This window comes from Physella acuta, unplaced genomic scaffold (genome assembly GCF_028476545.2).
Source record: "Physella acuta isolate Inbredline_101_S28 unplaced genomic scaffold, ASM2847654v3 ptg000876l, whole genome shotgun sequence".
In the NCBI taxonomy this organism is placed as follows: domain Eukaryota; kingdom Metazoa; phylum Mollusca; class Gastropoda; family Physidae; genus Physella; species Physella acuta.
In genome coordinates, this window is record NW_026732393.1 from 100,416 (window position 1) to 244,594 (window position 144,179).

Consider the following 144,179-nt stretch of genomic DNA (forward strand, 5'->3'; position numbering starts at 1 on the left):
GGTTAGATCATAGCCACCAATTGTATCTTTACTGGGGAGGTTAGATCATAGCCACCAATAGCATCTTTACTGGGGAGATATGTTAGATCATAGCCACCAATAGCATCTTTACTGGGGAGGTTAGATCATAGCCACCAATAGTATCTTTACTGGGGAGATATGTGAGATCATAGCCACCAATAGCATCTTTATAGAGGAGGTTAGATCATAGCCACCAATAGTATCTTTACTGGGGAGATATGTGAGATCTTAGCCACCAATAGCATCTTTACTGGGGAGATATGTTAGATCATAGCCACCAATAGCATCTTTACTGGGGAGATATGTTAGATCATAGCCACCAATAGCATCTTTACTGGGGAGGTTAGATCATAGCCACCAATAGCATCTTTACTGGGGAGGTTAGATCATAGCCACCAATAGCATCTTTACTGGGGAGATATGTTAGATCATAGCCACACCAATAGCATCTTTACTGGGGAGATATGTTAGATCATAGCCACCAATAGCATCTTTACTGGGGAGGTTAGATCATAGCCACCAATTGTATCTTTACTGGGGAGGTTAGATCATAGCCACCAATAGCATCTTTACTGGGGAGATATGTTAGATCATAGCCACCAATAGCATCTTTACTGGGGAGATATGTTAGATCATAGCCACCAATACATTCTTTACTGGGGAGATATGTTAGATCATAGCCACCAATAGCATCTTTATAGAGGATGTTAGATTATAGCCACCAATAGTATCTTTACTGGGGAGATATGTGAGATCATAGCCACCAATAGCATCTTTACTGGGGAGATATGTTAGATCATAGCCACCAATGGCATCTTTACTGGGGAGGTTAGATCATAGCCACGAATAGCATCTTTACTGGGTACATATGATAGATCATAGCCACCAATAGCATCTTTACTGGGGAGATATGTTAGATCATAGCCACCAATAGCATCTTTACTGGGGAGATATGTTAGATCATAGCCTCCAATAGCATCTTTACTGGGGAGATATGTTAGATCATAGCCTCCAATAGCATCTTTACTGAGGAGATATGTTAGATCATAGCCGCCAATAGCATCTTTACTGTGGAGATATGTTAGTTCATAGCCACACCAATAGCATCTTTACTGGGGAGATATGTTAGATCATAGCCACCAATAGTATCTTTACTGGGGAGATATTTCAGATCATAGCCTCCAATAGCATCTTTACTGGGGAGATATGTTAGATCATAGCCACCAATAGCATCTTTACTGGGGAGATATGTTAGATCATAGCCTCCAATAGCATCTTTACTGGGGAGATATGTTAGATCATAGCCACCAATAGCATCTTTACTGGGGAGATATGTTAGATCATAGCCGCCAATAGCATCTTTACTAGGGAGATATGTTAGATCATAGCCTCCAATAGCATCTTTACTGGGGAGGTTAGATCATATCCACCAATAGCATCTTTACTGGGGAGATATGTTAGATCATAGCCTCCAATAGCATCTTTACTGGGGAGATATGTTAGATCATAGCCACCAATTGTATCTTTACTGTGGAGATATGTTAGATCATAGCCACCAATAGCATCTTTACTGGGGAGGTTAGATCATAGCCTCCAACACAATAGTTACTAGGAAAATGTTAGATCATAGCCACCAATTGTATCTTTACTGGGGAGGTTAGATCATAGCCACCAATAGCATCTTTACTGGGGAGATATGTTAGATCATAGCCACCAATAGCATCTTTACTGGGGAGGTTAGATCATAGCCACCAATAGTATCTTTACTGGGGAGATATGTGAGATCATAGCCACCAATAGCATCTTTATAGAGGAGGTTAGATCATAGCCACCAATAGTATCTTTACTGGGGAGATATGTGAGATCTTAGCCACCAATAGCATCTTTACTGGGGAGATATGTTAGATCATAGCCACCAATAGCATCTTTACTGGGGAGATATGTTAGATCATAGCCACCAATAGCATCTTTACTGGGGAGGTTAGATCATAGCCACCAATAGCATCTTTACTGGGGAGGTTAGATCATAGCCACCAATAGCATCTTTACTGGGGAGATATGTTAGATCATAGCCACACCAATAGCATCTTTACTGGGGAGATATGTTAGATCATAGCCACCAATAGCATCTTTACTGGGGAGGTTAGATCATAGCCACCAATTGTATCTTTACTGGGGAGGTTAGATCATAGCCACCAATAGCATCTTTACTGGGGAGATATGTTAGATCATAGCCACCAATAGCATCTTTACTGGGGAGATATGTTAGATCATAGCCACCAATACATTCTTTACTGGGGAGATATGTTAGATCATAGCCACCAATAGCATCTTTATAGAGGATGTTAGATTATAGCCACCAATAGTATCTTTACTGGGGAGATATGTGAGATCATAGCCACCAATAGCATCTTTACTGGGGAGATATGTTAGATCATAGCCACCAATGGCATCTTTACTGGGGAGGTTAGATCATAGCCACGAATAGCATCTTTACTGGGTAGATATGATAGATCATAGCCACCAATAGCATCTTTACTGGGGAGATATGTTAGATCATAGCCACCAATAGCATCTTTACTGGGGAGATATGTTAGATCATAGCCTCCAATAGCATCTTTACTGGGGAGATATGTTAGATCATAGCCTCCAATAGCATCTTTACTGAGGAGATATGTTAGATCATAGCCGCCAATAGCATCTTTACTGTGGAGATATGTTAGTTCATAGCCACACCAATAGCATCTTTACTGGGGAGATATGTTAGATCATAGCCACCAATAGTATCTTTACTGGGGAGATATGTCAGATCATAGCCTCCAATAGCATCTTTACTGGGGAGATATGTTAGATCATAGCCACCAATAGCATCTTTACTGGGGAGATATGTTAGATCATAGCCTCCAATAGCATCTTTACTGGGGAGATATGTTAGATCATAGCCACCAATAGCATCTTTACTGGGGAGATATGTTAGATCATAGCCGCCAATATCATCTTTACTAGGGAGATATGTTAGATCATAGCCTCCAATAGCATCTTTACTGGGGAGGTTAGATCATATCCACCAATAGCATCTTTACTGGGGAGATATGTTAGATCATAGCCTCCAATAGCATCTTTACTGGGGAGATATGTTAGATCATAGCCACCAATTGTATCTTTACTGTGGAGATATGTTAGATCATAGCCACCAATAGCATCTTTACAGGGGAGGTTAGATCATAGCCTCCAACACAATAGTTACTAGGAAAATGTTAGATCATAGCCACCAATTGTATCTTTACTGGGGAGAAATGTTAGATCATAGCCACCAATAGCATCTTTACTGGGGAGATATGTTAGATCATAGCCACCAATTGTATCTTTACTGGGAAGATATGTTAGATCATAGCCACCAATTGTATCTTTACTGGGAAGATATGTTAGATCATAGCCACCAATAGCATCTTTACTGGGGAGATATGTTAGATCATAGCCTCCAACACAATAGTTACTAGGGAAATGTTAGATCATAGCCTCCAATAGCATCTTTACTGGGGAGGTTAGATCATAGCCACCAATAGCATCTTTACTGGGGAGATATGTTAGATCATAGCCACCAATAGTATCTTTACTGGGGAGATATGTTAGATCATAGCCTCCAATTGTATCTTTACTGGGGAGATATGTTAGATCATAGCCACCAATAGTATCTTTACTGGGGAGATATGTGAGATCATAGCCACCAATAGCATCTTTACTGGGGAGATATGTTAGATCATAGCCTCCAATAGCATCTTTAATGGGGAGGTTAGATCATAGCCACCAATAGTATCTTTACTGGGGAGATATGTTAGATCATAGCCTCCAACAGAATAGCTACTGGGGCAATGTTATAGCCTCTATCAGAATAGTTATTGGGGTGGAGGGGGGGAAGAGGAGAAGTAGTATCATTGCCTCTAACAGAATAGTTATTGGGCAGCAATGTTAGATGATGATTGTTTGTGTGGTTTCTGGGTGTGTCATGAATTGGTTTAACTAGTTTATGTGGGTTTTTTTTTTACAATCTCCCTAATTTCCAATGTCAAAGGCCTGCCGTTGTCAATAACTTTGTATTTTAGAAGTATAATCCGGGGGTATTTTTTTAATACAATTTAGTCTTTGACCATTATCTTCATTTTGAGAAACGACATTTTGGTAACCGGGTTCTCAAATTCAACCTTCTGGTAATCGAATACTGACCTTCAGCATCTTCGAAATTGGTGTGATTGAGTTCGAGTGTATGGAGCTGTCGCTGGTTCTCTAACAAGCTAACTAGAAGACGGATACTGTTACAGCCGCGGCTTATACACATTATAGTGTTTGTCAATCGAAGGGAGAGCAGTTGATTGCTGCCAGAGTTGATGAGATGTGCTAAGAACTCATACAACGCCTCTTTTGCCATCCTATAATCCTGTGCGCTCTTTCCTGCAACTATTGATGGAAGTCATATTAAATATACTAAAGAAGTGGGATTTATCATGGGCATATTCTATTTAGAGAAGAAAGTGGGCTTTATCCTGGGCATGTTCTATTTAGAGAAGAAAGTGGGCTTTATCCTGGGCATGTTCTATTTAGAGAAGAAAGTGGGTTTTATCCTGGGCATGTTCTATTTAGAGAATAAAGTGGGCTTTATCCTGTGCATTATCTATTTAAATAATACAGAGAACCCTATCATGGGGGTGTTCTATTTAGAGAATAAAGTGGGCTTTATCCTGTGCATTATCTATTTAAATAATACAGAGAACCCTATCCTGGGGGTGTCCTATTTGGAGAATAAAGTGGGCTTTATCCTGTGCATTGGCATTATCTATTTAAAGAATACAGAGAGCCTTATCATGGGCATGTTCTATTTGGAGAATAAAGTGGGCTTTACATAATCCTAATAATAGATACCAGAACAATCGAGAGTCACGTGACGTAACGTTTTGCCAGTGAGTCTGACAAATCTGAATGCTCGCTCTATACTCCTGGCGTTGTAGAACCGGAAGTGTCCAGTCCGCCATATTGATGGAGCTGAGAGTGGGCGGAGCCAGGACTTGCAGGTTAGGGCGGCGTGGTACTTGTCGCTGTTGTCGTCCAGGTAGTGGAAGACTTGCAGCAGGATCTCGTACGGCAGCTGGTTCCATTCGGCGTCTGGGGACTGAGTGGTGGGGGGGGGGGGTCAGTGGTCAGTTGACGTCTGGGGACTGAGTGGTGGGGGGGGGGGGGTCAGTGGTCAGTTGATGTCTGGGGACTGAGTGGTGGGGGTGGGGGGGGTCAGTGGTCAGTTGACGTCTGGGGACTAAATGGTGGGGGGGGGGGGTCAGTGGCCAGTTGACCTCAGGGGACTAAATGGTGGGGGGGGGGTCAGTGGCCAGTTGACGTCTGGGGACTAAATGGTGGGGGGTCAGTGGCCAGTCGGCGTCTGGGGACTGAGTGGTGGGGGGGGGGGGGTCAGTGGCCAGTTGACGTCTGGGGACTAAATGGTGGGGGGTCAGTGGCCAGTTGACGTCTGGGGACTAAATGGTGGGGGGTCAGTGGCCAGTTGACGTCTGGGGACTAAATGGGGGGGAGGGGTCAGTGGCCAGTTGACCTTTGGGGACTGAGTGGTGGGGTGGGGTGGGGGGGTCAGCGGCCAGTCGGCGTCTGGGGACTAAGTGGTGGAGGGGGGGTCAGCAGCCTAAGCAAACTTTTGGGTTGAGGATATTTGTCCAACGTAAACCCACGGGACTAGCGGCGGGTATAACGGGTAGGAACTTGGTACGCCTAGCATGAATATATAGGAGAAAGGGAGAGAGAGAGGGGGGAGAAAGGGAGAGAGGGGGCAGAAAGGGAGAGAGAAAGAGAGGAGAGGGAGAAAAAGAGAGAGAGAGAGAGAGAGAGAGAGAGAGAGAGAGACTACCATAAACGAGGTGGCTATACACAAATGTAATCAGTTCAATATGTGGAACTGTGTTTGTTGACCTACCAGAGGCTGGTCTCCAGATTTTTTAGCAGATTTTCCCAGTGTTAGAGCATCGTCAACTGGTTCGCCCTTCAGACGCTTGCTTGTTCTTGTCTTAGAGGCCATTCATAAAACATGGGATGATAAATATTTTTATTTAAAAAATGTCTCTAAAAGTTCTTCAGAAAAACAGAAGTCAACAAATCCGGGAAAATGGATTGATTAAACTATCAATTTCCGGAACGCTATGAGCTTAAACTTATGGAATGCTCAATTATTGATGACGTTATCTATATACTACTAAAACTCAAGTTTGTTTACATGTTTGAATATTTATTTGTTTGTTTGTCCGATCGAAAATTGTGATATGTTCGACTCTATCTGGAAAGCTGTAAAATAGTATGCAGGTAGAGAATAATTTTTTAATGCAGACAGACTGTTGATCACAAATTTATTTAAAGACGTTAATTAATTAATTGATTTATTCATATGCAGAGTAACCCATTTTTTTTTAAAATGTTAAAACTTTGCCTAAACTTTGTGGGAATAGTGACGTCACAGGTTTTTGTTTACTCTTTAGTACAATAAAATGGCGGCGTCTATCGAAGAAAATTGTGTTCCCATTCCAAAGTTTAACGCGTTCTAAATCTAATTTTCTGTCGGTCATAACTTTAACAATACGTCCGTTTGCTGTATTTATTACGTTCCAACACTTATATCAATTTTAAACTGTCTTTTTTCATTTAGTTTTACAATAAATTTCTCTAGATCTAAAGTTATGAATCTAGCTAGAATCTAGCCTAGGGCCTAGATTCAAGAATCTAGATCTAGATATCTAGGTCACTAGACTCAATGTAAATTCTAGATCTAGACTTAATGTAAATTCTACATCTAGAATCTATTTCGGGCCTAATTATTTTATATAAATCTTTGTTTAGCTTCAATGATCATCTAATTCGAGAATACATGGGATTTTTTTGTTATCTAGGTTCTATATCTAGATATAGTAGGATTACTCACTAACTTGGAGGCGTGGTCGGCTGCTAACAACAATATGGCGTACGGACCGGACGCAAGACTTCCGACCATTTTTAGGCCATGTTTACCACGAGCAAAATGGCGGGTGTTCACATTATTTAAACATGGTATAGGTGGCCAGGGCTAGATATGCCAGAAAAGCATTTTAAAATTTGCTTTGGAGAATGAAGGCTAAATTTGAAAGTCAGTGTCATAAACATTAATAGAACTTTTTTTTTTTTTTACGTTTTCAATTATTTTTTCTTAAGCCCTATATGTGAATGATAAGGTTGACTATCAGGACCTCGCGGGGCACAGGGCAGGTGAAGTAGGGTTCATCTGTTTCTTTGTCCTAAGCAAATGAAGGGATAGTGTGGTCAGAGACATGCTCGGCTGGAATCGTTTTTGTTGTCTGAGACTTGGCGGGACACTGGGCAGGTGAAGTAGAGTTGAGTAGGTCACCTGTGACGTCAGTATATGAAGGGATAGTCCGAAATCGTTGTTTTCGGTGTTTTTAAAAGATAAAAAACATATTTTTGAATGTGGGGTCTGTTTTTTGTGACGATAAGTGACACTGCAGTAGCGAGGAGGGGGGGGGGAAGGGGAGGCGGGGGGAGGTGGAGGGGGGGGGGCGGGGGGGACATATGTTGGGGCGCCAAAATGGTTTGGAAAAATAAATTGAAAGGTTGAGGGGGGTTCAAATGGAAAGTTTGAGTGGGGGGGGGGGGGGTTGCACATCAAAAGTTTGAGGGGGGGGGGTTGAAAATCGAAATCTTGGGGGGGGGGTTCAAATCGAAAAGTTGTTCCCCGGGCGCCGGGAAGGGTCGCTATGCCTCTGAGTGACAGACGTGATGTTTTTTGATGGATGACCCCCGAAACCCACAGTTATCCAACGGATGACGGGTATTCTAGTTATAATTATCTTCTCGAAAAGAAATGTTGTATAGTTTGATTTCACTATCTTGTGAGTCACATGGTAGTATATGTGCGATTAACTGTGATATAGTGATATATATGAGTCACATTGGGGAATATACGCTTCTGTTTGTGATATACGAGTCACATGAAGGAATATACGCTTCTGTTTGTGATATATATATAGGCCTATATATATATATATATATATATATACATATATATATATATATATATATATATATATATATATATATATATATATTCATATATATATATTTATATATATATATATTCATATATATATATATATATATATATATATATATATATATATATATATATATATATATATATATATGGCAGTAGATACCACCCTCCCCCCCCCCCCCCGCCGCCCAGTTAATTTATAGCTATGGGTTAGTATCGTGTGCGAAATAAGGGGAGGTGTTCTAGCTTTAAGTCATACTGCATATGTCATACTGCATATGTCATACTGCATATGATAGATGTCACTGCAGACATATGTCGTGAGAAGAGTACTAAGTTAAGATATACTGGTTCCATGATAAATGATCTGAGGACAAATGATCTCAGGACAAATGATCTCAGGACAAATGATCTGAGGACGAATGATCTCAGGACAAATGATCTCAGGACAAATGATCTCAGGACAAATGATCTCAGGACAAATGATCTCAGGACAAATGATCTCAGGACAAATGATCTCAGGACAAATGATCTCAGGACAAATGATCTCAGGACAAAATATATCAGGACAAATGATCTCAGGAAAAATGATCTCAGGACAAATGATCTCAGGACAAAATATATCAGGACAAATGATCTCAGGAAAAATGATCTCAGGACAAATGATCTCAGGACAAAATATATCAGGACAAATGATCTCAGGACAAATGATCTCAGGACAAATGATCTCAGGACAAATGATCTCAGGACAAATGATCTCACGGACAAAATACATCATGACAAACGATCTCAGGAAAAATTATCTCACAGACAAAGATCTTAGACAAAATAGATCAGGACAAATTATTTATAGTATTTAGGATAAATTAATTAGACTTAAAAAGGAATTGCAAAATTTAATGAACTAAATTTAAAAGAAGCATCTCATTTGAAAACATGAACATTAAAAGAAAATTATTCATTTTACCAGAAATGTATAAGACATAAAAATGTATGATACAAAGAAAATGCAGAAGTTATACCACATTAATGTTCAAAACACGTGAAATTTTTTTTGAATAGCTGATTGGGTCTTCAAGATCGTAACGCTCAACACGGCAATGTAACTGGGTAATCACCACTAATACTGTTTTGTTTGAATGCACGCTACGGTTTCATTTTCTCTGTCGTTTAAATAAGCATGTGTCACCTGATCACTAAGGTGTGACCGAAATATAACCAGTGACTTTAGATTATAGTTGAACTAAGGCGGCAGTGAATAGTCTCGAAATTCTGTATAGAATATTTTAAAAATCTGATGCAGTGTTATTAAAAAAATTCATAAAAAAACGTTTTAATAACAAGCTTTTATGTTAAAAATCACTAAAAAGTAGAAAATAAATTATAGACTACTATTTAAATAACTATAAAGAAAACGTTTTGAATACAAATTACTATGGGCTTTTTATGAAGTGGGGTTTCAGAATATAGATCCCAGAGTTACTGTCAGAGTTTCTTCCAGGCATCTCCTCGGGGGGGCTTCGCCCCCCCCCCCCCCCCGAAATTTTTTTACCGCCCCCCGAACGAAATGAAATTTATATAATTTATATAGAAAATATATACTTTTAACAGTGTCCGCCCCCCCCCCCCCGAAGAAAGTTTACCGCCCCCCGGAAGATTTCAAGTGCCCCCCCCCCGGAGAAAAAAGTCTGGAAGAAACACTGGTTACTGTACAGTCAATCAATGTTTGTCTAATGTAAGTGAAGCTTCAAGTTATGACTTATGCTTGATGAAGATAAATAGAAATATAGCCTTAAACTTAAAAAGTATTTTTTCAAGTTCTCTGGATTTGCAACTTTTATAAAGTTGATTCAAAAAAAAATTAAATTTCTAAATTATTTTCAGTCTGAAACTTTTTTTTTGCTTTTTTATGAATGTGTATACTAGCAACCAAGAATATAAGTTGCACCTCATCCCATCCTTTCCGTTTCAACGGGGCATTCATTTTATCGATATAACATATGTATTGCATGAAACATTTTTGTCAACTGCTGGTTATAAAAACATTAAAATAACATTGTTGATGAATAAGTAATGACAAACACTTTTTTATAATTTTAGTTTAATTGCTAGCTAAAAAAAATCGATTGAACAACTTCATATCCTCCACTTGTACAGTTACTGACCAGGCCGCCTAAATGTCCTGACCGTTAAATTGAACAGAACACGACATTGGACTTCTAGCTAGAGCCGCCCTGATAGATCGCTTGTACATCTCTTCGTCCGTTCTCCTGTTGCAAACTAAACTTAAGGTCAAAGTCTCCAGCTGTTTACACTGGTGTAAGCTGTGGGAAAATATCGCATACATTATGTCCATCTAGACCCCATCACAAACGTCCATCTAGACTTATCACAAACGTCCATCTAGACTTTTCACAGACGTCCATCTAGACTTATCACAAACGTCCATCTAGACTTATCACAAACGTCCATCTAGACTTATCACAAACGTCCATCTAGACTTATCACAAACGTCCATCTAGACTTTTCACAGACGTCCATCTAGACTTATCACAAACGTCCATCTAGACTTATCACAAACGTCCATCTAGACTTATCACAAACGTCCATCTAGACTTATCACAAACGTCCATCTAGACTTATCACAAACGTCCATCTAGACTTATCACAAACGTCCATCTAGACCTATCACAAACGTCCATCTAGACTTATCACAAACGTCCATCTAGACTTATCACAAACGTCCATCTAGACTTATCACAAACGTCCATCTAGACTTATCACAAACGTCCATCTAGACTTATCACAAACGTCCATCTAGACTTATCACAAACGTCCATCTAGACTTATCACAAACGTCCATCTAGACTTATCACAAACGTCCATCTAGACTTATCACAAACGTCCATCTAGACTTATCACAAACGTCCATCTAGACTAATCACAAACGTCCATCTAGACTTATCACAAACGTCCCTCTTGACTTATCACAAACGTCCATCTAGACTAATCACAAACGTCCATCTAGACTTATCACAAACGTCCATCTAGACTTATCACAAACGTCCATCTAGACTAATCACAAACGTCCATCTAGACTAATCACAAACGTCCATCTAGACTAATCACAAACGTCCATCTAGACTTATCACAAACGTCCATCTAGACTAATCACAAACGTCCATCTAGACTTATCACAAACGTCCATCTAGACTAATCATAAACGTCCATCTAGACTAATCACAAACGTCCATCTAGACTTATCACAAACGTTCCTCTAGACTTCATCACAAACGTCCATCTAGACTAATCACAAACGTCCATCTAGACTAATCACAAACGTCCATCTAGACTTATCACAAACGTCCCTCTAGACTTCATCACAAACGTCCATCTAGACTTATCACAAACGTCCATCTAGACTTATCACAAACGTACAGAACTGACTGTTTACATCCTATGTATGACATGAGAGCTACTCGGCGCGAGCTGAGCTAAGACGACACTGGGACCACTAAAGCTGGAACCAACACCACAATAGGAAATGTACGAACACGTAGACCAGCTTTGTCTTGTGAGTTTAAAACTCACGGCAGGTGCATACATCTTTAAATCATTATCCCATGGTGACAGTATCAGAGGCAGGGGAGATAAGTGATTACTAGGGGAGATGAATTATTACTAGGGGGGTAACTTATTATTAGCAGAGAGGTTATTACTAGGGGAGATATGTTACTACGAGGAAGATAATTATTACTCATATTCTAAGGTTTGTTTATCGCAAAGATTTACCGCACGCACGTGAAGCCACCCTGATGACCCAACTAGGGTGACACGTGATATGTTAGACCACGTCTGGAAGCGTGTCTTCACCTATAACACCTCTTCAAGCCAGGTGATTAAATGATCACGTTGGTTTTACCTCATACACAAGTAGCTATAAATCTGACCTTACAAGCAAGTAGCTATAAATATGACCTTACACGCAAGTAGCTATAAATATGACCTTACACGCAAGTAGCTATAAATATGACCTTACACGCAAGTAGCTATAAATATGACCTTAAACGCAAGTAGCTATAAATATGACCTTACACGCAAGTAGCTATAAATATGACCTTACACGCAAGTAGCTATAAATATGACCTTACACGCAAGTAGCTATAAATATGACCTTAAACGCAAGAAGCTATAAATATGACCTTACACGCAAGTGACAATATAAATATGACCTTAAACGCAAGTAGCTATAAATATGACCTTACACGCAAGTAGCTATAAATATGACCTTACACGCAAGTAGCTATAAATATGACCTTACACGCAAGTAGCTATAAATATGACCTTAAACGCAAGTAGCTATAAATATGACCTTACACGCAAGTAGCTATAAATATGACCTTACACGCAAGTAGCTATAAATATGACCTTATACGCAAGAAGCTATAAATATGACCTTACACGCAAGTAGCTATAAATATGACCTTACACGCAAGTAGCTATAAATATGACCTTACACGCAAGTAGCTATAAATATGACCTTACACGCAAGTAGCTATAAATATGACCTTAAACGCAAGTAGCTATAAATATGACCTTACACGCAAGTAGCTATAAATATGACCTTAAACGCAAGTAGCTATAAATATGACCTTACACGCAAGTAGCTATAAATATGACCTTACACGCAAGTGACAATATAAATATGACCTTACACGCAAGTAGCTATAAATATGACCTTACACGCAAGTGACAATATAAATATGACCTTACACGCAAACAGCTAGAAATATGACCTTACACGCAAACAGCTATAAATATGACCTTACACGCAAGTGACAATATAAATATGACCTCACAAATAAACTCTACTAAACAAATGATCTCCGACACACAGACACAAGAGGATATGTTTACAAATTAGTTCCTAATTATGGGACAAATTGCAACAATAGTTTAAGTTTAGTGGGGCAACTAGCAACAATAGTTCAAGTTTAGTGGGAGAACTAACAACAATAGTTCAAGTTTAGTGGGCAACTAGCAACACTAGTTTAAGTTTAGTGGGACAACTACAACACTAGTTTAAGTTTAGTGGGACAACTAACAACACTAGTTTGTTTAGTGGGACAACTAGCAACACTAGTTTAAGTTTAGTGGGACAACTAACAACACTAGTTTGTTTAGTGGGACAACTAACAACACTAGTTTGTTTAGTGGGACAAATTGCAACAATAGTTCAAATTTAGTGGGACAACTAACAACAATATTTTAAATTTAGTGGGACAACTAACAACAATATTTTAAATTTAGCGGGACAACTAGCAACACTAGTTCAAGTTTAGTAGGACAACTCGCAACACTAGTTCAAGTTTAGTGGGACAACTAGCAACAATAGTTCAAGTTTAGTGGGACATCTAGCAACAATAGTTAAAGTTTAGGTGGACAACTAGCAACAAAAGTTCAAGTGGGACAGCTATCACCCAGACAAACCACATGACCAGGACTACTGACTCACCTTTCAAACATCTCCATCGTGCTGTCATCGTCTATGCGAACACCAGACTCAATCTTCAGATAGTGTAGGCTGTTCTATGATAACAAACACCAAATGAGATGATTTTAGAAATTTTAGAACATGTAGCCTATATGTCCTTACCTGGCACAAGTCTGTGTTAAAATCTTAGATAGATTTCTGGGGTGCCGATAATTTAAGTCAAGTGAACTGACTGCCTAAACTTAGTACTCATTTTTCCCCTTAGTTCTATTTACAATAAAGTACAGCATAGATTTTAATATAGATTTTAATATAGATGCAATTTCCCAAAAAAAGCCGTCGGAAATCGACCTTAAGGGCACTTCTCTTATATATGATTCATGAAAATCTCTACCGTGATTAACGTGTACACCATGAAACATGTGTAGGTTGAAGTTGTACAAGAAATGAAAAACTTACATTTGTAAAGCGTTAAACATCAAAGAAAAGCTGTATACAGCACAGTGTTAGGTCAACGCCTTAACGTGTGTGGTGATGTGTGTGGTGGTGTGTGTGGTGATGTGCTAGATCAACTCACCTGAAAGTGTGTGGTGATGTGTGTGGTGGTGTGATAGATCAACTCACCTGAAAGTGTGTTGTGATGTGCTAGATCAACTCACCTGAAAGTGTGTGGTGATGTGTGTGGTTATGTACTAGATCAACTGACCTGAAAGTGTGTGTTGTTGTGGTAGATCTACTCACATGAAAGTGTGTGGTGATGTGGTAGATCAACGCACCTGAAAGTGTGTGGTGATGTGCTAGATCAACTCACCTGAAAGTGTGAGGTGATTTGTGTGGTGATGTGCTATATCAACTCACCTGAAAGTGTGTTGTGATGTGTATGGTGATGTGCTAGATCATCTAACCTGAAAGTGTGTTGTGATGTGCTAGATCAACTCACCTGAAAGTGTGTGGTGATGTGCTAGATCAACTCACCTGAAAGTGTGTGGTGATGTGCTAGATCAACTCGCCTGAAAGTGTGTGGTGATGTGTGTGGTGATGTGTGTGGTGATGGTCTAGATCAACTCACCTGAAAGTGTGTTGTGATGTGCTAGATCAACTCACCTGAAAGTGTGTGGTGATGTGCTAGATCACCTCACCTAAAAGTGTGTGGTGATGTGTGTGGTTATGTACTAGATCAACTGACCTGAAAGTGTGTGTTGTTGTGGTAGATCTACTCACATGAAAGTGTGTGGTGATGTGGTAGATCAACGCACCTGAAAGTGTGTGGTGATGTGCTAGATCAACTCACCTGAAAGTGTGTGGTGATGTGCTAGATCAACTCACCTGAAAGTGTGTGGCGACATGGTTCAAGCCTAGTTTGATATTTGCTATAGCGATAGCGGGCCCCGTGTTCCAGTGAAGAGCATACAGTGGCATCGATTGCGTTAGAATAAACAGCAACGAGCGGTCGAAATAGGATCCCTGAAAGATTTGAAATCGCTATGTATGTGTGTCTGTGTATACCATTCATCTGAATTAAGGGCAGTTAACTGGCAGTCCGCTGTGTATTTTAAGAAATGCATGTTTTAATATTCATGTGATTCAAGCCTGCTCACCATTTTGGATTGGATGACCACTTTCACTTTGAGATCTGGACAAGCAGACCCGAGGCTCTGCCAGGCTTCCGGTGTGGTTTGTCTTTCCTGCTCCACGTCATCGTCAGCGCAAACCGTCATCAGCTGCAGATTAGTGTTGGCTGACTGGGCCAGACCAAGCAGGACATCATCAACTAGGTAGCTGTAGCTGACTTCCAGTTCTAGATGACATAAGACGGAATGTTAGGGTACTCGCGGTAACAAACAACATGTAGCTGTTTCATTTGATGAAGTGTGGGGAAAAATTACAAATCTGAATAAACCTTTAGAGCAGCTATAAAGAAAACCAGGTTTGACTTTTCTATACGCTAAGGTATATGTCAGGTGCCAGTCGTTAAAGCTAGGTGAACAAGCTAGATGACTTATGACAGGTGTGCATCAAACGGGGCATGAAGGAGGGACACAATGTCGGTCCAACCCTAGTCCAGCAGTCAGCCCAATCCTAGTGCAGCAGTCAGCCCAACCCTAATCAAGCAGTCAGCCCAACCCTAGTGCAGCAGTCAGCCCAACCCTAGTGCAGCAGTCGACCCAACCCTAGTGCAGCAGTTAGTCCAACCCTAGTCCAGCAATCAACCCAACCCTAGTCAGAACGTCAACCCAACCATAGTCCAGCAGTCAGGCCAACCCTAGTCCAGCAGTTAGTCCAACCCTAGTCCAGCAGTTAGCCCAACCCTAGTGCAGCAATCAGCCCAACCCTAGTGCAGCAGTCAGCCCAACCCTAATCAAGCAGTCAGTCCAACCCTAGTCCAGCAGTCAGCCCAACCCTAGTGCAGCAGTCAGCCCAACCCTAATCAAGCAGTCAGCCCAACCCTAGTCCAGCAGTCAGCCCAACCCTAGTGCAGCAGTCAGCCCAACCCTAGTGCAGCAGTCGACCCAACCCTAGTGCAGCAGTTAGTCCAACCCTAGTCCAGCAGTCAACCCAACCCTAGTCCGAACGTCAACCCAACCATAGTCCACCAGTTAGCCCAACCCTAGTGCAGCAATCAGCCCAACCCTAGTGCAGCAGTCAGTCCAACCCTAGTGCAGCAGTCAGAACCAACCCTAGTGCAGCAGTCAGAACCAACCCTAGTGCAGTAGTCAGAACCAACCCTAGTCCAGCAGTCAGCCCAACCCTAGTGCAGCAATCAGCCCAACCCTAGTGCAGCAATCAGCCCAACCCTAGTGCAGCAGTCAGTCCAACCCTAGTGCAGCAGTCAGAACCAACCCTAGTGCAGTAGTCAGAACCAACCCTAGTCCAGCAGTCAGCCCAACCCTAGTGCAGTAGTCAGAACCAACCCTAATCAAGCAGTCAGTCCAACCCTAGTCCAGCAGTCAGCCCAACCCTAGTGCAGCAGTCAGCCCAACCCTAATCAAGCAGTCAGCCCAACCCTAGTCCAGCAGTCAGCCCAACCCTAGTGCAGCAGTCAGCCCAACCCTAGTGCAGCAGTCGACCCAACCCTAGTGCAGCAGTTAGTCCAACCCTAGTCCAGCAGTCAACCCAACCCTAGTCCGAACGTCAACCCAACCATAGTCCACCAGTTAGCCCAACCCTAGTGCAGCAATCAGCCCAACCCTAGTGCAGCAGTCAGTCCAACCCTAGTGCAGCAGTCAGAACCAACCCTAGTGCAGCAGTCAGAACCAACCCTAGTGCAGTAGTCAGAACCAACCCTAGTCCAGCAGTCAGCCCAACCCTAGTGCAGCAATCAGCCCAACCCTAGTGCAGCAATCAGCCCAACCCTAGTGCAGCAGTCAGTCCAACCCTAGTGCAGCAGTCAGAACCAACCCTAGTGCAGTAGTCAGAACCAACCCTAGTCCAGCAGTCAGCCCAACCCTAGTGCAGTAGTCAGAACCAACCCTAGTCCAGCAGTCAGCCCAACCCTAGTGCAGCAATCAGCCCAACCCTAGTGCAGCAATCAGCCCAACCCTAGTGCAGCAGTCAGTCCAACCCTAGTGCAGCAGTCAGTACCAACCCTAGTGCAGTAGTCAGAACCAACCCTAGTCCAGCAGTCAGCCCAACCCTAGTCCAGCAGTCAGCCCAACCCTAGTGCAGCAGTCAGCCCAACCCTAGTGCAGCAGTCAGCCCAACCCTAGTCCAGCAGTCAGCCCAACCCTGGTCCAGCAGTCAGCCCAACCCTAGTGCAGCAATCAGCCCAACCCTGGTCCAGCAGTCAGCCCAACCCTAGTGCAGCAGTCAGCCCAACCCTAGTCCAGCAGTCAGCCCAACTCTAGTCCAGCAGTTAGCCCAAACCTAGTGCAGCAGTCAGCCCAACCCTAGTCCAGCAGTCAGCCCAACCCTAGTGCAACAGTCAGCCCAACCCTGGTCCAGCAGTCAGCCCAACCCTAGTGCAGCAGTCAGCCCTACCCTAGTGCAGCAATCAGCCGAACCCTAGTCCAGCAGTCAACCCAACCCTAGTGCAGCAATCCGCCCAACTCTAGTCCAGCAGTTAGCCCAACCCTAGTGCAGCAGTCAGCCCAACCCTAGTGCAGCAGTCAGCCCAACCCTTGTCCAGCAGTCAGCCCAACCCTAGTCCATTAGTCAGTCCAACCCTAGTGCAGCAGTCAGCCCAATCCTAGTCCAGCAGTCAGCCCAACCCTAGTGCAGCAGTCAGAACCAACCCTAGTCAGAAACACAATTTGACCACACCTGATAATTGACGAAAGCCACACAGGATGGCGATGCTGTTTGCTAAATATGTACTTGCATTCAGGATGAACGAGGGTGAAACAAATTCATCTACTGCCAGAGTCTGGAGGGTGTTGCACGAGCTTTGGCTTGCTGCGGACAGCAACTCTTGACCTGTGGATGGTTCAAACGTTAAGATGGTTTGTTGACTGGATGATTGGGACAACAAGCATTAGTTGACCTGTGGATGGTTCAAATGTTAAGATGGGTTGTTGACTAGCTTAAAACAAGCATTAGTTGACCTGTGGATGTTTCAAACGTTAAGATGGTTTGTTGACTAGCTTAAAACAAGCATTAGTTGACCTGTGGATGGTGCAAATGTTAAGATGGTTTGTTGACTGGATGAGTGGGACAACAAGCATTAAATGACCTGTGGATGGTGCAAATGTTAAGATGGTTTGTTGACTAGATAAAACTTTTTCAAAAGCTATAACTTGAGTATTATTTCGAATAGATCAACGAAATTTCAAATATAAGTAAAAGATCTAATACTCTGCCTTCTGTCAAATTTTAAGTAATTTCCGTTGACCGGGAGTATTAATTTACGCTATTTTTGATTTCTCAAAAAACGCTTATGAATTTATAAAGTAGTAATAATATTTCGCACTATTATACACAGATAGTTTGCGCAATTCTTTTTTCTACGAGATTCTATTATAGTTTAAAAAGTTTAAGTAATTAAAAATAGATTAAAAATCATGTCTATATCCCGAGTTGCCATCCCCCGTAGTGTAATGTAAGAATATTCGAGAAAGTTTAGGGGAGATCACTCCCGGTTTGATGCTCGGACCTTTGACCACAGGTGCTTTGACCATAGTGGGTTTGACCATAGGTGGTTTGACCACAGAGGGGCTTTGACCTTAGGGGTTTGACCATAGGGGGTTTGACCACAGGTGTTTTTTCAGCAGAGGGTTTTTGATCACAGGTGGTTTATCAACGGGTGTTTGATCACAAGCGCAGTGTGCGGCTTTGATCACAGGTGTGTTATCCATATAAGGTCTTTGATCACAGATGGTTTGTCCAAAGCTGGCGTTTGATAACAAGCGCTTTGTCCATTTTATGAATTTTTGGTAAGGATTAATTTTAAAAGTTGTGTAATTATATTTTAAATTGCAGCAGGATGTAATAGTATGTTAATTCATCTGTCATTTAGTTAACCATACAAGTATTACCTCTTTGACTATACTGTTGGCATGTTTTTATCCTTTATATATGCTATGTATTTTCAAGTACATCTGCATTATTTTTTGTGAAACTTGTTGTATGTCGCATTTTGTGTGTTCCATTTGTATTTTTAAAAAATCTATGTGGCCTAGAAACAGCTTTTATGTGGAGACTAAAATATTGTTTTTGACTTTTTTAGTACATGTTAATTTCTATTAATGGACTTTCAGAAAACATGTATAAAATGGTATTGTGTCAAAAATTTAAATTAAAATAGCAGTTTATAATTTCAAAAGCCCCGTTGTAGTCAAAGCCCCGTTGTAGTCAAAGCCCCCTATGGTCAAACCCCCTATGATCAAACCACCTATGGTCAAACCCCCTATGGTCAAAGCACCTGTGGTCAAAGCACCTAGAACCCCCGGTTTATTTTTTTACAAGATTCTATTATATTTTAAAAAGTTTAAGTAATTAAAAATTGATTAAAAATCATGTCTATATCCAGAGTTGTCATCCTCCGCAGTATTGTATAAGAATATTCGAGAAAGCTTAGGGGAGATCACTCCGGTTTATTATTGAAGATTATTTGGATAAACCACTGACCTCGTTCAATTTGAGACAAGCGATAGATACCTTGGGCTAACGTTAAGAGGGCGTTGCTAAGGTGAAGCGATCGTAACTGTTGCTGTTGTTGTAGAAGCAGAGCAAGAAGTTTGACCACGTCAGACATCTGGTGGACGGGAGACGCCTTCAACCGGCTGATGTTGGTCAGTCTGAGGGTGAGCAGCTGCTTGTTGCCGGCGTTGAGGAGGTGGGCCAGGAACAGGTAAAGCTCGTGTGTGCTGGAACTGAGGACGCTGTCTTTGCTCTCTGGAATACACACATACAACACATCAGGAGGGTCGTTTATACTGAAGGCTGAGACATAAACAAAAGCGATGTGTTCAGACCAAGCAATGTCGTTTTACTTTGGTGAATGAACCAGACGTACCTGGACAGTCAGCTCTTATGTGACGTAACGTTTTTCCCGTGTTCATGACAAATTCGAGGGCTTTACGTACACTCGTCAAGGTGAACCGAAAGTCTCCAGTCCGCCATATTGACGGAGCTGAGAGTGGGCGGAGCCAGGACTTGCAGGTGAGGGCGGCGTGGTACTTGTCGCTGTTGTCGTCCAGGTAGTGGAAGACTTGCAGAAGGATCTCGTAGGGCAGCTGGTTCCATTCGGCGTCTGGGGACTGAGTGGTGGGGGGGGGGGGGTCAGTGGTCAGTTGACGTCTGGGGACTGAGTGGTGGGGGGGGTCAGTGGTCAGTTGACGTCTGGGGACTGAATGGTTGGGGGGGGGGGGGTGAGTGGCCAGTTGACGTCTGGGGACTGAGTGGGGGGGGGGGGTCAGTGGCCAGTTGATGTCTGGGGACTGAATGGGGGGGGGGGGGTCAGTGGCCAGTTGACGTCTGGGGACTGAGTGGGGGGGGGGGGGTCAGTGGCCAGTTGACCTTTGGGGACTGAGTGGTGGGGGGGGGGGGGGTCAGTGGCCAGTTGACGTCTGGGGACTGAATGGTGGTGGGGGGGGGGGTCAGTGGTCAGTTGACGTCTGGGGACTGAATGGTGGGGGGGGGTCAGTGGCCAGTTGACGTCTGGGGACTGAGTGGTGGGGGGGGGTCAGTGGCCAGTTGACGTTTGGGGACTGAGTAGTGGGGGTGGTCAGTGGACTAGCAAACATACGTGGGGTCGGAATATTGGTCTATTATAGGTCGTAACATGAGTCAAACATAGGTCATAAGATAGGTATTTACATGGTTCGTAACATCGGTCGTAACATAGGTCGTAATATGGGTCGTATTAACTTTGTTTTAGGCTGCCTGGCTAGCAGAAATAGCTTTAGCCTGTAATTAGGATATTGGAGAGAAAGAGTTTATGTGTGTGAGAGAGAACGAGAGAGAGAGAGAGAGAGAGACCACCATAAACTAGGCGGTTATACACAAATATAATCAGTTCAATGTGTGAAGCTGTGTTTGTTGACCTACCAGAGGCTGGTCTCCAGATTTTTGAGCAGATTCTCTCAGTTTTAGAGCTTCGTCAACTGGCTCGCCCTTGAGACGCTTACTTCTTTTTGTTAAAGTAGCCATTTATAAACAATGGGTACTAGATCTAGAGTCAAATATGTTATTTAAAAAAATATTTTCATATATAAACAAGCAGAAGTCAACAAATCCTAGAAAAATGTGTTGATTAAACTATCAACTTCCGTCTCGCTGGGAAACTAACGAGATTCAATGCTCAATTATTGATGACGTTCTTCAACACAAAGTTTTTTGTAGTTGGGTATTTGTTTCGTGATGAGATTTCTGACTCAGTCGGACTCATTTTTTGATAAATGAGTATCATGGAGGTTTATGCGATTCTATTTGTGATACATGAGTCTGTTCGTCTTATGTATAAGTCTAATATAGGTATATGTACATCTGTTTGTCAATTATATATATTAAATGTATATGTCATTCGGATATATATAAATAAATACATAAATAAATAAATAAATAAATAAATATATATATATATATATATATATATATATATATATATATATATATATATATATATATATATATATATCTTCTATCTATATATATATATAAAACTGCAATGTATGTTTGTGTGTGTGTGTGTGTGCGTGTGCGTGTGTGTGTGTCGGTCTTTTATGCATTACTACACCTCTCATCACATCGCCGTTGGGAAGTTGTTGTGAATATTTTTTCTCAATATACGATATATAAAAGTAATAAAAGTGAATTTCGGTGACACCGTTCATACGATCGCCATGAAAATTTGGGATGATGTTGAGAATATTCCTGGGGAAGTTTCTGCGCTAAAAACAATTTCAAATTCGCAGGGGTGGCGCCCTGGCAGGGCGCGATTTTTTTCTCTCTATATACGGTATATAAAAATAAAAGTCGATTGCGGTCTCACAACGTTCATCCGATAGCCATCAAACTTCAGGGACTTGATTAGAAAACTCCATGGAAGGGTTCTGTAAAAATCATTTTTAATTTTACAAGGGCGGCGACACAGGAAGGTGCGATTTTATCTATATACACTATATAAAAATAAACGTCGATTGCGGTTTCACGGCGTTCATCCGATCGCCATCAAACTTTGGGGAGTTGATAAGAACACTTCATGGAAGGTTTCTGTAAAAAAAAAATTATTGTTAATTTCGCAAGGGCGGCGCCACGGAATGATGGGATTTTTTGCAATATAGGGTATATAAAAATAAAAGTCGATTTTGGTTTGACACCATTTATCTAATCGCCATCAAACTTTGGGGAGTTGAATAGAAAAATTCAGGGAAGGGTTCTGTAAGAAAAATCCTTTTTTAATTTCGCAAGAGCGGCGCCACGGGAGGGTGCGATTTTTCTCTATATACAGTTTATAAAAATAAAAGTCTATTTCGGTTTCACACCGTTCACCCGTGTACCATGAAACTTTAGGGAGATGATTAGATTACTCAATGGTAGGGTTCTGCAAAAAAAAAATATGTTTTTTAATATTGCAAGGGCGGCGCCCCCGGGGTGAGCTATTTTTTTTTCTCTATACACGGTATATATAAAAAAAAACAACTCGTATGCGGTTCATCCGAGTGTCATGAAACTTTAGGGAGTAGATGAGAATACTCCCGAGAATATTTCTGCGAAAAAGAAAACTAAAGTTTCTTATTGGCGGCGCCATGTTAGGTACAATTTTAGTCAATACACGGTTTGGGGTCCAGAGTTTTAGAGCGACTATGTTTGGAACTTGGCATCCGTTAATCGAGCGTCCTGCATAGCGATTACGGGGTACTACTATATTCAGCGGTAAAACTACAACAGGCTTCTAAAAATAACTTTGTAACGCGAGGAAATCCTTCTGTACAGTTTCGTCACCTTGCGAAAGAAGAAAAAATAACTTTTTGAATATGAGGAGCCTACTGTAGAGTTTCGTCACTTTGCGAATGATGCAATAAGCATCTATTATTAGACGATCCAGTCAGAAATTGAGATCGAGCATCTATTAATAGACCACTAGTAACGCTAGCATATTGCATCAGTCACACTGATGTTTAAAACACGTCAAATAATTTAATTTACGAGTTAAAGAAAAAATCCTGTTCATTTGTGTCACTTTAGCGAATGACGAAATATGCATCATTGTTAACAGGATGCTATTTGGCACTCTGGGTTATCCTATGAGCACGATGGCGCCTGTTAATTTTAAGGAGCCAGGGGCCGTACGCTGCGCTTATGCGGTAGTGTAATCGGGGGGAAGGGGGCTCCTGAGAGCGCCCCTCTACGTCCCTGATACATGGGTGGCCACCGAAGTGTGTTCTACCTCATTATTTCGGTGAGTGATTAATGTACACTCAAGGTTTTCATGCGGTAGTGTAGGGAAACCCGTGTCCCGATATTTATGATCCAAGCTCAGGCATTGTTTACATTGAAATAACTGACTTTTAGAAAATAAGGTCACGAGTCTAAGAATATAGGATTGGTATCGCATGGTTGAAACTCTTCTTATATATTTCGTCAGGCTTTCAAAGCGCGGGGACGGGTACGCTAGTATATATATATATATATATATATATATATATATATATATATATATATATATATATATATATATATATATATATATATATATATATATATATATAAATGTGTGTGTGTGTATGGTGGAATGATCTACTGTGATATTCCTCCAGACTTAAGGCTTCTTTCATCTTGTAATACAAGTTGTATTCCCCATTTCTTGTTTAAACATTGAATAAAGTCAGCCACTTTTCGCTGTCACCTCGTCCCCACACAAAACAATGTCTGTAGCCATATACCACACACACACCTCTCACATTTATAGCTGTGGGTGTTATGTGAAATATGACTGTAGCTATATACCACGCACACCTCACACATTTATAGCTGTGGTTGTTCTGTGAAATATGACTGTAGCCATATACCACACACACCTCTCACTTTTTTTGGCTGTGGGTGTTCTGTGAAATATGACTGTAGCCATATACCACACACACACCTCTCACATTTATAGCTGTGGGTGTTATGTGAAATATGACTGTAGCCATATACCACGCACACCTCTCACATTTATAGCTGTGGCTGTTATGTGAAATATGACTGTAGCCTTATACCACGCACACCTCTCACATTTATAGCTGTGGCTGTTATGTGAAATATGACTGTAGCCATATACCACACACACCTCTCACATTTATAGCTGTGGCTGTTATGTGAAATATGATTGTAGCCATATACCAAGCACACCTCTCACATTATAGTTGTGGCTGGTATGTGAAATATGAGGTATTCTCCGTACAGATGTCATACGGTAGGCGTATTAAGTACAGGTTTCTCCGTACAGATGTCATACTGTAGGCATATGTAAGTACAGGTTTTCATGGTAAAGATTTCATATATAAGGGGAGTTGTTTTTTTTATTAAAATGCTATACAGTAGATAATTTGTCAAGATGGCCGCTGTTGTCATATTTACCAAGATTCCTCCACCAACGTGTTTGATGGAAACACGACTTATGCTGATGTCAATTAAGAAAATTGTAGAGAAACAATTGTCTCCTGTCAGGTAGGAAATATTGAAATATTTTCCTTCAGAGTCTACCCCTTTCAGATTTCATACTTTAAGGTAAAATGGCATGTTGTTCGCAAAGGTTTCAGCTAGAATTGACCTCATGGTGCACTTGCTACTGAATAAAAATAACTTACACATTAATTTTCAGACAAAAATTTTAATAGTTAATCAGGCACATTTGTTAACTTTGGTTTACTCATAGTGAATCAGGCACATTTTTTTAACATTGGTTTACTCATAGTGAATCAGGCACATTTGTTAACATTGGTTTACTCATACATTTAATTCATGTTAAACAAAAAAGAAAAAAACAACATGAAATGCTCATACAGGTTCCGTTGTACAAAGATTCATCATGTGACTTAAGCTCCACCAACCATCCACCACGTTTACATTGATGGACAAAATGGTGAGCTCCGGTGGGAATGGATGGGCCAGTTGTCCTAACTCTTCATGGTCTGACCGTTAAATGTAACAGCACATGTCATACGGTGCACATCAACAGCATCTTGGATGGCAGTCTTGTAGAACTTGTCATCACCGCTCAGATCACATTTTAAACTGATAGACAGAGTCTTTAAATATCTGCACGTGTGTATACTGTGGGAAAATATAGGAGACATTAATTCCTACAGCCATACCCCACATAAAATATACTAAATGCGACATCGACACCGTACACTGAAGACACTAAATGCGACACCGTACACTGAAGACACTAAATGCTACATCTACACCGTACACTGAAGACACTAAATGCGACATCGACACCGTACACTGAAGACACTAAATGCGACAAAGTACACTGAAGACACTAAATGCTACATCTACACCGTACACTGAAGACACTAAATGCGACATCGACACCGTACACTGAAGACACTAAATGCGACACCGTACACTGAAGACACTAAATGCGACACCGTACACTGAAGACACTAAATGCTACATCTACACCGTACACTGAAGACACTAAATGCGACATCGACACCGTACACTGAAGACACTAAATGCGACAAAGTACACTGAAGACACTAAATGCGACATCGACACCGTACATTGGAGACACTAAATGCGACATCGACACCGTACACTGAAGACACTAAATGCGACATCGACACCGTACACTGAAGACACTAAATGCGACATCGACACCGTACACTGAAGACACTAAATGCGACATCGACACCGTACACTGAAGACACTAAATGCGACATCGAAACCGTCATTGAAGACACTAAATGCGACATCGACACCGTACATTGAAGACACTAAATGCGACATCGACACCGTACACTGAAGACACTAAATGCGACATCGACACCGTCATTGAACACACTAAATGCGACATCGACACCGTCATTGAAGACACTAAATGCGACATCGACACCGTACATTGAAGACACTAAATGCGACATCGACACCGTACACTGAAGACACTAAATGCGACATCGACACCGTCATTGAACACACTAAATGCGACATCGACACCGTACATTGAAGACACTAAATGCGACATCGACACCGTACATTGAAGACACTAAATGCGACATCGACACCGTACATTGAAGACACTAAATGCGACATCGACACCGTACATTGAAGACACTAAATGCGACATCGACACCGTACATTGAAGACACTAAATGCGACATCGACACCGTACACTGAAGACACTAAATGCGACATCGACACCGTACACTGAAGACACTAAATGCGACATCGACACCTTACATTGAAGACACTAAATACGACATCGACACCGTACATTGAAGACACTAAATGCGACATCGACACCGTACACGGAAGACACTAAATGCGACATCGACACCGTAAATTGAAGACACTAAATGCGACATCGACACCGTACATTGAAGACACTAAATGCGACATCGACACCGTACATTGAAGACACTAAATGCGACATCGACACCGTACACTGAAGACACTAAATGCGACATCGACACCGTACATTGAAGACACTAAATGCAACATCGACACCGTACATTGAAGACACTAAATGCGACATCGACACCGTACACTGAAGACACTAAATGCGACATCGACATCGTACACTGAAGACACTAAATGCAACATCGACACCTTACATTGAAGACACTAAATACGATACTAATCGACACAAGCTGACATAGCAAATTTTATCAAAATCAACCACAGCTCTAGACGTGTGTTGACCTCTGTGGCCCTTGGTCACGTGTGGACACACACTTGAACACACATACAAACTAACATCATACACATATACCGACTTATAGAATACATGTTCATAATAAATAATACAACATAATGATGAAGTACTCATAGAAAAATTGGTAGTGTATTATTAAAAACATGTATCAATAACGTCAAGTTGTGTAAACCTCCATCTCACACATGAAATAGCCCAAAGACAACATGTGCCTTACCAATGATACAATGACCTCTACTTGATAAAGTATCCACTACCAGAACCTCTATCTCCCACTTAAACTAGCCCAAAGACATCTACCTCACCAATGATACAATGACCTGTACTTGACAGTATCTACTACTATAGAACCTCTATCTCACCCATGAACTAACCAGAAGACAACATCTACATCACACATGAACTAGCCCAAAGACAACATGTACCTCACCCATGAACTAGCCCAAAGACAACATGTACCTCACACATGAACTAGCCCAAAGACAACATGTACCTCACCCATGAACTAGCCCAAAGACAACATGTACCTCACCCATGAACTAGCTCAAAGACAACATGTACCTCACCCATGAACTAGCCCAAAGACAACATGTACCTCACCCATGAACTAGCCCAAAGACAACATGTACCTCACCCATGAACTAGCTCAAAGACAACATGTACCTCACACATGAACTAGCCCAAAGACAACATGTACCTCACCCATGAACTAGCTCAAAGACAACATGTACCTCACCCATGAACTAGCCCAAAGACAACATGTACCTCACACATGAACTAGCCCAAAGACAACATGTACCTCACCCATGAACTAGCCCAAAGACAACATGTACCTCACCCATGAACTAGCTCAAAGACAACATGTACCTTACCCATAAACTAGCCCCAAGACGACATGTACCCCACCTTTCAAACAGCTTTGACATGTACCTCACCTTTCAAACAGCATTCCTATGTCACTGCTGTCAAGACGAACAGCTGATTGGAATTTCAAGTGACGGATTGAGTTCTAGAAAATGACAAACACCAATTAGATCTACATCTGTAGTATATGCTATGTCACACTAAGTGCTAGCCTTCAGTCAAGGGTAGTATTTTATTCGCAATGCTTTCTATGCTTCACAGATTATGTGGATTATACCTAATGTAAGGTAGCAGTTGTTTATTGTGTATTGTTTTTGTGTAGCTCTATTATTTACAGTAGGGGCACGTTTATTCAGAGACAGCAACAAGAAACAGACTGACAGTTGTTATGCTACCTTTTCTCAATAAATGTTGCTTATCTCAAACACAAAACAGAAGCAAGTCAGTGACAGGGGCAGCTTGTTATATTTACACAATTAGTCGCATTAATGTCTGTGGCGGTGTGTAAACATTGGTTCATCTTTTGTACGTTAACACACCTGAAAGTGTGTGGTGATGTGCTAGATCAACTCATCTGAAAGTGTGTAGTGATGTGCTAGATCAACTCACCTGAAAGTGTGTGTTGATGTGCTAGATCAACTCACCTGAAAGTGTGTGTTGATGTGCTAGATCAACTCACCTGAAAGTGTGTGTTGATGTGCTAGATCAACTCACCTGAAAGTGTGTAGTGATGTGCTAGATCAACTCACCTGAAAGTGTGTGTTGATGTGCTAGATCAACTCACCTGAAAGTGTGTAGTGATGTGCTAGATCAACTCACCTGAAAGTGTGTAGTGATGTGCTAGATCAACTCACCTGAAAGTGTGTGGTGATGTGCTAGATCAACTCACCTGAAAGTGTGTAGTGATGTGCTAGATCAACTCACCTGAAAGTGTGTAGTGATGTGCTAGATCAACTCACCTGAAAGTGTGATGTGCTAGATCAACTCACCTGAAAGTGTGATGTGCTAGATCAACTCACCTGAAAGTGTGTAGCAATGTGTTGGAAGCATTGTTTGATGTGGTCTAGTGAGATCAATTCTCCAGAAGTCCAGTCTAGTGTGTGCAGTGGTGTTGATGGCGTCAGTAATCCCATGAGGGCGGGGTCGAAGTAATAGCCCTGTTTAAAATAGATGTGTGTACTGTGGTTCAATGACAGTGTCTGGTGATTCTTGGAGTGGATGCAGTGGGTAAGTAACTTGTGTATTGTATAGTGTGTAAGTGCCGGAAGTATTGTATAGCGTGTGTCTGATATATCGAGTAAGTGACGTGATGGGTGTAAAGTTCTAGTTTCTACAAGCAGCTCTCACAGTTTTAGGTTTGATGAGAAACACAACTTTGAGCTGACAACAGAATGATCTCAGCTTTTGCCAGGCTGGGGGTGTGGTTCGACTCCACGCCTTCAGGTAATCGTTGGCATTGACGGTCATCACTTGCAGACTTTTGGTAGTCTCTGCCAGACGGTCTAGCAGCTCGTCTGTCAGGTAGTCATTGTTCAGGTCTAGCTCTGTAAGACACAAGGCATGAGACAGTCATTGTTCAGGTCTAGCTCTGTAAGACACAAGTCATCAGATAGTCATTGTTCAGGTCAAGCTCTGTAAGACACAAATCATCAGATAGTCATTGTTCAGATCTAGCTCTGTAAGACACAAGTCATCAGATAGTCATTGTTCAGGTCTAGCTCTGTGAGACACAAGTCATCAGATAGATAGTCATTGTTCAGGTCTAGCTCTGTAAGACACAAATCATCAGATAGTCATTGTTTAGATCTAGCTCTGTAAGACACGAGTCATCAGACAAATGATTATTGAGTAGCATTACCTCTAAAAGATGTAGGCAATTATGGTGTTTCCGCGTCAGCCATTATAGCTTTAGCATTGAAATGAGACGCCATTTTTAAGTAGTTTGGAACTAATTTTAGTTTGATTGAATTAATTTAAGAGTAAAATTGATTTATATTTTAATCTAACTTTATAAACTATAATTTTAGTTTAATAATTCTTAAAACATTCATCACACAACACTTTTAATCTGGAAAAGCAGATATTTTTTTTGTAATTACCTCGCAGGTTGGGGAAGTTGCACATAGCTGCAATTAACTTTGGACTGCGTCTTAGATCTACATCCCCTCGGAAGTTCCTGATCAGGTCCACAATAGCCAACTTGTGAACTGTGTAGGCACTGTTTCTGCTAGCAGCCTCTAGCAGATCCCGACCTGGGGTCAAATGTTAAAATGGTCGTAATTTGATTAGTTATGTTGGGGCTGGTAATAGGGTAGGCCTTAGCCGTTACAATTTTCATTAGGAAAAATCCTGGGTCGATACGTAGTTCAACGGTACTGACATTTGTTCTAGTCATACATTATCGCTACTGACCTTGGTCAACAGATACATTAGCACTACTGACCTTGGTCAACAGATACATTAGCACTACAGAGATCCAGAGCACGCAGCTGTTGCTGTGACGTCAGGACGGCGGCCATGAGCTGGACCAGCATTGACCTTGGGTACTCGATGCCCTCATTCAGGTGCCAGGTGTTGGTCAGACTCAGCGTGAGCAGTTGATCGTTGCCAGAGTTGAGCAGGTTGACCAGGAACTGGTACATCGCCCTGGTCTGGGGCTGATAGTTTATGGAGACTGGAATAAATTGTTTGAGACCTTAGGCTATGGTGGAACTGTAATAAGTTGTTTGAAATCTTAGGCTATGGTGAAACTGTAATAAGTTGTTTGAAATCTTAGGCTATGGTGAAACTTTAATAAGTTGTTTGAGACCTTAGGCTATGGTGCTGCGCTTGTACAAATGAAGACAAAGTCAAAGCAGGCCTATCTGAAAACAAACTTTACCTACCTGAACAATCGACTTTGATGTGACGTAATAGCTTCCCCCTGACCTTGACATAGGTTATCGCCCTGTTAACGCCCACAGAGTCGAACCGGAAGTGTCCAGTCTGGAATAACGACGGCTCGGACATGGGCTGGAGCCAGGTCTTGCAGGTCTGAGCGGCGTGGTACTTGTCGGCGTGGGGCAGATACTGGAAGAGGTGCAGCAGTACAGCGTGCGGCAACTTGCTCCAGTCAGTTTGTTTCTAGAGGGGTTCGTGTAGCACCATGGTTAGGATTAATTAATCTAAGCTTCTTGTTATGGTTTAATGATCTAACTCTAGAACATCCTCATATGAAACAGATAAGAAATTTAGTAAAAAAATTTGATAACCAGTTAAAATGTCTGACTTTAATTGAAGGGTGAGCTGTAGATGTTTAATTCAATTAATGATCTAAATTCTGATCTAATTACTCAAAATAAAGACCTAGATCTACCACCTACTATAGTTGAAAGTAATGAGCTACCACCTTTATAAAATGTGAGAGTAAGGACCTGCTAACTAGAATTTAGATCTAATATAATGAGAAAATATTCAAATCGAACTAGATCTGAAATAATGTAAAAGTGGTGACCTAGATCTAGATCTACCACCTAATAAAATGTGAAAATGATAACCTAAAACCTAATAAATAATGTGCAAGTGATGACCTAGATCTAGACTACCACCTACTAGAGTCTATAACGTGAAAGAGAAGACCTACCACAATTTCCTTGCCACGTTTGGCCTTTTTTGTTTGGCATTTTCTCTTCGCTTGTTTACCTCGTTTATCGACAGCCATTAAGTGATTATTCAGTATGCTATGTTTTACTATCTACAACAAATACACGGGGTAACACTGGTTCTTGACGTTTTGCAACGCAAATCTATCGACAGAATTAATACTATACTTTATAGTCTACACAGACGCCATGCTTGATCGAAAGATTCAAGTGACGTCACGCGCATTCTTTGATGACGTATATTTCTAGGGGAAAAAACTAAGTCTACACAAATAATCTCGAAACCACACGAAAGGCGCATTAAATAATTTAGAAAGCATGTACGATATTATTCAAATGAAAATGGTTTAATAAAAAATCTAACTGGCTAGTTTGTGTTGGGTTTTACAATAAATTGTTGGTTGTACGTAATGTTTTTGGTATTTTGTTAACTAAACAAAGTAAAAAAAAAAGTGGAATCCTTCTCTTCAGTGGTCAGTGTTTCTTCCAGACTTTTTTCTCCGGGGGATATTTGAAATTTTCGGGGGGGGGGGGGGGGGGGGGGGTAGACTTTCTTCAGGGGGGCGGACACTGTTAAAAGTATATATTTTCTGTATAAATTATATAAATTTCATGTCGTTCGTGGGGGGGGGGGGGGACTCTGTCAGTGGTTGTGTAGTATTTGATTGCCATTTCCAGACCTAACAGTGTTTCTGGATGTAAAAAATTCAACAACGACATAGGCAAAAATGTACAAAATACACTCAGAGATTTGTATTTTATACCGTATTTTATTTGTTGTCAGTTAGGGCGTAACACACACCCCCACCCTCGAGGGGCTTGACGCCCTGTAGTTCTGCCAGATGTAGTAAAACCAGCTGTACACGTGCTACAGCTGTACACTACAGCTGTACACGTGTCTCAGCTGTACACATGTCCCAGCTGTACACATGTCCCAGCTATGCACGTGCCCCAGCAGGCAGCTCACACCCAGCGCGTGAGTGAAGTTTCCTTAAGATTGAAGGGCTCGCCGTTCAGTGTGATGGCGCAGGTTGGTGTCGCCGAGTAGCAAGAGATGCTGAGCTGTATCATTCTCTTGTAGCAACTATGGCATTCACCTGCAGAGAACTGTTTCCTCAAGCTCAACAGCTCCAACTTGTGGCAGCTGTAAGGTAAACAACGGATACAATTTAACAGCTCCAACTTGTGGCAGCTGTAAGGTAAACAACAGATACAATTTAGCTCCCTATTTGCTTGTATCAAAGATTTAGATTTTTCTTCTTAATTTCTTTTTTATTATCAATAAGCTTGATTTGATAGCTAATCTATTAGCGACACTTCTAGGCGTCACACGAATCCACGATTATTAACAAGAATGACCACACTAAATTCAACATGAAAAATATTTACAAGACTCCAAATAGAGGAAGATGCTCTACCCCCCCCCCTCCCTGCCATCTTAGTCGTAAGCATGGCAATACGTCCTTGACGTCTTCTATTTTAAAAATATCAGAGACCGACCGTATTCTAGAGAATCCCTGCATTGTACCCAAGTTTAATGCCTTATGGGCCAAATGTGTGTGACACGGCCTGTTTGTGTTGCTGTATTCATCGAATCATAAATCTATACAACTAATGTACTACCACCACCCTTCGCGTGTTTTATCATAGATGCACACCATCTATCTAGAAGCGCTAACTCACATGTGATAGCTTTAGCAATGTACTCACCTCTCTATAACTTTAGCAATGCCATTGGTATCCAGGTAACAGTCGTAACTTAGGTCAAGAAGACGAAGAGATTTCTATAAAAACAATATACGTTTTAGGAAAGTAACGGAACGACCTAGGAATGGCAGATCTACTTTTAATGCTAAGGCTATTTTAAGACTAGTTATTTTGTGTAATTAGTTATTTAATAAGCAAGTTTCTTAATGTCAGATGTCTCAACCCAGTTGGTTCGTGTAAGTGTTAATGTTCAAGGCCAGTTGTTTAGTGTAAGGCCAGTTGTTAAAGGCCAGTTGTTTAGTTCAAGGCCAGTTGTTTAAGGCCAGTTGTTTATTGTAAGGCCAGTTGTTTAGTGTAAGGCCAGTTGTTTAGGGCCAGTTGTTTAGTGTAAGGCCAGTTGTTTAAGGCCAGTTGTTTAGTGTAAGGCCAGCGATTACCTGAAAGTTGTGTTGACTCACCTGAAAGTTGTGTTGACTCACCTGAAAGTTGTGTTGACTCACCTGAAAGTTGTGTTGACTCACCTGAAAGTTGTGTTGACTCACCTGAAAGTTGCGTTGACTCACCTGAAAGTTGTGTTGACTCACCTGAAAGTTGTGTTGACTCACCTGAAAGTTGTGTTGACTCACCTGAAAGTTGTCGGCGATATGTTGGAAGCTGCGGTATGAAATGAAGGTGAACCACGAGACTGACGCCAGGTACAGCTCGTGCAGTGGGATAGCTCGGCTCAGGATATTACACAGGTATTGGTCGGGATTAGCATCCTGGTCAAGTAGATAATCAGGGGATAAACGTCGGCATGACTGCTAGGTTTAGTCACATATTTCAACGTTATCATGCTAGAGTTTTATCAGCATTTTACAGTTAAAGCCTTCTACATAATTCTTAAGCAACGAACACTGTGACCCCAGAAAAAAGCTTGTGATACAAGGTACTATAGAGCCGTATCATCATAGATTATATATATATATATATATATATATATGTTATATAATTTGTAGGAAAGCAGCTTACACCCTTAGCTGTGATGTAGACAATGACTTTGAGTCTAGGACACGCACTAGTCATCTGATGCCAGCCTTTGTCTGAGGTCAGAGTGTACGCGCTAAAGTTGAAGTTGGCACGTATGGTCATCGTCTGGAGGCTGTTGCTGACTGTCTCGGACAGACAGTGCAACAGGTCGTCTGACAGGTAGTCGTAGCTCAGCTGTAGGTCTGAAACAGGCAGACATGTAGTTATAGCTGTAAGTCTGAAACAGATAGGCATGTAGTTATAGCTGTAAGTCTGAAACAGATAGGCATGTAGTTATAGCTGTAAGTCTGAAACAGATAGGCATGTAGTTATAGCTGTAGGTCTGAAACAGGCAGGCATGTAGTTATAGCTGTAAGTCTGAAACAGATAGGCATGTAGTTATAGCTGTAAGTCTGAAACAGATAGGCATGTAGTTATAGCTGTAAGTCTGAAACAGATAGGCATGTAGTTATAGCTGTAAGTCTGAAACAGATAGGCATGTAGTTATAGCTGTGGGCGTGAAACAGGCAGACATGTAGTTATAGCTGTAAGTCTGAAACAGATAGGCATGTAGTTATAGCTGTAGGTGTGAGAGATATAGGCAGACATGTAGTTATAGCTGTGGGTGTGAAACAGGCAGACATGTAGTTATAGCTGTAGGTGTGAGAGATACAGGTAGATATGTAGTTATAGCTGTGGGTGTGAAACAGGTAGACATGTAGTCGTAAATGAGCGTCGCGTTATATTATATTAGCTCTAGCTATCGACGAAGTTCTATGATACACAGATTTGTCAAATCCTTTAGAAAGTTGAATGCCGATGTCCCATGTATAAAACTATCCGTCTAGAATCGGACTGGGAAGTCATTCGGTCTATAGCCTGATAGAGCAGACTAATTATTTGGTGTCTGCTAGTTGACCAGTAAGGCCAATGATCCATGAAATGGCTTGTCCACAAAAACACAGACACTCCATCCAACGTATTAACACCAGAGTTTCTTCCAGGCATCTCTTCGGGGGGGGGGGGGGGGGTTCCGTCCCCCCGAAGAAAGTCTACCTCCCCACCCGAACGAGATGGATTTTGTATAGTAAACATACACTTTTACTAGCGTCCCCCCCCCCCCGAATTGTTACCCCCCCCCCCCCCCCCCCGAATTTTTCAAGAGCCCCCCCCTCCCCGGAGAAAAAAGTCTGGAAGAAACACTGGTTTACACCACGTGGGCCAAGTGCTGGCCTCTAGCTCAGGGCCACAAAACCTTGAGAGGGATGTTTGAACTGGCATATCCTTGTCTTTGTCACACTGTCACTACAGCTTACACGAAGTTTACATGTTCGCAGGGTGGATCAAATGTGACAAGTAGGGTGGATCAAATGTGACAAGTATGATGGATCACATGTGACAAGGTGGGTGGATCAGATGTGACAAGTAGGGTGGATCAGATGTGACAAGTAAGGTTTATAAATGGTGACAAGTAGGGTGGATCAAATGTGATAAGTAGGGTGGATCAAATGTGACAAGTATGATGGATCAAATGTGACAAGTAGGGTGGATCAAATGTGACAAGTAGGGTGGATCAAATGTGACAAGTAGGGTGGATCAAATGTGACAAGTAGGGTGGATCAAATGTGACAAGTAGGGTGGATCAAATGTGACAAGCAGGGTGGATCAAATGTGACAAGTAGGGTGGATCAAATGTGACAAGTAGGGTGGATCAAATGTGACAAGTAGGGTGGATCAAATGTGACAAGTAGGGTGGATCAAATGTGACAAGTAGGGTGGATCAAATGTGACAAGTAGGGTGGATCAAATGTGACAAGTAGGGTGGATCAAATGTGACAAGCAGGGTGGATCAAATGTGACAAGTAGGGTGGATCAAATGTGACAAGTAGGCTGGATCAAATGTGACAAGTAGGCTGGATCAAATGTGACAAATAAAGTGAATCAAACTTACCAGACAAGTTGCTAAAGTAGCACATGACGGAGAGAAAGGACCGGTCAGTTCTAATGTCGTCCAGTGGAGACAAGAGCTGGCTGTTGATGAGCTCATGGATGGACAGGCTGTCGATTGTCTGGCCACAGGTGATGCTGGCCGCCTGCAACAGGCGTACACCTGCAGTAGTTTGGTGAGTAACAGGTCGTTAGATTGTGACGTCACCAGCTACGTCACAGCAGGGTACAGACTAAGTTAAGGTACAAGATCTTTTACAGTACGGTAAGACAATATTACGGTACGGTAAGACAATATTACGGTACGGTAAGACAATATTACGGTACGGTAAGACAATATTACGGTATGGACGTAATATTTTCTATCGAACGATTTTCGAATTTCATAGTTGGTCATTTTTAATGTTTCAGTTCAGCTTTGATCTGCATTCTGAATTAGTCTAGTGGCATTTGGTCGGGGAGTTAGGCTGCCAGTATTGAGGCAGAGAGAGACACTAGAGCTTATCTAGGGTTCGGATCTTGTCTGCACGAAGAAATGTTTCGTGATACCATCACCTGGCAGGTGGGGCTTCAAGGTACATCATCTGACAGGTCGGGCTTTGTGGTACCATCACCTGACAGGTGGGGCTTTGTGGTACCATCACCTGACAGGTGGGGCTTTGTGGTACCATCATCTGACAGGTGGGGCTTTGTGGTACCATCACCTGACATGTGGCTTTGTGGTACCATCATCTGACAGGTGGGGCTTTGTGGTACCATCACCTGACATGTGGCTTTGTGGTACCATCATCTGACAGGTGGGGCTTTGTAGTACCATCATCTGACAGGTGGGGCTTTGTAGTACCATCACCTGACAGGTGGGGCTTTGTGGTACCATCACCTGACAGGTGGGGCTTTGTAGTACCATCATCTGACAGGTGGGGCTTTGTAGTACCATCATCTGACAGGTGGGGCTTTGTGGTACCATCATCTGACAGGTAGGGCTTTGTGGTACCATCACCTGACAGGTGGGGCTTTGTGGTACCATCACCTGACAGGTGGGGCTTTGTGGTACCATCACCTGACAGGTGGAGCTTTGTGGTACCATCACCAGACAGGTGGGGCTTCTTGGTACCATTACCTGACAGGTGGGGCTTTGTGGTACCATCATCTGACAGGTAGGGCTTTGTGGTACCATCACCTGACAGGTGGGGCTTTGTGGTACCATCATCTGACTGATGGGGCTTCTTGGTACCATCACCTGACAGGTGGGGCTTTGTCGTACCATCATCTGACAGGTAGGGCTTTGTGGTACCATCATCTGACAGGTGGGGCTCCAAGGTACATCACCTGACAGGTGGGGCTTTCTAAGAAAGAGCATGTCAATAGGTTTCATGATTTCGTGGTCAAATTAACTCTACTGACCATGTTCAACACTTAGACCAACGCTACTGACCGTGTTCAACACTTAGACCAACGCTACTGACCGTGTTCAACACTTAGACCAACGCTACTGACCGTGTTCAACACTTAGACCAACGCTACTGACCATGTACAACACTTAGACCAACGCTACTGACCGTGTTCAACACTTAGACCAACGCTACTGACCGTGTTCAACACTTAGACCAACGCTACTGACCGTGTTCAACACTTAGACCAACGCTACTGACCATGTTCAACACTTAGACCAACGCTACTGACCGTGTTCAACACTTAGACCAACGCTACTGACCGTGTTCAACGCTTAGACCAACGCTACTGACCGTGTTCAACACTTAGACCAACGCTACTGACCATGTTCAACACTTAGACCAACGCTACTGACCGTGTTCAACACTTAGACCAACGCTACTGACCATGTTCAACACTTAGACCAGCGTTACTGACCGTGTTCAACACTTAGACCAACGTTACTGACCATGTTCAACACTTAGACCAACGCTACTGACCATGTTCAACACTTAGACCAGCGTTACTGAGGTCTAGCAGACGCAGATGTTGCTGGTGTTCTAGCAGCTTCTCGATGTGATCTACCACGTCCAGCATGGGGTGGGCGACGGATTTCCACAACTTGCTCATGTTGGTCAGGCTCAGGGTGAGCAGCTGTTGGTTGCCGGCCTGGAGGATGATGTCCAGGAACTGGTACACCACGGATGTGGACGTGTGAGGGCGGCCGTCGGTCAGCTCTGGAACAAGGGAGATAATCATAATTAGATCTTAAGTCTCCAGCTCTGGAACAAGGGAGATAATCATAATTAGATCTTAAGTCTCCAGCTGTGGAACAAGGGAGATAATCATAATTAGATCTTAAGTCTCCAGCTCTGGAACAAGGGAGATAATCATAATTAGATCTTAAGTCTCCAGCTGTGGAACAAGGGAGATAATCATAATTAGATCTTAAGTCTCCAGCTCTGGAACAAGGGAGATAATCATAATTAGATCTTAAGTCTCCAGCTCTGGAACAAGGGAGATAATCATAATTAGATCTTAAGTCTCCAGCTGTGGAACAATGGAGATAATTAAAACTAGATCTTAAGTGTCCAGTTAGTATCTGTGTCAATATTTGCTCGAAACGTTCAATACAATCGTTACCAACCTGAACAGTCGGCCTTGATGTGAAGCAAAGATTCTCCATGTTTCCTTGCGAAATGTAGGGCTCTGTCAGCCTTGTTAGCGTTAAAGGTGAAGTGTCCCGTGCGCCACAAGACTGGACTAGAGAGTGCCAGTAGCCAGGATTTACACGTGAGAGCAGCGTGATACCTGTCTGTCTGGTCCAGGTGTTGGAAGACTTGAACCAAGACCAGGTAAGGTAGACGGTTCCAGCCAGCTTCTGTAAACTGGATGGTGTCATGGGTTAGTACATGTTTAACTGCATGGACAACTCAAATGTTAAATCCTCTAAAATATGCATACATTAAATAATTAAAGCAGAGTGACTTACAAAACCTACCAGTTCTGTGTGTACATTTCTTCTGCCATTCCTGCTCCTATTCTGACTTGGCCCATCGCCATGGTAATGCGTTAGGTCACTGACCTTTAGTTTGCTCTTAATTCTTGCCAGATCTTCTTTGATGTTGTCCAGCATTGCTGTAATGGTTTCAAAGTGTTGGTCATTGCTGACCCGCCTGTGGTCTGGCCCAGTGTTGACAGCATTCTGAGAACTGCTGTCATCATCTTGACCAGTGACATCTTGACCAGTGGCGTCTTGACCAGTGGCGTCTTGACCAGTGGCGTCTTGACCAGTGACGTCTTGACCAGTGATGTCTTGTTCAAGTTTGGACCGTTTGTTTGGTGGTTCAGATACTCTGGACGATTGGCTCCCCATGGATGGTCAGCTGATGGACACGAACGAGGTGGTGGTCTGAGTACGGCAGTATGGGTGTCTCAGTACGACTGTACGGGTGTCTCAGTACGGCTGTACGGGTGACTCAGTGCGGCTGTATTTACTGTAAGTCTGTGTCAGACGTATAAGACAGCTGTATGTGTGGTAAGCCTGTGTTAGATATCTTAGCACGGCTGTATGTGTTGTAAGTCTGTATGGTGTCTCAGTACCGCTGTTTGTGTTGTAACTCTGTATCAGATATCTCAGTACGACTGTATTTGCTGTATCAGATATACAGGACAGCTGTATGTGTTGTCTGTATGAGATATACAGGACAGCAGTCAGAAATCGTTTTCATGACTTGGTCGACAAAAACTGTTTTACTGCAGAGAAAAAAAAAATTTCCAAAGGTCAACAAAGTTTTTATTTGTACTGTATTATTAGTGAAAATAATTTCAGTGAATCGTTTATTTTTTACTTTAGCTCTTGTATATCTTTGCAAACTATGGAACTTCAATCTTAGGGCAAGAATTCTAGAATACTCTCCAACTTTAGAATAGTGATCTCATTGTATGGATATTGGACGACATTACTGGTGTGGACATTGGACATTACTGGTTTTGACATTGGACATTATTTGTGTGGATATTAGACATTATTTGTTTGGACATTGATCTCTATGTGTGTGAAGAGTGTGCCTTATTTTTGCCACCTTTCTGCCAACAATGTGTAAAATAATAATACATAACAAGAATCATCTTTAGACCCAGCGATCCATTGGCAGATGAAGTAGAGTTCATGTGCTTCTTGACCTCTGCATATGAAGGGATGGTATGGTCAGCACTTTGCCCAACTTCCTTTACTTTCCGGGAAAGTTTCCCTAACATGAATTAGATACCCACCAGAGCTGGGTGGACTGAGGGACGTTCTAATGACTTTGAATCCAATTTCGAACTCGAGACTTTCGGGTTATCAGACTAGCTCTACCGCTTAAACTACACAGTCCTATAATGCTCAGTTCTGACAATTGTTGCTGATTCTGTTCATCTGATCTCTAGCTCACCTATGTGGAGTTACATTAGTAGAGGAACTAGACAGAAATAGATTTACCTTAGTTACATTAGTAGAGGAACTAGACAGAAAGAGATTTACCTTTAAGACATAAAATCTACTAGTCATCTACAGCTAAAGTCAGCATGTCAAGACAGATCTCTGTCGTCTGCTTCTATCATCCTCTCGTCTGCTTCTATCATCCTCTCGCCTGCTTCTGTAATCCTGCCATATGTTGGAGGGAAACTTGAGACCGCCGCCATATTTCATTGGCGAGGTAAACAGTGATGTACTTCACAACATTTGGTGACGTCTTACTAAAAAAAAAATACTTCTTCCCTACTGAAGATTCTTCTTCTTACTTTCTTATATAAGAAGTATAGATCACGCGAATCAATCATGCAACAATCACAATCAGATTTCCAACAAATCTCAACCTTTACACCTACCTGAGTCGAAGCAACCTAGTTTTTGTCTGTTTGTCTGTTTGTGTGTGCGTCTGTGTACACAATAACGTCCAATAACTGGAAGTGGTATTTTAATCCATTTCAGGTTTCTAAAATACCGACAATGGACACGAGCGAGAAAACTCTCAAAGGTATTTGAGAGGTGTATAAATTAGTTTAAAAATCATGCACAGCGTAGTTACAATAATATGGTTATAAAATCCTGTCTATCTGGTTTTTTTCGGACTTTACTAAAGATTGGATGTATTTGATGTTTATAATATTTTCGGTAACTAAATAAAAATTAAAAAAAAAAGCAAAAACAATTTGGTTTTCACGTGTAATGGCGACATAAACAATGGCATCCTGCTATTGGATAGGCCGTCATTGATTTTATTGTACACATTGTAAGCTAAAAATAGAAAACTAGGTCATGGGGTTTTTAATTTGCATTGTTATTTAAAAACTTGATCTGCAAAGTTTTGTAAACAAATAAGTTACTGTACAGCCAATCAATATTTGTCTTACGAAAGTGAAACATCCGGTTTTAACTTAGGCTTGATGAAAATAAATAGAAATGTAGCCTTAAACTCAACAAATTATTTTCAAGTTCTCTGGATTTGCAACTTGTATAGCATTTATTCTAAAAATATAAAATTTCTAAATTAATTTTAGGCTTAAGTTTTTATTTTTTATTTTTTTTACGGTCTAAATCTTAAAAAGCACGTTTTTATTCCATGTCAACAACATTGGGGACGGAATCTCGTCAACTCGCTCGCCTCCATTCAAGTACTGTTTCATTTATGTTGAAGAAATTTCGTACTTGTAATAAATAAAATGTGTGGATTCCTATCAACTTTTAAGATATTTCCAGTATCCGATAATGGTAATGATTCTATTTCCAGTTTCTCAAAAGCCGACAACTTGAGTACCGTTTACATACGGCGGACGACACTACACAAAAAAGTATTGAATTGTAAGCGAACCTTTCTTTCAACTTTTGAACAGTTTTTGTAACCAGAAGTGTGAATACTAAACTTGTCTGCTGATTTATTTAGGTGGAAGAAATTTCATGTTTAAATATAAAATCTTAATCGCTGATTTATGACAAATTTTTCAGTAGTTTCCAATAGTCGGAAAAGTAGGCCTACTTTATTTCCGGTTTCTCAAAAATAAATTGTCAGAAACAACTATGTTTATTGAGCTCGATTGTCTATAGTCTATACCTTACTCGTTTCTAAAACTATTGAATACAGTTTGAATATATCACTTTATCACTGCTACTGTATTTAAAAGGTGTAAGGCTAAAGTAAAAATAAACTGGACACACACGCCTTGATCTACGCCGACAATAAAGACATGGTTCCTGGCAGACAACTGGGGCGATAATACAATTCGTGTTGGTTAAAGTCATTGTATCTTCCAGGCATCTCTTTGGGGGGGGGGGGGGGGGGGGGGGGGAGGAAACGGAGGGCAAGTGTCCCCCCCCCCCTCCCGTAGATAGTCTACCACCCCGCCTCCGGAAATTATTTCCGCCCCCCCCCCCCCCCCACAGAAAGTTTTAGTCCCCGTCCCCCCCCCCCTAAAAATTTCAAGTGACCCCCGGAGAAAAAAAATTCTGGAAGATACCCTGGTCAGAAATAGTTATGGAACACAGCACAACAACTTTCTATATATTTTAACTAATAGCCAATAAAATAATGCTTTAAGTTGTATGGAACACAACACAACAACTTTCTATATATTTTAACTAATAGACAGCCAATAAAATGATGCTTTAAGTTGTATGGAACACAACACAACAACTGTCTATATATTTGAACTAATAGACAGCCAATAAAATGATGCTTTAAGTTGTATGGAACACAACACAACAACTGTCTATATATTTGAACTAATAGACAGCCAATAAAATGATGCTTTAAGTTGTATGGAACACACAACACAACAACTTGTTGGCTATATTTGAACTAATAGACAGCCAATAAAATGATGCTTTAAGTTGTATGGAACACACAACACAACAACTTGTTGGATATATTTGAACTAATAGACAGCCAATAAAATGATGTTTTGAGTTGATCAATATCCTGTTATTTCGACCTTACGAACTAAACATGACATTGTCAAATACACTCATAGTATTCTTCTTGCATGTATTTCTGCTGTAGGCCAAATCTCATATTTCCAGCAAGATGTTTTCAGATCTAATACCCTGTGTATTCTCGTATCTAGTTTGTGAGATGTGTTGTTAGATTTTGGAGCTGCAGATCTTTAGCTTGCGGGAATACGTGTTTAGCCTCTATGTGTATGTGTTTACCTGTGTTTAGCTTTGGGTAGTAAGCGTTTAGTTACAGATTGTATGAGTTCAGCATCGAATTGTATGTTTTCAAACTGTTGTTATATATGTTTAGATTTCCGTTTATCTCAAGTATCAGATACTGAAACATGTATTGCCTCAAATATTTTATATCTATATATACCTATACAGACAAGCTTGGAAAGATTATTAACATTCAGAAACGTATTAATTAGGCTTATTTGTTAGGTATATTAAAGGATAGATATATCACGTAGTCGATAAAACTGTTGTTTTTGTAGAATAAAAAGTATGAATACAAATGACTAAAACATAATTGAATAAACACCCTGATAATTATTTGACCCTGGCTTTATTTCGTCCACCATTTGTACACTCCCACCCAGGAATTGTAGGCCGCTGTCCAGTACGATTTCATCCGATCCACGGACCAACTTGTGTGGGGCGGGGTGACCTGAGGTTCCAGAACAACCTTGAACTCGGCATCAAGTGTGACCGTGAAGGTGTGTGTCTGTCTGAAGCAGGCGCGAGAAGTTCGGGGCAGCCGCTTGAAATTGATCGTGACGTAACTTGATTGGAAACGTTCCATTACGGTCACCGTCTCTAGGCTGGAGCAGCTGGTAAGTGGGACAAAATGTTCTAGGTCAGCTGGTAAGTGGGACAAAATGTTCTAGGTCAGCTGGTAAGTGGGACAAAATGTTTGTCATTAGTTCTAGTTCAGCTGGTAAGTGGGACAAAATGTTCTAGGTCAGCTGGTAAGTGGGACAAAATGTTCTAGGTCAGCTGGTAAGTGGGACAAAATGTTTGTCATTAGTTCTAGGTCAGCTGGTAAGTGGGACAAAATGTTTGTCATTAGTTCTAGGTCAGCTAGTAAGTGGGACAAAATGTTCTAGGTCAGCTGGTAAGTGGGACAAAATGTTCTAGGTCAGCTGGTAAGTGGGACAAAATGTTTGTCATTAGTTCTAGGTCAGCTGGTAAGTGGGACAAAATGTTCTAGGTCAGCTGGTAAGTGGGACAAAATGTTTGTCGTTAGTTCTATGTCAGCTGGTAAGTGGGACAAAGTTTTTGTCATTAGTTCTACGTCAGCTGGTAAGTGGGACAAAATGTTTGTCATTAGTTCTAGGTCATCTGGTAAGTGGGACAAAATGTTCTAGGTCAGCTGGTAAGTGGGACAAAATGTTCTAGGTCAGCTGGTAAGTGGGACAAAATGTTTGTCATTAGTTCTAATCTAGTGTGTTGACACAAAGTTATCTTAAATTGTTGTTACCATGTTTTATATAAATAAAAGTAATACTGTTTGTTTTGATTGTAAGTCATAGTGATAAAATGAAGATTGTAGTACAACGACTCTTTGAAGAAAGAATGGGGAAATAGTTAACTCACAACAAAAAATGTTATTTCTTTTTGTGGCGTCTGTCAATAAATAGATCAACGGGTAATTGGATGGTGGTGGTGGAGTGGGAAGGGGGAGCAGGGGTTCTGAATAAGTTGGGTGTGATTTGTGTAGTTGGTTAAAGATTTTCTCGTGTATAAAACGTTGATGTTCCATAACAACTAGTTAGATGATATTTCCAAAGTTTACCACCTATCATATTAGGTAATATATTTTGAAATAACTAGTTTACCCGCCATGTCTAATAACTATATATGTGCTAAACAACACTCACGATACCCAGCCCTAGTACGTCATCTACTCTACATCAACCCATGACAATGTGTGTCAAAGATTTTTTTAGCGACCAACGGTTTAACTAGTTACACGATACGGTTAAATCAGATGAACTCTACTTCATCTTCCCATGTGTTTAGGTACGATGGAGAAAAGATGACCGTCTGTGTTAGGCTCTCAGTCATTAAATCATCTGTGAACACAACTCACCTCAGCCAACTCGCTGACCAACTGACCGTTGGTCTGTTATCCCATTTTTAAAAATTGCAAATAAAAACATTTCTCGACATTGCTTCTGGTTTAATTAAAGAAATCCCCGCATAAGAATTTGGTGAAGACTATGCTTACATCACGGCTTTTTAAAATACCCAAATATATAACTGCTCTGAGTTTGTTTGACAAAAGATGAACAAAGCTAAACAAGGACAGCTAGCTTACCTGTTAATCAGTTCTACGATGTATCTTTTAGGTAGGTAACTTTCGTATTTGATTTGAACATGCCGCAATGAGTTCTATACAAAACAATTTAAAAGTTGTTATAATATTTAGTGTGACGGATAGTGATTGTTTATGTCAAAACAGAGCTATAAGTTGAACTATATATATATATATATATATATATATATATATATATATATATATATATATATATATATATATATATATATATATATATATATATATATATGTATATATATATATATCAACCCTGAAAGAGATTGGCCGTAATTGTGGTGACTCACCTTAAAGGTATCGCCGATGTACTCAAAGGTCTCCTCTGTTAAATGGGTCAACTCCGTCCCCGCGGTAAAATGTAAGGCATGCAGTGGCATGGACGGGGTCAAGGCGTTAATTAGGTCATCATCAGCACACATGTCCTGTAGGAGGTAATTAAAAGTGTGTCAAACAATGTTAACCCATCATAACACACGTTCTATAGAAGGTAAATAAAGTTGCGTCATGCAATGTAAACTTATCACAACACACGTTCTATAGAAGGTAAATAAAGTTGCGTCATGCAATGTAAACTTATCACAACACACGTTCTATAGAAGGTAAATAAAGTTGCGTCATGCAATGTAAACTTATCACAACACACGTTCTATAGAAGGTAAACAAAGTTGCGTCATGCAATGTAAACTTATCACAACACACGTTCTATAGAAGGTAAATAAAGTTGCGTCATGCAATGTAAACTTATCACAACACACGTTCTATAGAAGGTAAATAAAGTTGCGTCATGCAATGTAAACTTATCACAACTAATGTCTTTTATATGATAAATAGAGCGACAAAACTAAAGTATAATTTTGTATGTGATTATTTGAGCTCGTAACGTGGGGGTCTGTCAAGGATCTAAAACAATGCTTACGTTTTCCAGTTCGATAACAAACACAACTTTCAAGTGTGGACATGCGGATGTGAGATTTAGCCAGGCCGCAGACGTCGTCACCTCCTCGATGGTGTAGTTGTTGCTGACGACAATTTTTATCGTCTGCAACTTGTTCCTGGCTGTCTTGGCCAGGCCGTACAGCAACGAATCACGCAGGCAGTCATAGTTTATCTCTAGGTCTGAAACAAACGACAGTCAGACATGCAGTCATAGTTGATCTCTAGGTCTGAAAGAAACGGCAATCAGACAGACAGTCATAGTTTATCTCTAAGTCTGAAAGAAACCAAAAGTCAATCATTAGGTTTTAGGTGATCTCTAAGTCTAAAAAACATGGTAGTCTCATACATATATATATATATATATATATATATATATATATATATATATATATATATATATATATATATATATATATATATATATATATATAAATTTTGCAAATTATTTCCATCACACGACAATATCTGTAAGTTCTGGCACACAATGCCGGTTTCTGCATAGGGGATGATGACTTGTTCTATCTAAATAAATAATTGGCCCTGTAGTCACATAGACGATTGAATGACAGCGCCTTGTAAATCAATGCGCAAAAACTGGGCTGTACGTTTAGAAGAGCCAGATATTTGCCTGTCTACCAGGTACTATATACGGGTATATAGCGACAACATTGTAAATGGTACAAACTAGATTGATCAAACAACATTGTAAATGGTACAAACTAGATTGATCAAACAACATTGTAAATGGTACAAACTAGATTGATCAAACAACATTGTAAATGGTACAAACTAGATTGATCAAACAACATTGTAAATGGTACAAGCAAGATTGGTCAAACTCACCCTTCAAGTTGGTGAAGCGGAAAATGGCATCCTCGATGTCTTTGATCAAGGAATAATCAAACCACGTGAAGAAGAGGTTGTCAATGGCCAAGGTGTGAATGGTGTTACGGGCAGCCGCCAACAGTTGTACACCTGCAAGTGGTTGTCACGTTTGTGCTTGTAAAACGTATGAGTGTTAGGTGGATTTTAACAAGGCGACACATCTTAACTGGTTCGTATACAAATTATTGGTTAGAGACAGCATAAAAATAATTGATGTATTAATTTTTTTTTCTAAAATATCGGACTGCTTTAGTCAAACAAACAATAATGTAAATACAGCGAGAAATATATATTGCTTATATATATATATATATATATATATACATATGTTGTTCATCAATCAGACCAGTGCTACTGACCTTGGTTTATAGTTAGATCAGCGTTTGTGAGATCGAGCACACGCAGCTGTCGCTGGTTCGCCAACAAAGTGGCGAGGTGTTTGACCAGGTCCGGCGTGGCGTGGATGAAGTCAGGCTGGAGCCTCCTCATGCTGGTCAAGCTAACAGTGACCAGTCGCTGGTTGCCAGCCTGCAGCATGCTCTCTAGCAAGTCGTAGACCACTTTAGTTCTAGAGTCATCTGGTTTAATAAGTGAAAGTTAAAGTTAAAGCTAAACCAAATGACAGATCCTTAACCGGTTCAGAGTATTCCTACAGATTGCAGTATACAAATATAAGGCAGTGTAATAAACGTTGATGTTAACACCCGTACCCCATATAAAACTGAATACCATGATGGCGCTTTGCATTCACAGCTCGTTTTAAACTATATCGAAGCCAAACAACAACAGCGGTAACCTGAACAGTCGACTTGAAGGTGGCGTAACGATTCCCCCAGGATCACGGGAAACTGAGGCGACGTATCAGCTGTGGTAGGGTGCAAGGTGAAGTGGCAGCTACGCCACAAGGACGGTGGTGAGAGCTTGTGCAGCCAGGCTCTACACGTCAGGTAGGCGTGGCACCGGTCTATGACGTCCAGTTGCTGGAAGACTAGCAGCAAGGCTGGGTAGGGTAGACGGCTCCAGTCAGTTTCTGCGGACTGGATGGTGTCAAAGGTTGTACATTAGGAGGTTATGGTGTCACGAGGTTGTACATTGGGAGGTTATGGTGTCAGAGGTTGTACATTGGGAGGTTATGGTGTCAGAGGTTGTACATTGGGAGGTTATGGTGTCAGAGGTTGTACATTGGGAGGTCATGGTGTTAGAGGTCAAAGGTTTTAAATCAGGAGGTTATGGTGCCAGAGGTTGTAGGCCTACATTGGGAGGTTATAGTGTCAGAGGTTAAAGGTTGTACACCATGAGGTTATGGTGTCACGAGGTTGTACACCAGGAGGTTATGGTGTCGCGAGGTTGTACATAAGGAGGTTATGGTGTCAGAGGTTGTACATTAGGAGGTTATGGTGTCAGAAGTCAAAGGTTGTACATCAGGAAGTTATTGTGTCAGAGGTTTTAGTAGTGATGGTCTTATGTATAAATGTAAAAAGTGATCAAAATTTTTTTTTCTAAATGCTTAGTAGATGTGGCTGTTGTTCAATATTCCTTTCTTTTATATCTCATGTCTCTCCATATCCTAAAGCTGAATATTCCTCTCTTAGTGGCAACTATCGAACTAGATCATCGCTCATTATTATTCGCCAAAACATACAAGGGCCGCACTCCTTGTCCGCACCCTAAGCTTAACATCTAAACATGAAAATACAGTTTTATCTAAGATTTATTTTCAGATATCTCGTAATTTCAATACAAATTAATCTTATTTTTCTTAAACACATAACTGATATAAAGTCTGAAACCTTACAAATGTAGCCATTTTCGTATGTATGTATTCCTACGCCAGTAGCATTTATTCACGCTGAAAGTTAGTTGATCTTAAATATTCATAAGGCTTAAGGCATAGTGTCTTAAGGTTCATGCAACACATAATCGTATAACAAAGGGATTATTGTAGCTTAAGCTGAACGTAGATATATCGATGTACCAATTGAGGCCACCGAGTTGACGAGAATCCTTCCGTCATATTGTTGACATGGATTTATAAAAAAAAAAAAAAAAAATTTGATTTTTTAACTTCCGTAAAAATAATAAAACCTAAAAATATTTCAGAAATTTAATATTTTTATAATTAATGTTTTTAAAGTTGCAAATCCAGAGAACTTGAAAATGTTTTTTTTTTAGTTTAAGGCTCCATTTCTATTTATTTTCATCAAGCCTAAGTTATAACCGGATGTTTGACTTTCGTAAGACAAACATTGATTGGCTGTACAGGAACTACGTGTAGTTTTTTGTTTGCAAAACTTTGAAGATAAAGTTTTTAAAAAACATAATATGATAATGCTTTTTTCATCATGACCTAAATTCTAGTTCTGCCACTTAGTTTATATTTTGTATAATAAAATTTATGCTAGCCTACTCAAATGCCATTTTTTATGTCGCCATTACCACGTGAAAACCACAATTCTTTTACCCTTTTTAAAAATTGTATTTAAATAGGAACCAAAAATACCAACAAACGTCAAATATATCCACTTTTTCTAAAGTCCTAAAACACCAACCAGTCAGGATTTTAAAACCATATTAATTTTAATTCCACCCTGCATGATGTTTTAAATGGTTCTCTCGAATACCTTTGAGACTGTACTCGCTTGGGTCCATTTACCTTCGAGACCAAAAACCTAGAAAATCTTCCACAAACCGCCGTTACCTTAGTCATGCCTAGACTGATCTCTGTCTTCTGAAACCGTGATCCTCTTGGCTGACTTGATTGAAGCAAACTTGATACCGCCGCCATATTGAAATGGCGAGGTTAACAATGATGAACTTCACATCAATTGATGACGTCGATATATCATGTATTGAATATCTTTACATGAATTTATGAAGCGACGCACGCTTTTCTTTATAGTTATCTACGCAATGGTTTATTATAATATGCTAAAACAAACTAATTTATTTTCTTATTTTTAGTGCATTATTACTTAAAAGCTTGTTATTGAAAAGTTTTATTGCATTTTTCAATACTTTAAAATTGCTAATCGAGTTGCAGGACTAAAAACATTGAACACGAATTATGGTACATATAATAGCGCTGTAAATAGTACATTATATAGTAGACTAGCCGGCCCGGCCAGACCCTGCACTGGCATCTCTGAAAAACGTATCTGTAAAGGACCATGACATGTGTGTTTAGTAATCAGCATTTATCCGGCATTGCCCACCCTAACCACAACCAACCAAAACACACAAGAAACGCAAATATAACACTAACACAAAACAAACACAAACGAAAAAACAAACGCAAAGACAAACCCAACCACAAACACAAAGAAAACACTAACGCAAACAAAAAAGCAAACGAAAACAAATCCAAACCCAACCACAACCAAAGAAAACCAAAACACACAAAAAAAACGCAAACATAACACAAACGCAAATACAAACAAACGAAAACACAAAAGCAAACACAAAGAAAACACAAACGCAAAGAAAACGAAAACAAACCTAAACACAACCACAAACTCAAAGAAAACACAAACGCAAAGATAAACTCAAAGTGTCAACAGTCTAGCCTGGGGCGCCAAATCGCACCATGACGACGTGCGGCGTAACCGCCTCATTCAACTTAGTAAACGATTTTAGCTCATTCTTAAAAAAGTTAATTAAGCATCCAAGTTAAAAGTGTTGTCAGATTGCATTGTCATCGGGTCTTGACCCAGGTGCCAAGTTTGAAATAATTCGGTCAGTTAAAAGTGGTCGAAATTTCGCTCGCCAGTTTCGATACAATAGACAGACAAAAGGACTTAAAACAGAGGAAGCATGTTAAAGTTAAAAGCTCGTAAACACAACGATATTTAGACAGTTCAAGATGCTGTCATTTAGACGGTTTAAGATACTGTCATTTAGACGGTTTAAGATACTGTCATTTGGACGGTTTAAGATGCTGTCATTTGGACGGTTCTCCCTGCGGTTTGGTGAGCCACGTAATTCTCCCTGAGATACAGATGTATAATGACAAGTTCAAGTCTAAGGATGAGAGTTTCTTTCGGGCATCTCTTTAGGGAAGGGGGATTCAGAAAAATATGCCTTAGGCTCGACAGGTGTTCACGTGTTATGCCCTAGGTTGTACAGGTGTTCATGGGATATGTCCTAGGTTGTACAGGTACACATGGGATATGCCCTAGGTTGTACATGTGTTCATGGGATATGCCCAAGTGATTATTCTACACTATTGTCATATGACTAGTGTCATATTTTAGTAGAAAAAAATAACAGAAAATAAGACTCCAAAAAAAAACGAATGGAAAAATAAATAACAACAATGGATAGTGTTTTAATAATAACATGCATAATTATAAGAGGAACCAAACTCGGCCAGTACATGCACTAGTCCAAACATTGTATGTCGTAATGTCTTTGCATGTCTTTGTACTCTGGTCACATGTGGCTATACCTAGGCCAAGTAAATCATGTCACTAGCCACTGGATACAAATGTATGTGGATCCACTCAGTGGATTAGCTGGCTGGGAGATACAATTTATCCCTGGATACGTGAACCTTTTACTCCCGTAAACTGTTTTATTTCATCCACAGAAATCAGAATTGACTATAAAATTGTGGGACGTGAACACCATGTTAAATAAGTTTAGGCGGTTAACCAGCATCATAGAAAGACCACAGAATCGTGTATGATAGAATGGTTCACTGGTCTGGGGTGAGGGGTTCACTAGTCTGGGGTGACGGGTTCACTGGTCTGGGGTGACGGGTTCACTGGTCTGGGGTGACGGGTTCACTGGTCTGGGGTGACGGGTTCACTGGTCTGGGGTGACGGGTTCACTAGTCAGGGGTGATGGGTTCACTGGTCTGGGGTGACGGGTTCACTGGTCTGGGGTGACGGGTTCACTGGTCTGGGGTGACGGGTTCACTGGTCTGGGGTGACGGGTTCACTGGTCTGGGGTGACGGGTTCACTGGTCTGGGGTGACGGGTTCACTGGTCTGGGGTGACGGGTTCACTGGTCTGGGGTGACGGGTTCACTGGTCTGGGGTGACGGGTTCACTGGTCTGGGGTGACGGGTTCACTGGTCTGGGGTGACGGGTTCACTGGTCTGGGGTGACGGGTTCACTGGTCTGGGGTGACGGAATCTGCCCTGCCCAGGATCGACTGCAGCAACGACTGTTTCCTCCTCAGCCACTCCGGAGTGTCCATCTGCATCGTGTCGTCACGCGCCGTCATCTCAGCCAATGGGGGCGTGGCCACCGTCAGCGTGCTCTGGGACTTCCGCTTCCGGCTCGTCTCGCTGGCGACGATGTAGTTGGGCTGGCGTTGCCTGCGGATGGCCTCGCTCCTTGCGAACACGTACCTGAGGGAGCGGCGGAACTCCCTGCGGCCCATGAGCACCAGGAAGAGGACGTAGGTGCTGTGGAGCGCCAGCTCGTAGCAGAAGTGGACGACGTCCCGCTCGAACATGCTCTCGCTGTTGTCGTAGTAGACGATGGACTCGGTGATGATGAGGGGGCTGAAGTACAACACTTGGATGGCGGCCACCTGGCAACAAAGTCATGACAGTCAATTCAACTGTTGCAATAGTACCTTAGGTGACTTCAGTCAACAAAGTCATGACAGTCAAGTCAACTGTTACAACCTTACATTTGGTGACTTAAGACACTTTAGTTGAGTCACAAGTCTAGTACACGTTTGGTGACTAAAACAAAAACATGGCAGTCAAGGTGACCGGATAGATGCGCAACGGAAAACTGCGCAAAGTAACACTGCGCACATAAAAGTGCGCAACGGCATTTTTGTTTTCTTAATTTGAGCATTTATGGACTTTAACAAGCAATGACCTGGTGCCCATTGTTGAATAATAAAATATTTTTCAGCGAAAAATGACAGAATTAAAGTGTATTCGCATTATTAGTTTTTATTTAAGTATTGCTCTGTTTGCTGTCCTAATTATATGGCTCATAACCAAGAATTTCATGATGTAGACACAAGTAAAAAAAAAAGACATTTTGAATCTCACATTTAAAAGAGTCATTGAGTCACACATGTAAAGGAGTCATTGAGTCACACAGGTGACAGATGTCTGGAGCCACACAGATGACATATATCTGGAGCCACACAGATGACATATATCTGGAGCCACACAGGTGACAGATATCTGGAGCCACACAGGCGACAGATATCTGGAGTCACACAGGTGACAGAAATCTGGAGCCACACAGGTGACAGATATCTCGAGTCACACAGGCGACAAATATCTGGAGTCACACAGGTGACAGATATCTGGAGTCACACAGGTGACAGATATCACACAGGTGACAGATATCTGGAGTCACAGCCTACCTGGGCAATGATCATCGTCGTCCTCATCTCCAGCCTGACCCTGTTCATCTCATAGGCGTCGTCACAGTGGGTGGAGTGGAGGACCCTGGACAAGATGAGCGACACGAGACAGACGACCAGCGTCAGGTAGCTGATCAGCTCCAGCACCCTCTTGGTGGGCTCCAGGGGCGTGTGCATGATCACGTGGGTACAGCCGAACCCGTCTTCAACCTACAGGGGATGGGATACAAACTGTTAGATATAAGAAGGGGTTAGGGGGGTTTAGCTGTACTAGACTAGTAGATATAAGAAGGGGTTGAGGGGTGCAGCTGTACTAGACTAGTAGATATAAGAAGGAGTTAGAACATTGATATTCTAAAAGTACTGTTCCACTAAAATTAACATCTAGTTTCCTTGTGAAATATATATTCACCCTAACATATAACAGTACACACGTCACAAATGTGATCTATTATAGAATGTGCTAAAAGAGCACACATATATTACTTTAAAACTTCAAATTGTGGTATCATATTTCTACCCTTCAACAAGAGATTTACAAAGATAATCTAGCCAACCATTTTAATGTGAGGTGTCGTCCATAAATGACATTAAAATCTCGGAGGCGGGATGGGTTAGGGTAAAAAAGTGTCTTAACGTGTAGTTTGTATATTTATAAGCACAAAATTGATGAAATACACGTTAATATTTGTTAGATTTTGGGTTATAGACAGTTAGCTATTTGTTGTGTCAATTTAGGGGGAAGGGGGCGGGGGACTGACTTTTTGTAATGACGTATGACGACAGCATAAACTGGGGGGGGGGGTTAAAAATCAGGTAACAATCGTGACGTCATTTAAGGACGACACCTGCGACTGCGCAGACGACAAGACGATGCCATGAGTGCGGAACTGGCCTGGAAGAGGAAAAACTCCGCGAGGACGACGAGCAGCATGGCGTAGAGCCAGGGAGTCGCTACAAGCACCGGTCCAATGAACTCGATCGTGATCTGGTAGAAGTTAGGCATGTTCAGGGCCAATGTCCGCTCCACCACTGCGCATGACATGCATGCCCACGTCAACACCCACGAGATGGATAAAATCTTGTAGCTCCTCCTGGGGAAACATCAGTTCAAAGTTTAATGGGCGTGTTAGATACAATTGTAGCTCCTGCAAAACAAGGTTTCTTTCAGACATGTTTTCTCTTGGGGAGGGGGGGGGCACTTACAACTTCCGGGGAAATGCGCACTTAACATTTATATAGGAGCAGCTCAACCGAAAACATTTAAAAACATAATAAATCGACAGAAAATGTAATTTTATATATATATATATATATATATATATATATATATATATATATATATATATATATATATATATATATGTGTATATATATATATAAGCGTTTCTACATTGGTTGACACTCGACATTGTAACTCCAATGAATATTTCGTTTCAAAGATGAGACTGGACTAAAAATTTTAATCGCCAATCAAAAGTCGTTTGATAGAGACATGAAGTACTCACTCGCACACACTGCCCGCCTGCTTGCTGATGGTGATGAGCAGCGAGGAGTGGACGAAGTAGGCGGTGGCCGTCAGACATTGGCACAGTGCCATGTTGACCATCATCTGGTTGGGCAGGCGCCTGTAGCCGAGCACCCGGATGAAGACCAAGACGACCAGAGAGTTGGTGATGAAGGAAGCGATGGCGGTGATGTACTCGTTGGTCGAATAGATAGAGCTGGATGGGGAAAGCTAGGCGGTCAGTTTTCAAACAGCTAACTAACACATTTAGAGCACTCATACAGTATCGTTCACTGTTAGCCCAAATCTCACCTCTGAAAACACTCACCTGGCATGTCTCACCACTGAAGACACCTGGTGTGTCTCACCTCTGAAGACACCTGGCCCATGTCTCACCTCTGAAGACACCTGGCCCATGTCTCACCTCTGAAGACACCTGGCCCATGTCTCACCTCTGAAGACACTCACCTGGCCTGTCTCACCTCTGAAGACACCTGGCCCATGTCTCACCTCTGAAGACATCTGACCCATGTCTCACCTCTAAAGACACTCACCCCATCCACGAATCATGCCGCCTATTGAGGTAGAAGAACGCCGTCTTATAGGTCTCATCGCCCTCCCCGTCCTCGTACTGCATGTCTAGCATGACGCCTGAAGGATCCTGGCTCATGGGCAGCTCCAAGTTGGCCAGCTTCCATGGTGCCTTGAACCTCGCAGACGACGTGCCAGCCATTGGCGGGCTGCTCAGGCGCTACACACACGTTATGTCCTACAGAATACGTCGTACGCCCTGCGGTTGTCCTACAAAAGCTGGAAAATTCTACAGAAGTCCTACATGAGAGGTTTGGGTCCTACATGAGAGTTTGTATGTCCTGTAAGCTGGTTAGGCCGGACATAGACGCGAGTACCAACTCATGTTTTCTCACAGCATACATTGACATGCTACGCACCGTGTATTTTATGTGTCACATCGTATATGTCACAAAGACCAAGACCTTACCGAAAATTAGATTTTAATCACACAATATCATACAATTAAGACTTTAATTAGGAGAAAGGCTCACCACCTAGATCTAGTTCATCTCGGAAGTTAGATCTCATGTTTTTAATTTGTAACTTATTTTGAACGCACCAATAGGTGCGGCTCGGGAATTTCCGTTTCTCGGACGTCCCGTTTCAAGTGTTAATATAAGATCTGACTGCTTGGCTTATAGAGCAGAGGAAAAAGAGTTCACGTTTATCAGACCACTTATTACCTCACTCCAGAACCAAATCATAGAATACAGTGCAAGATTTTTTTAGATCAGTAATTACCTTAATTGAGAGGGACATAGAGTTCAAGATTTAGTTAGACTAGTAATTACATTAATTGAGAGGGACATAGAGTTCAAGATTTAGTTAGACTAGTAATTACATTAATTGAGAGGGACATAGAGTTCAAGATTTAATTAGACTAGTAATTACATTAATTGAGAGGGACCCAATCACAGGGTACAGTACAAAATTTAGACAAGTGACCTCATCATTGTCAAGGAACCAGATCACAGGAGACTCAGATAATGATACCAAACAACAAAATGTTGGCAGGCAAGAATGGAGGAGTTTACTATAACATGGAGGGCAGGAGCTAGAGAATCTAATATAAAACAAAAACAATCAAAGAGAAGTAAGGTGAGAAGAGTTTTATTCTCTCATCAACAATTTGTGGTCATATATGACTGTAAACATATGCTGTCATTAGCTTTCTTTCAACATGTTTTAATTAATTTATATCAACATATACATTTATGCCAGTTCAGCGTTATCTTTCATACACATCAGTTTAAAATAGAGTAAATGTGACAAAATACAGTTTATCAAAGAGAAAAAAAATTTATGTGTTATGACATTTTAAAATGTCACTTCATGTACACTTTTACAAGTGTAGACATAAAAAAAGTTTGATGTATTGACAGTAAAACTTATTACAATGCAGGGTGTCACTTATGGAAGCAAAGCTGTCAGCAAAGAAAACTGCCTTTAAAGGACTGCGAATCATGCAAGAATTAACAGATGGACCTTTAAAAACTCAAGTAATAACAGCATAAATCAATATTAAATCACATTCTTTAAAGGACAACTTAAATAAAAATTATAAACGGACCATCAGATTAAAAAAAGGAATTTAAATTCACATCATACCAAAATTTTTACTCATAACTTAAAAAAAAAAACATATTTCTAATAAAAGCTGCATCATTTTATATACTTGGATTATTCTTACGCTATGTATCTCCATAAGATTGGTGTATAATAAATAAACATTAAGACTGAAGAAGGTAAAAATCTGAGCTCAGTTATGCCAAACAGATGAACCGTTGAAATAAAATAAAACAGAAGGAAAAACACGCATTCAACACTCTCTGTCATAACAAATAGCTCTTGACCCAAACGTGTACAGTGATACACAAATATTTACAGCGTGGTCAAGACATATATCAGAACAAAATATTGTAACCATCTATGTAGTTTAAACAGTTCTCAATAAAATTTCAATTGTGAAAGACCAGTTTTAGCACTTTAAAAATTGTAACAAAATTCATCTTATAAATCTAATACCAACATCCTAATCTCTTATTGTAAAATGTTTTTTCTGACAAAACCCACACCAATTATTAAAGAGAGACTTAATTATAAAAGAATTTTCTGGAAGTAATACACATTTTGACAACAACATGTATTTCTCAAACCCAAATTATTTCCTGCCTGACGGATGCATGGTGTAACAAATATCTGTAATCTACACTGACTAGAAACAACCTGATCCACGGATTGTAACTCCTGATTGGCCATTAATCTCAGCATCAAACAGATCATGGAAACACACACCCATAGTTGAACTCACACACACAGGGAGCATACAAAGATTGTTATCTAAACCTCACTATAACCCAGCACATAAAGAAGACAAAAAATGCAAACAATAAAACATAGAGCCAGATTTTCCAGTGACCAGCGTTTGTTATAGACTTGAGACGTCCCATTGTTTTTGATAGTAAGCCACCAGAAGACTCCAAGTCTTCATCCTGTCAATACAAAGTTATCACATCAATAACACATCAATACAAAGGTAAAACAGTAGAAAGTTATCACATCAATAACACATCAATATAAAGGTAAAACATCAGTACAAAGTTATCACATCAATAACACATCAATACAAAGGTAAAACATCAGTACAAAGTTATCACATCAATAACACATCAATATAAAGGTAAAATATCAATACAAAGTTATCACATCAATAACACATCAATATAAAGGTAAAACATCAGTACAGTTATCACATCAATTACACATCAATACAAAGGTAAAACATCAGTAAAAAGTTATCACATTAATAACACATCAATACAAAGTAAAACATCAATACTAAGTTATCACATTGATATATCACATCAATAAAATGGTAAAACATCAAAATGAAAGGTAAAACTTCAATACAAAGACAACACATCAATACAAAGATATTCAATCAAATTATCAATACACATATTGTATGACATTGACAAATACCTGAAACACATTTTCTACCACTCATCATATGACCTAAATCATCTGATTTAAAATAATGATCAAATAACAAACAATGAACAATGACAAAGTTAAAAAGCAGATGAGTTACTTCATACAACTAATGTAACCATAAAGACAGTTGAGTTACTTCATACGACTAATGTGACCATAAAAACAGTTGAAGCTTTACTTACAACTTGTGACAGCCATTTATTTTGTTCTCTGACCTCATTCCCAATATCTATTGTCAGCTGAATCAAAGAGAAAGAATGTGTCAGCACATTTGTTCAAGGGTTCATTCACTCAATGTAACATTTGCACATTTTAAAATCTCAATTATAAGAATATTAATACAAAACATGGGTGCAATTTATTAATTAGTTGAACCATTGTTTAAGCCGTAAATTATTTTCAGCACTTCTAAAAGTTGCTGCAGTTTTATACTACTGTAAATGCAGGGGCTAAGGTTAACATGTAGTTAGGAAGACAGTAATGGCAAAAGAATTAAATAATTTCAAAACATTATGCAGATAATTTAACAATGAACCAAGCACTTGCATCTAATCATTGGTTGCAAGTGCTAACAGGTAGATGCCAATAAAATGGTACTTACAGACTTCAATGCTTTAACTTTTCCTTTGAGCTCATTTTCTAACTGTTCATTTTCTTCTTCCAACATCTGTGTGGTGTCTTTATACTGAGCATTGTTACCATTAGCTAGAGAAGAGATTAAGCATGTGAGAATTATGATTTTTTGTGTGTACTGAGCATGGTTATCATTAGCTAGAGAAGAGATTTGATAAATGAGAAATATGATTTTTGTACTGAGCATTGTTACCATTAGCTAAAGCAGAGATTAGGCATATGAGAAATATGATTTTTTTTTGTACTGAGCATTGTTACCATTAGCTAGAGAAGAGATTTGGGGTTATGAGAAATATGATTTTTGTACTGAGCATTGTTACCATTAGCTAGAGAAGAGATTAGGCATATGAGAAATATGATTTTTTTTTTGTACTGAGCATTGTTACCATTAGCTAGAGAAGAGATTAGGCATATGAGAAATATGATTTTTGTACTGAGCATGGTTACCATTAGCTAGAGAAGAGATTACGCATATGAGAAATATGATTTTTATACTGAGCATTGTTACCATTAGCTAGAGAAGAGATTAGGCATATGAGAAATATGATTTTTGTACTGAGCATGGTTATCATTAGCTAGAGAAGAGATTACGCATATGAGAAATATGATTTTTATACTGAGCATTGTTACCATTAGCTAGAGAAGAGATTAGGCATATGAGAAATATGATTTTTGTACTGAGCATGGTTATCATTAGCTAGAGAAGAGATTAAGTAGGTTGAAGCTCATGAAATAAAGTAAAGTACCACTTCCTGTCAAGATTTAATAATTTTGTCGATGTCTATAGATATCACTTTCAGAAATTTGGATTTGTTAGATCCTACTACTAAGATATCCAAAATTTTAGCCAATCCACCTGAAAGAATCATTGATCGCCTGCTGATGTTTACTTGCCAGCAGAAGAAGAATCAGGTTACAGGGTCACTCTGATGGGTTTACTTATCAATTGGATTATTTATAACATAAACCATGGCAAGAACAATTTTTTTTTTCCCAGACCAAGAAAAATAGAAATGTAATTGGGGTCATAGTGAGTTCACCTAAGCTTATATTATAATTTATAGACTACTACCACGCAAGCAAGAAAATGTACATGCGTTGTAAACATTTGCCAAGTCATACCATAGACGTAAAACCTAATCAGTAATCTAATCACTAATGACTCCTGTTCGCCGTGTCAGTTATCAGAAATTATTACGGGTATTTATAATATATCTAGAGCAAGATCTACTTATTAGACTAGATACCATGTGGAATTACAAGAAACAAATCACAACATAAAACAAGATAGCCTATATAATATATAATAGGCTGACTCTAGCCGGAAAAGGTACGCATGTGCAACGGAGTGAAACTACAAGTTGCCTTCACGGCAATGTTTTTGATCGTACTGCGCATGCGTGTGTAGTGTTTACAACCGCAGAACCCTAGCCCTAACTGTAACCCTAGCTCAGCTATCAAGGCCACTGCGCATGCACAGAATTATCTTTTGCCAACCAAGTGGAGACGCTGGGTCAAAAAATCTTTTTCCGAGTAGTCACTTCATATATAATAATAACAGATGGGCCTAGAAAATGTTTAATTTAGTAGGCTTATTGTGTAACGTGTTGACAAATTTAATGCTGGGTCCTAATTCCGACCTGGATATATGACAATAGGCCCCTAATAATGCCTATGTATTGCCGCAGCCTAATAAATAATTAAAGTTAGTTTAAAGTAAAGTTAGCAGAGGCTAGACTCGACTACACTGACTAGATCTAGACTCTATAATCATATTTCTATTTTGATAACTACTACTACTACTACTAACGTAACTAACAACTAGATCTAGATCTATTTTTATTTTAAAACTATTTTTAGCTCTAGCTACATACATTCATTTAACATTGTCATTAGGCCTAGAATCTAGATCTAGAATTTAATCTAGATCTAGAATCTAGTAATCTAGAAATCTAGATAATCCTAGACTAGGTCTAAATCTAGATATCTAGAAAGTTCTACTAGAATCTAGTTACTGGGTACTAGATCTAGAATCTAGATCTAGATCTACTAGGTAACTACTAACTAGGTACACTAGGTAGGCCTACTAATAAATATTCTAGATCTAGAATAAGATTTTGATCTAGAATGTAGATTCTAACTAGAGTAAAGTTCCATGCGCGGTCACACATAGCGAACTCCCGACTTTCATCGACTTTCATCGGGCGCTATTTTGTAACCGTTTAACACAGAAACAAACCCAAAGTACTATATTATTCCTCTGCCTTTCTACTCTTAATATGTATCAATCATTTTATATTCCTACGCATTGAATTTGAGATATTCATGTTTTAGTGACGTGCTACTTGCGATATTTTTTTCCCCTCTTTTTTTTTCCCTGCAAACATCTGAACCGTCTTGCGTAACGATCGTGTTTTATACGTTTTAATCCTAGTTTAATAAATAAAATAAATATTTTACACTTTTAAACGTGTTGTTGATTGTATTATTAATTAATAGATTTCAAAACCAAATTAAAAACATGTTAGGCCTAATTAAATTAATTAACGACATTAAAAGTTGACCCAGTGATGACTCAAGGGACGCAACTATAATAATCATAACAAAGGGACGTAACAACCACTGACAAGACATAACGTAACATTTGCTTAGATATGCTTGTATGTAGAGACACAAACTAGATTTAGAAGAAGTAGATGATCGAAATAATTTAAAACAGCAGAAAAAAATAGAAATTATACAGATTCTAGGCTTAGCTTGAAATGTAGAGCATCTAGAACTAGGCTAGTCTAGCTCAAGTCGTTGGTTACGCAGCGCGGTGAAACCACCCAAATCGACACCCAAGCTGCGGCCACCCCTATTCACCTATCAGGTTGCTTTATTAGCCTAATCTATCGTATGTACAGTGTCCCGCACATATTGTAGAAGCTATTTATTAATTATTAATTTATAGTTAACCTAGTTATAAAAAGCTTTGATTGGTTGGTTTATTCATCTCATCCGGGACCTAGTGTTTTTCATACGGGGGACTAGAATCGCCTTCGACGTCATACCTCGAAACTTTAAAATCTCGACTTCCAGAAGGAGAAAAACAAAAGAATTTGACCTGGATATATTTAGAAATGGACAGGTTTACAGCAGATATCGGTAGTTTCGTATAAAACATCAAAACAAATATTATAATTGTACGAAGCGATAAACCCGCGATGGCCGCACCGGTGTTTTAACCGCGCGTGGAACTTTACTCTAGATCTAGATCTTTCTTAAATTTTTTATATTTTTTAGGCCTAATATTAACATTTAGATCTAGAAATCTAGGGCCTAGATCTAGAAAATCTAGATTCTAGATCTAGCTTCTGGATCTAAATTTTAAATCTTTGATTATTTGGCCTACTCACTCCCGAGTACGTACAACAACAATGATGAACACTCTGACACTGTTACTTGTCAGTACTCTACTCACTGTACATACCTAAATAAGACCGCCTCATGTTAAATTGTTTAGGTAAATCGTTGCTTGTTCTTTTTTTTTAAACCTTAAAAACAAAAGCTTCGATCAGCGGCTAGAACTTTGTTCTAGATTTCTGGATCTTGATCTAGAATCTAGGTAGATATTTTATTTTGTGGAATTATTTATAAATGCGATATGTAGAATCTCCGTGGGAAACGTCATCTTGTTCTACAACTTCCGAGGATGCTCTAAATACCAACAGTAGAGAAAGTCAACAGAAGCTCTTAAAATAATATTCAAACTCGTGTGCGGTGTTTTAAAACAGTTGTGGTAATATATTTAGTAAATATAGTATGCCAATTTAAAATATTTACCGGCAAAGTTTTAGATGCAGAATTGAAATAAAGGCTAAATTAACTAAAGTGAAACTCCAGGTTTAAAAAAATGTCGGGTTTATACAAATCTAAATAAATATATGGTGAACAGAGGCGTAGCGACCCTTCCCGGCGCCCGGGGACAAACTTTCAATTTGGCGCCCCCATAGGGAACAACCTTTCAATTTTCAATTTGCACCCGCCCCTCAAACTTTCAATTTGCACCCCCCCCCCTCTCCTAAGATGAACGTTGGCTTAAACTTAGATTGAAATATATTGTCAAGTTCACTGCATTTAAAAATGCAATAATAAATATTTTCAAAATTTTGATTTCCCAAAAAAATTTTCAGTTTTAATTATCTACGGTTTTCAAAGCCGACCACAAAAAAAAGTTTTTTCACCCTGTTCAAAAATACTGACCGGGAACTTTTATCACATTACGTGAATGCCATTGAGATTAGGATCAGTAACTTTGTTCTATGTAATTCACACGTAAGGGGTGCAGTGTTTCTTCTAGACTTTTTTCTCCCCCCCCCCACACCCACACATCAACTACCTCACTTACCTCACCTACACATCACCTACCTCACCTACAAATCACCTCCCACACCCACACATCACCTACCTCACCTACCTCACCTACACATCACCTACCTCACCACACATCACCTACCTCACCTACTTGACCTACACATCTTCCCCCACACCCGCACATCACCTACCTGACCCACACATCACCTACCTCACCACACATCACCTACCTCACCTACCTCACCATACATCACCTACCTCACCAACCTCATCTACACATCACCCCCCACACCCACACATCACCTACCTCACCTACCTCACCTACCTCACCTACACATCACCTACCTCACCTACAAATCAACCCCACACCAACACATCACCTACCTCACCTACTTCACCTACACATCACCACCCACACCCACACATCACCTACCTCACCTACCTCACCTACACATCACCTACCTCACCTACAAATCACCCCCACACCAACACATCACCTACCTCACCTACTTCACCTACACATCACCACCCACACCCACACATTACCTACCTCACCTACCTCACCTACCTCACCTACACATCACCCCCCACACCCACACATCACCTACTTCACCTACACATCACCACCCACACCCACACATTACCTACCTCACCTACCTCACCTACACATCACCCCCACACCTACATCACCTACCTCACCACACATCACATACCTCAGCCACACATCACCTACTTCACCCACACATCACCTACCTCACCCACACATCACCTACCTCACCCACACATCACCTACCTCACCTACACATCACCCCCCACACCCACACATCACCTACCTCACCCACACATCACCTACTTCACCCACACATCACCTACCTCACCCACACATCACATACCTCAGCCACACATCACCTACTTCACCCACACATCACCTACTTCACCCACACATTGCCTACCTCACCCACACATCACCTACCTCACCTACCTCACCTACCTCACCCACACATCACCCCCCCCCCCCCCACACACACACACATCACCTACCTCACCCACACATCACCTACCTCACCTCACCACACATCACATACCTCAGCCACACATCACCTACTTCACCCACACATCACCTACCTCACCCACACATCACCTACTTCACCCAGACATCACCTACCTCACCTACACATCACCCCCCCCCCCACACCCACACATCACCTACCTCACCCACACATCACCTACCTCACCACACATCACATACCTCAGCCACACATCACCTTCTTCACCCACACATCACCACACATTGCCTACCTCACCCACACATCACCTACCTCACCCACACATCGCATACCTCACCCACACATCACACCCCCACACCCACACATCACCTACCTCACCTACCTCACCTACCTCACCTACACATCACCTACCTCACCTACAAATCACCCCCACACCAACACATCACCTACCTCACCTACTTCACCTACACATCACCACCCACACTCACACATTACCTACCTCACCTACCTCACCTACCTCACCTACACATCACCCCCCACACCCACACATCACCTACCTCACCTACCTCACCTACACATCACCTACCTCACCTACAAATCACCCCCACACCAACACATCACCTACCTCACCTAATTCACCTACACATCACCACCCACACCCACACATTACCTACCTCACCTACCTCACCTACCTCACCTACACATCACCCCCCACACCCACACATCACCTACCTCACCTACACATCACCCCCACACCCACACATCATCTACCTCACCTACACATCACCTACCTCACCCACACATCACCCCCCACACATGTCCTACCTCACCCACACATCACCTACCTCACCACACATCACATACCTCAGCCACACATCACCTAATTCACCCACACATCACCTACCTCACCCACACATCACCTACCTCACCCACACATCACCTACCTCACCTACACATCACCCCCCCACACCCACACATCACCTACCTCACCCACACATCACCTACCTCACCACACATCACATACCTCAGCCACACATCACCTACATCACCCACACATCACCTACTTCACCCACACATTGCCTACCTCACCCACACATCACCTACCTCATCTACACATCACCTACCTCACCAACAAATTACCCCCACACCAACACATCACCTACCTCACCTACTTCACCTACACATCACCACCCACACCCACACATCACCTACCTCACCTACCTCACCTACACATCACCTACCTCACCTACAAATCACCCCCACACCAACACATCACCTACCTCACCTACTTCACCTACACATCACCACCCACACCCACACATTACCTACCTCACCTACCTCACCTACCTCACCTACACATCACCCCCCACACCCACACATCACCTACTTCACCTACACATCACCACCCACACCCACACATTACCTACCTCACCTACCTCACCTACACATCACCCCCCACACCTACATCACCTACCTCACCACACATCACATACCTCAGCCACACATCACCTACTTCACCCACACATCACCTACCTCACCCACACATCACCTACCTCACCCACACATCACCTACCTCAACTACACATCACCCCCCACACCCACACATCACCTACCTCACCCACACATCACCTACCTCACCACACATCACATACCTCAGCCACACATCACCTACTTCACCCACACATCACCTACTTCACCCACACATTGCCTACCTCACCCACACATCACCTACCTCACCTACCTCACCTACCTCACCCACACATCACCCCCCCCCCACACACACACACATCACCTACCTCACCCACACATCACCTACCTCACCACACATCACATACCTCAGCCACACATCACCTACTTCACCCACACATCACCTAACTCACCCACACATCACCTACTTCACCCAGACATCACCTACCTCACCTGCACATCACCCCCCCACACGCACACATCACCTACCTCACCCACACATCACCTACCTCACCACACATCACATACCTCAGCCACACATCACCTTCTTCACCCACACATCACCACACATTGCCTACCTCACCCACACATCACCTACCTCACCCACACATCGCATACCTCACCCACACATCACACCCCCACACCCACACATCACCTACCTCACCTACCTCACCTACCTCACCTACACATCACCTACCTCACCTACAAATCACCCCCACACCAACACATCACCTACCTCACCTACTTCACCTACACATCACCACCCACACTCACACATTACCTACCTCACCTACCTCACCTACCTCACCTACACATCACCCCCCACACCCACACATCACCTACCTCACCTACCTCACCTACACATCACCTACCTCACCTACAAATCACCCCCACACCAACACATCACCTACCTCACCTAATTCACCTACACATCACCACCTACACCCACACATTACCTACCTCACCTACCTCACCTACCTCACCTACACATCACCCCCCACACCCACACATCACCTACCTCACCTACACATCACCCCCACACCCACACATCACCTACCTCACCTACACATCACTCCCCACACCCACACATCATCTACCTCACCTACACATCACCTACCTCACCCACACATCACCCCCCACACATCACCTACCTCACCCACACATCACCTACCTCACCACACATCACATACCTCAGCCACACATCACCTACTTCACCCACACATCACCTACCTCACCCACACATCACCTACCTCACCCACACATCACCTACCTCACCTACACATCACCCCCCCACACCCACACATCACCTACCTCACCCACACATCACCTACCTCACCACACATCACATACCTCAGCCACACATCACCTACATCACCCACACATCACCTACTTCACCCACACATTGCCTACCTCACCCACACATCACCTACCTCACCTACACATCACCTACCTCACCAACAAATTACCCCCACACCAACACATCACCTACCTCACCTACTTCACCTACACATCACCACCCACACCAACACATCACCTACCTCACCTACCTCACCTACACATCACCTACCTCACCTACAAATCACCCCCACACCAACACATCACCTACCTCACCTACTTCACCTACACATCACCACCCACACCCACACATTACCTACCTCACCTACCTCACATACCTCACCTACACATCACCCCCCACACCCACACCCACACATCACCTACTTCACCTACACATCACCACCCACACCCACACATTACCTACCTCACCTACCTCACCTACACATCACCCCCCACACCTACATCACCTACCTCACCACACATCACATACCTCAGCCACACATCACCTACTTCACCCACACATCACCTACCTCACCCACACATCACCTACCTCACCCACACATCACCTACCTCACCTACACATCACCCCCCACACCCACACATCACCTACCTCACCCACACATCACCTACCTCACCACACATCACATACCTCAGCCACACATCACCTACTTCACCCACACATCACCTACTTCACCCACACATTGCCTACCTCACCCACACATCACCTACCTCACCTACCTCACCTACCTCACCCACACATCACCCCCCCACACACACACATCACCTACCTCACCCACACATCACCTACCTCACCACACATCACATACCTCAGCCACACATCACCTACTTCACCCACACATCACCTACCTCACCCACACATCACCTACTTCACCCAGACATCACCTACCTCACCTACACATCACCCCCCCCCCACACCCACACATCACCTACCTCACCCACACATCACCTACCTCACCACACATCACATACCTCAGCCACACATCACCTTCTTCACCCACACATCACCACACATTGCCTACCTCACCCACACATCACCTACCTCACCCACACATCGCATAACTCACCCACACATCACACCCCCACACCCACACATCACCTACCTCACCTACCTCACCTACCTCACCTACACATCACCTACCTCACCTACAAATCACCCCCACACCAACACATCACCTACCTCACCTACTTCACCTACACATCACCACCCACACTCACACATTACCTACCTCACCTACCTCACCTACCTCACCTACACATCACCCCCCACACCCACACATCACCTACCTCACCTACCTCACCTACACATCACCTACCTCACCTACAAATCACCCCCACACCAACACATCACCTACCTCACCTAATTCACCTTCACATCACCACCCACACCCACACATTACCTACCTCACCTACCTCACCTACCTCACCTACACATCACCCCCCACACCCACACATCACCTACCTCACCTACACATCACCCCCACACCCACACATCACCTACCTCACCTACACATCACTCCCCACACCCACACATCATCTACCTCACCTACACATCACCTACCTCACCCACACATCACCCCCCACACATCACCTACCTCACCCACACATCACCTACCTCACCACACATCACATACCTCAGCCACACATCACCTACTTCACCCACACATCACCTACCTCACCCACACATCACCTACCTCACCCACACATCACCTACCTCACCTACACATCACCCCCCCACACCCACACATCACCTACCTCACCCACACATCACCTACCTCACCACACATCACATACCTCAGCCACACATCACCTACATCGCCCACACATCACCTACTTCACCCACACATTGCCTACCTCACCCACACATCACCTACCTCACCTACACATCACCTACCTCACCAACAAATTACCCCCACACCAACACATCACCTACCTCACCTACTTCACCTACACATCACCACCCACACCCACACATCACCTACCTCACCTACCTCACCTACACATCACCTACCTCACCTACAAATCACCCCCACACCAACACATCACCTACCTCACCTTCTTCACCTACACATCACCACCCACACCCACACATTACCTACCTCACCTACCTCACCTACCTCACCTACACATCACCCCCCACACCCACACATCACCTACTTCACCTACACATCACCACCCACACCCACACATTACCTACCTCACCTACCTCACCTACACATCACCCCCCACACCTACATCACCTACCTCACCACACATCACAAACCTCAGCCACACATCACCTACTTCACCCACACATCACCTACTTCACCCACACATTGCCTACCTCACCCACACATCATCTACCTTACCTACCTCACCTACCTCACCCACACATCACCCCCCCCACACACACACACACATCACCTACCTCACCCACACATCACCTACCTCACCACACATCACATACCTCAGCCACACATCACCTACTTCACCCACACATCACCTACCTCACCCACACATCACCTACTTCACCCAGACATCACCTACCTCACCTACACATCACCCCCCCCCCCCCACACCCACACATCACCTACCTCACCCACACATCACCTACCTCACCACACATCACATACCTCAGCCACACATCACCTTCTTCACCCACACATCACCACACATTGCCTACCTCACCCACACATCACCTACCTCACCCACACATCGCATACCTCACCCACACATCACACCCCCACACCCACACATCACCTACCTCACCTACCTCACCTACACATCACCTACCTCACCTACAAATCACCCCCACACCAACACATCACCTACCTCACCTACTTCACCTACACATCACCACCCACACTCACACATTACCTACCTCACCTACCTCACCTACCTCACCTACACATCACCCCCCACACCCACACATCACCTACCTCACCTACCTCACCTACACATCACCTACCTCACCTACAAATCACCCCCACACCAACACATCACCTACCTCACCTAATTCACCTACACATCACCACCCACACCCACACATTATCTACCTCACCTACCTCACCTACCTCACCTACACATCACCCCCCACACCCACACATCACCTACCTCACCTACACATCACCCCCACACCCACACATCACCTACCTCACCTACACATCACTCCCCACACCCACACATCATCTACCTCACCTACACATCACGTACCTCACCCACACATCACCCCCCACACATCACCTACCTCACCCACACATCACCTACCTCACCACACATCACATACCTCAGCCACACATCACCTACTTCACCCACACATCACCTACCTCACCCACACATCACCTACCTCACCCACACATCACCTACCTCACCTACACATCACCCCTCCCACACCCACACATCACCTACCTCACCCACACATCACCTACCTCACCACACATCATATACCTCAGCCACACATCACCTACTTCACCCACACATCACCTACGTCACCCACACATTGCCTACCTCACCCACACATCACCTACCTCACCTACACATCACCTACCTCACCAACAAATTACCCCCACACCAACACATCACCTACCTCACCTACTTCACCTACACATCACCACCCACACCCACACATTACCTACCTCACATACCTCACCTACCTCACCCACACATCACCCCCCCCCACACACACACATCACCTACCTCACCCACACATCACCTACCTCACCACACATCACATACCTCAGCCACACATCACCTACTTCACCCACACATCACCTACCTCACCCACACATCACCTACCTCACCCACACATCACCTACCTCACCTACACATCACCCCCCCACACCCACACATCACCTACCTCACCCACACATCACCTACCTCACCACACATCACATACCTCAGCCACACATCACCTTCTTCACCCACACATCACCTACTTCACCCACACATTGCCTACCTCACCCACACATCACCTACCTCACCCACACATCGCATACCTCACCCACACATCACCCCCACACACCCACACATCACCTACCTCACCCACACATCACCTACCTCACCCACACATCACCTACCTCACCTACACATCACCCCCCACACCCACACATCACCTACCTCACCCACACATCACCTACCTCACCACACATCACATACCTCAGCCACACATCACCTACTTCACCCACACATCACCTACTTCACCCACACATTGCCTACCTCACCCACACATCACCTACCTTACCTACAAATCACCCCCCACACCCACACATCACCTACCTCACCCACACATCACCTACCTCACCCCCACACCCACACATCACCTACCGCATCCTGTCACTATTGTAACAGATTTCTCAGGCAAGTTAACCCAGTTAATTCTATTTAGTATTTGTATGTCCAGAGACACCTAAACTGTTGAATGTAATGTGAGCTACCACAATTTTGTAAGGTGATCGCTCTTGGTATTTTGTTGTTGCTGAATGTAATGGAGAGTTCACTAAAGTGTAATTGCTCTCTGGTTCTATATAGAGCATATACTGCAAAATGATCAAATCATGTATGTACGTTAGTTTAAGGCCATAGGTTTACAGGCACGAACTATGAAACAATAGAAATATGATCGTCATCATTTAATCGGATAAAAGTATGAAGAACAATTGCGGCTTATTGGTAAGGCCATGACTTGGCTGTTTACTCAGCTTTTACATTCTGTAGACTAATGTTTTAAATGTTGTTGTCTTATACAGCTTACAGTGAGTAGATCGTAGCTGCTGAGTTATGTACATCCAGTATCTTGATCTTGGTTCCCTGTCATTAAATCTTGATCAAAGTTGTATTCAAATTGGGTCTGTAGGCCCACTTTTATTACTTCATTATTGGCGTCGTTGGAAGCAGAGTTTCTTCCAGGCATCTCTTCGGGGTGGGGGGTGGGTGGCGGAGCCCCACCGAAGGAAGTCCACCCCCCCCCGAACGAAATGGAATTAATATAGAAAACATATACTTTTACTAGTGCCCCCCCCCACTCTCTGGACTTACTACATTTCTACTAGACCACACAAAACACCAGCTAGCGAAAAAATTAAAAATACAAGTCAACAATGAATTGAGCAATATTTAATGAAAAAGAAATCATTAACGCCCAACGCTCATGACGTCATGCAAAGGTCAGTATGTGACGTCATCGGCTGCCTCGTCCTCTCTTAGGAAACTCGATAACCGAGACAGAGGATTCGATCTTTTGCCGACCAGATTCCTTGGTGGTGATCTCTCTGCCTCAGCCTCCTTGCGTAATCTGGCGTAGATGTTGAAATAGACATAGAAGCAGTCGATCTGCAATTAAACCAAGCAATCAATTAGGGATCTCTTTATGTAGATCAAACAATCAATTAGGGATATGTTTATGTAGATGGACCATGAAGGAATTTTAGTTTAAAGAACAATGGTGGAACATGTTTCGTCTCTAGATCAAAGCTGCGCTCAAAATAGCAGGCAATATTTGACGTCAGCAGGCGACTACCAGTGACGTCACTATTTGATCGTGTGACGTCAACAATCTACAGCTTGACGTCGAAAGGTATAATCTACTAACGTTATCAGTCAACGGCTAAAGGTATACTGTACTGATGTCATCAAAAGTGTGACATCTGACGTCTAAAGCTAGACAGACGTTTAAAGGTAGACTACTGACGTCTAAAGGTAGACTACTGACGTCTAAAGGTAGACACCACTGACGCGTAAGTCAGCGGGAACCATGAGATATCATCGACGTGTCTAACTGACCCGAGACGCATAAAAACTTGACCGTCAGTAACCTGCAAGAACCACAAACACCACAGATCTGCTTACCGCTTGTTTACCAGTGCAGAGGTTCCAAGGATCGTGACCGCCATCCCGCTTCGTGTAGCTGGACGACAACAGCAGACTGTCTTCTAAAGGCTCGTCTGTGGAGAGAAAAATCATTTAACTTAAAATCATGAAAGAAAGTCTCAGTGTAGGGGAAGTAATTCAGTAATTAAAAAATATTTGACATTTTTTTCGGTTATTTCCCTTTGTTTTATAACTCTCAAAGGAAATAAAAATAAGATGAAAATAGTATGCCATGAAAAGTCAGAAATGAAACAACAATTAGCGTGAGACATCTAATGGGAGTCGGGGATTGCAAATATCAGATCGATGAGGCTTTCAACCATCCCATGACGCTAGTATCCTACGACCGCGGATCAGTTATATAGTACAACAACTAAAGTTAACAGTGGGAGGGAATTTGAACGACAAAGAGAATAGATACAGATCTAGTCGGTTTGTGGGTGTAGGTGGGTGGTTGTAGGTGTGGGTGGTTAGAGTGAGAGTGGTTATAGTGTGGGTGGTTATAGTGTGGGTGGTTATTGGCATGGGTTGTTATTGCGTTCGTAGTTATTGGTGTGGGTAGTTATAGGTGTGGGTAGTTATTGGTGTTCGTAGTTATAGGTGATTGTAGTTATAGGTGTGGGTATTTATAAATGTGGGTAGTTATAGACGTAGGTAGTTATAGATGTGGGTAGTTATAGTGTGGGTAGTTATAGTGTGGGTGGTTATAGTGGGGGTGGTTTTAGGTGTGGGTGGTTATAATGTGGATGGTTATTGGCATTTTTTGTTATGGTTGTTCGTAGTTATTTGTGTGGTGGTTAAAGGTGTGGGTAGTTATAGGTGTGGGTGGTTATAGGCGTGGATGGGTGAAGGTGCTTGTTGTGTGGGGAAGGGTTAAACGTGCGTGTAAGTGAATTAAATGGAACAGATAACATCGTTTTGAGTGGGGTTTAACACTAACACTAAAATTCGTCAACTTCTTAAAAAATAGATTTTAAAATATTTCTGTAATAGTATTGGTTTTTATAGTAGTTTCTGTATTTAGATTTGTTGTTCAAATTGTGGCTTATCAAAATCTGGGGCGGGTGGGTGATATGCTATCCCCAACATGTCGACCAAAAACAAGATTTAGCCAGGTTTATCAGTTGCGTCCCTTGTGTATGTTACACTCTCCAAACTTGACTACTACTGCCATTAGGATCATCATATCATACGCTTTAAATAGAATAATTAATCTGTAATTAAACTGAACATAATTGCCTAGTGACCACGGCAGAATTAAAACGAATTATTTAATTGCAATGTACTTTAGGTGGGCCTGTTGTTAGGGTTTTATAAAATGAAAACATTTTAAAACGTTAATTATATTCTCACTATTTTTTTGGTAATTAGAATAATCTAAATACCAATTTTTAATGCAGTACTAATTAGTTATCATGACATCTAGGGTACCGACGAAAGCTATTTTAAATATTATTTTCCGCATGTAGAGTTAATAATTTAACATGTTGAATGGCCGGCGTCCTCTTGTATGTTGGATACAAAGAGGAAAAGATGATGTTGTTGAATAGCCGGCACAATTTTAAGCAGCATGGATAAGGCCAATTGTTATTTATAGACACTTCACTGTAATGTATTCTGCGATACATCATAGCGTACAGACTGCTTATGATATCCATTATATGAACATTCTGAATACGCAATGTTGTACTATCTAATTCTTGTTGGACTCTCCATTGGTGGATGACACAAGACACATCCCCCATCAACCCAACTCCCCACATTCATATACATTTTTCTAGCCTATACTTATAGTCTAAACACGTTATTTATAAGCCTCCTAAACTTTGATATTTGGGTTGTGTAAACTCATTTTCGCTCGGATCCCTTAAGCCCACGCAGCCCTTTTTTCATCACAAAAATAATCACTTTACCGGTTTTAGAGTACACCGATCACTGCCTGCGTCATTTCCGTGCAGTCAGCCCAAATATTTTGTCAAATTTGGTCGCCTGCAGGTTAGCGCTGAAATCCCTCATTATAAAGGCCGGTAGTTACTGAGTCTTGAGATGTAGCGCGAGTCACCGGCCCTGATTAGCACCCTCTACCCACAATGCCACGGGACGCCAATTGGAATTGATGGTTTGAACCACGCGCTCTTGCAGCTTCGTTACAAATCTGCGCGCGCATACAATTGAGTGACCGCCGCAGCAGGGGTGAGCGGTTATTGGCACGTGCACGGGGAAGGAGATTTAAACAGCCGCAGGCGGTTGGCATGGTCAAGTGAAAATTTCAAGACCCCCGGGACTAGCCGCAGGGGCTGGAGAGGTAAGTAACAACCAGCCAGTTCTAGTCTCCGGGGTGGGCGCCCAAACAATTCTCCTATTGAAATTGGGCAATTTTCCGGCGGAAATAGATAAGACAGTAATTATGTGCTAGGTGCAGGAGGCGACATATGGGGTGGTGGGTGGGGGGGGGGGGGAGCTTTGTGGGTGGTGAACGTATGAACTACATATGACACAATTAGTCCTGACACCATAAGATCAAGACACCATAAACCTGACACCATAAGACCAAGACACCATAATCCTGACACCACGAGAGTGGGATACCAGGACTACACAGCTTTCTGCTCAGTTCAAATGTCCTCCTTTCCTCCAGTTCAACCGTTGGGATTTCTGCCCAGTTCAACCGTTCGGATTTCTGCCCAAGCCGAGCTACATCCGGGTGTTTTTCTGATGATTGCCGCGCCATGTACTCACCAGCTGTCGTCTGCTTGTGTTTATCACCGGCTGGAGCCTCCCACCTCGTGTACACATGCCGTAGATGTCAGGCAGTGAGTCACAGGGATGGCCTACACCACAGACTACCCACTACACACCACCCACCACAAACCACACACCACACCCACCCACCACACCCACACACCACACACACACACCACACCCACACACCATACCCACACACCACACCCACACACCACACCCACACACCACATGACGGTGACCAAGTTCGATCCTACCAGTGTTGAGCGACCTACACCCACTACACCCACACACCACACTACATCGATCCTACCAGTGTGGAGCGACCTAAACCCCTCACACCCACCCACCACACCCACCCACCACACCCACACACAACACTACATCGATCCTACCAGTGTGGAGCGACCTACACCCACCACAACCACATACCACACCCACACACCACACCCGCACACCACACCCACACACCACACCCACACACCACACCCACACACCACACCCACACACCACACCCACCACACCCACACCCACACACCACACCCACACACCACACCCACACACCACACCCACACTCCACACACCACACCCACACACCACACCCACACAGCACACCCACACACCACACCCACACACCACACCCACACACCACACCCACACACCACACCCACACACCACACCCACACACCACACCCACACACCACACCCACACACCACACCCATACACCACATGACGGTGAACAACATCGATCCTACCATTGTGGAGCGACCTACACCCCCCTCCCACACACCACACCCACACACCACACCCACACACCACATGACAGTGAACAACATCGATCCTACCAGTGTGGAGCGACCTTCAACCCCTTCCCTCCCACACACGCCCAATGGCTGTGAGAAACAGGGATGTCATCAAGTGCAATGACCTAAACCTCACCCCCACCCCTCCCACCAACCACACACAAATCAAATAGAACCTCCTACAAAATATCCATAATCTCATAAAATCCCAAATATATTTTTAAATTACACCAAGAATTTTCAACTAACACTAAAAAAACGATAGTTAAAACCTAAAATACACATTTAGGATATTACGGACAGCTACACCGGTAAATAATTCAAACAGTAAAACAAATGCCTAGAAATTCTAGCAAAGTGTTTGGTACTTTGACACTGTACTCACGGTAAACGATAGCAAATCCTTGAACAATCGACTCCCACACTCAATTAACCAAAAACAAACAGTTCACAACAGAACGACATGAGTGAAATCGATGTTATTGTGCACCAAATGAGTTGATGCCCTATTTTAAGTATTGGAAAGTGAGTCTAAATATACCTATTGGGGTTGTGTATCTTTGTTACAACAAGACAAATGGGTACATTTTGTGTGTGGTATAACCAAATGGGTACATTTTGTGTGTGGTATAACCAAATAAATGGGTACATTTTGTGTGTGGTATAACCAAACAAATTGGTCTATCTTTGTGAACGGATATTCTTGCATGCAAAGATTTGTCTAACGGGAGGGCGGGTGCCGAGTGAAACAAAAAGTCCATTTTAACCCGCCCCTACACATCACAACACACCATACACACACCATATACACATGATAGACACACCATACACACACCATACACACATGATAGACACACCATACACACCTCTAGACGCCCCAACACGCCCACACTGATTCAAATTATAACTTAAAGACAACATCAGCTTCCCAATGTGTTTTGTTGACACTGGGGGGTGGTGGAGGTTTAATTAATCCCCGTCATCAGCTAGATCTTCTGATTGGTTGATTAATCACCGTCAGTACCTGCTCATTAGAGGTGACATGGCGCGAGACAAGATCACGTGATAACGGTATAATGATGGGGGGGGGGGGGTGCAGCAGTGGTGATAAGGGCGTGTTAAGTGGTCGACAATGGTCAAGATGGGTTGATAATTGGTCTAAATGAGTCGACGAATGGTCACGATAGATTGATGGATGGTCAAGATGGGTTGATAATTGGTCTAAATGAGACGATGAATGGTCAAGATGGGTTGATGGATGGTCAAAAGTGGTCGATGAATGGTCAAAAGTGGTCGAAGGATGGTCAAGATGGGTTGATAATTAGTCTAAATGAGTCGATGGATGGTTAAAGTGGTTGATGGATGGTCAAAATGGGTAGATGGATGGTCAAAATGGGTCAATGGTCGAGATATGTTGATTATAATATGGGTCATGGATTGTGAAGATGGGTCATTAGATGATAACGATGGTCGATATATGTTTATTGGATTCTACAATGGGTTGTGGATGTGTGTAGTAACTCTAAACTAAGTGTACAGTCACCTGACTGACGCCAATCTGATGTTGTTCACAAGTTGTTTTTGCTCTCGTGCTCCTATCTTCTTACTAAAAATAGAATATTGCTTTTGTTCTAATAGGATTTAATTTTTTTAAAGCGTCATTAACGGAGCTGAAAATAATCGTCAAATTGATTAATACTAATCAGAGTTGTATCAAAACTTAATTCTAAAAGCTATAAAAAATGGCTGCTGTGATATGTTAAGGGGCGGGCGTATCTTCAAAGGTTTCAGTTGTATTAGATATTGGCTGTACTTCCTGGGATATATTGTTTCAGTTGTATTAGATATTGGGTGTACTTCCTGGGATATATTGCTTCAGTTGTATTAGATATTGGGTATCCTGGGATATATTGCTTCAGTTGTATTAGATATTGCGTGTACTTCTTGGGATATATTGCTTCAGTTGTATTAGATATTGGGTGTACTTCCTGGGATATATTGCTTCAGTTGTATTAGATATTGGGTATCCTGGGATATATTGCTTCAGTTGTATTAGATATTGGGTGTACTTCCTGGGATATATTGCCTCAGTTGTATCAGATATTGGGTATCCTGGGATATATTGCTTCAGTTGTATTAGATATTGGGTGTACTTCCTGGGATATATTGCCTCAGTTGTATCAGATATTGGGTATCCTGTGATATATTGCTTCAGTTGTATTAGATATTGGGTGTACTTCCTGGGATATATTGCTTCAGTTGTATTAGATATTGGGTGTACTTCCTGGAATATATTGCTTCAGTTGTATTAGATATTGGGTGTACTTCCTGGGATATATTGCTTCAGTTGTATTAGATATAGGGTGTACTTCCTGGGATATATTGCCTCAGTTGTATCAGATATTGGGTATCCTGTGATATATTGCTTCAGTTGTATTAGATATTGGGTGTACTTCCTGGGATATATTGCTTCAGTTGTATTAGATATTGGGTGTACTTCCTGGGATATATTGCTTCAGTTGTATTAGATATTGGGTATCCTTGGATATATTGCTTCAGTTGTATTAGATATTGGGTATCCTGGGATATATTGCTTCAGTTGTATTAGGTATTGGGTGTATTTCTTGGGATATATAACAATATCCCGTGGCTAGGATATAACAATATCCCGTGGCTAGGATATAACAATATCCCGTGGCTAGGATATAACAATATCCCGTGGCTAGGATATAACAATATCCCGTAGCTAGGATATAACAATATTCTGTGGCTAGAATATAACAATATTCTGTGGCTAGGATATAACAATATTCTGTAGCTAGGATATAACAATATTGTGGCTAGAATATAACAATATTCTGTGGCAAGGATATAACAATATTCTGTGGCTAGGATATAACAATATCCTGTGACTAAGATACAAGAATATCCTGAATCTGACTACCAACAACCACACTACAACAAAATTAAGCGGAGCCTTGTGTGAACGATCCTGTCGATAAATTCTCCTTTCGATCATTAGCTACGTCAGAGCAGAGCTTTATTTTACCCTGTGAGATGTCTGTACTTTCAGCTTGATTATTTTTTACACCAATTCAACGTCTTTTCTTTACTGACTTTTTTAACGTGTCTTGGATTTTTTAAACTCATCAAGTTTATTGTTATTGTTTTTTTTCTAACCCTCTATTGTTTTTTTCTTGGCGAACTCCTTTGATATGGTATTATATTTGGAGAAACTTTTCAGTGCATTATCAATGGGAATAATTAAATGGGAATAATTAAATGGGAATAATTAAATGGGAATAATTAAAGAGTTTGAAAAATTCATATTCAGTTTGACTTAGCGTACGTTTCATTAACAAAATGTAATTATATATTGTGTGGGACTGTTGGCTGCTGATCTACAACTTTGGCCATATGTCACACAACTTTGGCCATATGTCACACAACTTTGGCCATATGTCACACAACTTTGGCCATATGTCACACAACTTTGGCCATATGTCACACAACTTTGACCATATTTCACACAAATTTGGCCATATGTCACACAACTTTGGCCATATTGTCACAAATTTTGCTCATATGTCACACAGCCTTGCCCATACATCACACACCTTTAGTTAGACAGCTCTTACCATAAGTCAAATATTTTACAACAATGACATCAATACTTTGTGTAAGGCCGCATTGTATCTAGATAAAGTATGGCGGCGTTGTTACTGGATAAAGTATGGCTGCGTTGTTACTGGGTAAAGTATGGCAGCGTTGTTACTGGATAAAGTATGGTCACGTTGTCTTTGTGACTTTAATACAAGTTTGGATACAGTACCATTGAGATAAATCGTGGTGACCGTATCATTAAGATATATCATCGCCACTGTACCATTGAGAGAAATCATTGCCACTGTACCATTGAGATACACCATCGCCACTGTACCATTGAGATACACCATCGCCACCGTACCATTGAGATACACCATCGCCACCGTACCATTGAGATACACCATCGCCACCGTACCATTAAGATACATCATCGTCACTGTACCATTGAGATACACCATCGCCACTGTACCATTGAGATAAATCACGTATGGCAGCGTTGTTACTGGATAAAGTATGGCAGCGTTGTTACTGGATAAAGTATGGCAGCGTTGTTACTGGATAAAGTATGGTCACGTTGTCTTTGTGACTTTAATACAAGTTTGGATACAGTACCATTGAGATAAATCGTGGTGACCGTATCATTAAGATATATCATCGCCACTGTACCATTGAGAGAAATCATTGCCACTGTACCATTGAGATACACCATCGCCACTGTACCATTGAGATACACCATCGCCACTGTACCATTGAGATAAATCACGTATGGCAGCGTTGTTACTGGATAAAGTATGGCAGCGTTGTTACTGGATAAAGTATGGCAGCGTTGTTACTGGATAAAGTATGGTCACGTTGTCTTTGTGACTTTAATACAAGTTTGGATACAGTACCATTGAGATAAATCGTGGTGACCGTATCATTAAGATATATCATCGCCACTGTACCATTGAGAGAAATCATTGCCACTGTACCATTGAGATACACCATCGCCACTGTACCATTGAGATACACCATCGCCACTGTACCATTGAGATACACCATCGCCACCGTACCATTGAGATACACCATCGCCACCGTACCATTAAGATACATCATCGTCACTGTACCATTGAGATACACCATCGCCACTGTACCATTGAGATAAATCACGTATGGCAGCGTTGTTACTGGATAAAGTATGGCAGCGTTGTTACTGGATAAAGTATGGCAGCGTTGTTACTGGATAAAGTATGGTCACGTTGTCTTTGTGACTTTAATACAAGTTTGGATACAGTACCATTGAGATAAATCGTGGTGACCGTATCATTAAGATATATCATCGCCACTGTACCATTGAGAGAAATCATTGCCACTGTACCATTGAGATACACCATCGCCACTGTACCATTGAGATACACCATCGCCACTGTACCATTGAGATAAATCACGTATGGCAGCGTTGTTACTGGATAAAGTATGGCAGCGTTGTTACTGGATAAAGTATGGCAGCGTTGTTACTGGATAAAGTATGGTCACGTTGTCTTTGTGACTTTAATACAAGTTTGGATACAGTACCATTGAGATAAATCGTGGTGACCGTATCATTAAGATATATCATCGCCACTGTACCATTGAGATAAATCATGTCCAACTTGTTGTGACTACTGCCTCTTGTTGACATCCACAGCAGTTGACCCCATATACTGCTCACACTCTCAAGGTCGACCTGCTGACCGGTGGGTTAACGAACGAGGTGGGCGTGTCTAAAGTTTTATGATGACTTGTGGGTCAACGAACGAGGTGGGCGTGTCTAAAGTTTTATGATGACTTGTGGGTCAACGAACGAGGTGGGCGTGTCTAAAGTTTTATGATGACTTGTGGGTCAACGAACGAGGTGGGCGTGTCTAAAGTTTTATGATGACTTGTGGGTCAACGAACGAGGTGGGCGTGTCTAAAGTTTTATGACAACCTGCTGACTTGTGGGTCAACGAACGAGGTGGGCGTGTCTAAAGCTTTATGCCGACCTACGGGTCAACGAACGAGGTGGGCGTGTCTAAAGTTTTATGACGACCTGCTGACTTGTGGGTCAACGAACGAGGCGGGCGTGTCTAAAGCTTATGACGACCTACGGGTCAACGAACGAGGTGGGCGTGTCTAAAGTTTTATGACGCCCTGTGGGTCAACGAAAGAGGTGGGCGTGTCTAAAGCTTTATGACAACCTGCTGGTCTGTGTGTCGACGAACGAGGTGGGCGTGTCTAAAGTTTTATGACAACCTGCTGGTCTGTGGGTCAACGAACGAGGTGGGCGTGTCTAAAGTTTTATGACAACCTATGGGTCAACGAACGAGGTGGGCGTGTCTAAAGTTTTATGACAACCTGTGGGTCAACGAACGAGGTGGGCGTGTCTAAAGTTTTATGACGACCTGTGGGTCAATGAACGAGGTGGGCGTGTCTAAAGTTCTATGACGACCTGTGGGTCAATGAACGAGGTGGGCGTGTCTAAAGTTCTATGACGACCTGTGGGTCAATGAACGAGGTGGGCGTGTCTGAAGATCTATGACGACCTGTGGGTCAATGAACGAGGTGGGCGTGTCTAAAGTTCTATGACGACCTGCGGGTCAACGAACGAGGTGGGCGTGTCTGAAGATCTATGACGCTCGTGCGTGAGAGCATGCTACACAGGTCAGGTTTGATGTTGGTCGACGTGACCCCTGGCACGGGCATCACGTGACCACTCCATGCCAACACGCACGCGCCTGCGTGTGTGCTTAAACACACGACACTAATCTGCTCACCAGGTGGGTACCCTACGATGCCTGGCATTTACAGTGTTCAAGTATTTTAAACACAAACATGTGGCCAGAAGTGACTAAATCAAGATGGCGTCTGTCCGTTGGTTGGTCGTTATCGTCTGTTATAGTGCAGATCTCAAATGGTCACTTACGCACAAATCAATAAAATCGATGATTGATTACAAGTGTAAATAAAGTGCGATCTAATTGTGTTTCGGATCCAATCAAAGCACACCTAGATCTTGAGCGAGGTGTGGGGGTGATGGTTTGATATTATAATTGTGTCAGGTTGATGGTGTCGTGATGATGGTGTCATGTTGATGGTGTCATGTTAATGATGTCAAGTTGATGGTGTCGTGTTGATGGTGTAATGTTGATGGTGTTTAGTTGGTGGTGTCATCTTGATGGTGTTAAGTTGGTGGTGTCATGTTGATGGTGTCAAGTTCATGGTGTCATAATGATTGTGTTAATGGTGTTAAAATTGTGCTGTATGGACAGTTATTTTTCACAACCTGCAGCGCTAAGCTGTCGTGTGACGTCAATAATTGGACAACCCTGTTGTACAACCCACGGTGCTCACTGACAGCCACTTCTGCGTGTAACATCGTTTTTTTTAACCAATTTATTTTTCACACATCACAAGCACACGCAGAAAACTGGATGAATTATAGCTACGTCACGCTCTACTGCACGCACAAGTCAAACACTCGGCCAATCAATGAGCCGAGATAGTGAAGGGATGCTATTGATAATACGTACTCACTTTCATGATGGCGCTGGATGGGTTCACTTAACCGTGACCTGGTTTCTATAAAAGAGTCAAGCGAGCGGGTTCTCTGATGAAAATAAATGTTCGTTACGATGTTTTAAAACGTTAAACAAGTCGTAACGCGCAGTGAAGCAACGCATAGCGAATCATTCCTTGACCAGAGCAGACGGCGCGATGCGCTATGTCGACATGTTGTCCTCTGTCAAGAGGAAATCATTACAAGATTAGCTTTTTACAAAACTTATCATTAGCCATTATCTAGCGGAGATTGTGGCTAGCTAAAATATTATGGCTAGCTGAAACTGGCTAGCTAAAACTGTGGCTAGCTGAACCTTTGCCTGGCTGAAACTGTGGCTAGCTGAAATACCATGGCTAGCTGAAACTAGCTGAGACTAACTGGGGCTAGCTAAAAATGTGGCTAGCTGATACTGTGGCTAGCTGATACTGTGTCTGTGGCTAGCTGAAACTCTGGCTGTGGCTAGCTGAAATACCATGGCTAGTTACAACTCTGGCTAGCCTTCACCTCTAGGTTAACCTTACCAACACGACTAGTCTAAACACCGCATTACGTACCCGCCCCCCCCCCCCTATCAGATATAATGACCGAGTTCCAACATTTACAAGACCCCCCCCCCCCCACCCCCCACCCCCCAAACCACTGGTCTCCCCCCATTACTACACACAGCAGATAAGCCAATAAACAAACTAACCTCTATATTGTCTGAATGTTTAATCTAAAAAACGTACACTAAAGGTCAGACAATCTACTTAACAAGATGTGTAATCAATTGCAACGTCGCAAAACTTTATTCAAACCTTTAAAAAAATAAATTAATCACAGATATACAGACATATTGAACTGAATAATTAACACACCATCTTTGAAATTATTTTGTATTTAAAAAAAAATCACCACGCCGATAAATAACGTTAGAGTTTTTTGCTATTGTATTGATCAACAAAACCACGATGTCGACTGTCTTGTGGTGTCGCATCATTCAACATTCTCTACGACGGAAACTCCTCATTTCAATCCGTAATAAAAAAAATTAGTTGGCAGTTTTTTCTCCCAACATAAAAATTCTAGAAAATATATTAAACTGTTTTTCTCAATTAATTTTTTAAGCATTCGTTTAAAAAAAAATCGTGTACACAAAGCTTTAGCCGATTGGTTGTAGTAAGTGCCATAGAGTTAGACAATTTTAGCGTGACTTAAAAATTGTGTAGGTTTTAACAGCCGGTATTTTATAATTAAAAAAACTTGCTTTAGTGTGTAGTTCTCAATTTAAGGGTTAGGGTTTGTTCTCATGTTTTGGTCATATTTATATCACAGTTAGTGTTTTGGTCATATTTATATCACTGTTAGTGTTTTGGTGGACAGTGGTCTATACTGAAACAGTACAGCACCGCGTAATTCATGTACTCACCACACCCCCACAGACACTCGATGACTTACGTAATGAGGGACAGGTAATGAGGTTTGGGAAGTGCGTCACACTTGTTTAATTAACGCGGGTGAACACTGCTGTTTGTCTGTTTGTTTGTCTAACACCCTGTGTCTGTCCAAGGGTCGACTGATTTATCGATCTATCGATCTATCGGATTATTCTAGTTTTTTTTTTTTTTTTTGGCCATCGCTGGTGATGGGTGACTGTGGATCTTCTCCAGATCCGTGTAGTTTTATCCACACTTAGTGAACCTAGCTATCAATACATCTTAGGGCGGTCTTGTACATAGATTGGGGGGGGGGTTGTCTTATACCTAGCGGAATTCCGACAACGTCAATATCGTAATATTTAACTGTCGGTTTCGCCTGATCTTTTTCATTTTTATAGCAGTCAAATTGTGGCCACTGTCTCATTAATATTCTTTCAACAGATCGTCGCACCATCAACACAACACCATACAACACAAGGTGTTTGTTACACAGTCAACAAAAGGTGTTTGTTACACAGTCAACAAAAGGTGTTTGTTACACCATCAACAAAAGGTGTTTGTTACACAGTCAACAAAAGGTGTTTGTTACACCATCAACACAACTTGTTTGAAATTAAAAACACGCAAGTAGTTAATCGGATGGTCTCCGATATCAACGGTTTTCACCAATACAATTACAATGTTGGGATCAGGTTTATATTTATTTTGTTTTTAATTTCCGAAACACGACTGTTACCGTAAACCTGCTCTTGTATGTCGCCTCCCGTACAATCGTAAGAGATCGATCGTAGCCTTCGATTGTGATGTAATTTATGTCATGGGACTGACGGTCCAGTGAATTGTCAAACGATTAAAGGAATCTGCGTTAGATCGAGAGGTTTTAGTAGTCAGAATATCTTGCATAAATGGTATCTCGACAATCAGAATGTCTTACCTTAATGATCAGGTACATAGACAATCAGAATGTGTTACCTTAATGATCAGGTACATAGACAATCAGAATGTGTTACCTTAATGATCAGGTACATCGACAATCAGAATGTGTTACCTTAATGATCAGGTACATCGACAATCAGAATGTGTTACATAAATGGCCAAGTATCTCGACAATCAGAATGTCTTACCTTAATGATCAGGTACATAGACAATCAGAATGTGTTACATAAATGCAGAGGCGTAGCGAGGGGGAGGGCGGGGGGAGTGCGGACCGCACCGGGTGACACCATTTAGGGGGGTGACACCAAGGCAAAAAATTGGAAATTATATAGAGAAAAACTTGAGGGGGGGGGGGGGGGGTGCAAATGGAAAGTTCTAAGGGGGTGCAAATCGAAAATTTGAGGGTGGGGGGGTGCAAATCGAAAACTTGAAAGTTTGTCCCCGGGAAGGGTCGCTACGCCTCTAGGGGATTGACACCATTAAGTGCCGCACCGGGTGACACCCGACCTCGCTACGCCACTGACTAAATGACCAAGTTAAGATGATCAGAAATCACTTTTATAAACCACACATGAACTTCAATGCAGTTTTGGTGAACATCGTGTTTAGGAAATACATGTAAACTATCCTGTCAAAGTTTTCACATCAACTCTACTTTAAAATTAGCTTTTTTTTAAAAAAAAATAAACAACTAGTTAATAATTTGAAATTAAATGTTAACAGTTTAATTGTGCCCCGAAGGCCTTGCTTGGCTCGCATTGTTTGCTAAACGTCTTGAACTAAGTCATCTCGCATTGTGTGGCGGCAATGATTAGTGTTTCAACTTGTTAGCTGCCTCGCGTTATTCGCTTTAATTATTTGTACTGGGACTGCCTTGGACGCCATCTTGCAGTGTCGAAATATACACTTTGTTTTATTGTTGTCTCGCAATGGGAAAGTAATGGTTGATTTTGTGTTTTCTTATACAAGGCTCAAGGTTCGTAGATGTATAGTACCAGGGCAACTTAGCCAGACATCATGATGTTCATGGGCCACTGAGTAGCCACACATCATGAGTGGGTATACATCATGATGTTCATGGGTCATTGAGTAGCCAGACATCATGATGTTCATGGGTCGCTGAGTAGCCAGACATCATGATGTTCATGGGTCGCTGAGTAGCCAGACATCATGATGTTCATGGGTCGCTGAGTAGCCAGACATCATGATGTTCATGGGTCGCTGAGTAGCCAGACATCATGATGTTCATGGGTCGCTGAGTAGCCAGACATCATGATGTTCATGGGTCGCTGAGTAGCCAGACATCATGATGTTCATGGGTCGCTGAGTAGCCAGACATCATGATGTTCATGGGTCGCTGAGTAGCCAGACATCATGATGTTCATGGGTCGCTGAGTAGCCAGACATCATGATGTTCATGGGTCGCTGAGTAGCCAGACATCATGATGTTCATGGGTCGCTGAGTAGCCAGACATCATGATGTTCATGGGTCGCTGAGTAGCCAGACATCATGATGTTCATGGGTCGCTGAGTAGCCAGACATCATGATGTTCATGGGTCGCTGAGTAGCCAGACATCATGATGTTCATGGGTCGCTGAGTAGCCAGACATCATGATGTTCATGGGTCGCTGAGTAGCCACACATCATGAGTGGGTATACATCACGATGTTCATTGGTTACCTAGTAGCAGTGGCGTAGCGAGGTCGGGTGTCACCCGGCGCGGCACTTAATGGTGTCACCCCCCCCCCCAGAGGCGTAGCGACCCTTCCCGGGGACAAACTTTCAAATTTTCGATTTGCAACCCCCCTTCAACTTTTTCTCCATATATTTTGCTATTTTTTGCATTGGTGTCACCCCCCTAAATGGTGTCACCCGGTGCGGTCCGTACCCCCCCCCCTCGCTACGCCCCTGCCTAGTAGCCACACACAATGATGTTCACGGATCACCTAGATCACACATCATGGAGCAACTGAATTACCCCATGTATGTGCATGATCCAAATTAAATTAATATTGTTATAGTAGGGGTTAAAAAATTGCATCACCACCCAAATACCATGCTACTCAATGTTACAAAATGTATGGTAAACCTCCTATGCTGAGTGATACAATCGGTATTTATTCTTACACATCATTCCGGACACGTAAAACGTTTTACAAAAAACCTATTCGCACAAAAACGCTCATATAAAATCATTCCAGATACGTAAAGCTTTTTACAAGACCCTTTTCTCACAAACACTCATATAAAATCATTCCAGATACGTAAAACTTTTTACAAGACCCTTTTCTCACATCACTCCTATAAAATCATTCCGGATACGTAAAACTTTCCACAGTCTCTAAGAATCCTTTTCACACAAACACTCTCATATAAAATCTGTCACACTTTCAGATTCACATACCAAATCCTTGTGGAGCTTGTCGATCTAGAGCATTTGTGAGATAAAAATGTTAATTAATGAGGTCAATTATCGCCACCTGCCTAGGTGAGAGCAGATTTAAGTAGAGCCCGAGCCAGATCTATATTCGAGTAACTACTGCACGAGACTTGAGGGTCATTGACCTTTGGAGTCCGTGTTTTATGGCTATTTTAACAAGCAAATGTAAGGCTATCGTCAGAAAGTACGACGGGAACAATTTCTTATGAGAATAATCGAGGGAGAAAACAACATCCCTATTTTTGTGTGTATCAAATACTTTGGCACAAGATGCTGGAAATAGACGTCACACACCAAACATGCGCATGTCAAAAAAACCTAGAACTAACCCACGTGACAAGAAACAAACGACTATGCACTAAACCCTACTTGGCCTTGACATAGTTGTTGAACACCTAGATAGAAAGTAACAAAAATAATTCAAATCTTGCAAATTATCTAACATTATTAAAGATAGCCCCCCCCCCCCCCCACAAGATGCATTCCGTCCCCTTAGGCGTGTTAATTTCGTCCATTCCTATCATGTCGTTGCTAATTATATTATCCAATTATAAAATTATAAATCAAAATCATATAAGGAAAGGCGAAATTCACTGAGGCGTACGAAAAAACAGCAAACAAAAAAATGAAAACGCGGTGAAACAAGCAAGCTCAATTATATGGATACATTCTCAGGGGGTGGGGATGGGGGTAGAAGCTGGCAGTTGGTGAAATCATTCGCAAGATTAAAGATGTAATTATTGTAATACATCATTTTATTGTAATATATCATACAAGTTACAACAAAAAGTCCCATTTTGTTCCTCACATCTTCTAAGAGCAAGCTGTGAAAGCTAATGCACGACCTTTAAGATACAGAGAATGGAGTCTTAATCGGCTCAACTTAATTTGAAAGTTTAATCGTAAACTTAAATATCAGTAGCGGAATTAGGGATTTAAAAGTTTAATAGTTTACTTATATGCTAGCTAAATAAGGGATTTAAAAGTTTAATTGCAAACTGTAATGTTAATAACGGAATAAGTGATTTGAAAGTTTAATTGTTAACTCAAATTTTAGCGAAATGAGGGCTTTAAAAGGGCTTTGAAAGTTTAATTGCAGACGCAGATAGTTGAGATTTGAACCCAACCGCAGATAGTTGAGATTTGAACCCAACCGCAGACATCTGCAGATCGATGTTTTTGATTGGGTGTCACTGGCAAATCAGATATTTTTATCACAGAGAAAAAACTGGTCGTTTTATCACAGTTTAAAATATGAGTACCTAACTTGACTATGCTTTAGTGTGTACACAAATTAACTATGATGCCGCATGTACACAGTTTACACGATACTGATAGAAGGCGTACACAGTTTGATCTAGCACGTCCCATCATGTAGACACGTATAGAGGAGGTGGGGAGATTTGTGTTCGACCATTGATTGAGATGTGTTCGACCATTGATTGAGATGTGTTTGACCATTGATTGAGATGTGTTCGACCATTGATTGAGATGTGTTCGACCATTGATTGAGATGTGTTCGACCATTGATTGAGATGTGTTCGACCATTGATTGAGATGTGTTTGACCATTGATTGAGATGTGTTCGACCATTGATTGAGATGTGTTCGACCATTGATTGAGATGTGTTCGACCATTGATTGAGATGTGTTCGACCATTGATTGAGATGTGTTCGACCATTGATTGAGATGTGTTTGACCATTGATTGAGATGTGTTCGACCATTGATTGAGATGTGTTCGACCATTGATTGAGATGTGTTTGACCATTGATTGAGATGTGTTCGACCATTGATTGAGATGTGTTCAACCATTGATTGAGATGTGTTCGACCATTGATTGAGATGTGTTCGACCATTGATTGAGATGTGTTCGACCATTGATTGAGATGTGTTTGACCATTGATTGAGATGTGTTCGACCATTGATTGAGATGTGTTCGACTATTGATTGAGATGTGTTCGATCATTGATTGGGATGTGTTCGACTATTGATTGAGATGTGTTCGACCATTGATTGAGAGGTGTTCGACCATTGATTGAGATGTGTTCGACCATGGATTAAGATGTGTTCGACCATTGATTGAGATGTGTTCGACCATTGATTGAGACGTGTTCGACCATTGATTGAGACGTGTTCGACCATTGATTGAGATGTACGCAACGTAAAGATGATTAGAGGGTTCATATACGTTAAGTACAGAGTTTCTTTCAGACATCGCCCCAGGCAAGGGAAAGGGGAGGGGGAGTTCAGATCTGACTATGACGTTCGAGACAAAATACGAATCTTCTGCTCGTTATTTTACACAAATAAAATACGAACCCTCTAACTGTCAAGACAAAATACGAACCTTCCAACTGTCAAGACAAAATACGAACCTTCTAACTGTCAAAACAAAATACGAACCTTCTGTCAAGACAAAATACGAACCTTCTAACTGTCGAGACAAAATACGAACCTTCCAACTGTCAAGACAAAATACGAACCTTCTAACTGTCAAAACAAAATACGAACCTTCTGTCAAGACAAAATACGAACCTTCTAACTGTCGAGACAAAATACGAACCTTCTAACTGTCGAACCTATAAAATACGAACCTTCTAACTGTCAAGACAAAATACGAACCTTCTAACTGTCGAGACAAAATACGAACCTTCTAACTGTCGAGACAAAATACGAACCTTCTAACTGTCGAGACAAAATACGAACCTTCTAACTGTCGAGACAAAATACGAACCTTCTAACTGTCGAACCTATAAAATACGAACCTTCTAACTGTCAAGACAAAATACGAACCTTCTAACTGTCGAGACAAAATACGAACCTTCTAACTGTCGAGACAAGATACGAACCTTCTAACTGTCGAGACAAAATACGAACCTTCTAACTGTCGAGACAAAATACGAACCTTCTAACTGTCGAGACAAAATACGAACCTTCTAATGTCGAGCCGACAAAATACGAACCTTCTAACTGTCGAGAAAAAAACGAACCTTCTAACTGTCGAGACAAAATACGAACCTTCTAACTGTCGAGACAAAATCCGAACCTTCTAACTGTCGAGCCGACAAAATACGAACCTTCTAACTGTCGAGACAAAATACGAACCTTCTAACTGTCGAGACAAAATCCGAACCTTCTAACTGTCGATCGGACAAAATACGAACCTTCTAACTGTCAAACCTATAAAATACGAACCTTCTAACTGTCAAGACCAAATACGAACCTTCTAACTGTCGAGACAAAATACGAACCTAGTAACTGTCGATGCGACAAAATACGAACCTTCTAACTGTTGAGACAAAATACGAACCTTCTAACTGTGGAGCCTATAAAATACGAACCTTCTAACTGTCAAGACCAAATACGAACCTCCTAACTGTCGAGACAAAATACGAACCTAGTAACTGTCGATGCGACAAAATACGAACCTTCCAACTTTTGAGACAAAATACGAACCTTCTAACTGTGGAGCCTATAAAATACGAACCTTCTAAGTGTCAAGACCAAATACGAACCTTCTAACTGTCGAGACAAAATACGAACCTTCTAACTGTCGATCCGACAAAATACGAACCTTCTAACTGTCGAGACAAAATACGAACCTTCTAACTGTCGAACCTATAAAATACGAACCTTCTAACTGTCGAGCCGACAAAATACGAACCTTCTAACTGTCGAACCTATAAAATACGAACCTTCTAACTGTCGAGCCGACAAAATACGAACCTTCTAACTGTCGAACCTATAAAATACGAACCTTCTAACTGTCGATCCGACCGTAGACTGCTGAAGACCCTCATAGATGATGTTGAAGGCAGCACCAAGTAGAGCAGCACCAACGTCGTCAACACCTGCAGCGACACCTGGATCCAGCACATCATCTTCCTCGCGGCACACGGCAGACGGCAGCAGACGGCAGAGGACGGCAGCAGACGGCAGACGACACACTCACCTACACAGAGAGAGAAGAACCAGGTTTTACCGCATACTAAATCCAGTCGTCTCAAAACAACTTGGTCTAAATCCAGTCGTCTTAATCCAGTGCTGTCTAAATCCAGTGTCCAGTTTAAATCTGTAGCTACGTAAAAAAAACAACCGGTGCCTTTGTTTAAGTTTCTATTTCAAAGTCAAAATAGACGCTTCGTTTCTTTGACCTCAATTAGCTTTAATTACGTGGGAGTCGTGGCCGTTAATGAGTGCCAGAAACAAAGAGAGTCTGGAGACAAGGAATTCTCTCGTTTCTCACTTCCTATCTTTAACTCCGGTTTTTGCCGGGTATTTTTACATCAAGTTCAGTTTGCTGTTGGGATTGATATTTTCACGTCTGCTAGTTTTAGATGTGCATAAATTTGATCACACTTTATGCGAGTGTGTTGGACAGCCTTGTAATTGTTTTCATTGTCCACACACCAGCGTGGGTCGCGAAAAGTTCATGTCCATTCGCGTACAGCTGACCTTTACGCGCTGTTTCTTAAGTCACTTTGTCTTGTTTGTTTGTCTGTCTGCATATCTGTTGTTCAGAGGGTCTGTGGTCAAATCTTGTAACCCAATTTTGACTTTCCAGTTAAGTTTATTTTCTAGGATAACGCTAAAATATCTATTTTTTTTTTAAAATCTAACTAGCTAAAATAGGCATTGATTTAAAAAAATATATAACAATAACAAAAGGGAAACAATGGGAATTAAACAAGGCCGATAACTCGATTATCCTGGGGAGTGATATTGGTTGACACAAGAGCCACACTAAGGGGCAGGTAATTATTGTCTTGGGTTTAGATCGGTTTTAAAACAAATATTATTTGTTCAGACGGAGTTTCGATTTAGTTAGAACGAACAGAATAGTTATAGAACTAATACATATATGAACACTCAATTTTAATACACTTAAACTATATTTAATATGAGATGGGTGTATTATTTCTAAATTTCGACTTATGAGTTCAGCTAGAAAATCGAATACCAATATATCTCCCCCCCCCCCCCCTCCCTGTTCAGCCAGTAGACATATCAATTTTCTTTCAAGTGGTAATTTCTGGGTACTCGGCATATCAGGTACCGTGTTCTAAGTTTTATGCTCAACTGCCTTTGTATACTTAACTCGGCTGCGTGGAATCAGGAATGTAGTACTAACTTGGATCTAGTGTTCGAACTCTAGACTAAGGAGATAGAAGTCGTGCACTCTACCCCCTCCACCACGCCGCCCCAACCACATGTAGTAACTCTCTTAAACAATCAACGTAGAAGAGGTACGTCACTTACTTTTTACTTTCTCGTATATACGAAGTATAGAGAAAGTCTTGTAATCGTGCAAAAAAAAAAATTAAGATTTTTACAAATCTCGACGTTTTACACCTCACTGATACGGAAAAACAATCTTGTCTGTGTGTCTGTGTGTGTGTGTCTGTGTGTGTGTGTAAACACGATAACTTAAGTACCGTTACAGCTAGGTTGATGAAATTTTGTATATATCAGTATTCTATCAAAATCGTAGATTCTGATCAACTTTTGAGCGATTTCCGATAACCGGAAGTGGTACTTTTTCTACTTTGAATTTTTCAAAAGCCTATAACTTGAGTACTATTTCAGATAAATAAATGAAATTTCACATGTAAATAAAAGATCTAACTCTCTACCTTATGTCAAAATTTGAGTAATTTCCGTTGACCGGAAGTACTAATTTACGCTATTTCCGTTTTCTCAAAAAAACGCATGTAAATTTATAAAGTACTAATAATATTGCCCACTATTATGCACATTTTGTTTTGGCGTTCGCTTGGTGCGCAATTCTTTTTTTCTATGAGATTCTATTCTATTTTTAAAAGTTTAAGTAATTAAAAATCATGTCTATATTCCAAGTTATATAAGAATATTCGAAAAAGTTTAGGGGAGATCAATCTCGGTTTATTAATGATTATATTAATATTACATTGTAAAGGTTTGTGTTTAATTAGATATAGTGTTGAGTTTTGAAGTCGTTGTATTTTTGTATACGGGTTATGTATTGCCTAAGATTTTAAGCATAATTATTTTGAAAAACGTATGCGTAGCTATGCAGAATACCTAAGTCTCGTTAAAAATAAAACAAATTAAATAATAAAACACGTTTTACTTTCATCTCTCAGATTCTGATGGTGTCTACCTAATTACTTTCATCTCTCAGATTCTGATGGTGTCTACCTAATTACTTTCATCTCTCAGATTCTGATGGTGTCTACCTAATTTCTTTCATCTCTCAGATTCTGATGGTGTCTACCTAATATCTTTCATCTCTCAGATTCTGATGGTGTCTACCTAATATCTTTCATCTCTCAGATTCTGATGGTGTCTACCTAATATCTTTCATCTCTCAGATTCTGATGGTGTCTACCTAATATCTTTCACCTCTTAGCTTCTGATGGTGTCTACCTAATTTCTTTCGTCTCTCAGATTCTGATGGTGTCTACCTAATTTCTTTCGTCTCTCATATTCTGATGGTGTCCTTGTGTGGTTCGTGTTAAGATGGTGTTCTGATATTGGTGGTGTTGTGGTTTCTTTATGGTGTTGATGTTATGATGACGTCGTCAAATAAATGACGTCCTAAATATTTTAATCAACTCACGTCAATAATTAAACGCTGGTAGTATTAAAATCGAATCATTGCTTTTTATCAAATATTGAAATTTGTGTTAAATTTCCACAAATATGTCATTGTGACTTAAGGCCCTCTATTGATCAGCCCACGTTTAAATGTTTGAATTGGATAGTCAAATGTTTAAAGTCGTATCAAACGTATCTAAATACATTTATCTGAATTTTTACCGGTTTTTTTTTTTGTTTCAGGGTTGTCAACTTTTTTTACGCCGACAGGAGGAAAACTTCACATTTTACATTTTACACGGACAGGAGGAAAATTTCACATTTTACACTGACAGGAGAAAAACTTCACATTTTACACGGACGATGAAAATTTCACATTTTACAGTTAATACGGGCAGGCGGAAAACTTCACATTTTAAATGGACATGAAGAAAACCTCACATTTTACACGAACAGGAGGAAAACTTCACATTTTACACGAACAGGAGGAAAACTTCACACTTATGCGATGTTGGGGAGAGTTAGAAACACAAAAACATGGACAGAAAGAAAAAACACAGAAAAAAAGATGGTATCGTTAGTTAATGTAAACTAGTTTTTGTTGAGCAACTGTTTTCACTTGATCGATATGTTTTGTTAGGATTATCGAGTTCATGAATGTTTGATAGAAAAGGTTATTGTTCAGTTCCTCCAAGTGTATCCAATAGAAGAACAAAAATATCGATGTATCGTTTTTAAAGTATTTTAGTTTGTATAGTAAACTTAATCAAGAAGTATACAGGGCTTTAATGTAACTAAATTATTTTTTAACCAAAACCGGCCATTTCAGGTGCATCGTCCAATTTCTGTAATGTCAGTAATTAATCAAGCGGTACTCGATTTCACCTATATCGGCATTCGTCTTAGAGGTGTGGTCTAGTAGCCTTAGAGGTACGGGTCTATCAGCCTTAGAGGTATGGGTCTATCAGCCTTAGAGGTGTGGGTCTATCAGCCTTAGAGGTGTGGGTCTATCAGCCTTAGAGGTATGGTTCTGTTAGCCTTAGAGGTATGGGTCTATCAGCCTTAGAGGTATAGTCAGGTAGCCTTAGAGGTACGGGTCTGTTAGCTTTAGAGGTACGGGTCTAGCAGAGATAGCGGATTGTGTCTAGCAGGGATAGAGGATTGTATCTATCAGAGATAGAGGTACGTGTCTTGCAGGGATAGAGTATTGTGTCTAGCAGGGATAGAGGATTGTGTCTAGCAAGGATAGAGTATTGTGTCTAACAGGGATAGAGGATTGTGTCTAGCGGATAGGTTTATTTGTTTAGCTTTTCCCACACGACAAACCTGTGTATTCCGCGCCATCGTCCCTACATTGCAAGTATGAAGTTATTTTTTTTGACATTATGACCTCACACAATGGAGTCCAAGCTACCAGGGCCCTAGCTGAGTTCGTGTCAGATGGAGCTAACAGGCTTAGACTAACACATTAACTCTGAGCTAGAGAAACAAGTCTAGGCCCCAGATTTAATGTAACAAGCTTACCCCGGGTTTTTTTCTAATAATTCTGACAAACCTGATCTTTTCGATTGGCTTGACAAAGGAGCAAATACATTTTGGTAATTTCGACCCAAATATTGGGGTGTGGGGTGAGAAAGGGGGTGGGGTTGGGTGGGTGGGGGGTCGGTTCATCAACACAGTTACTGGCCATAGGAGCAATTGCTTTGGAAAAAAAAAACATTGCGCTTGCTACGCTCATATAAACGTTTTGACGCCAATTTTTTTTTAAATTTCAGATTTGAAACCAGCTCAATGTTATCAACCAGGATCTCGACCAGGCTTAAAATAAATCGGAACAGTTAATGTGCTCTTCGTGTCAATATTCGTTAATTAGACAAGACGTAATTGGGATATCTGTGTCACGTGACCAGCTCTGATCAAGATGGGCAGCTCCACACGATCTTTACAGCTGGGCATCACTCAATCTAGGGGCATTAAGGTCTGTACACAGCTGGGCATCAGTCTAGGGGCATTAAGGCCTGTACACATCTGGGCATCACTCAATCTAGGGGCATTAAGGTCTGTACACAGGTGGGCATCAGTCTATCTAAGGGCATTAAGGTCTCTACACAGCTGGGCATCACTCAATCTAGGGGCATTAAGGTCTGTACACAGCTGGGCATCACTCAATCTAAGGGCATTAAGGTCTCTACACAGCTGGGCATCACTCAATCTAGGGGCATTAAGGTCTGTGCTTCACTCAGTCTAGGGGCATTAAGGTCTGTACACAGCTGGGCATCACTCAATCTAGGGGCATTAAGGGCTGTACACATATGAGCATCACTCAATCTAAGGGCATTAAGGTCTCTACACAGGTGGGCATCACACAATCTAGGGGCAATAAGGGCATAGGCAAGTAGGCACGTCCAGCTTGCAACCACACGTGTTATACCATTCACACACCAACCACCTTCGGTTATATCAACCACAAACCAACCACATTTGGTTATATCAACCACAAACCAGACGCAAGTGGTTATGTGAATGTAAAATCTTGTTCAAGTTGTCACAAAATCAAACACATACACGTTCATACAAATCTTGGTCCTTTCGTCAAAACATCAAACAAAATATTCGCGTAAATTTTGGAATCCCACTAAAACTTTTAAAGCCTGAAACAGGCCGAGATTAATCTATCACTAATTGCCGCGGCTGTAACCAAGTCACTACCGTCATATTGATATCAACCAAACCAAATGGGATTCGATTACTTTAAGACAGAAACACAGCAGATAATCGACTTTTTTTTATGTCAGATAGGATTCGATTACTTCATGAAATAAAACGACCAGAAATTCCCAAGACAAACGTAAATATGAATTTTGAAAAGTAGATGAACATTCTACAGTAATTTTGTAATTCAGTACTTTTTCTTTACAAATAACATCGTAAAAATTCTACAGTAATTTAATAATTCAGTGCATATTTTATTTTACAAATGACATCGTTTTTTAAAAAACCAACAGGATATCACAGCGAAATATCTTGTCGTGATTCTATCCGCAGATCAAAGCGTACACGACTCGTTCACAAATGGTCGTCAAGTGGCCTCATAAATTTCTGGAATCGATTATGTAATTATTCCCCCGAGTACATCTTTCGAGTGGATTAGTTCAATCCATACTTTTGTGGATAAATAACTAACCTGAAGTGGATAAATGACCATTCACTTGTGCGGCCTACTCAATATTTAATGTGACTGACTATTTGATTTTTTATCTGAATGTTTTTAACGTGAGATGCTGACTAACTACTTAATGATATGACTGACTAAATAGTCACTGGTGTGGCTGAATAAATAGTCACTGATGTGGCTGACTAAATTATCATTGATTTAGCTGACTAAATAGTCACTGATATGACTGACTAAATATTCACTGATTTGCTGACCAAATAGTCACTGATATGACTGACTAAATATTCTTTTATGTGGCTGACTAAATAGCCACTGATAAGAATGATGAAATATCTACCGTCGTGGCTAACTAAATATTTACTGTTATGACTGACTAAATAGTGACGGGTGTGACTAAATAATTACTTGTCTGACTTTGGCTGAGTAACGTTATCTTTCCAAGTATTTAAATATTGCACTATCGTGTTTGACTGACTGACTATAAACCTGTTTGACTGACTGACTAACTATAAACATTTTTCACTGACTATAATCCTGTTGAGTGACTAACTATAAACATTTTTGACTGACTATTAACCTGTTTGACTGACTGACTATAAACCTGTTTAACTGACTGACTATAAACCTGTTTGACTGACTATAAACCTGTTTGACTGACTGACTATAAACCTGTTTGACTGACTGACTATAAACCTGTTTGACTGACTGACTATAAACCTGTTTGACTGACTGACTATAAACCTGTTTGACTGACTGACTATAAACCTGTTTGACTGACTGACTATAAACCTGTTTGACTGACTGACTATAAACCTGTTTGACTGACTGACTATAAACCTGTTTGACTGACTATAAACCTGTTTGACTGCCTGACTATAAACCTGTTTGACTGACTATAAACCTGTTTGACTGAATATAAACCTGTTTGACTGACTATAAACCTGTTTGACTGACTATAAACCTGTTTGACTGACTATAAACCTGTTTGACTGACTGACTATAAACCTGTTTGACTGACTGACTATAAACCTGTTTGACTGACTATAAACCTGTTTGACTGACTGACTTAAACCTGTTTGACTGACTATAAACCTGTTTGACTGACTATAATCCTGTTTGACTGACTATAAACCTGTTTGACTGACTGACTATAAACCTGTTTGACTGACTGACTATAAACCTGTTTGACTGACTGACTATAAACCTGTCTGACTGACTGACGACTATAAACCTGTTTGACTGACTGACTATAAACCTGTTTGACTGACTGACTATAAACCTGTTTGACTGACTGACTATAAACCTGTTTGACTGACTGACTATAAACCTGTTTGACTGACTGACTATAAACCTGTTTGACTGACTATTTGTTCGTGTGAATATTGACCTTCTTGTCTGATCTCTGACTAAACTAATGTTGCTTGTGTTGTAAGTCTACCAACTCCTGACAATTTCGTCTACTTTGATACTTAAATGTCAGACTTTCCCGGGTCACAGACTGACTGACATTTCATCCCCAATTTGAACCACGATACCTCCCCCCCCCCCCCTCCCTCATTCGTGTAATTCCTGATAAGATGATCGCCTATCCTGGGGCAATCAAGATTGTAGATGATAAATACACCACAGAGACGATTCTTTTCAGCCAAGCAAAGACTGAAGAAATACTAGTGAGCAAGAGTACAGTCATGTTGACTATAGATTTCGGCGCATGCGTAATTAAGACGGTACATCAGCTTTCTCAGTTACCGCTAGGATAAAGACTGGCAGCTAATTAGATAATTATTCTACTTCGGATGAACACGTGGAATAAGTACGCTCAGTGATATATATTCAGAGTTTCTACCAGGCATCTCTTCGGGGGAGGGGGGGGGGCGGGGCAAAGCCCCTCTGCCCCCCCCCCCCCCCCCCCTCGAAGAAATTCTACTCCCCCCACCCCGGAACGAGATGGAATTTTTCTAGTAAACATATAATTTTACTAGTGTTCGCCCCCCCCCCCCCCGATAAAATGTTGACCACCCCCCCCCCCCTCCCCCGAAAATATCAAGTGCCCCCCCCCCCCGGTAGAAAAAAGTCTGGAAGAAACGCTGTATATGTTTATACTTCAACGAACAAAATGTTTACAATTTGATAGAAAAATATAATATCAGTAAACAGAATCATAGTATATGTGTGTGGTCTATCCAGAATTGACCCACTGAACTAACGAGCACATAATCAACATACAGATATGTTGCCCGTCTTAGACTTCCAGACCTGATAGTCCACGGGATAGATGAAGTAGAGTTTATCTGAGTCTTACCTGAGTAAAGTATCCTTCGGTGGCCAGCAGAATCCAATAGAGAACCAACGTGTCACCAATAGATTATATCAATCTATGGATTGAGAGTACTTGATTTGTTAACAATATGTTCTATCTACTTACATAGAGGGTCATTTAGAGGATAACTTTCACGACCACAGATGATTACTTCTAGAGTTCTTACTGATTAATTTCTCAAACTTAGTGTTCCTAATTATGGTTGTATTATATTAACCTATCCTTGCTGGTACTTTATTAAACCTACGTATATTAGCTCTAGCTCTAGCTACGCCGGTACTTTGTTAACCCTAGCTACGCCGGTATTTGATCTGTACTGCGCTGGTCTTCGCGTGTCAAACATATCCACAGCAGTGTAACCCACTCGCTCCCGCCAATTTAACGCCGGATCTGACGTCCCCACGCGCATGGGCAGACGTCAAGTTGTGGTCCGCTTGCTTGCGGGGGTGTCATCGCTCTACGCTGCCGCGGTGTCGTGACGCTCGCATATTCACAACGCAAAATTTGATTACGCTTTTTTAGACAACTGAAAAACTTTACACTTTACAGCTTCCCGCTGAGCATTACACGAACACTGACTTCTGGTTATTTCATCGACGTTATCTTTTAACTTCCTCAAAAGATTTTTAAAAATATTCTGAGATAATTTTTTTTTTTAATTTTATAATTTTCTTAGTACTACTGCCATAACTACGGAACATTTTACTCCTAAATTAGTGAACCGATTGGAATGTGTATAATTACGATAGGGAATGCTTTTAAAGACATTTATACCTTTATTTAATCGTACATAGAAAAATGTTGGTTTTATACTATCGTACATCTTGCCATATTAACGATGGTTCGGGGAGGATAATATAACTACATCTCTACCATCCGAAACATCTACCATCCAACACATCTACCATCCAAACTCTACCATCCGTCATATCTACAATCTCGATACAATCCTCCTCCTTCGTAAAATGTTCATGTTCTACACAATTTAGATAAACCTATTGTTTTATGGAATATTTACTTTGAACAGAAGTGCGATTCTTTAAATTGTAATCAATCGAAGAGTTGATTATGAGGAAAGTCCTGGGGGCTTATAGCATCAGTCTATCCAGATGTCGGTGTGTGGGTATGTGTGTGTGGGTGTGTTAGAGTGGACTGTCCCTGCTTTAAACGAGCGTCGGTGTGTGTGGGTATGTGTGTGTGTGTGTTAGAGTGGACAGTCCCTGCTTTAAACGACCGTCGGTGTGTGTGTGTGTGTGTGTATGTGTGCGTGTGCATTCGTTACAATGGACGGTCCATGCTTTAAACGACCGTCGGTGTGTTGGTTAAAGTGGACGCTCCCTACTTTAAACGACCGTCGGTGTGTGTGTGTGTTGGTTAAAGTGGACGGTCCCTGCTTTAAACGACCGTCGGTGTGTGTGTGTGTGTGTTGGTTAAAGTGGACGGCCCCTGCTTTAAACGTCAGACAAGAGTTTTTATGATGATGGGAGATTCCAGTCTTTGATCTGTAGCCTGATATTAAAATTTTCACTGGATTTCCCTTTGTGGAAAGTTGATGGGGTCGTTTGTTTGGCCATTAAATAGTGGATAGTTAATAGTGAGGCGGCGTGTGTGGATATGAAACTGGATGGTGGATAGTAATATGGCTGCTCTATGTTGTCGGGTTAGTCGCCTGACGTTGTATGGTAGGCATCAGAGGTGTAGCGAGGGCGCGGGGGGGGGGGGGATTGTCCGGATATTAAATGATAGACATGGAGGCAGATTGTCCGGATATTAAATGAGTTTTGAATACAGTGGCGGCTCCTTGGGTAGGCTGGCAGGGCAGCAGCTCGGGGCCCCAAATTTTAACTTATTTAGACTAAATCTTGTTTTCTGCTCCCCCAAGTTTTCTTAAAGCTTTTTTTTCTCCGAAACAAAACGGGGAGGGTTGAGGGGTAGGAGCATAAAAATTTTGGAGTGTTTACTAAAGTTTAAATATATATATTTAAGGTCTGGCTGCAGTGGAAGTTCACCAGGTAAAGCACTGCACCCCCTACCCCCCCCCCCCCTTTACCAACAGATATGCCTGAAAAAAATCTCCAGCTGTCTGATTCTATTCTTAAAAACTGTACAAAATATTATTACCCACCCCACCCATAAAATCGAATATTATTGGATATTTAAAGACCTGGAGAAATAATGTTATTTTAAAGGAACTCCGCCCCCCCCCCCCTCTCTCTCTCTTTAAAATACAACACACCTAGTTAGCATAAAAAACATTTTAAAGTTGATTTTAAAATCACATCTTGTGAGAGTAAATCGTTTGTTCAATTAAAGCAACTTAGAAACTTTTGATCTATGTTGTGCTTGAATTTAAAATTATGTGAGCCTATTGTGTCCAATTAAACAGCTCTATGTAACAGAAATCTTGAGGTAAGAAACAAATTAAGTGCTATATTACATACCCCCAAGCCATCCCGACCCTCTATAACACATTATAACAAAATGATATACAACCCCCTACACATTCGCGTCACCCACGATCGCTAAACCTTTTAATTTTTGTAATATGTTCAAACCTCACCATACCACGCTATGTACTAACTTCCACCATCTGTAGTTGGTTTACAGAACACGTCATGTTTAATGTGTAGGGGCAGACACTGGTATATGACGTCTGGTGAACTAAATTGGATGAATTTTCTGTTCAGAGAACTTTTGTTTTAGATAAGGAAATAAACGGCACAAAGCGAATGGCCAAAACGTCACAAATTCAGTAGCGGATATAATTAGATTTTTAAAAATCTCTCCGCTCTATGGCAATCTAATATAGATCTACGAGATAAATGGCCCGTTGAGGGAGAAATACAACGGGCGCTAGTTGATAGTGATGTCTTTTTCTTTACACCAAAACCAAAATCCCCACCTCAACCTCAAATTTAACCGGAGACGAAAAATGTCATTGAAAACTGATTTTTATCCAGAATCGGTTTTAACCGGATTTAAGCTAGATCTACGCGTAGCTACTGCACGTTGATGCTAAATATAGTCGTAGCCATACCCTAAACATTGCACCGAATCTCCACCCACCCCGAAGCACGTCTACCGTCCCATTCAACAAAATAAAATTTATATAGGAAATATACTTCTACCAGTGTCTGCCCCCTCCCAGAAAATTTAGACCACCCCCCCTCCTTCGAAAACTTTAGGTACTCGCACCCCGGAGAGACTGAAAGAAACACTGGTCGCATTCTATAATATAGACCCGTTTCCTACTTTTGGCCGATAAACCTCAGTCACGCAAACAGTGTTTCTTTCAGACTTTTGGCCGATAAACCTCAGTCACGCAAACAGTGTTTCTTTCAGACTTTTGTCCGGTAGTGGGGCACTTGAATTTTTTTCAGGGCCTTTTTTTTTGGGAGGGGGGGGGGGTGGTAGACCTTGTACCCAGAGGCGTAGCGACCCTTCCCGGCGCCCGGGAACAAACTTTTCGATTTGCACACCCCCTCAAGATTTCCCCCCCCCCCCCCTCAACCTTTCAATTTATTTTTCCAACCCATGTTGGCGCCCCCTAAGGTCGGCGCCCGGGGACATATGTACCCCCCCCTCCCCCCCCTCGCTACGCTACTGCTGTACCGGGACAGGGGGTTTAGGCGTTCTACCGGGGAGGGTGGGGGGAAGGGACTTAGCCCCTACCCGAAGAGTTGTATGAAATAAATTTTGCACGCAAACCACTTTTAAGGTTAGACAAATGAATTAGGCGATAATTGTCTGTGTTTTTATTATCGAGTATCGACTACGTCATTACTATCGTGTATTTTTTCGGCATTGGCTTTATAATTCAATGTTTACTCTAGAATCAATGACATCATATTATTGTGTGTACTTTTCCGGCTTTAAGCTATTTCCTACTACGAGCTGACCCGCGGCGTATAATACGCCGCTATTTCGTCTCAAATAAACCGGGAGTGATCTCCCAACATAAAAATATGTATTATAATAAGCTTGTTAATGTAAATGCACTGAAATAAAAAAAAAAACTTGTTTTATTTATTAATCATTGTTTGCTCATTTAAATACCAATGTTTATATTAAAGAAAGCAAGTTTTATTTTGTATTTTATGTGTATGTTTAGCTCATTTAAAAGCTTGGTATTATAAAGATGTTAATACTTACTTTATTATAAAAGTTATTTTTATAGTAAACATTTGTACTTTTCGTAAAATACAATAATTATGCTTATGACACCATTGACAACTTCCGGCGATCTACCATGGCGGATGTTGTGTTTATTTCCATCGACTAATAAAACTAATAACACTACGAACCACTGTAAAAATATAATAATGGTTTGTTAAATTAATATTTGCATTTATTAGTACATATCTACTATTTATATATAAATGAGTCCGGCAATCTTTGAAAATCAGGCATTCTGTACATACAATCCATGAAGTTTTCAGGCTTGGTACGAAATATCATTGAACTAAATACACAGGCAAATATAAGAATGAAAAAAACTAACCAGACCTATTGTAAGATATCAAGATTGGAAAAGTGTTCAATAAACAACAGTCACAAACTGAAAAAAATAAAGAAAAATAACGAAAAGAAGCACAGGACATCTTTACTAGGAGAACAAAAGAATCAGAAGTGTTACTTCGTACTACTGGTTGCAATCATTTTTATTTAACTACTTATTGCAGTACAGATAGCTTGAATGGCATTGTGAATTTCATTTAATTTTATTTCAAACTATAAACCTATACTCAACCCTAAACCTAACCCCAACCTCAACCCCAACCCCAACACTAAACCTAAACCTAAACCTAAACCTAAACCTAAACCTAAACCTAAACCTAAACCTAAACCTAAACCTAAACCTAAACCTAAACCTAAACCTAAACCTAAACCTAAACCTAAACCTAAACCTAAACCTAAACCTAAACCTAAACCTAAACCTAAACCTAAACCTAAACCTAAACCTAAACCTAAACCTAAACCTAAACCTAAACCTAAACCTAAACCTAAACCTAAACCTAAACCTAAACCTAAACCTAAACCTAAACCTAAACCTAAACCTAAACCTAAACCTAAACCTAAACCTAAACCTAAACCTAAACCTAAACCTAAACCTAAACCTAAACCTAAACCTAAACCTAAACCTAAACCTAAACCTAAACCTAAACCTAAACCTAAACCTAAACCTAAACCTAAACCTAAACCTAAACCTAAACCTAAACCTAAACCTAAACCTAAACCTAAACCTAAACCTAAAACTAACCTGAACCTGAACCTGAACCTGAACCTGAACCTGAACCTGGACCTAGACCTAGACCTAAACCTAAACCTAAACCTAAACCTAAACCTAAACCTAAACCTAAACCAATACCTAAACCTAAACCTAAATCTAAACCTAAACCTAAACCCAACCCCAGCATTAGCCCTTGCCCTCGCAGCCCTAGCCCTAGCCCTGGCCCTAGCCCTAGCCCTGGCCGTGGCCCTGGCCCTAGCCCTAGCCCTAGCCCTAGCCCTGGCCCTGGCCCTGGCCCTAGCCCTAGCCCTAGCCCTAGCCCTAGCTCTAGCTCTAGCTCTAGCTCTAGCTCTAGCTCTAGCTCTAGCCCTAGCTATTTTGATGTCAAGATGCGGCTCTCGTGTTCCATATATATATATATATATATATATATATATATATATATATATATATATATATATATATATATATAGTGAGAGAGAGAGAGAGAGGAGAAGAAGAAAGGGAGAGCTAATTTTTACATATTAACTGTTTGTTATTGAGATTTTAAGCCTAATGTTTTCTAGTAAAGCAATACTGATCTACTAATCCGATTTTCTAAGGGCGCTGAGTGGTCGAAATTTAATCCTAGCAAACGTTTTAAACGTGATGAAGACTATACGACATTGGACGCAGCCAACAAACGTACGCAGCACTGTCTGGTAGGTTATTACATTAGTCAAACACCATATATAAAGTGGAGTTTCTTCGTTGTTTGTGTGTGAAGTGTATTGTGTGGGGCATTGTGAGTGGGGTAATATGGAGGCTGTTGTGTAAGGGATTGTGCGATCATCACTACCCCAACCTGCCGTAGACTTAGGGAATGTGTGTCTTGCTCCTATTGGTGCAGGTGATTCGTGTCTTGCCCCTATTGGTTCAGGTGATGTGTGTCTTGCCCCTATTGGTGCAGGTGATTTGTGTCTTGCCCCTATTGATGCAGGTGATTCGTGTCTTGCCCCTATTGGTGCAGGTGATGTGTGTCTTGCCCTATTGGTGCAGGTGATTTGTGTCTTGCCCCTATTGGTGCAGGTGATTTGTGTGTTGCCCCTATTGGTGCAGGTGATTTGTGTCTTGCCCCTATTGGTGCAGGTGATGTGTGTCTTGCCCCTATTGGTGCAGGTGATTTGTGTCTTTCCCCTATTGGTGCAGGTGATTTGTGTCTTTCCCCTATTGGTGCAGGATTAAATGTACAGAGAATATAGCTCAACTGGCACCATCGATTGGGATAAAAATTGTCGAATATGCAACTCTACCGCCCGCCGTATTCTTAACATCGGCTTGAAACGTTTTTTTTTTAATTGTTTGATGCAAGTGAATTCAAAAGCAATCCTTTGAACTCTCCGTGTATTAAACCTTTGACACCTTATGATTCTATTAACCCGTGACACCCTCCAGTTTACAGGGATTGACTGGAGCCGTCTACCTTACCTGGTCTTGGTTCAAGTCTTCCAACACCTGGACAACCCAGACAGGTACCACGCTGCTCTCACGTGTAAATCCTGGCTACTGACACTCTCTAGTCCAGTCTTGTGGCGCACGGGACACTTCAAGTTGAACACCAAGTGCAGCCAAAGTCTGATCAGTTTTGCTGAAACGATGGGGAAATCTTTGCTTCACATTAGAGCCGATATCACATGTTAGTAGTTTTTGTTTTTAAGTCAAATTGCACAAGCTCAAAATAAAAAACTCAGGGATAAAGATAAGTGTGAAAATGTAAAGAACCAAACACACACACACACCCACAATAAAAATTAACTCTTTTACAGCGTTGAAAGATGAAGACATTGGTAGCACCAGATTTTTGTCCCGTTTACTTCAAGTCATCCTAGATGTTAACAACAAGAAACTGGTCACTCTCAGCCTGACCAATACAAAGATGTTAAGATCATCACACGCCTACCCCAGGTTGAGGGTAGTCGAACAACTCGAAACCCTATTAGAAAACCAGCACCAACTCCAAGTTTTGGATCTAAGCAACGCTGCTCTTAAACTATATGAAGGTGAGTAACGTAGGTCTAAATGTTCTCCAAGGTCAATAAAGTACCAGCCCCACCAAAGTCACCAAACTTTAAATTATGTTTATTAAAACAATGAACCAGGTCTTGACTTGCTATTGGCGGCCACGCTGAACTCCTATGCAACGCTCCACACCCTCCACATTAACGGGCTGGTCAAGATGTCCTTCTCAGCTGATGTGGCAAATGATGGGAAATTCCATTTGGTGGTGTCTTGTCTCACCAATTTATCTGGTATGTTTCGCGTCTCAATATTTTACAAACTGTTGTCTTTTTTAATAATACATTTTTAATTTTTCAAAAAAAAAAAAAAACATCTGTATGTACGATTTGTTGTGTAAGGAAATTATGTTTATCTTATTATAATCAACTTTATACATCAGCACACTATACTGTACTTGTTCTCTTTACAGAGTCAACTTTCAAAGTTATCTAAATCCTTTTTTTTTAACCTTACCGAATTACATCAGTTATTTAATTTTCTTGCTCACTAATTTGTTACAAATAATGGACTTATTTAAATAAAATGGGACTGTTCTCCCGTTCACTTTCTCGTATAATCGCGTATTTGAAAAAAATAAATTGCACACCAAATTAACGTAAACAGAGTGCGAATACTAGAGCGGAAAATGTATGCTTTACAAATGATATATTGACTAACTTTTAAATAGTTCTTCTAGCATCTAATTTAACCAAATCAAATGTCACAACGCATTGTCGTCTAGAACTATGTAAAAAGTTTTGAAAGTAGAAGTTATATTTTTTAGAGATCTGAAAAAGCGTTAACATAATTAAAAATTAAAACAGGAGTGATCTCCCATAAACTTTCTCGAATATTCTTATATAACACTACGGGGATGGCAACTTGGGATATAGACATGATTTTTTATCCACTTTAAAATTACTGTAACTTTTTAAAATGGAATAGAATATGGTAGAAAAAAGAATTGCACACCAAATGAACGCCAAACAATATGTAGCCTGTATAATAATGCGGAATATTTTCAGTACTTTATAACAGAGTTTCTTCCAGGCATCTCTTCCAGGCTTAGCCACCCCCCCGAAAATTTTTTACCGCCCCCCCCCCCCCCCCCGAACGAAATGAAAATATATACTTTTAACAGTGTCCGCCCCCCCCCCCCCCCGAAGAAAGTCTACCGCACCCCCCCCCCCCCCGAAAATTTCAAGTGCCCCCCCCCCCCCCCCCCCCGGAGAAAAAAGTGAAAGAAACACTGCTTTATAAAGTGATCAAGTAGTTATAGTCTCGACACGGAAATTTATAAAAGTATCAGACATGCAGGCATACCTCAAGGAGGCGTAAAACTATTTCTTTGCACGATTGCAATACTTCATCTATAGTGTCGTTTTGATTGTATTTATTTCTTTTAGGGCTTTTCTTTTTTTCCCTGTCAAGCACCCCAAAATCCAGTTTTTAGACGTGGTAGCTGGCCACGCAAGTGATCCATAAGAGGTTTATGGATTATCCGAATCTTTATCAATAAACAAAACTGAGACAATATTTAATAAGGGTTTCATCAATTTGTTTTCAATGGAAATGACCGAGTTGACGAAAATCCTTCCAACATATTGTTGACATAGATTTAAAACAAACGAGTTTTTAGATATTGTAATTTTTTAAAAAAAAAACGACATAGACCTAGTTCTGCTAATTTTGTTTACATTTTCTTTGTTAAAAATATTTACAAATTATTTTTGACATTTAAACTTTTTTTTTTGGAACTAATTAACTTTTTGATTAGGCTTATCGGTAGATCAATATAAATTTATTGTATATATATATATATATATATATATATATATATATATATATATACACATATACATATACTAGCTGCATCCCGTGCTCCGCCACGGTAAATCTTTTTTAAATGTACCAACGTTGGAACAGAACAAAACAAACCAAAACACAACACAAATACAAAAAACACAACCACAACCACAACAACCACAACACAACCACAACACAACCACGACACAACCACAACACAATCAAAACACAACTACAACACAACCACAACACAACCACAACACAACCACAACACAACCACAACAAAACCTAAACACAACCACAACACAACCACAACCACAACACAACCACAACAACACAACCACAACACAACCAAATCACAACCACAAAACAACCACGACACAACCACAACCACAAACACAACACAAACACAACACAAACACAACACAAACACAACACAACCACAACACAACCACAACACAACCACAACACAACCACAGCCCCAACCACAACACAACCACAAACACAACACAACTACAGCACAAACACAACCAAAAACAACCACCATACAACCACAACACAACCAAAAAACAACCACAACACAACCACAACACAATCACAACACAACCACAACACAACCAAAAAACAACCACAACACAACCACAACACAACCACAACACAACCACAAAAACCACAACACAACCACAACATTAGACCCACCACCAAACAACACGGTTTTTTAGGCGTCCGCGCCCAAAGAGAGCCTTTCCAGCATTAAAAATTTAAGTCACATAAATAGATCCTACTCCATAACTTACAATAAAACAATGCGATGCAAAGCAAACGAAAACAAAAACCTAACAACAAACCCAACCACAACCACAAACACCAATACCAACACACACAAAAAAACGAAAAAGCAAACGAAAACAAACCAAATCCAAACGCAAAACCAACCAAAAACACAAATACAAACCCAAAGAAAAAAACACAAACAAAAACGAAAAAACAAAAAACAAAAACGAACGAAATCAAAACGCAACCACTAACGCAAAGCCACCTAAACACAAAGAAAACACTAACGTGAACATAAACGCCCGGGGCGGAATCACCGGTTTTAGCTTAATGATCGACTATAGTACCCCAACTTGTTCATAGTCTTTTGCACTCACTTACACGAACGCACCTGTTTCAATTTAATGAACAATTATAATACTCCAAGCTTATCCGTAAAATACCTACAACATTTGCACTTGATCAATCCCCGCTAATTATGTAATTATTTTTTTTCCAACACCAAAACAAAGTAATTAAAAAGTACATTCTTTTCCACTAATGCAATGGTTTTATAAAGGGAAGTAATTGTGTTTTCCTAATTTATCAAAGGGAAGTAAGTGCTAAAGGACTAAATAAAGACATAATTAGAATTTTTGTAAAAGATGATATTTTTTAAAAACTTGTTTTTAATGAACATGCCGAAAATTATTACTTTCAGTTTGATAAATGAAAATTATTTCCCAAAACATCAATATTAATTTTTTAACTCATAAATTTAGACCATAAGGACTTTAACTATCTAACACTTAAATCCATCGAATTATGTCAACGACAAACAAACAACTTATTTTTACATACAGAATTGAGCTTTATATATTAGATATACATATATATATATATATACTACTAAAAGTCAAGTTTGTTTACATGTTTGAATATTTATTTTTTTTTGTTTTTTTGTCTGATCTACTATTATAAATGGTTCTACTCATCGTAGAGAGCTGTAAAATAGTATGTAGGTAGAGAACAATTTTTGTTTTAAGACAGACAGTTAATCACAAATTTATTTAAAGACGTTAATTAATTTATTGATTTATTCATAGGTAGATTAACCACATTTTTTAAAAAGATTAGAAAAACGACTAGACTTGACGGAACCGTGACGTCACAGTTTTTGTTTACCTTTTAGTACAATAAAATGGCTGCGACTATCGAAGAAGATTGTGTTCCCATTCAAAAGTTTAACGCGTTCTAAATCTAATTTTCTGAAATCTAGATTTTAGATCTAGCTCTAGGGCACTAGACTTTACGTAAATTCTAGATCTAGACTTAATACATCTAGAATCTATTTCAGGCCTTACTTTATATAAATCTTTGTTTAGCTTTAATGACCATCTAATTCGAGAATACATCGGATTTATCTATCTAGGTTCTAGAGCTAGATATAGTAGGATAACTCGCTTTATTGGAGGCGTGGTCGGTTGCTAATAACAATGGCGTCCATATCGGACGCATGACTTCCGACTATTTTTATGCTATGTTTACCACGAGCAAAATGGCGGGTTTTTCACGATATATAAATATGCTAAACGAGTCGTAGAATCTAGATCTAGATAATTCTATCTAGATCTAGATAATTTTAGATCTTCATTATTTTATATAAATCTTTGTTAGGCTAATTTAAGATAAAATTTAATTTGAAAGTTACAAATACTAGACTTAGGTCTAGATCTATGCGCGTAAATCAAGTTACATAAGGAAACTCAAAGTATTCAACTATAGTATTAAATAATACATCGTCACGAGTTAAATAGCTAAGTTGTTAGTGTAATCGGCTTGCATGTGGATGGCACGGGTTCTAGACCAATACGTCTATGACGTATTTTCTTTAATTTTAATTTTATTTTTTAGATGTGAATGATAAAGTTGCCTATCCGAACTTGGCGGGATACAGGGCAGGTGAAGTAGAGTTAATCTGTTTCTTTGTCCTAAGCATATGAAGGGATAGTGTGGTCAGAGACATGCTCGGCTGGAATCGTGACGTCAGAATATGAAGGGATAGTCCGAAATCGGTGTTTTCAGTGTTTTTAAAAGATAAAAAACATTTTTTTGAATGTGGGGTCTGGTTTTTTGTGACGATAAGTGACAGACGTGATGTTTTTTTATGGATGACACCTGAAACCCACAGTTATCCAACGGATGACGGGAAGTCTATATATATATATATATATATATATATATATATATATATATATATATATATATATATATATATATAAATATATATATATATATATATATATATATATATATCGTCTATGAATAAATTTGTAAATAACATTTAGGGAAAAAGAAAATTATTTTCTAAATAAATACACATTTTACAGAAAATAAATTTACAAATTTCCCGTTTTTTTTTGTAGTATATAGTTAGATATGTGGATTGTATTACGGAGGTCACAGAGTAATTCTAGTTTTCTGTGGTTATAGATGATGTTCAGTAAACACTGAACCATGAAAGAACGAACATTTCAAGTTTTTTTTCCGACCTTTTTCTCCCGGGGGGGGGGGGGGGGGGGGACTGGTAATCGTACATATTTTCGTATTAATTCTATTTCGTTCGAGGGGGGGGGGGGGGCATTATATGTTCTAACCGAACAAAAAACTTGCCATGTATTGCAGTTTTACAGCTCGATTACCCCTGCCTGTCGAACACAGTGCTGTACCTGCTTGCTGCAACAGCCAGCAATACCCTGCGGCTGATGTCACTTTATGCTTCTATTTACATCCCCCAAACTTATATCACCCCGCCAGCCTGGCAGTCCCTGACATCTGCTTGTCCAAAACTCAAAGTTGAATTTTTTATCGGAGTGGCGGTTGTGAGTATGCTTTCGACACGTTCATCAATAAATATATTTATATCTATGTACAAATCAATCGTGTATTTAACACCTATTTATGTATGTTTGTCAATGGCGTTTCAGATTATGTTCTTTAATGAGCCATCACGTAAAGTATCTCTGAGTTCAAATGAAATAAACCGGGAGTGATCTCCCCTAAACTTTCTACGGTAGTCAAATGACTTTCTAAACTTTCTGGAATATTCATATGTAACACTTGGTGAATGACAACGCGGGATATAGGCATGATTTTTAATAAATTTTTAATTACTTAAAACTTTTTAAAATAGAATCTCGTTGACAAAAGGATTGCGCACCAAGTGAACGCCAAACAATTTGTGTATAATAGTGCTGATTATTAATAGTGCTTTATAAATTCATTTTCCTTTTTTTTAGAAATCGGAAATAGCTTAAATAGCTGCTTCCGTTCAACGAAAATTACTCAAAAGTTGATAGAAGGCAAAAAATTAGATCTTTTACTTATTTGTGAAATTTCGTTTATCTATCTGAAACAGAACTCGTTATAGGCTTTTAAAAGTAGAATAAGTTCCACTTCCGGTTATCGGAAATCGCTGAACAGTTGATACAGAACAACAATTTTAATATAATAATTATATATGAAATTTCATCAACCTGGCTGCAACGGTACTCAAGTTGTCGTGTTTACACACACACACACACATACACATACATACGTACACACACGGACAGAATTGCAAAGCCCAGAATTTTTTTTACTCGAATACGAATAAAACGCCGACATTTTGATAAATCTTGATTTTAGAATTTAATGTGAATTTATTGCACGATTACATTACTTCGTCTATACTCAGTATACGAGAATGTAAAAATGCACCAATTACATGTATTTCGGATTTAATTTTAACAAATATACCAAGTTCCTATCCTGGGTTTTTATCATTGACTAACTCACCAAGTTTCTATTTTTTTTTATAGATTCCTAAAATCCACAAATCAGCCATTGTAATTTCTATTTGACTAAGGGTTCCCGGTCTGAAATGTCTAACATGCTTGTCCCATCAATGCCACTTCATAAACTCCAATGTGATCTTATGTTATGGTTGGCTGAAGACTGCATTAGCCACATCGCCGACAACTTTCAGGTTTGTCTCATCGGGCAACACCCACAATATGGTCTTGTTTTACTTATTGTAATATTATATCAATATGTTAAAAGAGTGACCTTTAAGTGGATGCGATGTTGACTGGTTATTTACCTGTACCTGATTGTATTCAACTTTTGGTGGACTGTCTAGGCTCTTTTAACCGGCTTCTACACATTGTATCTCCCTATTCCAACAGTAACACCATGTATATTTAGTATGAGATAGGTCGGTCGCCTCAAATACCTAATACGGGACGTTGCTAGGATATTAACACTTGCATGGATTATCACCTTAGTTTCCTTGAATTAGGATCAAGTTTGATGTAGTGAATGTTCTGTTCAAAATCTAAAATTGTGTTGAAATCTTAACCAATTGTTGCTAATTTTTTTTATATTAAAAGCATGTTTTTACATGTGTAATGTAGACAATAAAGCATTAGAAGATATGAGTATAGACGGGTTAATTAAAGGTTAATTAAAGTTGCACAATGTTGTCTAGGCAACAGAGTTATTTAAAGTACAACTAAGAAGCTGAATATAATATAATTTTTCTTCATAGAACACATTACGTCACCTCCACTTTGATCTCAGCTTATTTACAAATATAGAATTCTTTGGAGACATGATCAAAAGGTAATGGAGTCATGCTGCCTTGTTATCCTATTGTTCTACTAGTATACAGTAAAGTCCTGCCTAGTTACTATACTGCTTTGTTGTCCTATTGTCCTACTAGTGTACAGTATAGTCCTGCCCAGCAACTAACCGAGTCTTAAGACCTAGAGTCCGACTGACCTGACGATCTGTAATTTCCAAAAGTACTTAACATTCTATAGTCTACTACCGTAGTCCCAGCCCCTATGTCATATTGTCTTTAACATCTTACAGTCTACTACCGTAGTCCCAGCCCTTATGCCATATTGTCTTTAACATCTTACAGTCTACTACCGTAGTCCCAGCTTCTATGCCATATTGTCTTTAACATCTTACAGTCTATTACCGTAATCCCAGCCCTTATGCCAAATTGTCTTAGCGACCTGCAATGTGCAGTCCTTAAGTTCGAATAAAATTAAATCCTTCAAGTCTACTGCCCTAACGTTCAAAGGTCTTACATTCCCTCAAGCCTACTGTCCTAAAACTGACTGAGCTATTTGTTTGTTATAGGTGTCATAATTTGGAGACATTGTCACTAAAGGTGCTTCCCTTCGCCAATGTAGAAAATCGCTGCAAACAGATAATAAGAAGGGCAATCGCCAGTCATCCGACCAAACAGTGTGTCGTCACTCTAAACGGTAGAGACGTGAGTTTAGAGGAGGGCTGGATGAGTCCTCTCTTTGGTTGGTTGGCCAGAGTTCTGTAAGGTGTGTTTTTTAAACCAAATTTTTAACAGCAAATAAAGCTAAGTCAATTTGGACAAGAAACTAGTTAGAGTTAAATGCATATCACACTATAAGTTTCCGCCACGAGTGAAACCCGACCTGGTGACCCCCGACCTGGTGACCCCCATCCTGGTGACCCCCGACCTGGTGACCCCCGACCTGGTGACGCTACTGGGTCAAAATATAATTTTAGTATTTTACTTTCATGAAAGGGTTTAAGCAATGGTTTTGAAATTTAGTTAACAAATTGATCAAAATTTAAAATTGAGTGTGAGACAGTGAAGACCGGGGGACAAGCAGCGTTTTTTTATCAGATATAAATATATTACAGAATCTACAGAAATATAACGTTGTTTTGTTGTTTTTTTTTTAAACTTGTTTGTTTTTCTACCTAATAGTAACTCTGATTTTTTTCAATGTTAAATCAGTTTCTCGACTTTTAAAAAATTATTTTTATTTTTTTATTTTTTTGTTGTTGTTGTATTTTATGCACTCTCTTTTTTACAAACTTTTACTTAGTTCAAGATGTCAGCATGTGGGTTTATAGCAAATCTTGTAACTTAATTTTGAGCCACTTCTATTGAAGCGATTTCGTTTAGCCTTTCAAGACACACGTTTCTTCGATGACTATGCAATGCCATATATTTTCTAATCTAATCACACATTAGGTTAGTTATTTAAAAATAATTTAAATAATATCAACTTCAATAATAAAAGGGGAGATAACAAGATTAGCAACTAGCATTCGTTCTGTCAGATGACCATTGAGGGTAAACTGTGTGTTATGATTGGCTGATTTCTTGTCGTAGTGTCGGCCACGAACTAAGTACGGGCAGATAACTGTCTTTTAAAGACCACAAGCGAATGATTGGGTTTTAATGAAAATATTTTAGGTCGTGGCCTATGTAGTGTCGACTTCACTTCGAAAGAATGACTAAAATGTGAAAAACAAATATAAAATAATTTCTAATAATATTTTAAGTGCATTGTAAAAAAAAATGAAACAAACGTGCTTTCTTTAAAAAGGATTTGGTCGCTTAATTATGTAAAAAAAAATTGCGACTGTGTTGGGTATCTAAAAGAGGGCTAATGCAACACATCCTGTGGTACAACTTTGAATGTCATCACCCGGACACGGCACATGAGCAACGCTTTAGGACATGACATCCCTTCAGGTCCATACAGGACAGCAGACAGTTTAAAATATTCGGGTACAGTCGGATAGGACAGTCATCTGATATAGCAGTCATCTGATATAGCAGTCATCTGATATAGCAGTCATCTGATATAACAGTCATCTAATATAAGTCATCTAATATAGCAGTCATCTAATATAACAATCATTTAATATAACAGTCTTCTAATATAAAAATCATCTAATACAGCAGTAATCTAATATATCAGTCAACTTATATAGCAGTCAACTTATATAGCGATCATCTAACAGAACAGTCATTCCTTAATTCTAGGATATAAAATTAATTTACAAAACTTGTTGCGTTTAACCTCTTGTATTAGCATGCCTTTAGCGATGGTAGGCTTCGTCTGTAAGGGCAGATTGGGTCTAAATGGATGTCACGTGATGTGCCACGAGATGACCATGTGACCGATTAAGTGTCATGCTTGAGGTGGGCGTGTTGCCGACGTTGATTGCACATTCATTAATTAATGTTACATAACACATCGACGTAAGCCAGAAACCGCTTTAATTAATAATTGCTCTCAAATAAAAATAAAAATTAAATACAATTTATGTAATTAAGTCTCGAAATTATCCAATTAGTTTTGTTGTGTCGAATGATTCCACACACGTCATCTAAATATAGCTACAGGCAGTAGTCCAAACGTTCTGTCAACAAAGTTTAAAACAATTAAGTCCGCTTTAATTAAGTCCGGGCTAATTAAGTCAGGTCTATTATTTCAACTTTAATTTTAATTTATGAGTTTGTCAAACTAAAACCCAATCAATCAAACAATAAATCAAGTTTATTCTCTTCAAATGACTACAATACAGAACTATCAATCTGTTCATTACATTCTAATTAACTTTTGATGTAGGCCCTACTAGAATATGTCCGACTAATTGTCCGGAGCGGCAGTTATAACTAACCGAGCTAGGGATTAAAATATCCGTTCCTGCGACAAATGAATAATTATATTTAATGTCGACTAAAATGGGTTTGACTAAGTTGCTGAAAGCAAATTAAATATCCCCCACATTCCCTTCAAGCCCCGGGGGTCGCAGTAGAGGCGTCGCGAGGCGAGGACGGGGGGTGCGGACTGCACCGTGTGTCATCATTTAGGGGGTGACACTACGGCGAAAAGTTGCAAAATATTAAGAAGAAATATGCTTTTTGCCAATCATATTAATGATTAAATAGAGTTAATCCACCAGTTAATATCTGACTATACAAAAACCTCTTTACTATTAACTGTGTTCACTTTAAAACTTTCACCCGAAAAAATGGGGGGGGGGGGGGGGGGAAACAGTGTAACACCAACTACACCTGACAGAGGAAAATAAATTGTTGAGTATTTTGAATAACTGATTAGTCAATCAACGACCGAGGAGGGGGGGGGGGTGACACTAAACATATTAATTTAAGATGAAAACGTTGTTTTTTCCAAATTAATTTATTGATGGATTAATATAATGTGTGCACAAGTTGATGTCATTAGGCAAAATTAGAGGGGATATATATATATATGTATATATATGTATATATATATATATATATATATATATATATATATATATATATATATATATATAGAGAGAGAGAGAGAGAGAGAGAGAGAGAGAGAGAGAGAGAGAGAGGTCATCAAATGATGGATGTCATTATATGCTGGATGTCACTATCTGCTGGATGTCACTACATCTTTGATGCCACAATAAGCTGGATGTCACTAAATGAAAATAAATAATCGATACACGTGATCAAAGTTTCCCACCACAATAGCAAGTAATGCAGTAAATGGGGTCATTGACCTCAGCCAACATTTAAGTCGTTCCCAACAAGAGGGCTTGGTGACGTCATCAAAGACCAATTGAATGTCAACATGGTCTAAGCAAATATCAAACATCGATAGTCATTTATGGATGTCACATTTGTTGGTCATTTCTGGCTGAGTGGAAAACCACATCCACACAAAACTCCACACTAGCTGGCAGGAGAGTTCAACTATTTTTTTTTCAATTTTCATCTTCAAATAATATTACCCATCACTCCCCCCCCCCCTCTTTACCAACAGGTATGCCTGAAAAAAAATCTCCAACTGTCTGATTCAATTCTTAAAAACTGCACAAAATATTGTTGCCCACCTCTAACCATAGAATGGAATATTATTAGATATCTTAAAACCAGGAGAAATTACTTTATATTTAAAGGACCCCCCGTTAGGTTTGAAAGGAACTTTACTAACATACTCCCAAGCCATCCCGACCCTCTATAACACATTATAACAAAATGATATACAACCCCCTACACATTCGTGTCACCCACGATCGCTAAACCTTTTAATTTTTGTAATGTGTTCAAACCTCAACATAGCACGCTATGTGCAGACTTCCACCCTCTGTAGTTGGTGTGCATAACGTCATATTTAATGCGTAGGGACAGGCACTGGTATATGACGCCTGTTCAATTAAATTGGGTGAAATTTCTGTTCAGAGAACTTTCGTTTTAGGTGAAGAAATAAACGGCACAAAAAGAATGGCCAAAACGTCACAAATTCAAAAAATATACGACGTAGTACTCTAATGCCTGTCTTTAAAATACCGACAACATGTGCACTGGTTCGGTTATGTGGACGTAATCCTAATATATAAAAGCCCATGTGCGCACTTCTCTCTCTCTTTCTCTCTCTGTCCGCAAGTATTTGGCTATGTGATAAGTATGTTCAGCGATATAATATGGAGAACTTAAAGGTAAATTACTTTTGTTGAAAATAATATGGCGGATAAATTTATAAACTAAATTTTAATTAAAGCAGGAAAATAAAAATAACGGCATATTCGAATGTAGAAACACATTTTTAACGATGCAGCAGGAAAAGCGTTTATTGCAATAAAGAACGCAATAAACAAAGACGGCACATGCCACATGTTAAACTAGGAAAGAACACAAAAATAATGGTGTCTTCTTCCAATTTTAGAATAACAAGAAAAAAACGATTTCATTCAAATTTGATTTAGATCTACTTATCAGGACGCACGCTGTGAAATGTATACAATTTTTGGGCCAAAAATAATACACATTTTAAAAATAACATGAATACCATTGAACAGCTGGGTTTTCAAATCACTTAAGTCTCTTAATCAGTGTGTGGATTTAATATGGTGTTGTGTTGATTAATAATGTATAAAATTTGGTTTTTCTAATTGGTATAGGTAGTCTTTTAAATGTGTCGGATTTTTAGCTATTTAACTATTAATTACTTCTTTGCTTTGTCACTAATATTGTTCATCGTGTAGTAAAGTTTTGACCAATTTTTAAAATTTTTTTTTTCTCAAACAAGTACATCTATAACATTAAAATATTTAGGCCTATAATTCACGAGTAACGGGCACTGATGGCTAGTTTAATATAAGAGAATTAGCTCCTATATGTTGATTTCTATAAAGTTTCAAGCGATTTCCGGTAATCGTTAAGGGTATTTTATTTTCGAATTTTCATAAACCCTCGTAACTTGATCTTGTTCTTCTTCGTTCTTAATTTTTAGTGTTGGGAGGCATCGGGCCTTATCTGCCAGAGGGTTTGAACTCGAGACTTTTTTTCGAATTTATCAACCATGAGCTTTGCCGACTCGACCATGCTGCCATCACAATTAAGGATTACGTGTCAACGGGTTATGCGCCATTGAGGCCATTGACTCCGTAACTTGATAATTTTATATAATTTTCTCATAAAGAATATTGTAAGATATTACAGTCTCTATACGTTTTCTTTCAAACTTCTGTAGGCCTACATCTGTATCCCGATTCCCCTGCAAGTGCCTTACAAACCCTTAGTTTTATATCAGAATAAACAAGAGGGTTTAGTGGTGCTCAATCTCTCTTTTTATAATCCATACGTAGTTGTTTAATTCTCAGTATCTTTTTGTTTGTTTGTTAAAGTATTTAATTATTTGTTTATTTCTTTGTGAGAATGTGGCGAAATCTTGTAGTTGACATTTTTCACGGACGGCTGATCTCCAAGGCTGTTAAGAAAGGGCAGATGACTGCCTTTAGAGATACTGACAGTGGCGTAACGACCTATTCCGGTGCCTGGGACGGACTATCAATCTTTAGCCCCCCCCCCCCCCCCCCCAGTTGGAAAGGTTTGTGGCGCTTCTTACCAGTTACTACCCCGTAGCATTCTCTACTTCGGTGTCACAAAACGGATATAACAACAGTTAAAACAGTGTGTTAAACATTGTAGTCGTTTATTTTCGTAACTATGACTGTGTACAATTCAATTCTTCAGCTTAAAACGAGCTTTTAAAAAACTAATTCAAACTTTTTTTTTCGTAAGCTTTTGTGTACTAATGCACTAAAAAAATAGAAAATAAATTATAGATTACTATTTACATATCTTTAAAGAAAAGCGTGGGTCATTTTACTAATATTTAGGAAGAGACACACGCTTTTCTTTATAGTCATTTAAATAGTAGTCTTTAGTATTCTTGTATTTCAACTTTTTTGTGCATTAGTACATATAAAAGCTTGTTATTAAAACATTTTTACGGAAATTTTTTTAGTACTTTACATGTTTTATTTATGGGACGGAGTGGTCTAGCGGTAGAGAGCTGGACTGCTTACCCGTAAGTAACGAGTTCGATTCCGGGTTAAAGTCAGTAGACCGTCCCTGAGTCCACCCAACTCTGATGGGTACCTAACTCACTTTAGCGAAAGTAAAGGCGGCTGGTTAAAGTGCTGACCACACTATCTCTTCATATTCCGAGGTCACAGAAACAAGTGAACTCTACTACACTTGCCCCATAGACCGTCATGTTTGAAAGGGAAACTTTAAGACATGTTTTATTTACAATAGAATTGCATGACTAATAAACCGGGAGTGATCTCCCCTAAACTTTCTCGAATATTCTTATATAACTTGGAATGTAGACATGATTTTTAATTACTTAAACTTTTAAAAATAGAATAGAATCTCATAGAAAAAAACATTGCGCACCAAACAAACGCCGAAACAAAAAGTGCATAATAGTGCGCAATATTATTAGTACTTTAAAAATTTACATTAGTTTTTTGAGAAATCGGAAGTAGCGTAAATTACTACTTCCGGTCAACGGAAATTACTCAAAATTTAGGAGAAGGTAGAGAATTAGATCTTTTACTTACATGTGAAATTTCATTGATCTATCTGAAATAGTACTCAAGTTATAGGCTTTTGAAAAATTCAAAGTAGAAAAAGTACCACTTCCATTTGTCGGAAATCGCTCAAAAGTTGATACGGATCTACGATTTTGATATAATACTTATATATGAAATTTCATCAACCTAGGTGTAACGGTACTCAAGTTATCGTGTTTACACACAGACACACAGACACACAGACACACAGACACACAGACACACACACACACACACACAGACATACGGACAAGATTGCAAAATTATGTTTTTCCGTATCAGTGAGGTGTAAAACGTCGAGATTTGTAAAAATCTCGATTTTTTTTTTTGCACGATTACAATACTTTCTCTATACTTCGTATATACGAGAAAGTAAAAACCATTGCGCGCAAATTGAACGTGACGACACGCTATTTAACGTGATGACGCGTATGGAGTAGTTGAATAGGACTACCTACTAATTTGGTCAAATTTTTAATTAATTCATAAAAAAATATTCAGGCGACCAATTAAATCAAATTAAATGTCATGATGCTGCGTTGTCTTCATGTCTTGACCCACGTACCTATTACGAACCGTTCTTTCGCTCGCCCGTTTCGACAGACTGAAGACTGACGAGGAAGTGAGTTAAACAAAAGCTTGTAAAAATGTGTATAATGAAATGCACTGAAATAAAAAATAAAAACTTGGTTTCAATAATAAAAGCAGTGTTTGCTCGTAAAACCCCTAACTCATTTTGATACCAATGTTTATATTAAAGAAAGCAAGCTTTATTTTATGTGTTTGTTTAGCTCATTTGAAAGCTTATTTTTATAAAGATTTCAATCTTTAATTTATTATTAAAGTTATTTATATACTAAACATTGGTACTTTTCGTAAAAAATATAATTATGCTTATGACACCATTGACAACTTCCGGCGATCTACCATGGCGGATGTTGTGTTTATTTCCATCGACTAATAAAACTAATAACACTACGAACCACTGTAAAAATATAATAATGGTTTGTTAAATTAATATTTGCATTTATTAGTATATATCTACTATTTATATATAAATGAGTCCGGCAATCTATGAAAATCAGGCTTTCTGTAGAATATGTAGGCTATACATACAATCCATGAAGTTTTCAGGCTTGGTACGAAAAATCATTGAAATAAATACACAGGCAAATATAAGAATGAAAAGAACTAACCTGACCTATTGTAAGATATCAAGATTGGAAAAGTGTTCAATAAACAGCAGTCACAAACTGAAAAAAAAAATAACGAAAAGAAGCACAGGACATCTTTGCTAGGAGAACAAAAGAATCAGAAGTGTCACTTCGTACTACTTGCTGCAATCATTTTTATTTAACTACTTGTTGCAGTACAGATAGCTTGAATGGCATTGTGAATTTCATTTAATTTTATTTCAAACTATAGCCCTATACTCAACCCTAAACCTAACCCCAACCTCAACCCCAACCCCAACCCTAAACCTAAACCTAAACCTAAACCTAAAACTAAACCTAAACCTAAACCTATACCTATACCTATACCTAAACCTAAACCTAAACCTAAACCTAAACTTAAACCTAAACCTAAACCTAAACCTAAACCTAAACCTAAGCCTAAGCCTAAGCCTAAGCCTAAGCCTAAACCTAATCCTAAACCTAAACCTAAACCTAAACCTAAACCTTAACCTAACCCCAACCCCAGCCTTAGCCCTAGCCCTCGCAGCCCTAGCCCTAGCCCTGGCCCTAGCTCTAGCTCTAGCTATTTTGATGTCAAGATGCGGCTCTCGTGTTCCATATATATATATATATATATATATATATATATATATATATATATATATATATATACATAGTGAGAGAGAGAGAGAGGTGAAGAAGAAAGGGAGAGCTAATTTTTACATATTAACTGTTTGTTATTGAGATTTTAAGCCTAATGTTTTCTAGTAAAGCAACACTAATCTACTAATCCGATTTTCTAAGGGCGCTGAGTGGTCGAAATTTAATCCTAGCAAACGTTTTAAACGTGGTGAAGACTATACGACATTGGACGCAGCCAACAAACGTACGCAGCACTGTCTGGTAGGTTATTACATTAGTCAAACACCATATATAAAGTGGAGTTTCTTCGGTGTTTGTGTGTGAAGTGTATTGTGTGGGGCATTGTGAGTGGGGTAATATGGAGGCTGTTGGGACAGGACTGTGTGGTCATCACTACCCCAATCCACCTTAGACTTAGGGAATGTGTGTCTTGCTCCTATTGGTGCAGGATTAAGTGTACAGAGACTAGAGTTCTACTACCTCCATTGATTGGAATAAAAATTGTCGAATATGCAACTCTACCGCCCGCCGTATTCTTAACATCGGCTTGAAACATTTCTTTTAATTGTTTGATGCAAGTGAATTCGAAAGCAATCATTTGACCTCTCCATGTATTAAACCTTTGACCCCTTATGATTCTATTAACCCGTGACACCATCCAGTTTACAGGGATTGACTGGAACCGTCTACCTTACCTGGTCTTGGTTCAAGTCTTCCAACACCTGGACCAGACAGACAGGTACCACGCTGCTCTCACGTGTAAATCCTGGCTACTGGCACTCTCTAGTCCAGCCGTGTGGCGCACGGGACACTTCAAGTTAAACACTAAATATGATAAATATTTGCTCCCTTTCATTAGAAGGATGGGGAAATCTTTTCTGCACATTAGAGCCGATGGTACAGGTTAGTAGTTTTTATTTTTAAGTCAAATGGCACAAGCTAAAAAAAAACTCAGGGATAAAGATAAGTGTTGAAATGTAAAGAACCAAACACATACACACACAAAATAAATATGATCTCTATTACAGGGTTGCGAGATGTAGACATTGACATTAGCACACGATTTCTGTCGCTGTTCCTTGGAGTCCTCATTGATGTTAACAACCAGAAACTGGTCACTCTCAGCCTGACCAATACAAAGATATTATGGTCAACCAACGCCTACCTCAGGTGGGAGGTGGTGGAACAACTTGAAACCCTTCTAGAAAACCAGCACCAACTCCAAGTTCTGGATCTAAGCAACGCTGATCTTAAACTATATGAAGGTGAGTAACGTCGGTCTAAATGTTCTCCAAGGTCAATAAAGTACCAGCCCTACTAAAGCCACCAAGCTTTAAATGTTTATTGAACCAGGTCTTGACTTGCTGTTGGCGGCGACGCTGAACTCCTATGCTTCGATCAACACCCTCCACATTAACGGGCTGGTCAAGGAGATCTTCTCAGCTTTTGTGGCAAATGATGGGAAATTCCATTTGGTCGTGTCTCGTCTCACCAATTTATGTGGTATGTTTCGCGTCTCCATATTTTACAAACTGTTGTCTGTTTTGATAATACATTTTTAATTTTAAAAAAAAAAAACAAAAAAAAAAAAAAAAAACATCTGTATGCACGATTTGTTGTGTAAGGAAATTATGTTTATCTTCATATAATCAACTTTACACATCAGCACACGCTACTGTACTTGTTCTCTTTACAGAGTCAACTTTCCATGTTATCTAAATCCTCCTTTTTTAACCTTACCGAATTACATCAGTTAATTAATTTTCGTGTTCTCTACTTTGTTTCATATGAATTGACTTATTTAAGTAAAAAGGGAGTGATCTACCGTTAATCTTCTCGTATAATCGCGTATTTGAAAAAAGATCGCACACCAAATTAACGTAAACATAGTGCGTGAAATAGAGCGGAAATGTGTGTTCTTTAAAGGAATCTAGACTACCCGTTATCATTAGACAACTGTGGGTTTCGGGGGTCATCCATAAAAAAACATCACGTCTGTTACTTATCGTCACAAAAAACCAGACCCCACATTAAAAAAGACGTCACACCTCAGACGTTTTTGTCTTTTAATTTAAAAACAGATTTCGGCTAAGCATGGGTCTGACCACACTAGTTTCTTATGCAGAATAAAAGTAAAATATATCAGTAAATTCGTCTGAATTTAAGCAAATATGCCCTAGTGCCTTGATCTAGTATTATTTTGAATTAAATTTGGACCCAAATTAGCCAATTCCATAGCTAAACGAGCAAAGATTTATATAAAATAATTAAGGCCTAAAATAGTTTAGTATATAGATTCTAGATCTAGATTCTCGATGTAGAATTTACGTTAAGTCTAGTTTTTGCCGTAACTATAGATCTAGAACATAAATAGATTAATCTCGTGTATTCTCGAATTAGCTGATCCTTGAAGCTAAACAGCAAAGATTTATATCAAATATTTAAGGAATAACATACTTTTACAAAGAAACTCAATAATTTATTGTGATTTTATAATGGTTTTTATTTTTAACTAATTAGTTTTGGTTTGACCTAGATTCTAAATTTTAGATAGAGGATTGACTTTCTCTGTGTCCGATCACTGATCTTTTGATCTAGAGAAAATTAATTGTATATTCAAATTAGAAGAGCCAGGGAAAATTTATAAAAGTGTTGGAACCTAAACAAAAATAGCAAACGGACGCATCGTTAAAGCTATAGCCGACTGGAAATTAGCTTTATAATGCGTTAAACTTTTGAATGGGCACCAAAATCTTCAATGGAAGCCGCCATTATTGTTATTAAAAAGTAAATAATGCATGTGACGTCACTATAAGTAAAGTCATTGTTCTGTAATTTTATAATTCATATGATGAATCTACCAATGAATATATCAATAAATTAATTAAAGTCTTTAAATTAATTTGTGATTAACAGTTTGTTTAAAAAAGAAAACTGTTTTCTACCTAATTACGTATTGTACAGCTCTACACATGGTGCAGATTCTCTCAAGTAACCAAACGGACAAACTAAAAAACAAAAAAACAAAAAAAACAAGAAAACAAAATAGTTAATATTCAAATATGTAAACAAACTTGAGTTTTAATAGTATATAGATATAGATAGATAGATATTGACTAACTTTTAGATAGTTCATATAGCATCTAATTTAGCCAAATAAAATGTCACAATGCATTGATGTCAAGACTTCTAGACCTAGGTGAAATGTTTTGAAAAAAAACCGGTATGGTAAGAGTAATATTTTTTTTTAGAAATCTGAAAAAGGGTAATCATACTTATCATTAAATAAACCGAGAGTGATCTCCCCTAAACTTTCTTGAATATTCTTGTACAATACTACGGGGGATGGCAACTCGGGATAGAGACATGAATTTTAATCCATTTTTAATTACTTAAACTTTTAAAAATAGAATAGAATCGCGTAGAAAAACGAATTAAGCACCAAGTGAACGCCAAACAATATGTGTATAATACTGCGGAATGTTATTAGTACTTTATAAATTCATAAGGCGTTTTTGAGAAATCGAAAATATCGTAAATTACTACTTCCGGCCAACGGAAATTACTCAAAATATTTGAAAGAATGCATAGGATTAGATCTTTTACTTACTTGGGAAATTTCATTTATCTATATGAAATAGTACGCAAGTTATAGGCTTTTGACTAATTGAAAGTAGAATAAATTCCACTTCCGGTTACCGGAAATAGCTGAAAAGATTATTTATAAGTACAAATTTGATATAATACTTGTGTATGAAATTTGATCAATCTAGCAGTAACGGTACTTAAGTTATCCTGTTCATAGACAAACATACATACACACACACACACATACACACACAGACATACGGACGAAATCGCAAAAACATATTTTTCTGTCTCAGTGAGGTGTAAAATGTTGTTTTTTTTTCACGATTACAATACTTCCTCTATATTTCTTATACGAGAAAGTAAAAAAACTAAGAAAAGAGAATAATATAACTATGTTTAAAATTTCGTCTACTTAATTAACTTAAACGGTACTGAAGTTATTGTTATTATAGAATCCGGAAATAGAGTAAAGTACCGCATCCTGTTACCGGAGGTCAATAAAGAATTGAAAGTAATTCAAGTATAAGATCTTGTACTTGTATACGAAATTTTATTTAACTGCCTGCAATAGTGATCAAGTAGTTATAGTTTTCAATCGGGAATTGAGTAAGGTATCAGACATACAGATAAAGCTGCGAAACTAATTTTTTCCGACTCAAGCAGATGTAAAACGATTTCTTTGCACGATTACAATACTCTCTCTATACTCTATAGTGTCGTTTTGATTTATTTTAAGGCTTCTCTTAGTTTTTCCCCTGACAAGCACCCAAAAATTCAATTTTTTTTTGGACGTGGTAACTGGCCACATAAGTGATCCATAAGAAGTTTATTGATTATCTGAATCTTTTTCAATAAACCAAACTCATGCAATATTTAATATAGGTTTCATCAATGCGTTTTCAATGGAAATTACCGAATTGACGAGAATTCTTCCAACATACTGTTGACATACATACTGTTAGATTTGGTAATTTTTTTAAAACCACATGACATGGACCTAGTTGTGCTAATTTTTTTTTACATTTTCTTTGGTAAAAATGTCAAATTGTTTTTGACATTTTAATTTTTTTTTGTTTAACTAATTAACTTTTGGTTAGGCCCATCGGTAGATCAAGATAAATTTATTGTATACTCTAATTACAGAGGCGTAGCGACCCTTCCCGGCGCCCGGGAACAAACTTTCGATTAGCACCTCCCCTCAAGCTTTCAATTTATTTTTCCAACCCATTTTTGCGCGCCCTAAGGTCGGCGCCGGGGGACATATTTCCACCCCCACCCTTCGCTACGCCTCTGTCTAATTAGCAATACTGCAAAGTGCATTCTTTTGAAAATTGATCATAGTGTGGAACCTAATAAAAATAGCAAATAGGCATATTGTTAAAGCTATAGTAGACTTTTTAGCTTTATAATGCGTTAAACTTTTGAATGGGCAAGACGGTCTTCCATGGAAGCCCGCCATGTTTGTCATGTCTGCTGTGAAATAAGAAATAATTAAAGTGACGTCACTAAGTCGGTAAAAGTTTTTTAATTTTTTGTGAAAATAAAGTTCTTGTTTTGAATTTTTATAATTAAAGGGGCATTTCTACAAATGATTATATCAAAAAAAATATATACCATCTTTGAATACATTTGGGTATAATATTTTGGGAATAAAATAACATTATTCTCCACATAAATACGTATTTTACAGAAAATAAATATACAAATTTCTCGCTTTTAGTAGTATATAGATAGATAGGTTGATTCCATTACGGAGGGCACAGAGTAATTCTAGTTTTCCGTGGTTATAGAGGATTTTTGCTTCTCTGCTCTATTTTACAAGACACGTAAACACGGAACCATGAAACAACAAACTTTTCCAGGATTTCTTTCCGACCTTTTTCTCAGGGACGGGACGGGACGGGGGGGGGGGGGGGGGGGGGGAGCACTGCTAAACTTACATATTTTCTATATACATTCTACTTCGTTGGGGGGGGGGAGTAGACGTTGTAACCGAACAAAACCCGTGTCATGTCTTGCAGTACTACAGCTCGACTACCCCTACCTGTCGAACACAGTGCTGTACCTGCTTGCTGCAACAGCCAGCAATACCCTGCAGCTGATGACTGTTCATCGTACCTATTTTTACATCGCCCTAACTCGAATCACCTCGCCAGCCTGGCAGTCCCTGACATCTGCTTGTCCAAGACTCAAAATTGAATTTTTTATTGAATCGAATTATGTGAGTATGCGTTCAACACATTCATCAATAAATATATCTATACGAGCTGACCCGCGACGTAGTATACGCCGCCATCTAGTTGTTTTATTTTCTGCTTATCAGCAATTCATAATTTGTGAATTCAACACTACCCCCCCTTCCCCCTCCCGTCAAGTGAAAGCAGCCGTTTACAGACAAAGAAAAGATCAATCAGAAATTGTTACCTCCCCTTCCTTTCAAATAGTTTAATACTAAATTTTCTGCCCCTACTATCCGTCACTAACCCGGCTCTACTATTGTAAACATTTGGTGTGAACCACAGCTCACCTGAGAGGTGGGGATGAGGGTGGTGGCTAAGCTGCGAGGTGTTTTCTATGGTCTTCTTGAAGAGAATTATATATATGAGCTGACCCGCGACGTAGCATACGCCGCTATCTAGTTGTTTTATTTTCTACTTATTAACAATTAATAATTTGTGAATTCAACACTACCCCACACCCCTGCCTCCCCCCCCCCCCCTCCACACCGCCCAGTGACAGCAGCCGTTTACAAACGACAATGAAAATATCAAGCAGTACTTATTATCTCCCCTTAGTTTCAAATCGTTTAAAAACTAAATTATCTGCCCCTAATAGCCATCTTTTATTCGAACCGGCTCTACTATTGTAAACATTCGGGATGAACCACAGCTCACATGAAAGGTCGGTATGAGGGTGGTGGCTAAGATGCGTGGTGTTTTCTATGGTCTCCATGAAGAAAATTATTTATATAGATATCTATGTACAAATCAATCGTGTAATTATCACCTATTTATGTATGTTTGTCAATGGCGTTTCAGATTATGTTCTTTAATGGGCCATCACGTAAGCTATCTCTGAGATCAAATGACAAAAATGCACGAATTACATGTATTTCGGATTTAATCTCAACAAATACACCAAGTTCCTATCCTGGGTTTCTATCATTGCCTAATTCACGAAGTTTCTATTTTTTTAAATAGATTCAATAAATCCACAAATCAGCCATTGTAATTTCTATTTGACTAAGGGCTCCTGGTCTGAAATGTCGTACATGCTTGTTCCATCTATGCCACTTCATAAACTCCATTGGAAGTGCATGTTATGGTTGGATGAAGACTGCGTTAGCCACATCGCTGACAACTTTCAGGTTTGTCTCATCGGGCAACACCCACAATATGGTCATGTTTTACTTATTGTAATATTATATCAATATGTTAAAAGAGTGACCTTTGATTGGATGCGAGTTTGACTGGTTATGTACCTGTACCTGATTGTATTCAACTTTTGGTGGACTGTCTAGGCTTTTTTCGCCGGCTTCTACATATTGTAACTCCCTATTCCAACAGTAACACCATGTATATTTAGTATAAGACTATACTACACAGTTATCCTTGAATAACCGTGTTTCAAGGGTCATCCATAAACGACGTCATGTTTATTTGATAATTTTTAACTTTTACCTCCCCCTCCCTACTGTCAATTATTATCACAAAAAACCAGACCCCACATTCAAAAAGACGTCACACCTCAGACATGTTTTTGTCTTTTAAAAACACTGATTTCGACTGAGCATGGGTCTGACCATACTATCCCTTCATATGTTGACGTCACAGGTGAACTCTACACCTACCCAACTCTACTTCGCCTGCCCAGTGTCCCGCTAAGTCTAAGACAACATGTTTTTATCGTTTAATAAGAAAGATTCCGGCCGAGCATGGCTCTGACCACACTATCGCATCATATGCTGAAACCAAAGAAACAGGTGAACTCTACTTCACCTGCTCTGTATCCCGCCAAGTTCCGATAGGCAACCTTATCATTCACATCTATTGAAAAAAAAAAATGAAAAAAAAGTTAACATTTACATGATGTGTCTCGAAACCGTGCCATCGGCATGGTAACCTAATACACTAACATCTTAACTATCTAGGTTCGTAAGATGAGGGACGAATTTACTGGAATATTTTACTTTTAATCTGCGTAAGACACTTAATTTACGCGAATAGGCCCTAGTGTCTAGTATTATTTCAAATTAAATTTTATCCCAAATTAGCCAATTCCATAGCTAAACAAACAAAGATTAATATAAAATAGTTAAGGCCTGAAATAGTTTAGTTAATAGATTCTAGATTCTAGATCTAGAATTTACGTTAAGTCTAGTTTTTGCCGTAACTCTAGATCTTACAGAATTTAGATAGATAAATCCCACGTATTCTCGAATTAGATGATCCTTGAAGCTAAAAAGCAAAGATGTATATCAAATATTTAAGGGCTAACATAGTTTAATAAAAAAAAACTCAATAATTTATTGTGATTTTAAAGTGGTTTTTATTTTTAACTAATTAATTTTGGTTTGACCTAGATTCTTGACCTATAACTTCCTTCGACAGCTGATCTTTAGATTCTAGATCTAGAGAAATGTATTGTATACCTAAACTTAAATGAAAAGGACTGTTGAAAATTGATATTAGTGTTGGAACGTAATACAAATAGCAAACGGACGTATCGTTAAAGCTATAGCCCACAGAAAATTAGCTATATAATGCCTTATACTTTTGAATGGGCAACGCAATCTTGTATGTAAATAAATCATGTGACGTCACTATAAGTAAAGTCATTATTCTGAAAATGTATAATTAATATGGTTAATCTACCTATGAATATATCAATAAAGTAATTAACGTCGTTAAATTAATTAATTAACAGTTTGTTTAAAAAAATTGTTCTCTACATAATAACGTATTGTAAAGATCTACACATAGTGCAGATTCTTTGCTGTAACAAAACGGACAAAAAAAAAATTACACTCTCATGGTCTATCGCCCTAGTTTCCTTGAATTAGGATCAAGTTTGATAGTGAACTAGACTACCCGTTATCTAGTTAGATAACTGTGGGTTTCCGGGGTCATCCATAAATAACATCACTTCACATGTGACCTTTTAAAAGTTCTATTAATTTTAATGACACCGATTTAAAATTTAGCCTTCATTCTTCAAAGCGAATTTTAAAATGCTTTTCTGGCATATCTAGCCCTGGCCACCTATAGCATGTTTAAATAACGTGAAAACCCACCATTTTGCTCGTGGTAATTGTGGCCTAAAATGGTCGGAAGTCATGCGTCCGGTCTGGACGCCATATTGTTGTTAGCAGCCGACCATGCCTCCAAGTTAGCGAGTAATCCTACTTTATCTAGATCTAGAACCTAGATAGATACATCCCATGTATTCTCGAATTAGATGATCATTGAATCTAAACAAAGATTTATATAAAATAATAAAGGCCTGAAATAGATTGTAGATGTAGAATTTAAAGTCTAGATCTAGAATTTACGTAAAGTCTAGTGACCTAGATCTAGATCCAGATTCATAACTTCAACTTTCTTCGACAGCTGATCTGTAGATCTAGAGAAATTTATCGTAAAACTAAATGAAAAAATGTGGGTTTCGGGGGTCATCCATAAATGACATCACGTCTGTCAGCCCTAATCATCCCAAAATAACCAGACCCCACATTCAAAAAGACGTTTTTTATATTTTAAACCTCTACTAAACTCTACTTCACCTGCCAAGTGTCCCGCCAAGTCTCAGACATGTTTGAATTTTTTAAAAAAACCGATTCCGGCCGAGCATGGCTCTGACCACACTATCCCTTCATATGCTGAGAACATAGAAACAGGTGAACTCTACTTCACCTGCCCTGTGCCCCGCGAGGTCCTGATAGTCAACCTTATCATTCACATGTAGGCCTTAAGAAAAAAATAATTAAAAACATTGTTCTAAAAGGAAAAAAAAACCTTTTTACTATTACTATATTCATTGTTCTAAACTTTTATAATTAATGTGGTTAATCTACCTATGAATATATCAATACATTAATTAACGGCTTTAAATTAGTTTGTAATTAACAGTGTGTTTAAGAAGGAACAATATTTACCACCCAAAATCCTATTTTACAGCTCTACATATAATGTAGATTCTCCCCAATAAAAAATCAGAAAAACAAACAAACAAAAAAATGAGTTATCAAACGTCACTATTCAGTCAAAGTTAAGCCATTGTTCTAAAACTTTAAAATTATTGTTGTTAATCTACCTATGAATAAATCAATAAATTAATTAACGTCTTTAAATAAATTTGTGATTAACAGTCTGTCTGAAAACAAAAATTAATCTCTACCTACATACTATTTTACAGCTCTCCACATAGAGTAGAACCATTTACAATAGTCAATCAGACAAATAAATATTCATGTAAACAAACTTGAGTTTTAGTAGTATATAGATAGATGTTCTGTTCAAAATCTAAAATTGGGTTGAATTCTTAACCAATCGTTGCTATTTTGTATTATATTAAGAGCATGTTTTTACATGTGTAATGTAGACAATAGAGCATGAGAAGATGTAAGAAATGACGGGTTAATTAAAGGTTAATTAAAGTTGCACAGTCTTGGATAAGCAACAGTTATTTAAAGTACAACTGAGAAGTTTATTATAATATTATAATTTTTCTTCATAGAAAACACTGCGTCATCTCCACTTCGAATTATGCATTTACAAAAATAAAGAATTCTTGGGAGACATGATCAAAAGGTAATGGAGCTATGCTGCCTTGTTGTCCTATTGTCCTACTAGTATACAGTATAGTCCTGCCGAGTTACTATACTGCTCTGTGGTCCTATTGTCCTAATAGTATACAGTATAGTCCTGCCCAGCAACTATACTGCCCTATTAGTATAGAGTATAGTCCTGTCCAACCACTAACCGAGTCCTAAGGCCTAAAGTTCGGCTGACCTAGTGACCTGTCATTTCCAAAAGTACTTTACATCCTATACTCTACTACCGTAGTCTCAGAGCCCTATGAAGTGTAGTGCTAGTGTTCAAATAAAACTAAATCCTACAATCTACAGTCCTAAAGTTTGAACGTATCCCATTCCTACAATCAAGTCCTAAAGTTCAAACGTATTACATTCCTTCAAGCCTACTTTCTTAAAGTTCAAAGGTATTACATTCCTTCAAGCCTACAGGCCTTAAAGTTAAAAGAACCCAGATTCCTACAAAAGTACGATGCTCTCTTTTTCTCTGGCTCTCTCTCTCTCTCTCTCTCTGTATATATATATATATATATATATATATATATATATATATATATATATATATATATATATATATATATATATATATATATATATATATATATATAAATATATAAATATATATATAGGAGCCCACGTGTTACAGTACATTATCTTACCTAATCATATGAAAGTCAAACCCAGAGTAACCTGACTGAGCTATTTTTTTGTTATAGGTGTCATAATTTGGAAACCCTGTCACTAAAGCTAAAGGTGATTACCTTCGCAATTATTGAAGAATTTGGCTTCGAACAGGTAATAAGAAGGGCAATCGCCAGTCGCCCAACCAAACACGAATGTGCCGTAACTTTGAACGGTAGAGACGTGAGTTTAGAGGAGGGCTGGATGAGTCCTCTCCTTGGTTTGTTGGCCAGAGTTCTGTAAGGTGTGTTTTTTAAACCAAATTTTTAACAGCAAAAGAAGCTAAGTCAATTTGGACAAGAAACTAGTTAGAATTAAATACATTTGTATGTATCACACTATACGTTTCCGCACCGGGTGATCCCCGACCTGGTGACCCCCGACTTTGTGACCCCCGACCTGGTGACCCCCGACTTTGTGACCCCCGACCTGGTAATCCCCGACCTGGTGACCCCCAACTTGGTGACATCGCTGGGTAGAAGTGTAATTTCTTGTTATATCCGCGATATAATCAACACAAAATCAGCAGATTAAGGCCATCAGTGAATATTCGGGACATTAAGTTAATTTAAACCACTCAAGTAATTAAGACATACAAAACGAAAAACATGATGTTGTCTAGCAACATCTTGTGACTTCTAAGCAGTGTATCGACATGCCCCACAAACATTTTTGACAGAGTTTTGTTCATAACTATTTTATTAAAAGGTGACTGAAGAAAAAGAATAATGCTGGGTAGGTCTATGTATAAAACAAAAATAAATATTCTTCTAAAATACATGTTTTCTAACCGAAATTCCAAAAATTGAAAACACACGTTCAAAACTTAAATTTGACTTGGCGAATAACAAAATGTGCCTGTCCTTTCCTTTGACCATTCAAAGTTTACTTTCATATAAGAGTTTAGCAATAGTTTTGAAATTGAGTTAACAAAGTTATCGAAATTTGGCTGTAGGGTGTCAACTTGCCCCTGTGACTTATAGTCTCACCTTCTCCCACAAACAGTCTCTTGAAGTCGTGTATATCACATGTATATCACTTATTCCTTCTGGCTTTGTTACTGTCATACTTAAAGTGTGCGAACGTTCATAATATAATACATTAAAGCTTATTTAAAATTGAATGCACTTGACTCAGCGAAGACCCCGTGACAAGCAACGTTATTTATCAGATATATTACAGAATCTACAAAAGTGTAACGTTTTTTCTTTAAATAAAAAACCATGTGTTTTTTCTACCTTATCGTAGTTTTGAATTTTTTTTCAATGTTTTCGACTTTTTAAAATATATTTTAAAAATAGTTTTTATGTTTAGTGTTTTATTTCTTATTTTTATTTTTTTGCATTCCGTTTTTACAAGATGTCAGCATGTGGGTTTATAGCAAATCTTGTAACTCAGTTTTGAGCCACTTCTATGCACAGTTTCTAACCCCCCCCCCCCCTCCCTGAGAAAAAAGTCTGGAAGAAACACTGCTTCTATTGAAGGCATTTCGTTTAACCTTTCAAGACAATGCAATGACATATATTTTCTAATCTAATCAGAAATTAGGTTAGTACTTTAAAAAATAATTTAAATGATACTCATGTCTACGGCAATAGTGCTGTAGTTAGCAATATATTCCAAGTTTAGCGCAATGTTAAACCCTCATGTAAACGATACCAGTGCTGTAGTTAGCAATATATTCCCAAGTTTAGCCCAACGTTAAACCTTTGGTTAGTTAAATCTCTTGAGTGTATCATTAGATAAATTAGACTGAGCGTCGTCTACCCCACAGTGAGATGGCGAATCATCTATTTGATCTATTTCACAGTTAAATAGCTAGCGTCTATTTAAACCGTCTAGTTCACAATTTAGACAACGTGCCGTCTATTTGAACTGTTAAAGTACACTGTCTCTTTGGTCCATAGATAACTATTAATCTCTAGTATCTATTGGATAGTTCACATCATTTTACACCTTTAGGTAGTGAAGCATCTATTTGGTCTATTAGGGTGCTAGAGAAGGAACATAAACCATCTGGCTTGTGGGTGAATGTCATACTAGCGTGCTAGGTAGGTCTGTCAGGCATTTCTCGGCCCAGCCTTTAACCACTCCACATTGAGTTCGCCTCTGGGTGGTCAGAGTGGGATGGGACACTTCCATGATACAACTTTGTGAGGGACTGGACATGGGACACTTCCATGATACAACTTTGTGAGGGACAGGACACGGTACACTGCCATGGTACAACTTTGTGAGGGACAGGACACGGTACACTGCCATGGTACAACTTTGTGAGGGACAGGACACGGTACACTGCCATGGTACAACTTTGTGAGGGACAGGACACGGTACACTGCCATGGTACAACTTTGTGAGGGACAGGACACGGTACACTGCCATGGTACAACTTTGTGAGGGACAGGACACGGTACACTGCCATGGTACAACTTTGTGAGGGACAGGACACGGTACACTGCCATGGTACAACTTTGTGAGGGACAGGACACGGTACACTGCCATGGTACAACTTTGTGAGGGACAGGACACGGTACACTGCCATGGTACAAGTTTGTGAGGGACGAAACACTTCCTGTGAGACAAGAGTTTATCACCCTCACACGGCACTTGAGAAACGCTTTGAGTGCCAGAGAACATGACATCCCTGCTAGTCCTCACAGGAGAACAGAAAGTTTAAAATATCCAGGTACTGTCGTCGCATACAGCAATTATCAGATAGGACAGTCATAGAACTTAGCAATTATCTAATATAACAGTCATATAATATAGCAGTCATCTATTATAGCAGTCATCTGATATAGCAGTCATATGATATAGCAATCATCTAACAGAACAGTCATTTGTTAACTCTATGATATAAAATTAATTTACAAAACTTTTTTGCGTTATAACCTCTTGTATTAGCATGCCTTTAGCGATGGTAGGCTACGTCTGTAAGGGCATAAATTGGGTATAAATGGATGTCACGTAATTTGCCACGAGATGACCACATGACCGATTGAGTGTCATGCTTGAGGTGGGCGTGTTGCCCACGTTGATTGCACATTCATTAATTAATGTTACATACCACATCGTCGTAAGCCAAAAACCGTTTTAATTAATAATTGCTCTCAAATAAAAATAAAAGTTAAATACAATTTCTGTGATAAAGTCTCGCAATTATCCAATTAGTTTTGTCGTGTGGGATGATTCCACACACGTCATCTAAATATAGCTACAGGCAGTAGTCCAAACGTTCTGTCAACAAAGTATAAAACAATTAAGTCCTCTCTAATTAAGTCCGGGCTAATTAAGTCAGATCTATTATTTCAACTTTAATTTTAATTTCTTAGTTTGTCAAGCTAAAACGCAATCAATCAAACAATCAATCAAGTTTATTCTCTTCAAATGACTACAATACAGAATGATCAATCTGGTCATTACATTTTAACTAACGTTTGATGTAGGCCCTACTACAATATGTCCGACTAATTGTCCGGAGCGGCAGTTATAACTACCTGAGCGGCAGTTATAACTACCCGAGCTAGGGATTAAAATATCCGTTCCTGCGACAAATGAATAATAAATGTCGACTAAAATGGGCTTGACTAAGTTGCTGAAAGCAAATTAAATATCCCTCATATTCCCTTCAAGCCCCGGGATGTCTATGTATACTAATTTGTAGATGACATGCATATAGTAAAAACCTCGACCTGATCGCCATTGTGTAATATTCTAAAAGTGTTCATTTTTGTACTAAAATCGAAATGAATGTATAGAAAACTCAACATCAACTTACACCTTTGGTAGCTGACAGAAAAAGACTAAAAATATGATGACTCTATTAAAAAGACTTTACGAATTACATTTTATTGTTAAAACCGTAAAAATGATCGGCTATGCTTAAACACCAATTATTGATCAACTTAAAGAACAAGACAAAATAACTAAAAATATATGACGTAGTACTCTGATGCCTGTCTTTAAAATACAGACAATATGAGCAGGGTTCAGTTATGTGGACGAAATCCTAATATATAAAAGACCATGTGCGCACTTCTCTCTCTCTCTCTCTCTCTCTCTCTCTCTCTATCTCTCTCTCTGTCCGCAAGTATTTGGCTATGGGATCAGTATGTTCAACGATATAATATGGAGAACTTAAAGGTAAATTACTTTTGTTGAAAATAATATGGTGGATAAATTTATAAACTAAATTTTAATTAAAGCAGGAAAATAAAAATAACGGCATATTCGAATGTAGAAACACATTTTTAACGATGCAGCAGGAAAAGCGTTTATTGTCGTGACAAGAACGCAATAAACAAAGATGGCACATGCCACATGTTAAACTAGGAAAGAACACAAAAATAATGGTGTCTTCTTCCAATTTTAGAATAACAAGAAAAAAACGATTTCATTCAAATTTGATTTAGATCTACTTATCAGGACGCAAGCTGTGAAATATATACACTTTTTGGGCCAAAAATAATACACATTTTAAAAATAACATGAATACCATTGAACAGCTGGGTTTTTTAATCACTTAAGTCTCTTAATCAGTGTGTGGATTTAATATGGTTTTGTGTTGATTAATAATATATATAATTTGGTTTTTCTAATTGGTATAGGTAGTCTTTTAAATGTGTCGGATTTTAAGCTATTTAACTATTTAATTATTTCTTTGCTTTGTCACTAATATTGTTAATCGTGTAGTAAAGTTTTGACCAATAACAATTTTATAAAATATTTTTTCTCAAACAAGTACATCTATAACATTAAAATATATAGGCCTATAATTCACGAGTAACGGGCACTGATGGCTAGTTTAATATAAGAGAATTAGCTCCTATATGTTGATTTATATTAAGTTTCAAGCGACTTCCGGTAATCGTTAAGGGTATTTTATTTTCGAGTTTTCATAAACCCTCGTAACTTGATCTTCTTCTTCTTCGTTCTTAATTTTTAGTGTTGGGAGGGATCGAGCCTTATCTGCCAGAGGGTTTGAACTCGAGACTTTTTTTCGAATTTATCAACCATGAGCTTTGCCGACTCGACCATGCTGCCATCACAATTAAGGATTACGTGTCAACTGGTTATGCGCCATTGGGGCCATTGACTCCGTAACTTGATTATTTTATATAATTTTCTCATAAAGGATACTGTAAGATATTACAGTCTTTATACGTTTTCTCTCAAACTTCTGTAGGCCTACATCTGTATCCCGATTCCCCTGCAAGTGCCTTACAAACCCTTAGTTTTATATCAGAATAAACAAGAGGGTTTAGTGGTGCTCAATCTCTCTTTTTATAATCCATACGTAGTTGTTTAATTCTAAGTATCTGTTTGTTTGTGTGTTTGTTAAAGTATTTGTGAGAATGTGGCAAAATCTTGTAGTTGACATTTTGTCACGGACGGCTGATCTCCAAGGGTGTTAAGAAAGGGCAAATGACTGCCTTTAGAGATACTGACAGTGGCGTAGCGACCTATTCCGGTACCCGGGACGGACTATCAATCTTTAGCCCCCCCCACCCCCCCTCCCCCCAGTTGGAAAAGTTTGTTGCGCTTCTTACCAGTTACTTCCCAGTAATATTCTCTACTTCGGGGGTCGGCGTGGTCGAGTCGGTAAAGCTCATAGTTGCTAAACCGAAAAGTCTCGAGTTCGAACCCTCGGGCAGATGAGGCTCGTTAGCTGGGGACAGCCACTCTTCTACGCGAGACAACTCCAAAATTAAACAACTGCTGCCTTGTAGTTTGTTATTGGTTGGACAAAGGCTATGGAAGCAAATCCAAAAAGAAAAGCAGGCTGAAATCGGAGTCAATGGCCTCAATGGCGCATAACCAGTTGACACGTAACGCTTAATTGTGTTGGATGCGTGGTCGAGTCGGCAAAAAGCTCATGGTTGATAAATTCGAACAGTCTCGAGTTCAACCCCACTGGCAGATAAATCTCGATCCCCTTCAACACTAATAATTAAGAACGAAGAAGAAGAAGAAGAAGAAGAAGGTATCACAAAACTGATATAACAACAGTTAAAACAGTGTGTTAAACATTGTAGTATATTATTTTCGTAACTATGACTGTGTACAATTCGATTCTTCAGCTTAAAACGAGCTTTTAAAAAACTAATTCAAACATATTTTTTTTTCGTAAAAAATGTTTTAATAAGAAGCTTTTATGTACTAATGCACTAAAAAGTAGAAAATAAATTATAGATTACTATTTAAATATCTATAAAGAAAAGCGTGGGTCACTTTACTAATATTTAGGAAAAGACACACGCTTTTCTTTATAGTCATTTAAATAGTAGTCTTTAATATTCTTGTATTTCTACTTTTTAGTGCATTAGTACATAAAAGCTTGTTATTAAATCATTTTTACGGAAATTTTTTTTAGTACTTTACATGTTTTATTTATGGGACGGAGTGGTCTAGCGATAGAGAGCTGGACTGCTAACACGTAAGTAACGAGTTCGAATCCGGGTTCAAGTCAGTAGACCGTCCCTGAGTCCACCCAACTCTGATGGGTACCTAACTCACTTTAGGGAAAGTTAAGGCGGCTGGGCAGAGTGCTGACCACACTATCTCTTCATATGCCGAGGTCACAGAAACAAGTGAACTCTACTTCACTTGCCCCATAGACCGTCAGGTTTGAAATGGAAACTTTAAGACATGTTTTATTTACAATAGAGTTTCATAACAAAAAACTATTGAACGTGACGACGCGCTATTTAACGTGGTGACGCGTATGGAGTAGTTGAATAGGACTGCCTTACTAATTTGGTCAAATTTTTAATTAATTCATAAAAAATTAATCAGGCGACCAATTAAGTCAAATTAAATGTAATGATGCTGCATTGTCTTCATGTCTTGACCCACGTACCTATTACGAACCGTTCTTTCGCTCGCCCGTTTCGACAGACTTAAGACTGACGAGGAAGTGAGTTAAACAAAAGCTTGTAAAAATGTGTATAATGAAATGCACTGAAATAAAAAATAAAAACTTGGTTTCAATAATAAAAGCAGTGTTTGCTCGTAAAACCCCTAACTCATTTTGATACCAATGTTTCTATTAAAGAAAGCAAGTTTTATTTTTATTTTATGTGTATGTTTAGCTCATTTGAAAGCTTAGTATTATAAAGATTTTAATCTTTACTTTATCATTAAAGTTATTTATATAGTAAACTTTGGTCTTTTCGTAAAATAAATTAATTATGCTTATGACACAATTGACAACTTCCGGGGATCTACCATGGCGGATGTTGTGTATGTTTCCATCAACTCAGTATGAACCATCCTCTGTAAAATATGATAATGGTTTGTTGAATTAATATTTGCATTTATTAGTATATATCTAATATATATGAGTCCGGCAATCTATTAAAATCCGGCATTCTGTAGGGTATTTAGGCTATGTATGTATACAATCCTTGAAGTTTTCAGGCAAGGTACGAAATATCATTGAACTAAATACACAGGCAAATATAAGAATTAAAAGAACTAACCAGACCTATTGTAAGATCAGAGGCGTATCCAGGTTTTCGTTGTAGAGGGAGCGAAAAGAGCAAAAAAAGGCGCGGAATTTTTAACACGTTCTATATACGTGTATTATATATATATATATATATATATATATATATATATATATATATATATATATATATATATATATATATAATTACTAGCTGTATGTCATTACTTCGCTGTGATGTTAAATAAATTGAAAGTAGCACTCTGAAGAAATAAGAAAAAACACACAATGTAGGCCGACAAAACAAAAATTGTATCAATCTAAACAATATATATATATATATATATATATATATATATATATGGTCCTAGGACCTTTGACCACAGGTGCTTTGACCATAGGGGGTTTGACCATAGGGGGTTTGACCACAGCGGAGCTTTGACCATAGGGGGTTTGACCATAGGGGGTTTGACCACAGGGGGTTTGACCACAGGTGTTTTCTCAGCAGAGGGTCTTTGATCACAGGTGGTCTATCAACTGGTGTTTGATCACAAGCGCTGTGTCCGGCGTTGATCATAGGTGTTTTGTCCACATAGGGTCTTTGATCTCAGGCAGTAGCGTACGCAGGGGGGGAGCAGAGGGAGCGGCCGCTCCCCCTCTGGCCATTTTCAGCAAAGTGGCGCCTTTTCGAAACTTTTTAAACTCAAAGTTTTAAACAATGATATTTCTTAAAAAATATTTTTGGTTGGCACATCTATGTAAATCACAAGATTTCTTTTCATGCAGCAATTAAGCATTATTGTACTAGTCTAGTAGTGTCTATATATACATAATAATTCCTGGGAAATTATTTAAGACAAGTGAAATAGGGGAAATAATCACTCTCTTAATATAAATATGTATATATCTACACATTTAATTATAAATATCAAAACAAATAAATAATTACTTAGAATTACTTAATTACTTAGAAGTATAATGAAATTCTTAACACTATTCGTGTTTACAAAATGTTTTTGTCTATAATCAGAATTTAATATATCATCATTATAAATGCTTAAGTATTACATCATAATGAAAGTTTTTAAAATCAGAGTTGGTATAAAACCACGCTTTTCGATATAGTGGAAAAACATTCGGAATAACAGCCTACATTTAACTAAATATCGGTCTTTTAGTTCAGATCTTATATTTTAATTAACTACTGCTTTTTTGTGTTCTTTAAAGATCATTTTTTAACATAGTGATATATATGGGTTAGATCACTGTATTGATCACACACCTTTTTACTGGTAATTGCAAAAACAATATTCACAGAGTTTTACGTTTAAAAAGCTAATTTTCTGGCGGCATGGTACTTTGGTACATCATTACGCGTTTTCTACATGTACTTAACAGATCAGTTCGGGGTGTGTTGGGGGGGGGGGGGTTAACTTTATTCACCACTGTCCGTTCACTT

The 144,179-nt window shown here is 39.9% G+C and overlaps 10 protein-coding genes across 11 annotated transcripts; 2 read left to right on the forward strand and 8 right to left on the reverse strand.

The window, feature by feature from the left end:
• Window positions 1-10,215: 10,215 nt before the first annotated feature.
• On the reverse strand, window positions 10,216-21,191 carry LOC131952547 (F-box/LRR-repeat protein 21-like). The gene is made up of 8 exons (XM_059315265.1): window positions 21,090-21,191; window positions 20,056-20,299; window positions 19,698-19,934; window positions 17,865-18,017; window positions 15,203-15,402; window positions 14,931-15,068; window positions 13,626-13,699; window positions 10,216-10,434 (listed from the first exon to the last, which is right to left on the reverse strand). The coding sequence occupies exons 1-8, from the start codon at window positions 21,189-21,191 to the stop codon at window positions 10,284-10,286; spliced, it is 1,299 nt and encodes a 432-aa protein (XP_059171248.1). The 3' UTR covers window positions 10,216-10,283.
• Window positions 21,192-24,850: 3,659 nt separating this feature from the next.
• On the reverse strand, window positions 24,851-31,642 carry LOC131952541 (F-box only protein 39). Its single transcript, XM_059315261.1, has 8 exons — window positions 31,394-31,642; window positions 30,657-30,894; window positions 30,215-30,445; window positions 29,871-30,023; window positions 29,119-29,315; window positions 28,791-28,928; window positions 27,843-27,916; window positions 24,851-25,298 (listed from the first exon to the last, which is right to left on the reverse strand). The coding sequence occupies exons 1-8, from the start codon at window positions 31,469-31,471 to the stop codon at window positions 25,142-25,144; spliced, it is 1,266 nt and encodes a 421-aa protein (XP_059171244.1). The 5' UTR covers window positions 31,472-31,642; the 3' UTR covers window positions 24,851-25,141.
• Window positions 31,643-32,334: 692 nt separating this feature from the next.
• On the reverse strand, window positions 32,335-40,697 carry LOC131952554 (uncharacterized). Of its 2 annotated transcripts, none has more exons than XM_059315277.1 (9): window positions 40,531-40,697; window positions 39,007-39,761; window positions 38,653-38,893; window positions 38,006-38,242; window positions 36,079-36,237; window positions 34,131-34,330; window positions 33,746-33,880; window positions 33,123-33,196; window positions 32,335-32,556 (listed from the first exon to the last, which is right to left on the reverse strand). In XM_059315277.1, exons 2-9 carry the CDS (start codon window positions 39,379-39,381, stop codon window positions 32,376-32,378), a joined length of 1,602 nt encoding a protein of 533 aa, XP_059171260.1. In that variant the 5' UTR covers window positions 39,382-39,761; window positions 40,531-40,697; the 3' UTR covers window positions 32,335-32,375. The 2 variants fall into 2 exon arrangements, with proteins under 2 accessions (XP_059171260.1, XP_059171259.1); XM_059315276.1 differs by having other exon boundaries at window positions 32,335-32,604.
• Window positions 40,698-43,534: 2,837 nt separating this feature from the next.
• Window positions 43,535-49,942, reverse strand: LOC131952539 (F-box/LRR-repeat protein 21). The gene is made up of 8 exons (XM_059315259.1): window positions 49,839-49,942; window positions 47,937-48,177; window positions 47,500-47,718; window positions 47,099-47,230; window positions 46,236-46,435; window positions 45,607-45,741; window positions 45,302-45,375; window positions 43,535-43,811 (listed from the first exon to the last, which is right to left on the reverse strand). The coding sequence occupies exons 1-8, from the start codon at window positions 49,923-49,925 to the stop codon at window positions 43,547-43,549; spliced, it is 1,353 nt and encodes a 450-aa protein (XP_059171242.1). The 5' UTR covers window positions 49,926-49,942; the 3' UTR covers window positions 43,535-43,546.
• Window positions 49,943-52,236: 2,294 nt separating this feature from the next.
• On the reverse strand, window positions 52,237-53,679 carry LOC131952558 (uncharacterized). Its single transcript, XM_059315281.1, has 2 exons — window positions 53,479-53,679; window positions 52,237-52,677 (listed from the first exon to the last, which is right to left on the reverse strand). The coding sequence occupies exons 1-2, from the start codon at window positions 53,653-53,655 to the stop codon at window positions 52,252-52,254; spliced, it is 603 nt and encodes a 200-aa protein (XP_059171264.1). The 5' UTR covers window positions 53,656-53,679; the 3' UTR covers window positions 52,237-52,251.
• Window positions 53,680-54,313: 634 nt separating this feature from the next.
• On the reverse strand, window positions 54,314-56,056 carry LOC131952548 (uncharacterized). Its single transcript, XM_059315266.1, has 3 exons — window positions 55,540-56,056; window positions 54,987-55,202; window positions 54,314-54,572 (listed from the first exon to the last, which is right to left on the reverse strand). The coding sequence occupies exons 1-3, from the start codon at window positions 55,716-55,718 to the stop codon at window positions 54,314-54,316; spliced, it is 654 nt and encodes a 217-aa protein (XP_059171249.1). The 5' UTR covers window positions 55,719-56,056.
• A 642-nt stretch (window positions 56,057-56,698) lies between these two features.
• On the reverse strand, window positions 56,699-62,884 carry LOC131952560 (BET1 homolog). The gene is made up of 4 exons (XM_059315282.1): window positions 62,658-62,884; window positions 59,154-59,257; window positions 58,735-58,791; window positions 56,699-58,050 (listed from the first exon to the last, which is right to left on the reverse strand). Exons 1-4 carry the CDS (start codon window positions 62,674-62,676, stop codon window positions 57,895-57,897), a joined length of 336 nt encoding a protein of 111 aa, XP_059171265.1. The 5' UTR covers window positions 62,677-62,884; the 3' UTR covers window positions 56,699-57,894.
• Window positions 62,885-72,444: 9,560 nt separating this feature from the next.
• On the reverse strand, window positions 72,445-101,169 carry LOC131952557 (uncharacterized). Its single transcript, XM_059315279.1, has 4 exons — window positions 100,773-101,169; window positions 92,477-92,671; window positions 73,192-73,286; window positions 72,445-72,675 (listed from the first exon to the last, which is right to left on the reverse strand). Exons 2-4 carry the CDS (start codon window positions 92,598-92,600, stop codon window positions 72,511-72,513), a joined length of 384 nt encoding a protein of 127 aa, XP_059171262.1. The 5' UTR covers window positions 92,601-92,671; window positions 100,773-101,169; the 3' UTR covers window positions 72,445-72,510.
• Window positions 101,170-105,047: 3,878 nt separating this feature from the next.
• On the forward strand, window positions 105,048-113,669 carry LOC131952549 (F-box/LRR-repeat protein 21-like). Its single transcript, XM_059315267.1, has 7 exons — window positions 105,048-105,115; window positions 106,623-106,721; window positions 107,455-107,695; window positions 107,826-108,059; window positions 108,159-108,308; window positions 113,302-113,498; window positions 113,604-113,669. The coding sequence occupies exons 1-7, from the start codon at window positions 105,113-105,115 to the stop codon at window positions 113,667-113,669; spliced, it is 990 nt and encodes a 329-aa protein (XP_059171250.1). The 5' UTR covers window positions 105,048-105,112.
• A 9,633-nt stretch (window positions 113,670-123,302) lies between these two features.
• Window positions 123,303-134,405, forward strand: LOC131952550 (F-box/LRR-repeat protein 21). Its single transcript, XM_059315269.1, has 8 exons — window positions 123,303-123,377; window positions 124,353-124,451; window positions 124,853-125,093; window positions 125,219-125,455; window positions 125,544-125,693; window positions 129,803-130,002; window positions 131,029-131,148; window positions 134,382-134,405. The coding sequence occupies exons 1-8, from the start codon at window positions 123,309-123,311 to the stop codon at window positions 134,403-134,405; spliced, it is 1,140 nt and encodes a 379-aa protein (XP_059171252.1). The 5' UTR covers window positions 123,303-123,308.
• The last annotated feature ends 9,774 nt before the right edge of the window (window positions 134,406-144,179 follow it).

Bases quoted from the DNA above. Each gene is read 5' to 3' on its own strand.
- LOC131952547 (XM_059315265.1), bottom strand. From the start codon at position 21,191: ATGGCTACTTTAACAAAAAGAAGTAAGCGTCTCAAGGGCGAGCCAGTT. The intron at 15,069-15,202 runs GTGAGCAGGCTT...CAAATCTTTCAG, and splicing joins TGGTCATCCAATCCAAAATG to GGATCCTATTTCGACCGCTC. The intron at 10,435-13,625 runs GTGAGTCAGTAG...ATTTTCCCACAG, and splicing joins ACGATGGAGATGTTTGAAAG to CTTACACCAGTGTAAACAGC.
- LOC131952541 (XM_059315261.1), bottom strand. From the start codon at position 31,471: ATGGCTGTCGATAAACGAGGTAAACAAGCGAAGAGAAAATGCCAAACA. The intron at 29,316-29,870 runs GTAATTACAAAA...TGTGTCTTACAG, and splicing joins CAACTTCCCCAACCTGCGAG to AGCTAGACCTGAACAATGAC. The intron at 28,929-29,118 runs GTGAGAGCTGCT...TATTTTAAACAG, and splicing joins TTCTCATCAAACCTAAAACT to GGCTATTACTTCGACCCCGC.
- LOC131952554 (XM_059315276.1), bottom strand. From the start codon at position 39,381: ATGGGGAGCCAATCGTCCAGAGTATCTGAACCACCAAACAAACGGTCC. The intron at 36,238-38,005 runs GTCAGTAGCGTT...AAACTACTGCAG, and splicing joins TGGTCTAAGTGTTGAACATG to GTGTACGCCTGTTGCAGGCG. The intron at 32,605-33,122 runs GTGAGTACATTG...TTTACCTTACAG, and splicing joins ATTGCTAAAGTTATAGAGAG to CTGCCACAAGTTGGAGCTGT.
- LOC131952539 (XM_059315259.1), bottom strand. From the start codon at position 49,925: ATGGCGGCGGTATCAAGTTTGCTTCAATCAAGTCAGCCAAGAGGATCA. The intron at 48,178-49,838 runs GTAACGGCGGTT...GACACCATCCAG, and splicing joins TCAGTCTAGGCATGACTAAG to TCCGCAGAAACTGACTGGAG. The intron at 45,742-46,235 runs GTAAGCATTGTT...TACCTCCTACAG, and splicing joins TTGTTATCGAACTGGAAAAC to GACATGTGTGCTGATGATGA.
- LOC131952558 (XM_059315281.1), bottom strand. From the start codon at position 53,655: ATGCACACGCCCCTGGAGCCCACCAAGAGGGTGCTGGAGCTGATCAGC. The intron at 52,678-53,478 runs GTAGGCTGTGAC...CTTTGTTGCCAG, and splicing joins CGACGATGATCATTGCCCAG to GTGGCCGCCATCCAAGTGTT.
- LOC131952548 (XM_059315266.1), bottom strand. From the start codon at position 55,718: ATGGCTGGCACGTCGTCTGCGAGGTTCAAGGCACCATGGAAGCTGGCC. The intron at 55,203-55,539 runs GTGAGTGTCTTT...TTCCCCATCCAG, and splicing joins CGGCATGATTCGTGGATGGG to CTCTATCTATTCGACCAACG. The intron at 54,573-54,986 runs GTGAGTACTTCA...ATGTTTCCCCAG, and splicing joins CAGGCGGGCAGTGTGTGCGA to GAGGAGCTACAAGATTTTAT.
- LOC131952560 (XM_059315282.1), bottom strand. The intron at 58,792-59,153 runs GTAAGTACCATT...TCTTTGATTCAG, and splicing joins AAGTTAAAGCATTGAAGTCT to CTGACAATAGATATTGGGAA. The intron at 58,051-58,734 runs GTAAGTAAAGCT...TTGTATTGACAG, and splicing joins ATAAATGGCTGTCACAAGTT to GATGAAGACTTGGAGTCTTC.
- LOC131952557 (XM_059315279.1), bottom strand. From the start codon at position 92,600: ATGATGTGCTGGATCCAGGTGTCGCTGCAGGTGTTGACGACGTTGGTG. The intron at 73,287-92,476 runs GTTCGTATTTTA...TTCTCTCCACAG, and splicing joins GTCGGATCGACAGTTAGAAG to ACGAGCCTTTAGAAGACAGT. The intron at 72,676-73,191 runs GTAAGCAGATCT...GTTTAATTGCAG, and splicing joins TCTGCACTGGTAAACAAGCG to ATCGACTGCTTCTATGTCTA.
- LOC131952549 (XM_059315267.1), top strand. The intron at 106,722-107,454 runs GTAGGTTATTAC...GACACCCTCCAG, and splicing joins AACGTACGCAGCACTGTCTG to TTTACAGGGATTGACTGGAG. The intron at 108,060-108,158 runs GTGAGTAACGTA...ACAATGAACCAG, and splicing joins TGCTCTTAAACTATATGAAG to GTCTTGACTTGCTATTGGCG.
- LOC131952550 (XM_059315269.1), top strand. From the start codon at position 123,309: ATGTTGTGTTTATTTCCATCGACTAATAAAACTAATAACACTACGAAC. The intron at 124,452-124,852 runs GTAGGTTATTAC...GACACCATCCAG, and splicing joins AACGTACGCAGCACTGTCTG to TTTACAGGGATTGACTGGAA. The intron at 130,003-131,028 runs GTGAGTATGCGT...TATTTGACTAAG, and splicing joins TTTTTATTGAATCGAATTAT to GGCTCCTGGTCTGAAATGTC.